This window comes from Puma concolor, chromosome C2 (assembly GCF_028749965.1).
Source record: "Puma concolor isolate L17-30 chromosome C2, mPumCon1.1.hap2, whole genome shotgun sequence".
NCBI lineage: Eukaryota > Metazoa > Chordata > Mammalia > Carnivora > Felidae > Puma > Puma concolor.
In genome coordinates this window covers 56,665,582-56,809,760 of record NC_141675.1, presented here as the reverse complement: position 1 = coordinate 56,809,760, position 144,179 = coordinate 56,665,582, and the positions used below count along the sequence as shown (strand labels likewise).

General features: G+C 35.7%; 1 non-coding gene and 1 pseudogene across 1 annotated transcript; one reads left to right on the top strand and one right to left on the bottom strand.

Annotated features, from left to right (window-relative positions):
• Window positions 1-60,018: 60,018 nt before the first annotated feature.
• LOC112849971 (small ribosomal subunit protein uS5-like) lies at window positions 60,019-139,500 on the bottom strand (annotated as a pseudogene).
• On the top strand, window positions 96,459-96,565 carry LOC112850521 (U6 spliceosomal RNA). The gene has a single exon (XR_003222645.2). It is a non-coding gene; the product is annotated as a U6 spliceosomal RNA (small nuclear RNA).
• Window positions 139,501-144,179: the final 4,679 nt, after the last annotated feature.

Genomic DNA, 144,179 nt, shown 5'->3' with positions numbered 1-144,179 from the left:
CCTTTCTTTTTTTTAAGTTTACTTACTGATTTTGAGAGAGATAGAGAGAGAGAGAGAGAGAGATTGAGAATGAATATCCCAAGCAGGCTCCACACTGTCAGCACAGAGCCCAATGCGGGGCTCAAACTCATGAACAGTGAGATCATGACCTGAGCTGAAATCAAGAGTCAGATGCTTAAATGACTGAGCTCCCCAGGCACCCCTCATATACCTTTCTGTCAAATCATTTAAAGAAATGAATATTTAGTGTGCCTTTCTAATTTCAAATTCATTTCCCAAACAGGAAAATTGTATACATAATTATATGTTATATACATTATATAAATATGATTACAAATAAATGAGATACATCAATTTTTATATAATTTTCTTGGTATTTGATGGTGGGCGGAGGGTGGGAATGCTCATTTAAACATATAAATTTGGAGAAAAACAAAAAAAAAAAAAAACCCAAAAAACTAAAGTAAACTTTATACTTCACAGCAAGATGTGGCCATTAAAAAATATTTTATTTCCTAGGATTCCTATACTTTGTCTTCAGAACAAGATAAAACTATTGTAACCACAAAAATCAAACTCTCCTTCTCTTGAGTTCTTTCAAGAGTAAACAACTCAATAAAAAGTAACTCCTTGCTATTTTTTCTTTCCTAACATCCCTGGAGAGGAAGACAGCAAAACAGAATCCTTGCTCATTGATCTCCAGTTCAATTCCCAGGCTCCCACCTCCAGACAAGTAATTAAAGATACGGTTTTAGCAGCTTATAGTGTAAGTGGAATCACGAAACCTGTGAGTCACTGTCAATTACATACATTCTTAAACTGAGTGAAAAGATACGGGGTCTTCTTAATTGGCATCACCTCCATTTTGGTTTTTGAAACTTATTGCTTAATCCTGCTAATTATTTTTAAATACTTTATGTTGAATACTCAATTTGAGTATTTCAAATACTAAAGCCATCCAGACTTAACTTGGGTATTTTTTTATATTGTATTTATAAATAAATAGCTAGTGTAATTAACAGTCCTATTATATAATCCATTCCTTTGACCCTAAACTAGTAAATACTAAATTCTCAAATATATGAAGATCTATTTGTAGATTCTCTATTCTACTGAATCCGATTTCAGTTGTCAAACCAAATGAACAATTTACTTTAACATCTCATATTCTAGTATCTAATCAGGCTGCTATTTTCCCCCTACCACCACAAGGCCATCAAATATATAAACACATGTTACCCTTCATTTTTTTTTTTTTTCTTTTAACTTCTTGGATATCATCATGCATTGTTAAACAGGAAATTAAGTGGTACGTTTCAAATCTGTCTTTAAACTTTTTCTGGTTCACAACTATGTCTTTCTGTTATTTGAAAAACAGCATGAACTTCTTGCCATCCCAAACACAATATCTATTTCACAAAAATGAATTTATCTTCCACCTTGCCTTTCATCTCCCAAAAGAAATTGGTCAGGCCCTTCCTATCTTTTTTTCACCCTTTGAAATGTTAAGAATGCTCTAACAGTATTTCTCAAGACTTACTTAATGGTTTTGTAGAATTCATCCCTTGAATCTTAGGAAACTTAACCCAACATTTATCTTTAAATGTAAATTGAAATACGTATGTAGCAAATTGTGTTGTTCATGAGTATTCACTTTTCTTTTTATCTTTGCTTACACATGTCTTTGGTGCTGTTTCATTTGAATTGATTGGACTTTTCATGACCACTTGCCTCAGATTATCAAATCACTCTTAATTCTTGTATAACTTCAATGAACTTTTTAAAAAGCTATGTGAAGTGGATAATATTTTTTTTTACTACTTTCTAGTTTACAAGGTTATAGTTAAGAATATGACATCCATCTGGTTGTTTTTCCTTTTGAGGTCATTGCTGCCCCAATTTTTTTTAGTGTTTATTTATTTTTGAGAGAGAGAGAAAGAGAGAGAGAGAGAGAGAGAGAGAGAGAGAGGCACAGAGAGAGCGCATGCGCGCTCGAACACACAATGAGGGGTGCGGGGCAGAAAGAATCCAAAGCAGGCTCCAGGCTCTGAGCTGTCATCACAGCACATGATACAGGGCTCAAACTCATGAACTGTGACATCATGACATAAGCCAAAGTTGGACGCTTAACGGACTTAGCCACCCAGGAGCCCTTGCTGCCTCAATGTTTTAAAGACATTCTCTTTAACCTTAGATTTCCAATATGTTTGAGAATTTGCATAGTCCTTCAAAAGTCAGTATAATGTTAAGAATATGGCCTCTGACTCTGACACTCAATTGATTTACTTGATATGTCTGTGCCATAGATCCCAAAACCATAAAATAGTACTTAATTTACAGGATTACTGCAAATATTAAATGAATGTATGGAAAATGCTTCTGGCAGTGCCTGGCATGTAGTAAGTTCTATAAAAGTGTACTCTATGAAAGTATTATTGCTATTATTATTAATTATTAATTATTATTCTGCTATTATCAGTCTAGCCTGGAAACTAGTGAACGCTTTCATTTGGAAAATTGAGGTCCTTTGTTTTTTCATCTCAAGAACATCTCTATTATTTGATCAATTATTCCTTCTCTTTCCTGAATTTCTGCTATTTCACTATTCCTCTCCTAACTTTATTCTTCAAGTCTCACATATGCCCTTATAATTTTGACTTGTATTTTTCCTGTTTTATGAAATAAATCCTTCACCTCAACTTTGAGACCCAGTATTGTCTTTCTTTCCTTCAATTTATTTGGAAATATGGTTTTTAAATTAAATGCAAAAAGGCTTTTTCTTTGTGTGGTTGTAGCTCAGGTGATTTTTTTTTTTTAATTGAGAATTTTAATCAGTTCCTCCAATATAACTATTTCATGAGGTGTGTGCTTTGACTGGGCTATCTTATCTTCCTGTCTCTCTCACTTATCAAACCACCAGATAGTGATTGCTTTCCTGGTTAAGACACAGGTTGATTATTATAGCAGAGATTCTGTTCATAGTGGAAAGAAAAGCCATCTAGAACTTTTCTGCTATTGGTGTAGAAGAGAGCAAACTAAGTTTTTGGAACAAGTGCTCAATTAACATGGTGAGGGTGCTGGTTATGTGATACTTTAACAAGGATACTTCTCTACTCTTCCACTTGGGCTAGACTGTTTACTACTCATCATATATCAGCTGTAGAGGTTTTAGAATGCCCAATAAGCTAAGTAAGCTGTCCCATTTTTGTGTTTAAAATTCATTCCCTTTTTCTTGTTTATATAAAGATCTGCAACAATTATGTTCATTTTCTGGACTTTCCTCTGATTCAAGAGAGTAACTTTGGAAATTTAGCAAAGTGAGGAAAAAGTAGAATTTTGAGATAAAGTACATGAAATTTGTTTTGCTTTGATCACATTCTAGCTGTGTTACCTTAGATATGATTTTTCAATTCCATGACACAAATTTTCTCTTTTGTAAATTCATCCAACTTCTTGAACTTTTAAGACTTCTTGAGTTTTTAGGAGGATTAAATGATATATATTTTATATTGTGTATGTAAGTTATTGTATTTGGTATTATTGTTTCAATAGAAGTTTATAAGCTAAAAGAACATATATAGTATTTCACAATTTACTAAAAAATGTAGATTCTAGACAACTCCATATAAAGCATACTATTAACTACCAGATCATAAGCCTTAAGTAAAACATTTTTAATAATTCCAAGCTTTTTTTTTCTTTTTGTTCTAGAGTAGCCTAGTCATTTTAGTAATTAAGCATCCAGGCCTTTTGGAATTTACATGGAAAGCTGGAATTGTCAAAGATTGTAAAAAGAAAAAAAACACACACCATTTTGTTTCAAATATTTTAAACAGTTGATATCCCATTAATCTCTTATTTTAGTTGTTGTTTTGTTCTAATAAATTATTTTTGGTAAAACCATAATGTTTTCTTGTCCAATGGATTTTCCAATTTCTTTTCATTCTTAGAGTTTTCAAATGCAAAATTAAATTATCTTCAAACATTTTCAAATCTATACTCTGCTCAGAAAATCATAATACTTTAATAATCATTAATTCGTTTCAATTCACATAAAATAGTACCTCTGACTTTGTAAATGAGAGTTATGGTTATATAATTATCCATAACCTTGTTAAAGTATACTGTAATATTCTGTCATAAAAAAGTGCTTTAAACCTACTTAATGAAAAGATTTAGATACAATGATTACATATTTAAAAATAATGAATATATTTTTTTTCAATTCAAAGTTATGTTCATTATTAAAAGAAAAACCATGCTCATTGACTATGATGTTAGTTGTAGACTTTTCATATATGGCCTTCATTATGTTCAGGTAATTTCCTTCTAAGTTTACTGAGAATTTCATAATGAAAGAGTCTAAATTTTAACAAACACTTTTTCTGCCTCCACTAGGATAAGCATGTGGTTTTTATCCTCCATTCTGTTAGTGTGTCATATCCTACTAATTGATTTCTTTCCTTTTTAATGTTTATTTATTTTTGAGAGAGAGAGAGGGAGAGCGTAAGCATGAGCAGGTGAAGGGCAGAGAGAGAGAGGGAGACACAGAATTCGAAGCAGGTTCCAGTCTCTGAGCAGTCAGCAAAGAGCCCAACACAGGGCTCAAACTAACAAACCATGAGATCATGACCTGAGCTGAAGTTGGATGCTTAACTGACTGAGACACCCAGGTACCCTATTAATTGATTTCTACATGTTGAAACATTCTTGCATCCAGTAATAAATTCCACTAGGTCATGTTATATGATCTTGTTAATGTGCTGGTAAGTTCAAATTGCTAATCTTTTTCTGAGTATTTTTTCTTCTATATTCATCAGAAATAGCTTTCTTTTTTTGTAGTGTCTTTACTTCTAAATCAAGAATAAGGTTAAAAATACTCACACTTTAGCCACTCTTATTCAAAATAGACTGAAGTCCTCGCCAGAATAATGAACCAAAATAACTAAATAAAAGGCATCTAATTCAGAAAGAAAGAAGGAAAACTGTTTTTGTTTGCAGATTACATGATCTTATGTGAAGAAAACCCTAAAGACATCACCAAAAAAACTTGGAGAATTCATTAACAAGTTCACTAAAGTTGCATGATACAAAATCAACGTACAAATACCAGTTGCTTTTTTTATACACTTATGACAAACTATCTGAAAAGGAAATTATGAAAACAACTTCACTTACAATAACATCAAGAAGAATAAAATACTTTAGAGTAAATTTAAGGAGGTAAAAGAGTTGTGCACCGAAAACTACAAAATACTTATAAAAGAAATCATAGAAGACACAAATGGAAAGTCCCCCTCCCCAGGGCCATGGATTCATGGTAATATTGTTAAAATATACATATGACCCAAAATGATCTACAGATTCAGTACAATCTCTATTATAATCCCAATGTCATTTTTTTCAGAATTAGAAAGAAACCTCCCTAAAATTCAGACAGAACCTCAAAGGATTCTGAATAGTCAAAACAATCTTGAAAAAGAACAACACAAGTAGAGATATCACCATTCCTGATTTCAAAATGTATCACAGGGCTACAGTTTTAAAACAGCTGATGCTGGCATAAAGACAAACACATAACCAATGGAACAGAATTGAGAGCCCAGAGAAAACATTCACACATAAATGGTCTGAGAAATGTATGTTCCGAAAGACAAAACCTCAGAAAAAGAATTAAACAAAGATAAGCAATATGTCTAATAAAGACTTAAAAATAATAATTGTAAAGATGTGCTCATTGGGCTAAAGAGAGGGTGGAAGAACTCAGACCTCCAAGAGGAGATAGAATATATTTAAAAAGAACCATAGTTGAAGAGGATACAATAAATAAAATAAAAATACACAAGAGGTAATCAACAGATTACTGGGTGCAGAATATATCGGTGATCTGGAAGACAGGGTAATGGAAAGCCCTCAAGCTGAACAGCAGAAAGAAAAAAAAACTCAACATAAAGATGGGTTAAGGGATCTCTTGGAGAGTATCAAGTGAACAAACATCAGCATTTTAGGGGTCCCAGAAGGAGATAGAGGGGGCAGAAAACTTATTTAAAGAAATAATAGCTATAAAATTTCCACAATCTAGAGAAAGAAATAGACTTCCAGGTTTAGGAATAACAGGGAGTTCCAAACAAGATGAACCCAAGGAGGTTTATACCATAACACATAATAATTAAAATGTCAAAGTTTAGAGATAAATGGGATTTTAAAAGCAGCAAGGGAGAACCATAAAGTTACATACAAGGAAAACCCCATAAGGTTATTAGCTGAGTTTTTCAGCAGAAATTTTGCAGGCCAGAAGTGATATACTGATATATTCAAAGGGCTTAAAGGAATAAAAACCAAACTAACAACCAAGAATATTACACCTGCCAAGGTTATTCAGAATGAAAGGAAAGATAAAGAGTTTCTCAGACAAATAAAAGTTAAACAAAATTCAAACTAAAGTCACCACAACTAAACTGGCCTTACAAGAAATGTTAAAGGGACTTCTTTAAGAGAAAGAGGAAAGACTATAATTCAGTGTAAAAAATATTATGAATAAAAACATATAAAACATGACAACATATACATAAAATGTGGAGGAGGGAGTAAAAACTAATTTTTTAAAAAATGTGTTCAAATTTAAATGCCCATTAACTTAATATACACTGCTATATAATTAGAATGATATATATGTACATCATGTTAACCATAAACCCCAAAACTGTAATAGAAACACATACAAAAAAAGAGAAAACAAAGTATAAAGACAGAAAAGTCATCAATCACAGAGAAAGTGAGCACAAGAAAAAAGAAACAGAGAACTACAAACAAAACTAGAAAACAATTTACAAAATGGCAATATAAGTACCTGTTTATCAATAAATATTTTAAATGTAAATGGCCTAAATGCGTCAGTCAAAAGACATAAAGTGGAAGAATGGGAAAAAAAAAGCAAGACTATGCTTGCATAGTATGCTGCATTGAAGAGATTCACTTCAGACCTAAGAGCAAATACAGCCTGAAGGTAAAGGAACAAAAAAGGATATTCCATGCAAATGGCTGTGAAAAAAGAGCCAGGGTAACAATACTTAAACAAAATAGATTTTATTTATTTATTTTTTTTACGTTTATTTTTGAGACACAGAGAGACAGAGCATGAACGGGGGAAGGGCAGACAGAGAGGGAGACACAGAACCGGAAGCAGGCTCCAGACTCTGAGCCATCAGCCCAGAGCCCGATGCGGGGCTCGAGCTCACGGTCTGTGAGATCGTGACCTGAGCTGAAGTCGGACGCTTAACCGACTGAGCCACCCAGGTGCCCCAGAAACAAAATAGATTTTAAAACAAAGACTGTATCAAGAGATAAGGAAGGGCATTAAATAATGATAAAGGGATCAAACGTAGAAAAAGATATAATAGTTGTAAATATATACGCACCCATCACTGGAGCACCTAAATACATAAAGAAATTGGTGATAATACAATAAAAGTAGGGGACTTTAACACCCACTTACATCAATAGATGTACCATCCAAAAAATCAGTAAACGTGGTATCTTTGAATGACTGTTTAGACCAGATGGACATAACAGGTATATACGAACATCCATCCAAAAACAACACAGTACACATTCTTTGCATGTGCACATGGAACATATGCTCCAGTATAGATAACTTCATGGTCACAAGTTTCAATAAACTTAGGAAGATTAAAAGTATACCTTACATTGGGGCGCCTGGGTGGCGCTGTTGGTTAAGCGTCCGACTTCAGCCAGGTCCCGATCTCGCGGTCCGGGAGTTCGAGCCCCGCGTCAGGCTCTGGGCTGATGGCTCAGAGCCTGGAGCCTGTTTCCGATTCTGTGTCTCCCTCTCTCTCTGCCCCTCCCCCGTTCATGCTCTGTCTCTCTCTGTCGCAAAAATAAATAAACGTTGAAAAAAAAAAAAAATTAAAAGTATACCTTACATCTATTCTGATCATAATGGTATAAAACTAGAAATCAATCATACACATGCACACACGCACACACACACACACACACACATCACAACCTTAAAAAACACAAACACATAGCTGCTAAACAACATGATACAAAACAACCAATGGGGAAGATATCAAAGAAGAAATTTAAAAAAATACATGGAGACAACTGATAATGAAAACACAGTGTTCCAAAATCTTTGAAACTAGCAAAAGGAATTCTAAGGGGGAAATACATAACAATACAGGCCCACCTCAAGAAAAAAAACAATACCTCAAATAAACAATCTATTTTTACACCTAAAGGAACTAGAAAAAGAAGAATAAAGCTCATGGTGAATAGAAGGAAATAATAAAGATTCTAGCAGAAATAAATGGCACAGAGGCTAAATAAAACAATAGAAAATTCAATGAAACCAAGAGCTGGTCTTTGAAAAGATAAAAAAAAAAAATATGATAAACCTTTAGTAGACTCGTCAAAAAAATAAATTAATTAAATTTAATTTAAAAAAGGAGACCCAAATAAAATAAAAAAGAGGAGACATAACAACCAACACCATAGAAACACAAAGAATTATAACAGAATATTAAAAACAGTTCTATGCCAAATAGATGGAACCCAGAAAAAAATATTCATAAAAACATACAATCTTCCAAAAGTAAATCAGGAAACTCTGAACAGATCAATTATTAGTAACAAAATTAAAAAGTACCAAAAAAGAAACGTTCAGGGCCAAATGACTTCACAGATGAATTCCACCAAGCACTTAAAGAAGTCTTAATACCTGTTATGCTCAAAATATTTAAAAAAATAGAAGAGGAAGGGAAACTTTTATGTTCTACAAAACCATCATTACTCTGATACCAAAACCAAAGATATCACAAAAAAAGAGAACTATAGGTTGATATTCCTAACAAAGATAGATTAAAATATTAGCAAAATGAATTCAATAATGCATTTAAAGTATATTTTACCATGATTAAGTGAAATTTATTCTAGAGATGGAAGGATGGTTCAGTAATCACAAATTAATCAATGTGATACTCCACATTAATAAAATGAAGGATAAAAATTTTATGATTATCTCAACAGATTCAGAGAAAGCATTTGACAAAATTCAATATCCATTTACAATAAAATCTCTCCAGAAAGTGGGTTTAGAGAGAACATTCCCCAACCTAATTAAGGCCATATATGAAAAATCCACAGCTAACATCATGCTCAATAATTAAAAAATGAGAACTTTTCTTTAAGATAAAGAGCACTCGTTACTTTTATTCAACATTGTACTGGAAGTTATAGCCACAGTAATCAGAAAAGAATAAGAAATAAAACACATCCATATTGGAAAAGAAATTAAACTGTTACAATTTGCAGAGGACATAATAATATATAGAGAAAACCCTAAGGTCTCCAACAAAAAACTTTAAGAAGTAATAAATGAATTCAGTAAAGCTGCAAGATACAAAAGTAATGCCAAGAAATCAGTTGCATTTCTATACACCAATAACGAAGCAGCAGGAAAAGAAATGTATAAAATAATCCTATTTATAATTGCATCAAAAATAATAATATGCCTAGGAATAAACTTAACCCAGGAGGTAAAAACCCATACTCTGAAAACTATAATAAACTGATGAAAAAATTGAAGAAAACACAACAAAAGGAAAAATAGTTCATGCCCATGGAATGGAATATTATTATTAAAATGTCCATACTATCTAAAGCAATCTAGAAGTCAATGTAATCCCTCTGAAAATACCAATAGAAATTTTCACAAAACTAGAACAAATAATACAAAACTCTGTATGGAACCAAAGAAGACCCTGAATAGCCAAAGCAATCTTGAGTTCAAAAAAAGTTGGAGGTATTATAATACCAGATTTCAAGAAAAATTACAAAGCTGTACTAATCCAAACAGTACGGTACTAGAACAGAAATAAACATAAATCAATGGAACAAAAAATGTGGCCCAGAAAGAAACCATGCTTATACGGTTAATTAATTTATGACCAAAGAGGCAAGAATATGCAATTGGAAACAGACTCTACTAAATGATGTAGGAAAACTGGACAACTACATGTGAAAGAATGAAACTGGATCACTTTCTTACACCATACACAAAAATGAACTCAGAATGGTTTAAAGATTAATGGGAGACCTGAAACCATAAAAATCCCCCAAGAGAGCACAGGTAGTAATTTCTCTGACAGCAGTTAGCAACATTGTTTTAGATGGGTCTCTTGAGGCAAGGGAAACAAAAGCAAAAACACACTATTAAGACTATACTAAAATAAAGGACATTTGTACAGAAAAGGAAACCATAAACAAAACAAAAAGGCACACTACTGAATGGGAAAAGATATTGCAAATGATATATATGATAAGAGGGTAATATCCAAAATACACACACAATCTAATTAAAATGGACAGAGGACCTGAATAGACATTTTTCCAAGAAGACATACAGATGGCTAACAGACACATGAAAAGATGTGCAACTAATTGCCAGAAAATGCAAATCAATCCACAATGAGATATCACCTTACACCTCTCAGAATGCCTACAATAAAAAAAAATAAAAATAAGGGGCGCCTGGGTGGCGCAGTCAGTTAAACGTCCGACTTCAGCCAGGTCACGATCTCGCGGTCTGTGAGTTCGAGCCCCGCGTCAGGCTCTGGGCTGATGGCTTGGAGCCTGGAGCCTGTTTCTGATTCTGTGTCTCCCTCTCTCTCTGCCCCTCCCCCGTTCATGCTCTGTCTCTCTCTGTCCCAAAAATAAATTAAAAAACGTTGAAAAAAATTAAAAAAAAATAATAAAAAACAAGAAATAACAACTGTTGCTGAGGATGTGGAGAAAAAGGGAGACTGTGTACTATTGGTGGAAATGTAAATTAATGCAGCCACTGTGGAAAACAGTATCAAGTTTCCTCAAAAAAAATAAAAATAGAAATATGATCTACTAATTCCACAATTGGGAATTTACACAAAGGAAATGAAAACACTATTTCAAAAAAATATATTTATGCCTATGTCTATTGCAGCATTATTTACAATAGCCAAGTTACAGAAGCCAAGTGCCCATTCGTAGATGAATGGATAGAGTAGAAGTGGAATATATAAATAAAATAGAATATTACTCAGCCATATAAAGGATGAGATCTTGCCATTTGCAACAACATGAATGGACCTAGAGGGTATTATGTTAAATGAAATAAAAAAGATACAAAAAGACAAATACCATATTATTTCACTTGTATGTGGAACTTAAAAACAAAACAATAAACAAAAAGCACAATCAGACCTATAAATAGAGAACAAATGGATGGTTGCTAGAGGAAAGGGGGTGATTGCCAAAATGGGTGAAAAGCAATGGGAGTCTTCCAATTATGTAATAAGTCTAACGAATAAAAGGAATAAAAGTTACAGCATAGGGAATGTATTCGATGGTATTGTAATCGGGTTGTATAGTGACAGATGTTAACTACACTTGTGATGAACATAGCATAGAGAAATTGAATCACTGTGTTCTACACCTGAAATTAATGTTAACACTGGGTGCCAACTATACTAAAAAAAAATGGTATATACATACAATGAAATATTATTCAGCTTAAAAAAAGAAATCCTGCAACATACAACAAAATAGATGAACCTTGAGGTCATTATGCTAAATGAACTAAGCTGGTCACAGAAGGACAAATACTGAATGATTTCACTTATACAAGATATCTCAAATAGTCAAACTCATAGAAATGGAATAGGATAGTGGGAGGAGATTGCCAGATTCGGGAGGAGAAGGAAATGGGGAATTGCTAATCAGAGGGTATGAAGTTTTAATTATGCAAGATTTATACGTTCTGGAAATCTGAACAATATCGCTCAATAGTCAACAATACCATATTGACATTTAATAACCTGTTAAAAGAGTAGATATCATGTCGTGCTCTTATCACAATAAAACAAAAATAAATAAGGGCCGGTGGGAATATCTTCTTTATAATCTCTACAAATTTTATTAATGCTATTATTCTTACTCAAGTTTGATAATTTTCTGCATTTCAGAAAAATACTTGCATATCAAAATATAAATTGATCTTAATCCAGCCAATATTTATTATTTCTAACATAGATAAATACAACCTTAAATATAATCATGAAGTACAATTATCTTTATAAAACTAGGTGAAATTTTTCTTTAGTACCTTCCTTCTTCCCCATTTCCTTCAGTTTTCTTCTTTACATACCTAATGCTGACATAACTTGTTCTAATACTTCTTCATATTTTTCATGTATAAACCTAAATATTACCAAAAAATTATGGTTCCCTAAACAAGGTATGTTCTTTTGTGCCTTTGATAAAAATTTGTGGTGCCTGAATGCAAGATACCTTCTCGTTCACCTCTCAGACTCTTTTTCCTAAATTAAGATTCACAAGGAAGAGGGGGGAGGGTGGAATAAAAAAAAAATAAGATTTTCTGTGAATGCTCCTTGACCCACTTTTCTCTCTTCCAATGTAATTATTCTTTTTTGACTTTTAAACTTAGTTCCCTATTGCATTTTTGTCGTCGTATTTCATGATGTTTCCAAATGAACCTTATTTTCACTCAAACATCTTCCATGTTTGAGTTTCTTGGGGATAGGAATCATTTTTAGTTCCTCTAACTAGAGCCATGCATAGGTTAGGTAGTCAGTTATAATTTGTTGAATTGATAGTGGAGTAATGGACACATACATTTGTTTAGTACTTTTAATTTTCAAAGCATATTCACATATTCCTCCCATAAAAGAAATCTTCCATGAGAGGTCCATACTTTATATAATATAGCAGAGCCCCTCAAAATTCAATCCTTAGTTGCATAGCCAGAGCAAACTAAAGAAAATCATCTCTAAAGGAAGTAATAACAAGAGTTAGATTCAAAACTTGAAACTTGAAAAGGCACTGTTCTAGGTGCTTGTAATCTCCAGATAGAAAATTTACTTGTAGATTTTCAAATTTTACTTGGCTGATACAGAGGCAAATTATTGTCTCCACATATTTTTTGACTACCCTGTCCCAGTCTACTCTCCTTGAAAAAGGGTGGAAAAATCTCAGGGAACAGGTTAGAAGTTTCCCTACCATTGCACCTCTGCCCCAATTAATAAAAAAACTATAAGAATTCACTGTCAACAGTTCTCTGGTAAGGGTTATAGATTGGGGGCAGGGTTGGGGAGAGAGAGTATATTCTGTGGCCAAATAACCTTGGGAAAATCTGGGTTAATTATTTTTCATTTTTGTAAGCTGTAGAAATTTTGTGATCCTTTTGTATCAATGACTATCAAGAACGTGATCCGTTAAGAACTATTAATGTAGATTAAGATTGCTAATCTTTAAAAGGGTGCTATAAATGCAGATTTATAGAATCTATTTGATTATAATTTGCTAGTAATTTCTGAATTTCTGTGTGTGTGTGTTTATCATTCATTAAAGACTGCTGTACACAAGTTTTCTTTTGTGATTATGACTCTCTCCTTTGAGTTTTTCATTCGCACATCTGTAAAATGAGACTTAGACTGTATGAGCTGTAAGATATCTTCTAGATTTAAAACATGATTTTATAGAACTAAATCAAATCTTTTATCTTTTTGAGAAATCCTGAGTTAATGGAATAGCCTTAATTCATAATTCAGGTCTTCTTCTGATTATTTCTAAATGAAGACATGCACCGACCTAACAAGAAATGAAGCCCATTTATCTCTAAGATTTATGTGCACATTTCAGTGTATTTAATTGGATTTATGCCAACTTGAAATGTGATGTCTATGGAATGATTTAACCACATGTATCTTTAGTTTGTAGATTTAATTCTCATGACTGTGAAACTTCTTTCAGTTGTCATGCATACATTCTCCTGACTTCAATAACATTCTCAGATGTTCCTGCTGTAGCATATACCATACATGTTTTACTTTGATATGTATAAAGTGTGGGGTGTTTTGCATACATTTCTGTTATGAGCTACTGCATATTTATTTCATCACTGGTATCACATTCTGAACTTTTAGAAGCATTTTAGTTGGCAGGGTTTATATTTTTTTCAAATTTTTAATTTTCTATATGAGATAAATATTCTGTGATAAAACATTTTGTAGTATAAAAATAGTCCATTTTTGGGGCGCCTGGGTGGCGCAGTCGGTTAAGCGTCCGACTTCAACCAGGTCACGATCTCACGGTCCGTGAGTTCGAGCCCCGCGTCGGGCTCTGGGCTGATGGCTCAGAGCCTGGAGCCTGTTTCCGATTCTGTGTCTCCCTCTCTCTCTGCCCCTCCCACATTCATGCTCTGTCTCTCTCTGTCCCAAAAATAAATAAACGTTGAAAAAAAAATTAAAAAAAAAATAGTCCATTTTTAACTTAAGTATGGGCAACATGAAAAAAATTCTATCAGATTAATAACAAAAACTATTTAAAAAATTTTATTCTCTCTAGGACATCTAAATTTTATTAACATATTGTATGTGCTTAAAAAGTTTTATACTGGGGGGCCCAGGTGGCTCAGTTGGTTAAGCATTGGACTTCGGCCCAGGACATGATCTTGTGGTTTTTGAGTTCAAGCCTGCATCAGGCTTTGTGCTAACAGCTAGGAGACTGGAACCTGGTTCAGATTCTTTGTTTCCCTCTCTTTCTGCCCCTCCCCCACTCAGGCTCTGTCTCTGTCTCTGTCTCTCTCTCTCAAAAATAAAATAAACATTAAAAAAAGAAAGAGAAAGAAAAAAACTATACTAGGAATACAATATATAAAAGTGCACATTAAAACTTGAAGCTTGATGTGTTATCATAAGTTGAAACACTATCAAAGAGAGTAAATAAAATGTGGCGGACTGTTTAGAAAACTTTCAGCATTTGTAAAACTCCTCTAAAGGAACCACGACTTTTTTACCTCCTTCTTAAAGTTACTACTATCTTGTTTCTTAAAGTTTGATTTTGATGGCTGATAGTTATATAAACTGAATCACATAGGTTTCACTTTTTCCTGTCTAGTTTACTTCAAAAATATGTGTTTGTATCATATACATTCAGAAGTGCAGCCTTTTGCTTATTTTAATTGTGTATAATTTCAAGTTTATCATTTATATATTTTACACTGATGGGCATTTGCGTTGTTTTCATTATGCGATTTTCACAAATAATGAAGCTATGAACATTCTGATATGTCTTCACTGCATATGTGCATGCAATTCTGCTAGGTATATGTCTAGGAATGAAACTGCTGGTTCAAAGATGTGCATATGCTCGTCTGGAGCAGACCATTCCAAAATGGTGACTGAATCAATACAATATGAGATGGGAGAATCTGGCTTTTTTTTTTTTTTTTTTTATTTCCCCATATGTAAATCCAGATTACCTGGTAATACTTGGTGAAAAAGCTGTGTCTAGTATCACACTACAAATCAAGCGCTGTTTTGTGTATCACTTTGTTTCTGTATCTTATTCTGTTCCAATAATCTTGTAATAACATTGCATTAAAAAAGAAATGGAGGGGCACCTGGGTGGCTCAGTCGGTTAAGCGTCTGACTTCGGCTCCGGTCATGATTTCGCGGTTTGTGGGTTGGGACCCCGCGTCAGGCTCTCTGCTGATAGCTCAGGGCATGGACCCTGCTTTGGACTCTGTGTCTCCTCCTTTCTCTGCCCCTCCCATGCTCATGCTCTGTCTCTCAATAATAAATAAATGTTAAAAAAATTAAAAAAAAAAAGAAATGGATTTTTTTTTTTTAATTTAGAACAATTGTTATGGTCACAATTATTTTTAAAATGCATTTAACAAAAAATAAAAATAAAACAAAAATAATTTTGCAGGGAGGAATTTGTATAGAGTTCCAGTAGGTCTTCAAGAAACTGTATGACATTAACTGGAATATGTTGCTATATAGGAATACACCAAGATCTAACGTTCTTGGAATATAAGCCATGAATTGTGACTTTAGACCACAAATGTGACAGAAAAACTACTGAATCAATAACAGTTCTGGATTACATATAAGAGATACATGAAAACAGGAGTGTTTTGGAACAATCTGTGGAAACCACCACTAGAAGTTCTCTGCATCTCTGGCAAATAAAGCTGTTCTTTTTGAATGAGCTCTTCCCCTTAACAAGTCTGAACTCAGATGTGTGCACGTGGGGATCCACGCATGAACACGTGCAGATGTCTATTTACCTCTATGGTGAGAAGATTTGCTAAACTGGAGTTTTAACACCACTGGTGATTTATGAACTGTTTGTCCCTAATGCATTTTATTACAAAATGTATCAGTTTATTATAGAACATATAACACCAGATTTAAGAAGACCATTATGGAGAATCAAGACGGTTATAAGACATAAATGTTTCTATCAGAATTAAAGCATCCACTTAAAAATTGAGGTATACGTTGTAACTGACAAATGCGAGGTAAATTTAAAATCTAAGTTGTCACCTGTTTCACCAGTTGTGACTTCGATGACCCAGAGTAGATACGAAATAAATAGTTCACAAAAGCTTCAATTATGCTTCATTTGAGGGCTCAAAATTAATATTTGAATTATTTTTTCAAATAAAAAATGCGTTAACATTTTAAAACTAATTTTAACTCAATGAGGGATTTTAACATTATCATGTTTCTAAATTGCTTCTCTATTTTAATGTACTTAAGCAATTATGGTCCAGCTTCTAGTAACTCACTATATTTAGTTAGACACGTGCTTATCTCCACAAATGGATCTTAATATATTTATCTTGAAAGTGTGTAAAATGTCAAATCTCTCAAAAGGAAATCAAATCAACAATATATTATTTCTCTGATTAACTGGAATGAAATTTTTCTACAACTCTAATTTTCATTAGTCACCTGTAAGCTAAGTTATGTTAGAGACCCAACAGAAGTTTCATTGAACTTGGAAAAACAAATATGGAACAAGATTAATTCCTGACTGTGAAAATAATTACACTGTCTCTTACACGTGTATTCGTAATCAATCTTCTTTCTTGCTGATAGTAAAAGATGCCTTAAAGACACACACAAATTAACATGATTTGAATCTTCTTTCATTTCATTTTGTAATATATAACTGTCTTTAAATCCTGTTTCTCAAATGTTTTCAGGAAATTGATATTGCATAAGTGTAAACAATTTATACTGGAAACATTTATTATTATATTTTATAAAAAATAGACTTTTGTAACTCCTGATAAGGGGCACCAAAAAACTGAGTCCTGAGGAAACATATATATACATGGGTATAAATGACTCTTAATAACTCAAATACATTTTAAAATTTAATAAGGCAGCTTACTTCACAGAAGCCCTACTGGAAATTATTTTAATCACGATAAAAGCATTGATTTAGACTGGTCCTCATACTAGTATTTTTTTTAAGACAGGTTTTACATAATTGTTTATTTTAACTTGTTTTGTGGCTTGAATTATATCTGGTCCCCTACTCCTCCAAAATATATTCTAGTCCCAAAACCCCAGCAGCTGTGAATGTGATTTAATTTGAAAACCAGATCTTTGCAGAAGTAATCAAGACAAGGTCATATGTGATTAAGATGGGACTTAATCTAATGACTAACATCTTTGTAATAAAGAAATTTGGGCACAGTGGGAGAACAACTATATAACAACAAAGGCAGATCTGGAGTGACAGACAGTAAGCTAAAAACACAAAGAATGGCTGACAACCACCTGAAATGGGAAAGGAGGGACCCTTCCCTAGAATCTTCGGAGGGAATATCACCTTACTCATCTCTTGATTTTGGCATCTAGATTCCATAAGCGTGAGAAAATTTATTTTGTTTTAAGCTATTCAGTTTGTGGTCATTTGTTACCACAGCTCAAAGAAACAGATACAACCTGCTAGGAAGTTGTTCATGCAGTTACATATCATAAGGAGTATTTTCTCTTAAATTCCCGGGCCTGTGTTAAGTGCTTTTTATTTCAATCTTTTACATTCTGACAAGAGCTAATACAGTGGGGGAAAACATTAGAATACTCAATTTGTACATAAAAAACCCAAATCACAGAGGACTCAACATATTAGACATGTTCAATGTATGTCTATGTAAACTACAAAATGTACTTCTGCTAAGTATTTTCTGTACATAGGGGAACCCAAGTTGTTAATTTTTAATGTATTTCATCTTCAATTTTGAAAAGACAGTAGTGATGTATGTTTTGTCATATATGTTGATATTTTAATGTGTGAAATCATAGAATAGTAATTTTATGTTATGCAACTATTTTTCTACCAGGCAGATTGTTATTGTATGTGAATTTTTAGTATTCATCTCTTCTCATGTTCTGTATCAATCAGTGCTTTTAACAGCTTTCTTGATATATAAATTACATACCATATAGTTTTTCCACTTTTTTTTTTATTTTTTTTTTAACGTTTATTTATTTTTGGGACAGAGACAGAGCATGAACGGGGGAGGGGCAGAGAGAGAGGGAGACACAGAATCGGAAACAGGCTCCAGGCTCCAGGCTCCGAGCCATCAGCCCAGAGCCTGACGCGGGGCTCGAACTCACGGACCGCGAGATCGTGACCTGGCTGAAGTCTGACGCTTAACCGACTGCGCCACCCAGGCGCCCCTAGTTTTTCCACTTTAAGTATATAATGATTTTTAGTAAATTCAGAGTTGAGAAATCATTATAATCTAATTTTAGAACATTTTCATCACCCTGAGATGATACTTATGCTCATTTGCAGTGAATGCCCTTTTTCATTCATGACCCCGACATCTCTCATCTACTTTCCATTTTAGATTTGTCTTTTCTGGATATTTCATATAAACAAAATTACATAATATGTGGTCTTTTGCATCTAGCTTTCTTTCATTTAATGCTTTTACGGTTCATCATCCAGGTTGTTGCAAGCATCAGTACTTTGATTTTTTTTTTATTGCTCAATAGTCTTCCATCATATGGATATACCACAGTATGTTCATCCATTGATGTTATCAATCTCTACATTTTTGATTATTCTGCCAAAAGCTGCTATAAACATTCATATGTAAGTATTTGTGTGGACACGCTTTCCATTTCTCTTACCTGGGAATAAATTCATGTTTAAGATTAAAAAAATAACATTTATTTATTTTCAAGAGACAGATTGAGACAGTGTGGGGTGGGGAGGGGCAGAGAGAGAGGGAGACACAGAATCTGAAGCAGGCTCCAGGCTCTGAGCTGCCAGCACAGAGTCCAAAACGGGGCTCAAACCCACCAACCGTGAGATCATGACCTGAGCCGAAGTCATACGCTCAGCTGACTGAGCCACCCAGGCGCCCCTCATGTTTAAGATTTTTAGAAAAGGGGCACCTGAGTGGCTCAGTCAGTTTAGCATCCGACTCTTGGTTTCAGTTTAGGTCATGGTCTCATGGTTTGTGGGATCAAGCCCTGCATTGGGCACTGTGCTGATAGTGCGGAACCTGCTCGGGTTTCTCTCTTTCTGTCCCTCCCCTGCTCATGTAAGTGTGCTCTCTAACCCTCTCAAAATCAATAAATATTAAAAAATATACATTTTTAGAAATTACCAAGCTATGTTCCAAAGCAGCTGAAACATTTTATATCCCAATCAGCAATACATGAGGATTCATGTCTCTCCATCCCTGACAACACTTTATTATGTGTGTTTTCTAGTAACTGTGAAGCATTATCTGATTATGGTTTTAAAATGCATTTCCCTAATGAAAAATGAAGTTGAAGATCTTTTCATATGGTTACTGACCATTCCCCTATCTTTGGTGAAGTTTCTATTCAAAATCCTTTGCTCACTTTTTACTTGAATTATTTGTAGTTTTTAAATTCTAAAGGATCTTTCTATATTCGGGATGCAAGCCCATTACCACATATATGATTTGCAAATAGTTTTTCTACTCCGCAGTTTTCCTTTTCATATTATTAGTGTCTTTTCAAGCACAGGGCTGTTGAATTTGATCAAGCCTAATATTGCAGGTACCAGTTTTTTTTAACTCCTTTGTACATTTCAATCACTTAAAAAGTTTAATAAAGAAAAATCACTTCTGTTCCTTTTTTTAATCCAGGGACTGAATAGAATCAGTCCCTCTTCAGTGCTGTCAGTTTGAGAATCAGTACTCTATATGGAAAAATTCTTGTATGCAGAGTATGCTCCAGGGTTTTCTTTTGGGGTATAGAACTCAGAAAACAAATGCATGAAGTGCTGGAGACTGATTTGCACATTCCAAAAACCTGTTCAGGATTAGACTAGGAATGAAGACTGTTCTGAAGGGTGTGTTGTATATTATGATTTTCATATGTTTAATATGCATAATATGGGATATTTTATACTGTTTATAAGCATCAGCAGATAAGCAAAGTGCAAGTTAGAGAACTTTCTAAGAGAAGGTGAAAAAAGTTTTTCATGTTGACCTGTGTGAACATGAGGCTGAGTGAAGACTAATGTAAGAGTGAGGAACTTATGGGGCCACATTCTCAAGCAGCCTGTTTTTTGTGGGTTTCCTTCTAGAAACCCCATAAATTTTGAGTTCTCACTATGAGGATCCAAGAAATATCCCCTCTTGGCTCTGGTCAGAAGAGAGGGAGAGTATTATGAACCACAGCAGAACAAAAGACTTGTCTCCAGGGAAAACTATTTTGACAGCACAGTTATTAAACTTTATTCATTCTTGGAAAAGAGATGATCCACCCTTTAGTTCCCTCCAGCATGAACTCCAAAAAATGATTAAAAAAAAATAACAGTCAACAGGAGACAAGGCTTCAAGGAAATAGGCTGGGAGTTTTTCGGACAGGGAAAAAAGTAGGAAATAGGACAAATTATAGAATACAGACAGGACAAAGAATGTAAGAAATATTTAAATTAATAATGGTGGAGAACTTTCCAGTATTAATGAGAGAAATGCTTATGAAAGTCTCAGTACTGAAAGACAGATTCACTAAAACACTTTCTCAGTCAGTAGATTATAGAACATCCTCCTTCCCCACCACTTTATTACCACACAGAGTTCCAGTGTAACATAATTATAGTGGGGTTAGATAAAAAAGATGTATAATACAGACCCTCTATAAAGATATCCATCTCCTCAAAGTCAAGATAGGACATAGAAACATCAAAAGCATTTGAATCACCTGGTACATAAAGCTTCAACAAACATTAAACATAGCCCAACTCCTAACTAAATTAACTTAAATCCTCATAAAAAAGACATGTTTATCTCATTTCCTGTTCCCCAATTTCTCAGATAGTAAGTCCAACTTTCAAAAAATATGCAAACATTATAAAAGGCAAGAAAAAATGAAACCTGAAGAAACAAAGCAGTCATGAGAACGAGCCTAAGATATGACATAGATGTGAGAATTATCAGATAGGAAATCTAAAATAAGTATGATGAAGAAACTTAAAGACTCTAATGAAAAAATTAGACAACATAAAATAACATAGAGATAATAGAAGCAGAGAGATGGAAACTAAAATAGTAAAGAAATGTTAGAAACAATAATACAAATAAAAATTGCCTTTCTGGGGCTCATCAGTAGACTCAACATAGCTAAGACAGAATCAGTGAAGTTAAGGATAGACAGTAGAAACATACAGATAATTGGAATACGACTAGAAAAAAAAAGGAAGAAAGAAGAACTATCTAAATCAATAATGGTGGAGAACTTTTTGGTATTAATGAAAGACACCAAACTACATCAAAGTAAATTTAGCCAACACCAACCAGGAAAAATATATGTGCACCCACACATACACACCCCCCCAAAGGATAAGACATTCACAAAAAGACAATATTAAAAGAGGAAAAAAGACACCCTATTTGTAGATGAACAAGCATTACATTTACAGTGGATGTATCACTATAAAAAGTGCAAGGAATAAAAAAGCAGAGTGAAATATTTGAAATGTTAAAAGAAACAAAAGAGTAGAATTCTATAATCAGTGAAATCATCCTGTAAAAATGAATGAGAAATGAAGACCTTTTTAGACAAAACTGGGAGATTTTATTGCCATCATACTTGTCCTGCAATAATTTTAAAATTAGTTTTTTGGGGAGGTGGAAAATGATATAGGTTAGAAACCTGGACTTACATAAAGAAATGAAAAGTACCAAAAAATAAATAAATAAATAAATAAATAAATAAATAAATAAATGAATGAATGAATGAATGAATGAATGAATGAAAGCAAAATCTGTATTTTTTACTTGTAATTTATCTAAAAGATAAGTATTTAAGTAAATAGTAGGGACCATGCATAGGTGATTACAGAGTACAAATAAATGAATTAAGTGACAGCAATGTCATAAGGGGCAATAAGAAAAAAATTGGGACTATTATACTAAAAAGTACCTCACCATCCCACTAAACGATGAATGGGCTAACCAAGGATTTAAAGAGGAAATTAAAAAGTACATGGAACCAATGAAAATGATAACACCACAGCCCAAAACCTCTGGGACACAGCAAAGGCAGTCATAAGAGGGAAGAATATAGCAATCTGGTCCTTCCCAAAGAAGGAAGAAAGGTCTCAGATATACAGCCTAACCTTACACCTCAAAGAACTGGAAAAAGAACAGCAAGTAAAACCCAAAACCAGCAGAAGACAGGAAATAGTAAAGATTATAGCAGAAATCAATGCTATCAAAACCACAAAAAGAGTAGAACAGATCAATGACACCAGAAGCTGGTTCTTTGAAAAATTAACAAAATTGATAAACCACTAGACAGTTTGATCAAAAAGCAAAAGGAAAGGACCCAAATAAATAAAATCAAGAATGAAAGAGGAGAGATCACAATCAACACACCGGAAATATAAACAGTAATAAGAGAATATTATGGTCAATTATATGCGAATAATATGGGCAATCTGGAAGAAATGGATAAAATCCTAGAAATGTATAAACTACCAAATATGAAACAGGAAGTAACAGAAAATTTGAACAGAATGATAACCAGTGAAGACATCGAATTAGTAATAAAAATTCTCCCCCCCAAAAAAAGAGTCCAGGGCCAGATAACTTTCCAGGGGAATTCTACCAAACATTTAAAAAGACTTAATGCCTATTCTCTTGAAGCTGTTCCAAAAAATAGAAATGGAAGGTAAACTTCCAAACTCTTTCTATGAAGCCAGCATTACCTTGATTCCAAAACCAGACAAAGACCCCATTAAAAAGGAGACCTATAAACCAATTTCCCTCATGAACATGGATGCAAAAATCCTCAACAAGATATTAGCCAAATGGATCCAACAATACATTAAAAAAAATTATTCACCATGACCAAGTGGGATTTAAACCTGGGATGCAGGGCTGGCTCAATATTCACAAAACAATTAATGTGATTCACCACATCAACAAAAGAAAGGACAAGAACCATATGATCCTCTCAGTAGATGCAGAGAAAGCATTTGACAAAATACAGCATCCTTTCTTGATAAAAACCCTCGAAAAGGTCGGGATAGAAGAATCATACCTTGAGATCATAAAAGCCATATCTGAAAGACCGAATGCTAATATCATCCTCAATGGGGAGAATTTGAGAGCTTTCCCCCTAAGGTCAGGACCAAGACAGGGATGTCCACTCTTGCCACTGTTATTCAACATAGGATTGGAAGTCTTAGCCTCTGCAATCAGACAACACAAAGAAATAAAAGGCATCCAAATTGGCCAGGAGCAGGTCAAATTTTCACTCTTCACAAATGACATGATACTGTATATGGAAAACCCAAAAGATTCCACCAAATAACTGTTAGAACTGATCCATGAACTCAGCAAAGTTCCAGGATATAAAATCAATGCACAGAAATCGGTTGCATTCCTATAGACCAAGAATGAAGCAACAGAAAGAGAAGTCAAGCAATCTATCCCATTTATAATTGCACCAAAACCCATAAAATATCTAGGAATAAATCTAACCAAAGAGGTGAAAAATCTATACACTGAAAACTGTAGAAAAGTTATGAAAGAAATTGAAGAAGACACACACAAAAAAAGGAAAAATATTACATACTCTTGGATAGGAGAATAAGTATTGTTAAAATGTCAATACTACCCAAAGCAATCTACATCTTCAATGCAATTGCAATACCTATCAAAATAACGCCAGCATTCTTCACTTAGCTAGAACAGACAATCCTAAAATTTGTACAGAACCAGAAAAGACCCCGAATAGCCAAAGCAATCTTGAAAAAGAAAACCAAAGCTGGAGGCATCACAATCCTGGACTTCAAGCTGTATCACAAAGCTGTAATCACCAAGACAGTATGCTACTGGCACAAAAACAAACACTTCGATCAAGGGAACAGAATAGAGAACCCAGAAATGGACCTACAAATGTATGGCCAGGTAATCTTTGACAATGCAGGAAACAATATACAATGAAATAAAGACAGTGTGTTCAGCAAGTTGTGCCGTGAAAACTGGACAGTGACATGCTGAAAAATGAACCTGGATCACTTTCTTACACCACACACAAAAATAAACTCAAAATGGATGAAAGACCTAAATGTAAGACAGGAAGCCATCAAAATCCTTGGGGAAAAAGCAGGCAAAAATCTCTTTGATCTTGACTGTAGCAATTTCTTACTCAACATATCTCCGGAGGCAAGGGAAACAAAAGCAAAGAATAAACTATTGGGACCTCACCAAAATAAAAACTTCTGCACAGTGAAGGAAACAATCAGAAAAACTAAAAGGCAACTGACAGAATGGGAGAAGATATTTGCAAACAATATATCAGGTAAAGGGTTGAATCCAAAATCTATAAAGAACTTATTAAACTCAACACCCAAAAAACAAATAATCCAGTGAAGAAATGGACAAAAGACATGAATAGACACTTCTCCAAAGAAGACATCCAGATGGCCAACTGACATGAAAAAAATGCTCAACATCATTCATCAGGGAAATACAAAATCAAAACCACAATGAGATACCACTTCACACCTGTTAGAATGGCTAACATTAACAACTCAGGCAACAACAGATGCTGGTGAGGATGCAGAGAAAGAGGATCTCTTTTGCACTGCTGGTGGGAATGCAAACTGGTGCAGCCACTCTGGAAAACAGTATGGAGGTTCCTCAAAAAATTAAAAACCGAACTACCCTATGACCCAGCAATTGCACTACTAGGCATTTATCCACGGGATACAGGTGTGCTGTTTCGAAGGGACACAGGCACCCCAATGTTTAGAGCAGCACTATCAACAATAGCCAAAGTATGGAAAGAGCCCAAATGTCCATTGGTGGATGAATGCATAAAGAAGAAGTGGTATATATACATACAATGGTGTATTACTGAATCATCATAAAGAATGAAATCTTGCCATTTGCAGCTATGTGGATGGAACTAGAGGGTATTATGCTAAGCAAAATTAATCAGTCAGAGAAAGACAAATATCCTATTACTTCACTTATATGAGGATTTTAAGATAGAAAATAGATAAACATAAGGGAAGGGAAGCAAAAATAATATAAAAACAGGGAGGGGAACAAAACAGAAGAGACTCTTAAATATGGAGAACAAACAGAGGGTTACTGGAGGGTTTGTGGGAGGGGGGATGGGCTAAAAAGGTAAGGGGCATTAAGGAATCTACTCCTGAAATAATTGTTGCACTATATGGTAACTAACTTGGATGTAAATTAAAAAATAAATCAATTAAAAAAAAGTTCCTGAACTGCATATGAAGTGGTATAAGATTACATGAAATTGGACTTAGATTATTTGAAAATATATACTGTAAACTCCAAGGCAACAATTACTGTTTTTAAAAGATATATAATATGTTAAGAGTAAAATAAAATGAATTAAAATGTTTAATTAAAATGAGACCAGGGCACCTGGTGAATCAGTTGTTAAGCATCTGTCTTCGACTCAGGTCATGATCTCATGGTTTGTTGGAGCCCTGAGTAGGGCTCTGTGCTGACAGCTTGGAGCCTGGAGCCTACTTCTGATTCTGTGTCTCCTTCTCGCTCTCTTGCCTCTTTCTCACTGACACTCTGTCTCTCTCCTTCCCTCAAATATAAATAAACGTTAAAGAAAAGAGAGAGGGAGAGAGAGAGAGACAAAGGAAAGAGGGAAAATAAGCAAGAGCAATGAATGGAAAACAACTACAAACATGGTAATCCAAAAATACCAATAAGCACTTTAACTGTGAATGCCTAAAAGCACCAATTAAAAGAAATTATCAGAATGGATGATCTAAAAACAAGCATCAAGTATATGTTGCTTACCAGAAATCCACATTAAATATAAAGACACAAGTAGGTTGAAGGTAAAAGGATAAATAAATGCACACAATGATAATGCCAATCAAAGGAAATCTGGACTAGCTTTATCAGTTTCTAATAAAGCAGACATGGAAACAAGGAAGAGTATCAGAAATAAAGTGGAACTGCTACATAATACAAAAGTTATATTCTCCAGGAAAAGTAAAGTATCTTATATATCTGCTTATTGAACAACAAATATGAAATACATGAGACAAAACCTGATAGAACTTCAGGAGCATCCATTTTATTTTTTTATTATTTATTTTATTATTTTATTGTATTTTATTTTATTTTATTTTATTTTTATTGTATTTTATTTTACTTTATTTTATTTTATTTTCATCCAGTATTTCAGTTGGAGACTTAAACAACCCTCTCTAAGTAATTGATGGATAAGCAGGCACAAAATTAGTAAGGATATAGATCACCCTAGCAGCACTATCACATACCACTGATCTAATGTGCATATATAGGAAACTCCATCCAACAAAAGAATAGTCTTCTCAAGCTCACATGAAACTCTCAACAAGACCACATACTATATCATAAAACACACTGTAATAAATTTAAAAGAATAGATCCCTATATAGGATGACTTCAGACCACAAAGGAATTAAGCAAGAGTCAAGAGCAGAAAGATAGCTGAAAAGTCTCCAAACTATTTACAAATTATGCAACACATTTCCCAATAACCTGAGTCAAAGATGCTATCTCAATCTAAGGTAAATAAAATACAACTTATCAAAATTTGTACATCAAAGGTATAGTGAGAAGGAAACTTATAACATTAAATGCATGTGTAAAAAAAGAAGACCTGAAATAGTCTAAGCTTCCATCTTAAAAATCTAGAGGAACAAGAGAAAATTAAGCATAAAGAAAAAAAAGGAAAATAAACAATTACAGCAAAATCAATGAAATTGAAGATAGAAACGCAATAGATAAAATTAAAGCAATCAAAACCTGGTTCTTTGGGAAAAACAAAACAAAACTTCTACCCAGACTAACAAAAAGAAAGCGCGAAAGAGACAGAAAGAGAGATTAGGCATAAATTACTAATATCAGAAATGAAAGTGAGTCATTGCAATGAATGCCATGAAAATTAGGACAATAAGGGTATTCTATAAATAATTTTGTGCTGACCTATTTGATAACTTAAAACAATTCCTTGAAACACAACAGCTATCAAAACTCACAAAAGGAAAATAGCTAATCTGAATTTCCTTATATTAGTTAAATTGAATCAATAATTAAAAACCTTCCAAAAGGAAAAGCTCCAGGTCCAGATGACTTCACTGATGAATTATTCCAAACATTTCATCCCAGAAATAGAAGCAAAAGGAACATTTTCTAACTCACTCTATGCAACCAGCATTACCCCATTATCAAAACCAGTAAAGTCATTACAAAAAAAGAAAATTACAGGCCAAAACTTCCTATGAACATAAGCACAATAGTCCTTAACAGAATATTATCAAAGCAAACCCAACAATATATAAAAAGGATTTTACATTTTGACCAAGTTAATTCCATGAAATACTATTTTAACCTTTATATATCAATATATTTCATCAGATTAACAGACTGAATGAGAAAAACCATATGATTACATCAACAGAATGCAGAGACTTGTAAATAATCACTGTACTTGATTTGATGATGTCATGTTCCATGGTGCACAGATAAACAGTCCTGAAAACTCTACATATAAGTATACCATAATTGAACAATTCTGTAAATTGATGGCAGATGGTGGGAGCCGGTTTTCTTACTGTTGTAGAGATATTACGACAGGTAGGAGGAGAAGACTAGTATTATCCATGTGGTAATGGATTAGATTTGAAGATATCAATGTGAACTTGTGTTTACTTTAATATAGACGCAGATACAGAAATGTTTATGGGCAATTGTGTGTGTGTGTGTGTGTGTGTGTGTGTATTTTTTTTCCTTCATTTGTTATTGAGATGGCCTAGACACAACAATACCCCAGTAGAAATAAGTATGCCTAGGTACCAAGGTCCTTAGTTTCTAATAACACTCTCTAATAGAAGAAACCAGAGCTCCTGGAGAAATGGTTGATTTTAGGGTTGAGACAGGTAATACACAAGATGATCTTGGAATACCTTGTAGTGTAGAAAGTAAGGAAGTACTAAAAGATCAATTAAAGACATATGCCAGGGGACACAGGGGCCAAATGAAAGAGCTAATGTTTGAAGCTGAAAGAATTTGAGCAACATTATTTGAACATACCATGCTATAAATAAATGATTGACCACATAAATAAATGAATAGGTAAATCTTCCATGCAGAAGAATCCCAAGTAACTTATGTACCATTTCTCCTTTAAAGAGGTAAAGCATATCTTCTTACTTAAGTGTATAATAATTTCAAAGATTACAGTATGTAAATGAAGGAAAAAGGTAAATTTACAGTGAATAAAACTGATAAACACTATCTCAACCCAGTTGATCAAAGTCAACATCAAAGTGATGTCATAGTGATTGGCACATATCCTTAATATAATGTGATAAAAATGTCAGTTTCCTTCTCTGGTCTTCTTTCCTAAAACACATTACCCGAATCTAATCATGCGAAAAACATCAGACAAATTTTAGGAACATTCTACAAAACTTTTGACTGGTCCTCCTCAAAACTGTCAATGTCATCAAAAATAAGGAAAGCCTCAGAAACTATCAAAACCAAATGGAGCCTAAGGAGACATGACAACTAAATGCAATGTGGTATACTGGTTGGAGATAATGACAGAGAAAAGTGGTATTGGGGAAAACTGAGGAGGTCTGAAAAATAAACTTTAATTAATAACGTATCAATAATTATGTTCATTAATTATGCCAAATGTGTCATACTAATATAAAATGTTTATAATGCTTGTTTTATCCTTCCTCTGGATATATTTATTTATATTCTAATATGTAAAAATCTTGAATCCTTCACTTTCACTTCCTGAGGAAAATTTCCTTATGGTAAGAAGCAAAGATATCTTTGACTAAAAGGAAGGACGGAACAGCTGTCCCACTCCTTTATAAACTTTCAGATTCATATTTTGGGAAGCCTCTTTGTAGTATATGTGGCTGACAGTAAGCTTTTTGACTGTAATGTAAGTGCCTGACTTTAAACTTTTGATTGCCTTGAAATCCATTTCAAAGACATCTATCTCAAATAAAGGTATTACCAGATGTATGATACAGCTACTAGTAAAACAACTAGATAAGAAACTGGGTTCTCTCAACTATGGAATTCCCCTTTTAGAAAGCCCAGTGTAACCTAGATAACTGATGGCTTGAGTGACCTGGTTTCTTTCTTCCTGTGCCCTGATTCTTGCTCTTACACTTTAAATTCATCAATAAAGAGTGAAGTGGAGAACCTATTCCACCCTTGGACCTTAATAAAGGCAGAGCTCCAGGTCCTTCTATCTCTCTCTACCAATAACCTCACTTTATGGGCCTGGGTATGCTCTTTACCCTCCAGGATCTGTGAGGAATAAATAAGTTCTCTGATGGTTTTGATGAGATGTATCATATATAATCATAATAATCACAAGGGCTGGTCCACAAATTGCTTCACATGTCAACTCTACCAAGCATTTAAAGAGTTAATATCTATTCTTCTTGAACTACTCCAAAACATAGAAGAGTAAGGAAAATTCCAAATTCACTCTCAAGACCAGCATTACCCTGGACCAAAACAAACCACTACAAAAAGAGAAAACTACAGGCTAATATCTCTGATGAATATAAAGGCAAAAATCCTCAACAAAATATTAGAAAACTGAATTCAACAATACATTAAAAGTCATCATTCACCATGATTAAGTAGGTCATTCAATTTTTGAAAGTCAATGTGATAAATTAGATTAATAACAGGAAGGATAAAAACCATATGAGTTTCCCAATAGATGTAGAAAAGCATTTGACAATTTACAAAATCTATTCATGATTAAAAAAAAAAACTCTCAACAAAGAAGGTTTAGGGGAAACATACCTCTATATAATAAAGATCATATATGAAAAACCAACAGCTAACATTCTATGCTCAACAGTGGACAACAGAGTTTTTCCTCTAAGATCAGGAAGAAAACAAGGATATGCACTCTCCACACTTTCATTCAACATACAAATGGAAGTCCTAGCAAAAGTAATAAGGCCAGAAAAGGAAATAAAAGGCATCCAAATTGGTAAGGAAAAAGTAAAACTCACTATTTGCAGATAACATAATAGTATATGTAGAAAATCTTGGATGGAAATGATAGAGGAATATAGCAGATTAGGAGGATCCTAGTTTACCCAGTCTCACAGGATGATAACACCTAGATAACAGCTGCATCAGTGCAAACCAGGAAACAAACTCAAGATTGACAGAACAAATTTCCACAGTTAATCATAACTACATTGAAAACAGTGGGAAAGGCAGAGTCCCAGTGGGGAACCAAACTAACCTGTCAGACTAGCCATAAATAGGAGGGACACCACAAGCATGGGGAAGGGAGAGGAATCAACCCCACACCAAGCATCCCAGACATGGGAAACCTGCATGAGTAGACAAGTCCCTATGAAATTAGGCTTTAAAAACTAGAGGGCCTTCACTTAGAGGGTTTTTATAATCAGTGGGGCTTAATCCCAGGAAGTTTAAAAATTAGCAGGCTCAACTCTTGGAGAGCTGGAGGGTGACAAGAAGTTGTCCTTGCCCTTACATAGCATAACAAACAACCTCACCAAGATACAGCAAAGTAGAAGTTTGAAAAGCACCTCAGGTATACAAAAAGATTTATTTGCTAATCTCAGAAAGTGTGTTAGAGGGGCAGTCATCTTTAGGAGACTTTTGAATAATCAGAAAACCCTAAAGACTCCACCAAAAAACTATTAGAACCAATAAATGAATTCAGTAGAGTTGCAGGACACAAAATTAATATACAGAAATAGGTTTCATTTCTATACACAATAAGGTAGAAAGAGAGATCAAGAATACAAAATAATTGCAACAAAAAGAATAAAATACTTAAGAATAAAGTTAAACAAGAGGTAAAGATATGTGCCCTGAAAATTCTAAGATATTGATGAAAGAAATTGAGGATGACACAAATGGAAAGATATTTCATATTCATGGATTAGAAAAATTAATATTGCTAACATATGTCCATGCTACCTAAAGCAATCTACAGAGTCGATGAAATCCCTATCAAAATACTAACAATTTTTCAGAGAACTAGAGCAAATATTCCTCAGAATTGTGTGAAATACAAAAGACCATGAACAATCAAAACAACCTTGAGAGAGAACAAAGCTGGAGGCATCAAAATCCCAGATTTCATGATATACTACAAAGCCATAGTACCCAAAACAGTATGGGACTGGCACAAAAATAGACATGTAGATTAATGGAAGAAAATAGAGAGCCCAGAAATCAACCTACACTTTGATCAATTAATCTACAACAACAAAAAAAAAGAAGACAAGAATACACAGTGGGGAAAAGACAGTCTTTTCAATAAATGATGTTGGGAAAACTGGACAGCTACATGCAAAAGAATGAAACTGGATCACTTTCTTACAAAATACACAAAATGAACTCAAAATGGATTAAAGACCTTAATGTGAAACCTGAGACCATAAAACTACTAGAAGAAAACATAAGTAGTAATCTCTAGGACATAACCCTTAGCAACATGTTTATGTATTTGTCCCCTCAGTTAAGGGAAACAAAATCAAAAACAAAACTATTGGGACTATACCAAATAAAAAGCTTTTGCACAGCAAAGGAAACCATCAACAAAACAAAAAAGGTGAATGATTTAATAGAAGATATTTATAAATGCTACATCTGATAAGGGGTTAATATCCAAACATATAAAGAATTTATACAACTCAACACCAAAAAAGTGGGCAGAAGACCTGAATAGACATTTTTCCAAAAAACACACACAGATGGCCAACAGACACATGCAAACATACTCAACATCACTAATCATCAGGCAAATGCAAATTAAGGCCACAATGAGATATTACTTCATACTAGTCAGAATGGCTGGTATCAAAAACAGAAGAAATAACAAATGTTGTTGAGGATGTGAAGACAAGGCAACAATTTTACATTGTTGGTAGGAATGTAAATGGTGCAGTTATTGTAGAAAACAGTATGGAGTTTCCGCAAAAAATTAAAGTTGGAAACACCATATCATCCAGTAATACCACTACTGCACATTTACCCAAAGAAATGAAAACACTAATTTGGACAAGTAGATGCACCCCTATGTTTATTGCATCATTATTTACTGTAGCCAAGATATGGAAGCAGCCCAAACATTCATACACAGATGAATGAATCTAAGAGGTTTATGTATACACACACACACACACACACACACACACACACACATATGTATATATATACACATATACCTATAAAGAAAAAAAAAGACTCACAAAGGTTGATTCAGCCATAATATCTGGTGGTGGATGGTACAGGAAAGATGTTTCTAGTGCTCCCTTATGAGTATATTTGGGCCCAGGTAAGTGCCTCAAGCATTCCTAGCTGAGAACATCAAGTTCAGTAGACTGAGACTCACACAACATTCTCCTATAGTACAATCCCATTATATGTGTAGACTGTGCATCTGGCTGTCATTCTGCTACCTGTGATATGTTACATACTAGGGATCAATGCTAGAGTATCATTCTTCCATGTTGCTATAGGTAAAGAAACCCCTGATTTCTGACCCAGAGAGCTGGTATTTCTGTTGGGGTGTCTATATGCATATGCATGTAAACAAGAAAAATCTAAGCTCCCTTATAGTTTCTGATTTAATAATTTCAAGACGTGAGAATATGATTTTGGTTTTAAACTTAGAAATGTTATAAACCTATATATAAATGTATAGTATAGGAATTATAAACAAGAAAACAAATTATTCATAAATCAAAAGTAGCTACCATAAATATTTTTTCTCATGACCATGACTGTCTCTCTCTCTCTATACATACATATATAAACAAATGATCATCTTCTACATTGCTATTATATTTGGCTCATTTTCATAGCAACTTATGCATGTTACATATTTAATCAGTTTTAACAAGTATTCTTTTTTCATACTAGTATGCTATTTAATAATTTTCTTTAATTTTTCTTGAATATGACTCATTTTGTTTTTCCTTAGCCTTATTTTAAGCAATATCCTTGAAATATTATGATACATTAATTATAATTTCTTTTTTAAGTCTTTTATTCACACTAAAATGAATGTAAAATGCTAAAGTTTTTAAATGTTTATTCAGTTTTTATGCCCATAATAATTTTCCTTTTTTTCCTGATTATGAAAATCAGAACTACTAATTCTGAACTAAGGACCAAAATTAGGGAAATATTCAGCTCCACAAACAAAAACAAAAATCTCAACATAAGTAGCATGTATGGTCACAGGATGAAGGAATATGTGATTAACTTGAAGTAACAACAGGAAACAGAAAAGACCCAGGCTTTCAAAAGCAGCAGGAAATCTTAGATCTTATTTTTATGATACTAAATTAGATTATGCTCTCTCAAATTATCTGGTCACCATTTACATTCCTAGGTGAGAGATTAAAAAGTAGTCCAATTTGGCCCAGCAATATATTGTTGAAATTGGAGTCCTGTAATTATCTTTCATTGAGATTCACACAAAGTAGAGGAAAAAAAGATACTTATTGGAAGGGAACATTTTTTAAAAAACAAAGAAAAAGAAGTTGCCTCTATGTTGCACTCGGGGACCACTGTGCATTCAAACTATCTTTTTACACATACAAACCCAAAAAATCTTTCCAATGAGCATGCAACTTTTCTTCAAACAAAAAAGATAGAGATTCATTCCCTGTCCAGTGACAGAAACACAAGATTTCAATTTGCTACTGTGTCCAAAAGATAATATTGTGAAGTCATTGCTCTCAGAATCCAGAACCACTAATTGATGGCACTGCTCATTTTCCTTCTAGTTCTTACTAACCCTATGTAATATTACAGTAAGAAGGAAGATAATAATGTTTTTCCTTTTTTTAAAGTTTATTTATTTTGAGAGAGAGAGAGTGGGGCGGGGGGAGGAGAGAGAGGGCCAGAGAGAGAGAATCCCAAGCAGGCTCCATGCTCAGGTGGACCCTGACACAGGGCTCAATTCCATGACTGTGAGATCATGACCTGAGCCAAATTCAAGAGTCTGACACTTAACTGACTCAAACACCCAGGCGCCTCTAATAATGTTTTTCTTACGTGAGAATAACCTCCAAACACTTTGGTGGCCTGCCTGTGTTGTTGTCGCTCATCTTCTGCCTCCTGATAATCATTGCCTCTAAGCATAGGAATACTATGAAGTACTCCAAATGTGTCACAATTAGAAATTTCATTTAGGTCTTTACTGGAAAATAAGCCCTCTTTCTTCTTCATAGTCATAGTCACTCACCACATATATATTCTATCCTGTTTCCAATCATCTAGTGAGGAGCACTGACTGCAATGAGGCAGTTATCAGTGTGCCTTGGTGGCATCATCCCTTGGTTACTATGACCTGTAGACTGCAAGAGTCCAGAATTAGAGGAGCAAGCCATAAACCTGCTCAGAATAAGCTCCTAGTATAACCCTGAGAGGCATAGCCATTTCAAATTCTGTGTATCCCTGTAGAGAATATTCTTTTTAACAATTAAAGTACCTGCTTTATTTTATTTTTAATTTTTTTTTTCAACGTTTATTTATTTTTAGGACAGAGAGACAGAGCATGAACGGGGGAGGGGCAGAGAGAGAGGGAGACACAGAATCGGAAACAGGCTCCAGGCTCTGAGCCATCAGCCCAGAGCCTGACGCGGGGCTCGAACTCACGGACCGTGAGATCGTGACCTGGCTGAAGTCGGACGCTTAACCGACTGCGCCACCCAGGCGCCCCTAAAGTACCTGCTTTAAATAAACATCAACAAATCCACTTAGCTTATGTTAATAATGATTTACATTATGATAATGCACTCTGTTTAAAATCTGCATTTCATGTTTTTAGATTATTTGACATTTTAAATACCATTCTGTTAATTACAAAATTGATTAGAGTATAATACTCCTCTCATTAATGATGAAAATTAACATGCTATGCAATATAGATTGTTCAAATATGAAAATTGTCAGTGTTTACTGAAAGCTTAGGTAATTTTCATTTAAAATATGCATAATTGCATCCATTCATAGGAAATTTTTTCAGGAAATTATAGTTAGACTTTTTTTTTCTTTGAATGTGCTTCATATTTTTTGAGAAAGAACTGAAAACCTAATTAAGATGAGTTATAAATTTAGGAAAAGTCTTTTATCAGAAATAATCCTTCTCTAAGGTTACAAAGTTAAAGCATTGAAATATTTCATTTATTTACTTGTAAATTTTGAGAGAATAAATTCCTTTATCAGCAATTTTTCCTTAAAAAGCCAACGGCTAAACCCACAGAAGATTTATGGGTTCACAGTTACAGATGTCAGCTAACTCCTTGGTGTACTAGGAGAAGAGATATAGAATAAGTCACTCTAGTCTTCAGAATAACCCAAAGTGCAAAATGTACAAAGTCTTCAGAATTGTATTATGTATTAATTTTCTAGAATACTTGTCTATCTGGTTTCATCCCCACAACCTTCAACATGAAAAAATACACACACACACACACACACACACACACACACACACACACACCAATTTTAAATTGCATATCAATTTATGGTCAGTTTTTACAGATTATCATTTTATTAACTCAGCTACCATTGACTGAGTATATTTACTAGAGTTTTCTGTAATAGCATAGCAGGCTAATGTGTCTTGTAATAGACTAAACTAGTTGTTCATTTGCTCCTGGGAACATACAGATCAGGACTGGATACCACTCCAACTTAGAATCTATTTTGGTCATTATTTCCATCTTGCTTCTTACCATGGAGTACCAATCTCAGTCTCTGGTTTTTGAGAATACTAACAATCCTACCAATACACTACAAAGTAAACTAGTTCCATCGCAATACCATGGTAATGGGAACACCAAGGTAAATTAGTTTATTCTGTCAACTCTGACCTCTTGAGTTTCATAAATATCCTCCTGTGTTCTTACCAGCGTATTTCTTACTACCTTGATGGAAAAAGTTGCTTTTGAGTATTTCCTGGCAACCAAATAAAGTTGTAGTTGTTCTCAAATTAGTCTTTGCAGCAACCTAGCCTATTTATTGGCTTTAAGATAAATTGAAGAATGGCCTAGAATTGAAGCACTGAGATAGCCATAGAGCATCTTTGTGCAAATGCCTCAAGTGAGATTTCTGCTGTTGTTGTCTTATAGCAAGGAAGGAGCTGGTTCCCTTGGATGGAAATATAGAGTTCAAGATGCTCAGCTACACCAACACAAATTTCACCATCATATATACCATCATTATACTTTTTCCCTATCTGGGTCCTGACTTTGGCATAGATCTCCGAATATGTACATTTGGTATCCTTTGAAGCTCTGCTACCACTTAAATTAAATTTCAGCCTGATTTTTCGGTACAGTCTACCTCTCAGCTGTAGGTGACGAGTTTCTTAAAATGTCCCCATGGAATTATTCTGACAGTCATAGTGTGCCATTGATAGTTTGCTAATCTGAGTCTATCATTTTCTTTCAGGGCTCCTAAAATTAATCTCAGGACATCAACCAAATCCTTATGATGTCCAAAATGTTCCAGAATGTTGAAGAATAATCCCTACATTATAAGTCAAAGTTTCACAGCCTACCCAGTTGCATGCTGGAAGTTGGCTTTAAATAATGGATGTCTATGTTCTAATCCTCTGAACCTGTGAATATTGTCTTAGATGGATGGAAAAGGAAGTGATTAAGAATCTTCAGAGGAGGAGTTTACCATTGATTTTTCTGGGTGAGCCCCAAATACAATCACATGTATCCTTATAAGAATGAAAATAAGGTTTCTTTAAAACAGATACACAGAGAAGTGAAAAAGGTAGAGATTGGAATAATGGCTACAAATCAGGGAACACCAACAGAATCTAGGAGAGAGGCATGGAATAGATTCTCTTAAAGCCTCTGGAGGAAATATAACCTTGCCATCTCCCTCATCTCAGACTCCTGGACTATGAACCGTGAGAGAATGAAGAATATCCTTGTTTGTGGTAATTTGTCATGGCCGCACCATGACACCAATACACACCTCATAAAAATGTTCTACCAGTGAGATTCTTAGTAATGATAATGCTTCTGCATTCCACGGGTTATTGTTACCACGACTGATAACATCAGTGGAGTCCTTATTGCTGTCTGTCCTGCGGGTGATCTCTCATCAGAATGCATGTTGAGTATCTGCTTTCTAAGGCCACTGTGATACCAATTATCTCATATCAGTTGTCTGTCTCCCCATCTTTGGAAATAGAGTTTACAACCAGGGTTAGCATGCAGGTAGTTTATGTGAGGATTTTCTCCTAGGGACAAGGATTAGAGCATGAGGGAAGAATAAAACACTAAAGTCAAACTAAGTATGTATTATTGAAGTGGTTTATGTTCAGGACAAATAAGGCTCAGACCCTAGGAAGGGCTACTTGATGTGCTGACTTGGCCAGACCATAGTCCTAAGTCATTTAACATAAACCAATCTAATTTTCCTGTGAAAATATTTTATAGATGTTATAAAAATTGACTTTATTTAATCACTTGACTTTAAGTAGGGGATATTATTCTAGATAATCAGGGTGGGCTTGATTCAGTCAGTTGAAAGGCCTTAAGAATAGAGCTGAGCCTTTCTTGAAGAAGAAACTCCCATCTATGGGCAGCAGTTCAGCTTTTGACTTGGAAGTTCCAGCTTGCCCTTCCTGATGGTATGCTGCACAGAACTGGAAATTGCCTAGCAAGCCCTCCTCAACTGCATAGGCCAACTCCTTGCTAGAAATTTATAGGTTGATCTCTCATCTATTATCTATCTAATCTCTAACAGAATGATTCTACTTCTCTGCTGAAATATGGCTGACATGAATCCCTTGAATTACTTCATGTACCTGTACGAACTACACCTCAGGATTTTTAACAGGAACAGAGAAGTACTCATCCACAGACTTCTGTTGTCAAATCATCAAGGGTTCCTTCAGGAGCCATTAAGTACCTTACCTTTCCAAGTTTGTGCTTGAACTAGAATGGTTGAGCAAGTCTTACAGGTAAACCATGTAGTGATGGCAGATACATGCTGGGGAAAAGGAAGCAAGAGATGCACTGTGGACTGAGAAAAGTGCCCAGTGGACTCCTGCAAACTTCTGGTGCCTGCAGCAATGGCCTGATTAAAAAGGTGGCTCAAAATGATATAAGATGATTATGTAGCTATCCTGTGTAGATACACAAAGACTCAATAAGCAAGTTGTTCTAAAAGAAGAAATAATAGGCAGACGAGAGGCCCACGGAAGAGGGTAGGAAGGGCGGCGAGGCGGTGCGCGCTCCACGGACTGGCGGGAGGGAGCCGGGGCGGAGGGGCGGCTCGCCGGCCAAGCAGAGCCCCCGAGTCTGGCTTGCAAAAAGCGGAGGGGCCTGACGGACTGTGTTCCGACAGCAAGCGCGACTTAGCGTCTGGGAAGTCATAAGTTAACAGCTCTGTTCAGAAAGCGGGAAGGCTGGAGGACAAAGGGAAGGAGAGCTGCTGAGCCCCCGGACTACAGAGCTCAGTTTGGTGGGGAACAAAGGCGCTCGCCAGCGCCATCTCCCCTGCCCATCCCCCAGCCAAAATCCCAAAGAGAACCAGTTCCTGCCAGGGAACTTGCTCGCTCAGCGCAAACACCCAACTCTGCGCTTCTGCGGAGCCAAACCCCCGGCAGCGGATCTGACTCCCTCCTGCTGCCACAGGGCCCCTCCTGAAGTGGATCACCTAAGGAGAAGCAAGCTAAGCCTGCCCCTCCTGCCCCTGTGCACCTTGCCTACCCACCCCAGCTAAGACGCCAGATCCTCAGCATCACAAGCCTGGCAGTGTGCAAGTTGCCCAGACAGACCACCCCACCCCACAGTGAATCCCGCCCCTAGGAGAGGGGAAGAGAAGGCACGCACCAGTCTGACTGTGGCCCCAGCGGTGGGCTGGGGGCAGACATCAGGTCTGACTGCGGCTCCGCCCACCAACTCCAGTTATACACCACAGCACAGGGGAAGTGCCCTGCAGGTCCTCACCACGCCAGGGACTATCCAAAATGACCAAGCGGAAGAATTCCCTTCAGAAGAATCTCCAGGAAATAACAACAGCTAATGAGCTGATCAAAAAGGATTTAAATAATATAACAGAAAGTGAATTTAGAATAATAGTCATAAAATTAATCGCTGGGCTTGAAAACAGTATAGCTGACAGCAGAGAATCTCTTGCTACAGAGATCAAGGGACTAAGGAACAGTCACGAGGAGCTGAAAAACGCTTTAAACGAAATGCATAACAAAATGGAAACCACCACGGCTCGGATTGAAGAGGCAGAGGAGAGAATAGGTGAACTAGAAGATAAAGTTATGGAAAAAGAGGAAGCTGAGAAAAAGAGGGATAAAAAAATCCAGGAATATGAGGGGAAAATTAGAGAACTAAGTGATACACTAAAAAGAAATAATATACGCATCATTGGTATCCCAGAGGAGGAAGAGAGAGGGAAAGGTGCTGAAGGGGTACTTGAAGAAATAATAGCTGAGAACTTCCCTGAAGTGGGGAAGGAAAAAGGCATTGAAATCCAAGAGGCACAGAGAACTCCCTTCAGACGTAACTTGAATCGATCTTCTGCAGGACATATCATAGTGAAACTGGCAAAATACAAGGATAAAGAGAAAATTCTGAAAGCAGCAAGGGGTAAACGTGCCCTCACATATAAAGGGAGACCTATAAGACTCGTGACTGATCTCTCTTTTGAAACTTGTCAGGCCAGAAAGAATTGGCACGAGATTTTCAGTGTGCTAGACAGAAAAAATATGCAGCCGAGAATCCTTTATCCAGCAAGTCTGTCATTTAGAATAGAAGGAGAGATAAAGGTCTTCCCAAACAAACAAAAACTGAAGGAATTTGTCACCACTAAACCAGCCCTACAAGAGATCCTAAGGGGGACCCTGTGAGACAAAGTACCAGAGACATCACTACAAGCATAAAATATACAGACATCACAATGACTCTAAACACATATCTTTCTATAATAACACTGAATGTAAATGGATTAAATGCGCCAACCAAAAGACATAGGGTATCAGAATGGATAAAAAAACAAGACCCATCTATTTGCTGTCTACAAGAGACTCATTTTAGACCTGAGGACACCTTTAGATTGAGAGTGAGGGGATGGAGAACTATTTATCATGCTACTGGAAGTCAAAAGAAAGCTGGAGTAGCCATACTTATATCAGACAAACTAGACTTTAAATTAAAGGCTGTAACAAGAGATGAAGAAGGACATTATATAATAGTGACAGGGTCTATCCATCAGGAAGAGCTAACAATTATAAATGTCTATGCGCCGAATACCGGAGCGCCCAAATATATAAAACAATTACTCATAAACATAAGCAACCTTATTGAGAAGAATGTGGTAATTGCAGGGGACTTTAACACCCCACTTACAGAAATGGATAGATCATCTAGACACACGGTCAATAAAGAAACAAGGGCCCTGAATGAGACATTGGATCAGATGGACTTGACAGATATATTTAGAACTCTGCATCCCAAAGCAACAGAATATACTTTCTTCTCGAGTGCACATGGAACATTCTCCAAGATAGATCATATACTGGGTCACAAAACAGCCCTTCATAAGTTTACAAGAATTGAAATCATACCATGCATACTTTCAGACCACAATGCTATGAAGCTTGAAATCAACCACAGAAAAAATTCTGGAAAACCTCCAAAAGCATGGAGGTTAAAGAACACCCTACTAACGAATGAGTGGGTCAACCAGGCAATTCGAGAAGAAATTAAAAAATATATGGAAACAAACGAAAATGAAAATACAACAATCCAAACGCTTTGGGACGCAGCAAAGGCAGTCCTGAGGGGAAAATACATTGCAATCCAGGCCTATCTCAAGAAACAAGAAAAATCCCAAATACAAAATCTAACAGCACACCTAAAGGAAATAGAAGCAGAACAGCAAAGGCAGCCTAAACCCAGCAGAAGAAGAGAAATAATAAAGATCAGAGCAGAAATAAACAATATAGAATCTAAAAAAACTGTAGAGCAGATCAACGAAACCAAGAGTTGGTTTTTTGAAAAAATAAACAAAATTGACAAACCTCTAGCCAGGCTTCTCAAAAAGAAAAGGGAGATGACCCAAATAGATAAAATCATGAATGAAAATGGAATGATTACAACCAATCCCTCAGAGATACAAACAATTATCAGGGAATACTATGAAAAATTATATGCCAACAAATTGGACAACCTGGAAGAAATGGACAAATTCCTGAACACCCACACTCTTCCAAAACTCAATCAGGAGGAAAGAGAAAGCTTGAACAGACCCATCACCAGCGAAGAAATTGAATCGGTTATCAAAAATCTCCCAACAAATAAGAGTCCAGGACCAGATGGCTTCCCAGGGGAGTTCTACCAGACGTTTAAAGCAGAGATAATACCTATCCTTCTCAAGCTATTCCAAGAAATAGAAAGGGAAGGAAAACTTCCAGACTCATTCTATGAAGCCAGTATTACTTTGATTCCTAAACCAGACAGAGACCCAGTAAAAAAAGAGAACTACAGGCCAATATCCCTGATGAATATGGATGCAAAAATTCTCAATAAGATACTAGCAAATCGAATTCAACGGCATATAAAAAGAATTATTCACCATGATCAAGTGGGATCCATTCCTGGGATGCAGGGCTGGTTCAACATTCGCAAATCAATCAACGTGATACATCACATTAACAAAAAAAGAGAGAAAAACCATATGATCCTGTCAATCGATGCAGAAAAGGCCTTTGACAAAATCCAGCACCCTTTCTTAATAAAAACTCTTGAGAAAGTCGGGATAGAAGGAACATACTTAAAGATCATAAAAGCCATTTATGAAAAGCCCACAGCTAACATCATCCTCAACGGGGAAAAACTGAGAGCTTTTTCCCTGAGATCAGGAACACGACAGGGATGCCCACTCTCACCGCTGTTGTTTAACATAGTGCTGGAAGTTCTAGCATCAGCAATCAGACAACAAAAGGAAATCAAAGGCGTCAAAATTGGCAAAGATGAAGTCAAGCTTTCGCTCTTTGCAGATGACATGATATTATACATGGAAAATCCGATAGACTCCACCAAAAGTCTGCTAGAACTGATACATGAATTCAGCAAAGTTGCAGGATACAAAATCAATGTACAGAAATCAGTTGCATTCTTATACACTAACAATGAAGCAACAGAAAGACAAATAAAGAAACTGATCCCATTCACAATTGCACCAAGAAGCATCAAATACCTAGGAATAAATCTAACCAAAGATGTAAAGGATCTGTATGCTGAAAACTATAGAAAGCTTATGAAGGTAATTGAAGAAGATTTAAAGAAATGGAAAGACATTCCCTGCTCATGGATTGGAAGAATAAATATTATCAAAATGTCAATACTACCCAAAGCTATCTACACATTCAATGCAATCCGAATCAAAATTGCACCAGCATTCTTCTCGAAACTAGAACAAGCAATCCCAAAATTCATATGGAACCACAAAAGGCCCCGAATAGCCAAAGTAATTTTGAAGAAGAAGACCAAAGCAGGAGGCATCACAATCCCAGACTTTAGCCTCTACTACAAAGCTGTCATCATCAAGACAGCATGGTATTGGCACAAAAACAGACACATAGACCAATGGAATAGAATAGAAACCCCAGAACTAGACCCACAAACGTATGGCCAACTCATCTTTGACAAAGCAGGAAAGAACATCCAATGGAAAAAAGACAGTCTCTTTAACAAATGGTGCTGGGAGAACTGGACAGCAACAGGCAGAAGGTTGAAACTAGACCACTTTCTCACACCATTCACAAAAATAAACTCAAAATGGATAAAGGACCTGAATGTGAGACAGGAAACCATCCAAACCTTAGAGGAGAAAGCAGGAAAAGACCTCTCTGACCTCAGCCGTAGCAATCTCTTACTCGACACATCCCCAAAGGCAAGGGAATTAAAAGCAAAAGTGAATTACTGGGACCTTATGAAGATCAAAAGCTTCTGCACAGCAAAGGAAACAACCAACAAAACTAAAAGGCAGCCAACGGAATGGGAAAAGATATTTGCAAATGATATATCAGACAAAGGGCTAGTATCCAAAATCTATAAAGAGCTCACCAAACTCCACACCCGAAAAGCAAATAACCCAGTGAAGAAATGGGCAGAAAACATGAATAGACACTTCTCTAAAGAAGACATCCGGATGGCCAACAGGCACATGAAAAGATGTTCAGCGTCGCTCCTTATCAGGGAAATACAAATCAAAACCACACTCAGGTATCACCTCACGCCAGTCAGAGTGGCCAAAATGAACAAATCAGGAGACTATAGATGCTGGAGAGGATGTGGAGAAACGGGAACCCTCTTGCACTGTTGGTGGGAATGCAAATTGGTGCAGCCGCTCTGGAAAGCAGTGTGGAGGTTCCTCAGAAAATTAAAAATAGACCTACCCTATGACCCAGCAATAGCACTGCTAGGAATTTATCCAAGGGACACAGGAGAACTGATGCATAGGGGCACTTGTACCCCAATGTTCATAGCAGCACTCTCAACAATAGCCAAATTATGGAAAGAGCCTAAATGTCCATCAACTGATGAATGGATAAAGAAATTGTGGTTTATATACACAATGGAGTACTACGTGGCAATGAGAAAAAATGAAATATGGCCTTTTGTAGCAACGTGGATGGAACTGGAGAGTGTGATGCTAAGTGAAATAAGCCATACAGAGAAAGACAGATACCATATGGTTTCACTCTTATGTGGATCCTGAGAAACTTAACAGGAACCCATGGGGGAGGGGAAGAAAAAAAAAAAAAAAAGAGGTTAGAGTGGGAGAGAGCCAAAGCATAAGAGACTGTTGAGAACTGAGAACAAACTAAGGGTTGATGGGGGGTGGGAGGGAGGAGAGGGTGGGTGATGGGTACTGAGGAGGGCACCTTTTGGGATGAGCACTGGGTGTTGTATGGAAACCAATTTGACAATAAATTTCATATATAAATAAAAAAAATAAATAAATAAATAAAAGAAGAAATAATAAAATTTCTTTTGCTTTTTCCACAATGATCATGATAAAGAAAAATACGATTTGTTTTATTATGTTTTGTGGGACCCAGTTTAGCAAAACATTTATTAAAAAATGTGAAATATTAAGTACTTAGCCATTCATATTAATTAACCTTTATTACTGAATAATATTTTTTCTTTATATAGCCCTAATTTCATTAGTGTTATTTGGAAGTAACCATGACTGATTAATTGAACATTTCATTAAAAGATTTGTCTGTTATGGGGTGCTTGGATGGCTCAGTCGGTTGAGCGTCTGACTTCAGCTCAGGTCATGATCTCATGGTCTGTGAGTTCAAGCCCCACGTCGGGCTCTGTGCTGACAGCTCAGAGCCTGGAGCCTGCTTCAGATTCTGTGTCTCCCTCTCTCTCTGCCCCTCCCCCACTCATGCTCTGTCTCTCTCTGTCAAAAATAAATAAACATTAAAAAAATTAAAAAAAAAATTGACTGTTAGGTTAGCTGTGATCCCTAATACCAAAATACCACATTTGCAAATACCACACTACTATTTTGGAATTTAGATTAAAATGCCCAAAATACATACAAATATTTAAATTAAAAATAATATTTATACATGTATGTCATATGCTCATGTGTCCATGGATGTATTCAAGTTGAAAAGTAAATCAATACACACACACACACACACACACACACAAACATAAACTGACAGTCATGTGTCTAGGTATATGTACATTCTTCTGTTTAGAGGAAAACTGTATTTTTCTTAACACAAGCTCAATTTTTCCTCTGAACACAACAGTGTGGAAATTTTATACATACATTCCTTTACATATTTCTACTTATTTTTTTCTATATGTATGTTCCTTCATATATTTCTTACTTTTATGTACATTCCTTTACATATATCTACTTATATATTTCCACACATTTCTACCTTCACATATAGCTACTATTAAATAAGCATTTTTTTTTTAGATTGTAAAGGGGAATACTACCAAACATTTAAGGAAGAGTTAACACCTATTCTCTTGAAGCTGTTCCAAAAAATAGAAATGGAAGGTAAACTTCAAAACTCTTTCTATGAAGCCAGCATTACCTTGATTCCAAAACCAGACAAAGACCCCAGTAAAAGGAGACCTATAAACCAATTTCCCTCATGAACATGGATGCAAAAATCCTCAACAAGATATTAGCCAAATGGATCCAACAATACATTAAAAACAATTATTCACCACGACCAAGTGGGATTTAAACCTGGGATGCAGGGCTGGTTCCATATCCACAAAACAATTAACATGATTCACCACATCAAGAAAAGAAAGGACAAGAACCACATGATCCCTCAGTAGATGCAGAGAAAGCATTTGACAAAATACAGCATCCTTTCTTGATAAAAACCCTTAAAAAGGTTGGGATAGAAGAAGCATACCTTGAGATCATAAAAGTCATATCTGAAAGACCCAACACTAATATCATCCTCAATGGGGAGAATTTGAGAGCTTTCCCCCTAAGGTCAGGACCAAGACAGGGATTTCCATTCTTGCCACTGTTACTCAACATAGGATTGGAAGTTTTAGCCTCTGCAATCAGACAACACAAAGAAATAAAAGGCATCCAAATTGGCCAGGAGCAGGTCAAATTTTCACTCTTCACAAATGACATGATACTGTATATGGAAAACCCAAAAGATTCCACCAAATAACTGCTAGAACTGATCCATGAATTCAGCAAAGTTCCAGGATATAAAATCAATGCACAGAAATCGGTTGCATTCCTATAGACCAAGAATGAAGCAACAGAAAGAGAAGTCAAGGAATCGATCCCATTTACCATTGCACCAAAAACCATAAAATACCTAGGAATAAATCTAACCAAGAGGTGAAAAATCTATACACTGAAAACTATAGAAATCATATGAAAGAAATTGAAGAAGACACGAAGTAATGGAAAAAGATTCCATGCTCCTGGATAGGAAGAACAAATATTGTTAAAATGTCAATACTACCCAAAGCAATCTACATATTCAATTCAATCCCTATCAAAATAACACCAGCATTCTTCACTGACCTAGAACAAATAATCCTAAAATTTGTATGGAACCAGAAAAGACCCCGAATAGCCAAAGCGATCTTGAAAAAGAAAACCAAACCTGGAGGCATCACAATCCCAGAGATCAAGCTATACTACAAGGCTGTAATCGTCAAGACATTATGGTACTGGCACAAAAACAGACACTCAGATCAATGGAACAGAATAGAGAACCCAGAAATGGACCCACAAATGTATGGCCAACTAATCTTTGACAAAGAGAAAAGAACATCCAATGGAATAAATACAGTCTCTTCAGCACGTGGTGCTGAAAAAACTGGACAGCGACATGCAGAAGAATGAACCTGGACCACTGTCTTACACCATACACAAAAATAAACTCAAAGTGGATGAAAGACCTAAATGTAAGACAGGAAGCCATCAAAATCCTTGAGGAGAAAGAAGGCAAAAACCTCCTTGACCTTGGCTGCAGCAACTTCTTACTCAACACGTCTCCAGAGGCAAGGGAAACAGAAGCAAAAATGAACTATTTGGACCTCATCAAAATAAAAACCTTCTGCACAGTGAAGGAAACAATCAGCAAAACTAAAAGGCATCCAATTAAATGGGAGAAGATATTTGTAAACGACATATCAGATAAAGGGTTAGTATCCAAAATCTATTAAGAACTTATCAAACCCAACACCAAAAAACAATAATCCAGGAAGGAATGGGCAAAGGACATGAATTGACACTTCTCCAAAGAAGACATCCAGGTGGCCAACCGACACGTGAAAAAAAATAATCAACATCACTCATCATTAGGGAAATACAAAATCAAAACCATAATGAGATACCACCTCACACCTGTCAGAATGGCTAACATTAACAACTCAGGCAACAACAGATGTTGGCAAAGATGTGGGGAAAGAGGATCTCTTTTGAATTGCTGGTGGGAATGCAAGCTGGTCCAGCCACTCTGGAAAATAGTATGGAGGTTCCTCAAGAAACTAAAAATAGATTGCCTATGACCTAGCAATTGTACTACTAGGTATTTATCCAAGGGATAGAGGTATGCTGTTTCGAAGGGACACAGGCACCCCAATGTTTATAGCAGCACTATCAACAATAGCCAAAGTATGGAAAGAGCCAAAATGTCCATCGATGGATGAATGGATAAAGAAGAAGTGGTATATATACACAATGGAGTATTACTCGGCAATCGAAAAGAATGAAATCTTGCCATTTGCAACTATGTGAATGGAACTAGAGGTATTATGCTAAGCAAAATTAGAGAAAGACAAATATCCTATGACTTCACTCATATGAGGACTTTAGACACAGATAAACATAAGGGAAGGGAAGCAAAAATAATATAAAAACAGGGAGGGGAACAAAACAGAAGAGACTCATATATATGGAGAACAAACAGAGGGTTGCTGGAGGGGTTGTGGGAGGGGGGACAGGCTAAATGGGTAAGGGGCATTAAAGAATCTACTCCTGAAATCATTGTTGCACTATATGCTAACTAATTTGGATGTAAATTAAAAAAACAAAATTAAAATTAAAAAAAAATTAATTTATTACTGAACCATATGGTCCAGTAATTCCATTGCCAGGTATGTATGCAAAGGAAATGAAAACAAGAGTTCAAAGAGATAACCGCACTTCCATATTTACTGCCACATTATTTACAATAGCCAAGATATGGAAACAACCTAAATGTCTGCCCATGGATGAATGGAAAAAGAAGTTGTGGTAAACATATACAATGGGATATTGTTCATCTATAAGAAAGGAAATCCTGCCATTTGCGACAGCGAGATAAATCAGACAAAGATAAATATGTACTGTGAGATTTTTTTTAATGAGTGGGTTAATCCATGAAAATACAAACCAATTATTATGCCTATGTTTATACAAGACTTATTATGACCTATTAGCAGAATAATTATAGATTTTGTAATGCTTTTAATAAATAAAAGCCCTTGATTTTCAAATCCTCAAGATTATAGCAAATTGACAAATATATATTATAGTTTAACTCAGGTTATCTTGCCCGTTTTTTTTTTTTTTTCTTTTAACGTTCATTTACTTTTGAGAGACAGAGAGAGACAGAGGACAAGCAGCAAGGGGCAGAGAGAGAGAGGGAGACACAGAATCCGAAGTAGGCTCCAGGCTCTGAGCTGTCAGCACAGTGCCTCACGCAGGGCTGGAACTCACAAACTGTGAGGTCATAACCTGGGCTGAAGGTGGATGCTTAACTGACTGTGCTGCTCAGGAGCCCCTCTTAGGTGCTTCTAATGATTACTGCTAGGCCCTTCTCCAATGGTTCTTTAATTAAAACTCTTTACTGCTAACATTTTATCCACAGTAATCAGAAAGAAAATAAGGTGATCATGAGAGGATTTTCCTAAATCTGTTTTCTAAAACCCACAATGACGTGTATTAACTGAACTGTGGCTTTATCGTTACAGATAGTGTATGATGAAATTAGCAATTATCAGATAGACACACAGGGACTGTGTGGAGGTTACCCATACAAATTGTGATTATAAATTTAAGACAAGCACAACCTTTAAAAACAAACAATTCAATAGAATACATATATTATTTAATTTAAATGATGAGTCCTATTAATGTTACCCTTGAGTGTATATATGTGATAAAATGCTACCTAATGCTAAAGTTACTTATTCTTAAAGAAATTATGGATAATAAAAATTTTGATAGGACTATATTTAATTTTTTTTTATTTATATATGAAATTTATTGTCAAATTGGTTTCCATACAACACCCAGTGCTCATCCCAAAAGGTGCCCTCCTCAATACCCATCACCCACCCTCTCTTCCCTCCCACCCCCTATCAACCCTTAGTTTGTTCTCAGTTCTCAACAGTCTCTTATGCTTTGGCTCTCTCCCACTCAAACCTTTTTTTTTTTTTTTTCCTTCCCCTCCCCCATGGGTTCCTGTTAAGTTTCTCAGGATCCACATAAGAGTGAAACCATATGGTATCTGTCTTTCTCTGTATGGCTTATTTCACTTAGCATCACACTCTCCAGTTCCATCCACGTTGCTACAAAAGGCCATATTTCATTTTTTCTCATTGCCACGTAGTACTCCATTGTGTATATAAACCACAATTTCTTTATCCATTCATCAGTTGATGGACATTTAGGCTCTTTCCATAATTTGGCTATTGTTGAGAGTGCTGCTATGAACATTGGGGTACAAGTGCCCCTATGCATCAGTACTCCTGTGTCCCTTGGATAAATTCCTAGCAGTGCTATTGCTGGGTCATAGGGTAGGTCTATTTTTAATTTTCTGAGGAACCTCCACACTGCTTCACAGAGTGGCTGCGCCAATTTGCATTCCCACCAACAGTGCAAGAGGGTTCCCGTTTCTCCACATCCTCGCCAGCATCTATAGTCTCCTGATTTGTTCATTTTGGCCACTCTGACTGGCGTGAGGTGATACCTGAGTGTGGTTTTGATTTGTATTTCCCTGATAAGGAGCGACGCTGAACATCTTTTCATGTGCCTGTTGGCCATCCGGATGTCTTCTTTAGAGAAGTGTCTATTCATGTTTTCTGCCCATTTCTTCACTGGGTTATTTGCTTTTCGGGTGTGGAGTTTGGTGAGCTCTTTATAGATTTTGGATACTAGCCCTTTGTCCGATATGTCATTTGCAAATATCTTTTCCCATTCCGTTGGTTGCCTTTTAGTTTTGTTGGTTGTTTCCTTTGCTGTGCAGAAGCTTTTTCTCTTCATAAGGTCCCAGTAATTCACTTTTGCTTTTAATTCCCTTGCCTTTGGGGATGTGTCGAGTAAGAGATTGCTACGGCTGAGGTCAGAGAGGTCTTTTCCTGCTTTCTCCTCTAAGGTTTTGATGGTTTCCTGTCTCACATTCAGGTCCTTTATCCATTTTGAGTTTATTTTTGTGAATGGTGTGAGAAAGTGGTCTAGTTTCAACCTTCTGCATGTTGCTGTCCAGTTCTCCCAGCACCATTTGTTAAAGAGACTGTCTTTTTTCCATTGGATGTTCTTTCCTGCTTTGTCAAAGATGAGTTGGCCATACGTTTGTGGGTCTAGTTCTGGGGTTTCTATTCTATTCCATTGGTCTATGTGTCTGTTTTTGTGCCAATACCATGCTGTCTTGATGATGACAGCTTTGTAGTAGAGGCTAAAGTCTGGGATTGTGATGCCTCCTGCTTTGGTCTTCTTCTTCAAAATTACTTTGGCTATTCGGGGCCTTTTGTGGTTCCATAGGAATTTTAGGATTGCTTGTTCTAGTTTCGAGAAGAATGCTGGTGCAATTTTGATTCGGATTGCATTGAATGTGTAGATAGCTTTGGGTAGTATTGACATTTTGACAATATTTATTCTTCCAATCCATGAGCAGGGAATGTCTTTCCATTTCTTTAAATCTTCTTCAATTACCTTCATAAGCTTTCTATAGTTTTCAGCATACAGATCCTTTACATCTTTGGTTAGATTTATTCCTAGGTATTTGATGCTTCTTGGTGCAATTGTGAATGGGATCAGTTTCTTTATTTGTCTTTCTGTTGCTTCATTGTTAGTGTATAAGAATGCAACTGATTTCTGTACATTGATTTTGTATCCTGCAACTTTGCTGAATTCATGTATCAGTTCTAGCAGACTTTTGGTGGAGTCTATCGGATTTTCCATGTATAATATCATGTCATCTGCAAAGAGCGAAAGCTTGACTTCATCTTTGCCAATTTTGACGCCTTTGATTTCCTTTTGTTGTCTGATTGCTGATGCTAGAACTTCCAGCACTATGTTAAACAACAGCGGTGAGAGTGGGCATCCCTGTCGTGTTCCTGATCTCAGGGAAAAAGCTCTCAGTTTTTCCCCGTTGAGGATGATGTTAGCTGTGGGCTTTTCATAAATGGCTTTTATGATCTTTAAGTATGTTCCTTCTATCCCGACTTTCTCAAGAGTTTTTATTAAGAAAGGGTGCTGGATTTTGTCAAAGGCCTTTTCTGCATCGATTGACAGGATCATATGGTTTTTCTCTCTTTTTTTGTTAATGTGATGTATCACGTTGATTGATTTGCGAATGTTGAACCAGCCCTGCATCCCAGGAATGAATCCCACTTGATCATGGTGAATAATTCTTTTTATATGCCGTTGAATTCGATTTGCTAGTATCTTATTGAGAATTTTTGCATCCATATTCATCAGGGATATTGGCCTGTAGTTCTCTTTTTTTTACTGGGTCTCTGTCTGGTTTAGGAATCAAAGTAATACTGGCTTCATAGAATGAGTCTGGAAGTTTTCCTTCCCTTTCTATTTCTTGGAATAGCTTGAGAAGGATAGGTATTATCTCTGCTTTAAACGTCTGGTAGAACTCCCCTGGGAAGCCATCTGGTCCTGGACTCTTATTTGTTGGGAGATTTTTGATAACCGATTCAATTTCTTCGCTGGTGATGGGTCTGTTCAAGCTTTCTCTTTCCTCCTGATTGAGTTTTGGAAGAGTGTGGGTGTTCAGGAATTTGTCCATTTCTTCCAGGTTGTCCAATTTGTTGGCATATAATTTTTCATAGTATTCCCTGATAATTGTTTGTATCTCTGAGGGATTGGTTGTAATAATTCCATTTTCATTCATGATTTTATCTATTTGGGTCATCTCCCTTTTCTTTTTGAGAAGCCTGGCTAGAGGTTTGTCAATTTTGTTTATTTTTTCAAAAAACCAACTCTTGGTTTCGTTGATCTGCTCTACAGTTTTTTTAGATTCTATATTGTTTATTTCTGCTCTGATCTTTATTATTCCTCTTCTTCTGCTGGGTTTAGGCTGCCTTTGCTGTTCTGCTTCTATTTCCTTTAGGTGTGCTGTTAGATTTTGTATTTGGGAATTTTCTTGTTTCTTGAGATAGGCCTGGATTGCAATGTATTTTCCCCTCAGGACTGCCTTCGCTGCGTCCCAAAGCGTTTGGATTGTTGTATTTTCATTTTCGTTTGTTTCCATATATTTTTTAATTTCTTCTCGAATTGCCTGGTTGACCCACTCATTCGTTAGTGGGGTGTTCTTTAACCTCCATGCTTTTGGAGGTTTTCAGACTTTTTTCTGTGGTTGATTTCAAGCTTCATAGCATTGTGGTCTGAAAGTATGCATGGTATGATTTCAATTCTTGTAAACTTATGAAGGGCTGTTTTGTGACCCAGTATATGATCTATCTTGGAGAATGTTCCATGTGCACTCGAGAAGAAAGTATATTCTGTTGCTTTGGGATGCAGAGTTCTAAATATATCTGTCAAGTCCATCTGATCCAATGTCTCATTCAGGCCCCTTGTTTCTTTATTGACCGTGTGTCTAGATGATCTATCCATTTCTGTAAGTGGGGTGTTAAAGTCCCCTGCAATTACCACATTCTTCTCAATAAGGTTGCTTATGTTTATGAGCAATTGTTTTATATATTTGGGCGCTCCGGTATTTGGTGCATAGACATTTATAATTGTTAGCTCTTCCTGATGGATAGACCCTGTCACTATTATATAATGTCCTTCTTCATCTCTTGTTACAGCCTTTAATTTAAAGTCTAGTTTGTCTGATATAAGTATGGCTACTCCAGCTTTCTTTTGGCTTCCAGTAGCATGATAAATAGTTCTCCATCCCCTCACTCTCAATCTACAGGTGTCCTCAGGTAAAATGAGTCTCTTGTAGACAGCAAATAGATGGGTCTTGTTTTTTTATCCATTCTGATACCCTATGTCTTTTGGTTGGCGCCATTTAATCCATTTACATTCAGTGTTATTATAGAAAGATATGGGTTTAGAGTCATTGTGATGTCTGTATGTTTTATGCTTGTAGTGATGTCTCTGGTACTTTGTCTCACAGGGTCCCCCTTAGGATCTCTTGGAGGGCTGGTTTAGTGGTGACAAATTCCTTCAGTTTTTGTTTGTTTGGGAAGACCTTTATCTCTCCTTCTATTCTAAATGACAGACTTGCTGGATAAAGGATTCTCGGCTGCATATTTTTTCTGTCTAGCACACTGAAAATCTCGTGCCAATTCTTTCTGGCCTGCCAAGTTTCAAAAGAGAGATCAGTCACGAGTCTTATAGGTGTCCCTTTATATGTGAGGGCACGTTTACCCCTTGCTGCTTTCAGAATTTTCTCTTTATCCTTGTATTTTGCCAGTTTCACTATGATATGTCCTGCAGAAGATCGATTCAAGTTACGTCTGAAGGGAGTTCTCTGTGCCTCTTGGATTCCAATGCCTTTTTCCTTCCCCAGTTCAGGGAAGTTCTCAGCTATTATTTCTTCAAGTACCCCTTCAGCACCTTTCCCTCTCTCTTCCTCCTCTGGGATACCAATGATGCGTATATTATTTCTTTTTAGTGTATCACTTAGTTCTCTAATTTTCCCCTCATACTCCTGGATTTTTTTTATCTCTCTTTTTCTCAGCTTCCTCTTTTTCCATAACTTTATCTTCTAGTTCACCTATTCTCTCCTCTGCCTCTTCAATCCGAGTCGTGGTGGTTTCCATTTTGTTATGCATTTCGTTTAAAGCGTTTTTCAGCTCCTCGTGACTGTTCCTTAGTCCCTTGATCTCTGTAGCAAGAGATTCTCTGCTGTCAGCTATACTGTTTTCAAGCCCAGCGATTAATTTTAGGACTATTATTCTAAATTCACTTTCTGTTATATTATTTAAATCCTTTTTGATCAGCTCATTAGCTGTTGTTATTTCCTGGAGATTCTTCTGAGGGGATTTCTTCTATTTGGTCATTTTGGATAGTCCCTGGCATGGTGAGGACCTGCAGGGCACTTCCCCTGTGCTGTGGTGTATAACTGGAGTTGGTGGGCGGAGCCGCAGTCAGACCTGATGTCTGCCCCCAGCCCACCGCTGGGGCCACAGTCAGACTGGTGTGTGCCTTCTCTTCCCCTCTCCTAGGGGCGGGATTCACTGTGGGGTGGGGTGGCCTGTCTGGGCTACTTGCACACTGCCAGGCTTGTGATGCTGGGGATCTGGTGTCTTAGCTGGGGTGGGTAGGCAAGGTGCACAGGGGCAGGAGGGGCAGGCTTAGCTTGCTTCTCCTTAGGTGATCCACTTCAGGAGGGGCCCTGTGGCAGCAGGAGGGAGTCAGATCCGCTGCCGGAGGTTTGGCTCCGCAGAAGCGCAGAGTTGGGTGTTTGCGCTGAGGGAGCAAGTTCCCTGGCAGGAACTGGTTCTCTTTGGGATTTTGGCTGAGGAATGGGCGGGGGAGATGGCGCTGGCGAGCGCCTTTGTTCCCCCCCAAACTGAGCTCTGTCGTCCGGGGGCTCAGCAGCTCTCCTTCCCTTTGTCCTCCAGCCTTCCCGCTTTCTGAGCAGAGCTGTTAACTTATGACCTCCCAGATGCTAAGTCGCGTTTGCTGTTGGAACACAGTCCATCAGGCCCCTCCGCTTTTTGCAAGCCAGACTCGGGGGCTCTGCTTGGCTGGCGAGCCGCCCCTCCGCCCCGGCTCCCTCCCGCCAGTCCGTGGAGCGCGCACCGCCTCGCCGCCCATCCTACCCTCTTCCGTGGGCCTCTTGTCTGCGCTTGGCTCCGGCGACTCCGTTCTGCTAATCCTCTGGCGGTTTTCTGAGTTATTTAGGCAGGTGTAGGTGGAATCTAAGTGATCAGCAGGACGCGCGGTGAGCCCAGCGTCCTCCTACGCCGCCATCTTCCTGCTCTCAGGACTATATTTAATTTTTGAACAGGAAATCAAAGCTACCTAAGATAATTCAAAACATAAAATGTAATACATTGTGTGATGTTTCTCCAATTCATAATTCTTTTTTGTGTTTCTCTTTTTTTCCTCTAAGAGCATCCTTGAGAGAATGGTTTTATTAATTCTCAAATTAGTGATAAGCCCTCATTTGATCTTCAAATGATCTCCATAGGAAGAGACAAGACAGGTGGGAACTACTAGTAGTTGGTATTGATGAATTGCCATTTCCAGAAGAAGGACTTTCTCAATTTTTCTCCCCCAAACCAAAATTAACCAAATTAGGAAACCTTTATTTATGCACCCAAAATGGAATATACTCATTCTGGCCTTTTACAGAAAGAATCACTGATATAGATTGATTACCTTGGAACATTTCAGAAAAAAAGGAACTACCAAAATAATTTAAACCTCTTTTCTCTCATCAGAATGCAAAATGCAGGTAGGCTAGTAATTATGGTTGCAATGGCAAGTGAAACTGTATCACGCAACCTCCTACTGTTCATGAAAGGATCATCACTCAAAACTCTGTGATGATTTCTCCTGGGTACCTTTAAACTGTATCCTTTCTACCAACATTTTATTTCTATTTTATTTCTCTCTTCTTGGAAAAGCTACTGCTTCTTAGATTTGCAGCCTTCCTAATTTCCATCCTGTGCTTTGTGCTGATGACAGAGTCTACAGGGACTTTCTCCATCTACTTTTCTTCCCCAACTGAAATAGAACATTCTGAATTACTGACCTCTTCACTCCTAAATGAACTTCATTCATTTGAAATGCTGGCAGTGATAAACTTCAACTTATTATCCCACAAACTGCTAAGCCTAAATAATCACTGAAGTTGTTTTAAGTCTTTTGAAAACATTGTATCAGAATTCACTCCTGTAGGACACCCACCAGCTGGAAACTGAAACAAAGCCCATTTAAATACAACAAAATGAGGTGGAAAAAAAATCACAGAGGAGGAACTGAATGCTTACAGCTTTACGCAGTCTAAATCTCCAATGTTCTGCAATTTTGTGACTTTGACAAAAGCTCAGTCAATTGAAAAAAAAAATGTTACTGGTGATTGATTTGTTTCCAATCTGTTTGTTCTTTGTCATTTGTTACCAAGCCAGTAAAACCACATCATGTTCCCTGAAGAACAGCAGGTTTCCATTGTGGTTTTATTGTGGTCACCATGATGTATTCAACTCTGTGGCATTGCAATTAAATACCAAAACATATTAACGATCAAATAAAATTTAAAACAAAAAGGTTGCTCCTGAAAATGAATGCAAGATTTCCAAGATTAAGGAAGTGCATCTGCTTAACTGTTACTAAATGAACGAAACTGGAGAAAGAAGTAGGGGAAATGAATAAATATTAAATGCTCTTTGGTGTAAACTCTTGTTGCTTTAAGTACTATCCAGTAAAATGGATCTCATATTATTTACCTGAAATGCTTTCCAGATATTTGTTAAATATCAATTTCTTTGTCAGCCAGAGTAATGTGTTCCATTAGGTGGCCCTTATGTATAAATACCTGTGTCATGGTGGATATGCTATATTGTTTACCAAATTGAAGTTACTGAACCCTCCTTTTATAGTCTAGAACATAGGATATTAAGGAGGACTGAAGGGCACAAGACTACATTGGAGAACTGTGATAAATGTTCAATGCCTTATTTTTTAAAACAATCTCAATTTCATTAAATACATTTTCATGTTTTATTGGAATTTTGGAATGTGAAGGCAATTAACCACACCTGTAGATTCATGACAGACAATAGTACTAAGAGTTCAATACCACTTATTTTAATTTTTCATTGTTTTAATGCTACACCCTTTCCTCTTTCTCCATCTCATACCTCTTTCTAAATAGATATTCACTCTGGTTTGTTGTATTTACAATCTACATGCAAAACAGCTACTTTGAATCAGGTGTATAAAATGCTTTGTCTTTGTGTTTCAATTCTGGGGTGGTGTTGACCTTTATATATTGATCTTTTGATATTTTTTCAAAAAATTTATTTATTCATGTTGCTATTTGAAACATAGATCTATTTTCACACACATGCAATCCACTAATCTAATGCTGTACATATATCAGGTTATTGTTCTGACATCACCCCACTTTTTTGTATGAATTTCTGTATTTATTAGAATAATCCATACTGGATTTTATTTAAATTTTGGGTTAACTTCAAACTTACATAAATTGTTCAGGAATACAAGAAATTCCCACAGTCCCTTTTACTCAGATTCACCATTTGATAAGTATTGCACTCTATTTGTTTTAGCAGTTTCTATATTATTACATGAACAATTTGATAACTGCAAACAATATATTCCTTCACACTAAATAGTTCAGTATGTGTTTCCGAATAAGGACCTTAGCCACAGTACAATTATAAAAATTACAAAATTTAATGGCACAACAGTACTATCTAAGATCATACAAGTTCCCTAATAATGTACATTGTATATATGTTTCCCTAGCCAGGACCAAATCCAGAATGATGTATTGCCTTTAGTTGTCATATCACCAGTTTCTTAAAATTTGAATCTGTTCCTTTGTCATTCTTGTCTTAATATTTTTTAAGAATGTAAGTTACTTATTTTAGTAAAATGCCCTTTGTGTATTTCTGATGTTTCTTCATGACATGTGGAGTGGAATTACCACTTAAATAATATAATGTCCTCTTCAGTGCATTATTTCAGAAAGCACATTTCCCCAAACTGGTGATGTTAATATTAATCACCTAAATTTATACCTGTCAGGTTTCTCTATAAAGTTACTTTTTTTCCTAATGAATAATTTTGGGAAAACGTATGAAAATATTTCAATATTCTTTTTATCAAAATTTCACTGAATAGTTTAACATCCATTGATGATTTTCTAGTTTCAACAATGCTACTTCATTCATAGGCCTCTATTCTATAAGAAATGGCTTTCCTTTTTTTGTGTAACATATATTTAATATATCAGTAGGATTTTATGAATTCTCGTTGCTTTCAATGGATTATTGTTATTTGATTATGTATTTTGATGCCTGACTTGTCCCAAACTTGACCAGTTGGAAGCCTCTTCAAACTAAATTTGTGTCCTTTTGACATGGTCCTGTAATTATTTTATTACTTCCTCACTTTCCAGTGTAAAAAATAAATACCAGGTTCAACTTCTACTTTACCAGCCACACTCTGGAACAGACTATTTCTCTTGGTTTATTTCAGTGGAGAATTTTATTTAGAAACCAAAAACTGGATTCTAGGAATGCTCATTGTCACTGGTGTATCATTGCTTTTAGGTCCTTTGCGTAAACAGATATAGGAGCAGATACATAAATCTATACATACATATAGCATATAGATAGATCTATAAAGTGAGTCTAGATATATATCTATATATCTCTTTATCTATATAATGAGTCTATCCTGATATCCCCAATTCTATGCAACAAGTTTCATTCTAGCCTTTTCAAATTTCCCCATCTTTAACTCCTTTCACCACATAGAGAAATACAACTTTTATTATCCTCAAAGTATTAACTCCTTTGCTTAAGCCTAGTATAACAAAGAGTAGTTTTAGGCTTTTTTACCCATACTGATGTGAAAAACAAACCTAGAAACTAAATACTTGTTCCCATGGTGCCATGTAAAATTTGCATATAGTGACTGAACACATTTTCATAATAAAACTCAATGAATTTTTAATAATGCATATACCTGGATAAACTATATAGCCATCAATAGAAAAATTACATTACTAGAAAGTTCTATCACATCTCTTCTCAGTCAATATCCCAACCAGAGAGAATCATTGTTTTGATTTTTTTTTGAAACTATAGACCAGTTTTAGGACATCTTGTAAACAGAATGTACAATATGTACTGTTTCACTTTCATGTTCTCACATTCCGGCAAAATATTTGTTTGAATCACTGATGGTACCAGCATTATTAGCAATTTCTTCCATTTTAATGCTGTGAAAGTGTTTCTAAGTGATAAGACTCCAGACTTACTCTGAAGTCAGAAAAAAAAAAATGTTGTCTATGGATCAGTGGTAGAAGAGAGAAATCAAATTGGCTGCCCAAATATTTGTTATGAGTGACTAGAGTTATGAGGACTAGAGTTCACCTTCATTGAAATGAAGAAGACAAGGTCAACAGGTTAGAGCTCAAGTTTGGGCATGTGAATTTTGAACTGCATGTTAGAATTACAAGTTGAAAAGTAACTTTACTTTTGTTCTTAGCAGTTGACAGGAAAACAGCATACTGACGGAAATGCTTTACTGTAGAACAGTAAAGTTTTATATTGATCTTTCTTTTTTTATTAAAAAAAATTAATGTTTATTTATTTTTGAGAGAGAGAGATAATGAACATGAGTAGGGGAAGGGCAGAGAGAGAGGAAGACACAGAATCTGAAGCAGGCTCTAGGCTCCGAGCTGTCAGCACAGAATCCAATGCGGGGCTTGAACTCACAAACTGTGAGATCATGACCTGAGCCGAAGTTGGATGCTTAACCAACTGAGCCACCCAGGTGCCCCTATATTGATCTTTCTTATTTTGCTGTTTCCTCCTAAGTTGTTACCCTGGGCACTTAGCTCTTTGTTTTTATAATTTTGTTTTTTCTTATATAAGCATTTAGATGAAGCACAACTGCATTAGCTTCATCTCATGTGCATTTTTGGTTCATTATTATAAGTATTTTTAAATTTTCACTATTATTTATTTAGAACCATGAATTAAAGTAAATTATTATTTAATTTGAAAACAAGGTTTTTGTCCGATTATCTCTCCCTCTTTTTTTAAACAGGCTTTAATTAACTTTATTTTTCTTGTATAAAACTATGTGGTAGCCACAGCTGGTGTCTGGGTCTTCTGCAAGGACATTCTGAGTGTCAGTCTTTACAAGACAGTCTGTGAATGCCTGATAAGGAGACTTGGTGAACACAGTCTTTTTCCAGAGATCAGGAATAAGACAGCTGTAGGTCTTAGAAATGGCATCAACAGTGGCCTTGTCAGGAATGTGTGGATGGCTCTGTGGGCAACTGGGCCACTGGTTATGTGGCCAAAATAAATACTGGTTATGTGGGCAACATGGGATGGTTATGTGGCCAACTCTTGATTTCTGCTCAGGTCATGATCTCATGGTTTGTGAGTTTGAGCCCCAAGTCAGGCTCCAGGCTGACAGCATGGAGCCTGCTTAGAATTCTCTCCCTCTCTCTCTGCCTCTTTCTCTCAAAATAAATAAATAAACTTAAAAAAAAAAAAAGTGGCCTTCTTGAAGTTGCCCAGGGTGACAATGCAGCCCCTGGCCAAGGTATAGCAATTGTCAATACCAGCCATCATCAGTAGCTTCTTGGGCTCAGGGGCCTAGACAATGCCAATACCTCTGGGAGCCAGGATGAGGTACACCAGCACAGAGCCACAGGGGCTGGTCACCTTGTATAGGACAGTGTGGGGCTTGCCAATCTTGTTCCTCCAGTAGCCTCACTGCATAAGGCGATGGAAAGCTTATCCAGGATGGCCCCAGGGATGGCAGTGGCTACCTCCTTGGAACACTTAACACCCACACCAATATGGCCATTGTTGATAATGTTTTTAAGAAAATTTTTAATGTTCTTTTTATTTATTTTTGAGAGAAAGAGAGTGTGAGCAGGAGAGGGGCAGAGAGAAAGTGAGACAGAAACAGAAGCAGGCTCCAGGCTCTGAGCTGAAGTCACATGCTCAACTGACTGAGCCACCCAGGTGCCCCTAAGGTGTTAATTGGGATCTCCAAAGGCAACAAATGCCTTGAACCCTGTCCAGAGGCCAACATGGGTCTGCTTTTGCAAAGGCATAACCTTCAAAACCTCATTCTTAAGAGATGCCCCCAGGAAAAGTCAATGATTTTGGATTCCATGATGGGCATGGGGAAGAGATAGATATCTTTCAGGGACTTAATCCTCATGTCTTTGACCAAGTGGCCTCCCTTGTTGACAGGGATTCACTCTTTGTCCTCTGCCTTGTCTCTGTGAGCTGCGGGGCCTCAGCTGCAGCCCCAACCTGGCCCACGGATGCCACTGCTGAAGCCTCCAAGGTCGCCCATTCTGGGGTCCTCTAGGGTCCTGCACCAGCATTATCCACCATTTGGTGTTTTCTCAGAGACAAAGTGTTCAATTATCTCTTGTTATTGATTTCTGGTATCTCTCATCGTGGTTAAGAAAAATTGGTTCTGTAAGTTCAACTCTGATATTTACTGAAATAGGCTTTATGGCACAGACTTATGATGAACTTTTGGAAATTATATCTGTTAAAAAAATCTGTTTTATTAAAAAATCTATCATTAAGAATTCCAAATATATTTGTTATCTCAAGTAGGCAGTGATAAGTAGTATTAAGAAAGAAAGTTGTTAATCTATATTAAGTTAAAAATAAAGAAGCAAAATGGGGAGGGAAGGAAGCACTATTAATGCTTTAACAGATACTGCTATTTTTATTCATTATTCATTTTTGGTTTTAGTAGAATTCTTTAAGTTTTAATAGGCATATATATGGGTTCTTAGTTCTGAGATTACATCCTCAACTTCCTGAGCAGTGACATACTGCTGTGATAGTATTTCAGGCCAATGGAATATGAGAATATGTGATTTATAAAACATCCTTAAAGAATCGCTGCTTGCCCTAGATTTCCTCCAAGCTAAGCCTGTTGTCTTGGAATGGTCTTAATTAGAGCAGGTGGCTTTGACGCATAGCTAGAACTCGTATATTCACGATGGAACAAACCACTTAGTTGATTCAAAGTTCACAATATAGGTCTGTGAATTGGCTCAAGTCTGGAAATTGAGTAAATCATGAAGTTTTCTCACTTGAGTTTAGTGAAACAGTCATCTATCTCAATCCTAGCGTCCCTACACTCAGCCCCGATCAAAGATCTGTGTCAAAAGATTCTGATTACCGCAAACTCTGCTGCCCCTTACAATGACCATGTTCACCCAGCTTCTGATGATGAAGCTCTATCTGCAGCCCTGGGATTCTATCATCCCATTTACATCTGAAAACTCACTGCAGTGACAGTATCTTACAGTATCCCCTGATGAGGGAGGACCACTGCACAAAGAGCTAGGGATCATCAGCAAGGCTCAGTGAATATTATGGAAGTGCTGGGGGCTATAGTTGGGCTCTTCCTGCAGTCACTTTTGTATATCATCCCAGAGCTGCTGCTAGTAGCTCTTCTGAGCCTCTACTGCCTCCAGATTCCAGTTCATGTTCTCAGAGATCATCAGAGGCCAATATCCAGCTGCCTAGCTGCCCAGCTCATTGTCTCTGAGAGAAGCAGCTGGGGTCCCAAGACAGACCACATTGGATGGATGGTTTTTGGAAAAAAAAAAAACAAAAAACTGCTCTCTCGCAGATAACAGCCAATTAATACAGAGCTCTTTATTTTTTTTCTTTAAATTTTTTTAAGTCTATTTATTTTAAGAGACAGAGAGCAGAGGAGGGAGAGAGAGAATCCCAGGCAGGCTCCATGCTGTCCCCACAGAGCCTGATGCAGGGCTTAAACTTGCAAACTGTGAGATTATGACCTGAGCTGAAAACAAGAGTCAGGTGCTTAACCAACTGAACCACCCAGTCACCCCAATATAGAGCTTTTTCAGTGAGGTGGATGCTTTTCAAACATTCAAAGGTGTTATTAGTGGAAGACATGTCCTCTGGACATTCCCAGGTGACAGCTAAGGAATAGCGAGATCAAACATAGTTAAGTTTATATTTACACTCATCTCCTTGAACCTTTAGATTTTCCCTTTAGAGGATAACAAGTATGTTCTGAAATCCCAACTTCATTTAATATAGGCCACTTTTGAGCCCAGGTTTTATTCTAACAAATGAGTAAAGTGTTAGAGCTATCTTCTCATGTTCAAAATAGGAGATTCAATATTGTTAATGTCCAGAATTTATTGCTCAGGGTCTTTTTGATCAGTGTACCCACATGAAATCAATTCAGCCAGACCTAAAAACATATATTTTTTAATCCCTCGTATAGCGCTCTTAAACTTATTCTCACCTGAACTTATCAGGTCTGTGTCAATATAGCCTGGTAAAATTCCATAATTCTTTGTTTTGTCTGGTGCATCCTGTCAGGTTAGACTTTGTAGTCATCCTTTTATGGTCTCCTGGGATTTTGTAGTCTGCTGCATCTAGTTGGAAGTCTAAGCACAGGGAAAAGTAACGGATGTAGAAACTGAGAACAGGCATCCACCTAAAAAGCCACAGTCAGGTGAGATCTCTATGGAGAGATAAGGCAATACTTAGCTAATCCCTTCATTGGGGAGGATTCTGCTACTTCTACCCACAAGAGAAGCTCATAATGAAATTTCAAGGTCTTCAATTCATCAGAATCTACCCATAAGTCCACCTAAGTCCACACTGTAATTCAAAACCCCAATCACTCCTGATCATGAGAAGGTGACTATCTGAAAACCAAGAAGATAAGCTTTGCCAGAAATCAGCCCTGTTGGTACCGTGATCTTGGAATTCCGGTATCCAGAGCTGTGAGAGGATAGTTATCTGTTGTTCGAGCCACCCAATCTATGGTAGGTATTTTGTTATGGCATCTCAGGCTGACTAAAACACCATTAAAATCAAGCTTTTAAACAGTATTATTAATGTGAAGTAAAAAAAAGAGAGTAAAAACAATGTGTCTAGTACCATACCAAACATAGAAAAGTAAATAGACAAACACTTTATATATTGAGGGAAGACTGGAAAGAACTACCATGAAAACAAAACAAAACAAAACAAAACAAAACAAAACAAAACAAAACAAAACAAAACAAAAAAATAGGTTTAGTAAGAATTCTTGTAAACCACTCTTTATTTGGGGGAGCAAAGCCTTGTTTTCCAAAACAGCTTCACATTGATGTGTCATTAGAATTTAGCTCCATTCTGGCTGGCAACATCTGTTCAGAATGTCCCAGTTAATTTCATGCAATCTGTGGCTGCTGGGTAACCCTGCCTGTATGAAGCTAAGCTGGAGGGTGGAGGGGGGGTGGGGTAAGAGAGTAAGAGATGACACTGTAACTGATCATTGGGAAAACAAAAATGATACATGATTCTAAGTTCAGACTCTTTGAAAAGAGGTAATAATAGAGTCCTTCATACTTAGAATGCTTCCAGTAGTAAACCTAAAACTACTCAGAACATGTTCTTCTGTTTCTAGCTATTTTTTTAAATTTTTTTTTCAACGTTTTATTTATTTTTGAGACAGAGAGAGACAGAGCATGAACAGGGGAGGGGCAGAGAGAGAGGGAGACACAGAATCGGAAACAGGCTCCAGGCTCTGAGACATCAGCCCAGAGCCTGACACGGGGCTCGAACCCACGGACCGCGAGATCGCGACCTGGCTGAAGTCGGACGCTTAACCGACTGCGCCACCCAGGCGCCCCTGCTTCTAGCTATTTTAATTGAGAAATAAAGAAAGTTCTGGGGCACACAAACTCAGTCGATTAAGCATCTGACTCCTGGTTTGGGCTCAGGTCATGATCTTACGGTTTCATGGGTCCAAGCCCTGCATCAGGCTCTGTGCTGGCAGTGCACTCTGCTTGGGATTCTCTGTCTCCTCTCTAACTCGGACTCTGTCTCTCTTAAAATGAATGAACTTTTTTTTAAAAAAAGAAAAAAGTCCTCAGTCATTGTATCCATGTGTCCAATTTTTACTAATGTTGGTTTAGTGTCTGTCCATTTGGTGTTTTATTTTAAAATTCTTTTTTAATCTCATTCTTTTTACTAATTCAGTTTTCAACTTTAAAACATGTGTAACTTACTTAAAAATGACTTTATGAAGTTAATCAGAAGTACCACAGCCAAAGGGATGCACTTTGAAATAGACCAAATAGCACAAAGATGCTGTGGCAGGGTCAACTAAAACCGTACTCTCCCTTTTGTACAAAAGCAAGTGGAATTATCTTCCCACACAAATAATTTGATCCTAATCTCAAGCAGCTGACACTCCTCTGGAGACCCATTGTCTATCCCTCTAAAAATGTCCATAGTATAAGCCTTACTGCCCTACTTCCCAATGCTCCTTAGCTATCCATTGAATACCAGTTCTGACCTTTCATAAGTTTCATGACTTTAAATGAGGGAGTGAACAAAAGAGTTAAAACAAGCTCACAGGTTTTCTTTTTGGTTATTGTAAATGCTTTCAGGATTATCTGTGCTGAATTGGTTCACAAGGTAGAAATCAAATATACATGTATGTGTGTATACATATATGCGTGCATATATATATGCCTATATATATGCACGCATATATGTGTATATATATAGTTTTGCTTAATATATATTATATATGTATGTATATATATTTTCTTTTCTTCTTTTTTGGTTTTTTATATGTATATACATATATACAATGTTAATACATATATATATATTTTTTTTCTTTTGTTCTTTTTTGGTTTGTTAAACACAGAAAGGAGTTACTATTTCCTCTATGAGCTGATGGGGAAGAACTAGAAAGTAGAAAACTATTTTATTTTTTTAATGTTTATTTTTGAGAGAGAGAGAGAGAACCAGACCGTGAGTGGTGGAGGGGCAGAGAGAGTGAGATACAGAATCTGCAGCAGGCCCTAGACTCTGAGCTGTCAGCACAGAGCCTGACATGGGGCCCGAACTCATGAACCGTGAGATCATGACCTGAGTTGAAATTGCACACTTAACCAACTAAGCCACCCAGACACCCCAAAACTAGAAAGCTACTAAAATGCCTTTTTCCCTACGCTTGGCTCTGCATGATTTACAAAATTCACAGATGAGCATAGAGCAAGTCGATTTTACAATTTATATAATACACTTGCATAAGTGTCCTTTCTAGGCTCTCAAGCATACTTCTGTCTTAAAAGAAGGGCTTTAATATTTTCAAGGAGCTACCTTTGCAATTACTTATTTCGAGGTACTTCTGAAAGAGATCTTTGAGTGTGTGTATGAAAATGTACTTAAATAACTGAATATCAAAACCAAAGAATTTGAGTATGGCCTTCGAATATTTGCTCTTTTGATGAGATATATTATTTCATATGCTTTTCAGATAGAAGCCATGCTGTATACCATATATAAGGCTAAATAAAATACCTATATTATAAAAACCAATGTATAGAAAATTTTGAGCCTAAAGAGGACACACAAAAATACCCCTCTAACTTAAATACATGTCAAATTAATGCAAATAATAGTTTAATGTTTATTGCCCAATAACAGAGAGATGCACCAATGAAGGAAAATACTAGAGAATTAATGTTACGAGGTTGGCAACATAAATTATTCCTACCTTTGCTTTCCCTCAGAAGAACAACTAACAACCATTCCTGGACAAGGTACACCTGAAAAAAGCCTAGAACACGGGGGGGTGAGACTGAAGCAGCCACTAGTACCACAGAGACTTTTTTTTTGAACGAGTAAAATTTGACTTTTATTTATTTATCTACTTATTTTCTCAAGTTAGCTAACATACATTGTAGTCTTGGCTTCAGGAGTAGATTCCCATGATTCATCACTAATATATAACTAGCAGTGCTCATCCCAACCAGTTACCTCCTCAATACCCATTACCAATTCTCCCCAGTTCCCCAACACCCATCCCAATCAACCCTCAGTTTGTTCTCTGTATTTAAGAGTCTCTTATGGTTTGCCTCCCTCTCTGTTTTTACCTTATTTTTCCTTCCCTTCCCCTATGGTCATCTGTTAGCTTTCTCAGATTCCACATGTGAGTGAAATCATATGATATCTGTCTGTATCTAGCTTGTTTTGCTTAGCATAATACCCTCCATTTCCATTGACATTGTTGCAAATGGCAAGATTTCATTCTTTTTCGTGGCTGAGTAGTATTCCATTGTATATGTATGTATGTGTATGTGTGTGTATGTGTGTGTATATATATATATACACATACACACACACACACCACATCTTCTTTATCTATTCATCAGTTGATGGACATTTTGGATCTTTCCATAATTTGACTATTGTTGATAGTGCTGCTATAAATAGTGGGGTGCATGTGCCTCTTTGAATCATTCCTGTATCCTTTGAATAAATTCCTAGTAGTGTAATTGCTGGTCATAGTGTAGTTCTATCTTTAATGTTTTGAGGAACCTCCACATACTGTTTTCCAGAGTGGGTGCACCAGTATGCATTCCCACCAGCAGTGCAAGAGGGTTCCCCTTTCTCCATATCCTCAACATTTGTTTTTTCCTGAGTTGTTAATTTTAGCCACGACAGGTGTGAGGTGGTATCTCAATGTTGTTTTTATTTGTATTTCCCTGATGATGAGCGATGTGGAACATGTTTTCGTGTGTCTGTTTGCCATCTGAACGTCTTTGGAAAAGTGTCTATTCATGTCTTCTACCCATTTCTTCACTGGATTATTTGTTTTTCAGGTGTTGAGTTTGGTAATTTCTTTATAGATTTTGGATACTAACCCTTTATCCAATATGTCATTTACAAATATCTTCTCCGATTCCATTGGTTACCTTTTAGGTTTGCTGATTGTTTCCTTTGCTGTGCAGAAGCTTTTAATTTTGATGAGGTCCCAATAGTTCATTTTTGGTTTTGTTTGTCTTGCCTCTGGAGACAGGTCAAGTAAGAAGTTGCTGCAGCTGAAGTCAAAGAGGTTGTTGCCTGTTTTCTCCTCTAGGATTTTGATGGCTTCCTATCTTACATTTAGGTCTTTCATCCGTTTTGAATCTATTTTTGTGTATGGTGTAAGAAAGTGTTCCAACTTCATTCTTCTGCAGGTTGTTGTCAAGTTTTCCCAGCACCATTTGCTAAAGAGTGATTTTTATTTCTCAAATACTGTGAAGAAAGTTGGGAGAAATGGTCCCCTGATGAGGGAGGACCACGGCACAAAGAGCTAGGGATCATCAGCAAGGCTCAGTGAATATTAGGGAAGTGCTGGGGGCTATAGTTGGGCTCTTCCTGCAGTCACTTTTGTATATCATCCCAGAGCTGCTGCCAGAAGCTCTTCTGAGCCTCTACTGCCTCCAGATTCCAGTTCATGTTCTCAGAGATCATCAGAGGCCAATATCCAGCTGCCTAGCTGCCCAGCTCATTGTCTCTGAGAGAAGCAGCTGGGGTCCCAAGACAGACCACATTGGATGGATGGTTTTTGGAAAAAAAAAAAAAAAACTGCTCTCCATTCAGGCTGGTGCAACATAACATGACTGGTTTTCCCTATGCCTAAGGTATTTCAATGGGTAAAAAGAGGCTAAGACAGGTATGCAATTCCTTCAGTGTTGTGGATCACTCACTTCTTGGGAGCCTCTAATTCAGTCTCATTCTATAGTGATTGTGTGAGGATATGCAGGGCTAACCACTGGGAATCCAGTGAAAAGAAAAGAGATAGAGGCTTGCAATAACCATCGCTCAGATTTTGGCAGACTGAGTTCCTACCTGCAGTGCCCAGGTAGTTCCAACCACCATCTTTATTCATCTGTGGAGTCAAGACAGTGGCCCAGTTTGACCAGGGAACTTGGCAGTGTACAGGTCTGCCTGATTTGGGTCTTCAAACAAAGAGCCACGCCCTGGAGGCTAGTCGGTCCCTGCCTAGGCAGGGGAGCAAACTCAAAACCCCACCCACTGTCAGGTATAGCTCCCAGCCATGCCTGACCAGAAAACCTGGCTAGAATACCTGGAAGCTGTATAGTCCAGCAACATTGGAGCAGAGATCCTAACAGAGTAGATCATTCAGAACAAAGCCAATGGCCCCATTCAGTCAGGAAAATTGAGGAGCGGGTAGGCTCAATTCAAGACCACAAACAAAGAGACTGGCCACACTTGGAGTCAGTTCTTCTGCTTGGCCTAGGCAGAGAAATCAATTCAGTCCTACAAATCACTAAATACAGCCTTCAGATCACCTCATCAGGGAACTAAATCAGAGCACACCAAAATCTGTGTAACCCATCCAACAGCCCAGCATACAGGGGCACTTGAACAAAGAACACATCCCATGGCTTAGGCCATCTATAGAGCAAAACAGGTGGCTCCTTCTGGCCAGGAAATTCAGTGCACAGGCTTGCCTAATTTATGTTCCCAAACAATGAGCTATGGAGGTCCTAGGAGCAACTCTGCTACTCTACCGGGGAAGGGAGCTAATTCATAGTCTTGCCTATTGCTGAGTATCATACGCAGTTCTGATCACCTAGGAAGTCTGATGAAGCCAATCCTATGGCCTATTTGGGTGGGGAACCAAACCAGCAGTCCTATCAAACTGTTCATAGCCAGTGGCAACTGCCATCCCAACTTCAGAGCTCAGGCTGCATCCTCACCAAAAAATAGACCCTGATAGCAAGACCAAGGACATCACAACAGATAGATCCAGAAACCTAAACTGTGTTGACTGGTGAAAAGATGTTTCTGCCAAAGTGAACCTGTAAGGTATGGAATAGGATACTGCTTACTCAAATGTGCAGATACCAACATAATAAACAGGATCACAAAAATCAGGTAAACATGGCACTACCAAAGAAAAGTAATAAAGCTCCAACAACTGACTCTAAAGAAAGAGAGATGAACTGTCAAAAATTCAATATAATTATCTTCAAGTTTATTGAACTATAAGAACAAACAACTAACTACAATTAGAAAAACAATTCATGGACAAAACAAGAAATTCAACAAAGACATTGAAACCATTAAAAAACCAGAAATCCTAGAACTCAAAACTTTAGTAACTAAACTGAAGACTTCAAACAAGATCTGCAAAATAAGATTTTAAGAAAGAATCACTGACCTAGAAGACAGAACATTTGAAATTATCTGGTTAGAGATTCAAAAAGAAAAAGAGAATGAGAAAGAATGAAGAAAGGTTTGGGAATTATAGGACACAATCAATGGAAACAATATCTACTTTATGGAAATTCCAGAAGAGAAAGAGACAGAAAGTACATTTAAAGCAATGATGGCTGAAAACTTCACAAGTTAAGACTTTGTCAAATGTCTCAATAGAAGCTTATCACATCAGGATACAATAAAGTGATTAAATCAAAATACTGAAATAACAAAGCCTGCCAACCAAGAGTCCTATACCTGGCAATGCTGTCCTTCAGAAATGAAGGAGACATAAAGATTTTCCCAAACAAACTAAGTCACAGGGAGTGTATAACCACCACACTTACCTTATAGGAAGTGTTAAAAGGAATTTTTTGAGTGGCAGTAAAAGTACACTAATTAAAATAATAAAAAACATAAGAAGGTAGTATAAAGGGTCACTGGAAATGGTACATATTTTTAAAAATAAATAAGTAAATACAAATTAAAAAAAATACTAAATGTAACCCTAATATATAACCCTAAATACAACCCTAATAAATTACAATATATTTACTGCTTACACAATACAAAAATGAGTAAACTATAATATCAATAACCCAAAATATGATGGGGAAGATAAATAAAAGTATCAAGTTTAGGGATGCTATTGAAATTAAGTTGCCATCAGTTTAAAATAAGGTTTTATAAGTCTTAGATTTTTAAATGTAAGCCTCATGGTAATCGCATGGGAAAAACCTGTAGTAATTACACAAAAGAACATGAAAAAGCAGTCAAAACATATATATACAAAAGACCAAACACACACAGTTGAATGAGAAGAAAGGAAAAAATGGATCTACAAAACAGCCAGAAAAAAATTACCAAAGTGGCAATAGTAAATCCTTACTTATCAGTAATTACATTACATGTAAATAAATTAAATTTCCCCATCCAAAGCCATCGAACAAATGGAAAAAGTAAAAGATTCAATGATATGCTGCCTATCAAAGACTCACCCTAGCCTTAAAGGCACATAGAGAGTGAGAGTCAAAGAATGAGAAAAGATATTTCAAATAGTAACAACAACAACAACAACAACAACGACAATAAAAGCAGGGGTAGCTTTACTGAAATAAGGCAAAACAGCCTTCAAACTAAAAATGATAAAAAGAGACAAGGTCATTATGGTGTAATGATGGGATAATCCATCAAGAAGATATAACAAATGTAAATATTTAGGCATGCATTATAGGTACAAATAAATATAAACAGCGAAACTAACAGATAAAAGAAGAAAAAAACATCAATAATATCTGAGGATTTTTAATACCCCACCCTCAATAATGAATAGTACATCCAGACAGAGAATCAATAAGAAAACTAATTGGAACAAATGATCCTAAATGGGTCTAACAAAGGTATGCAGAATGTTCTACTCCACAACAGAAAAATACATTTCTCTCAAGTGCACAAGGAACATGTTCTAAGATAGATCATATGCTAAATGATGAAATAAGTCTCTGAAAATTCAAGAAAACTGAAATCATACCAGTTATAATCTCTGACTATAATGGTATGAAACTAGAAATCAATAACAGGAAGAAAATTGGACAATTCATGAATACAAGTAAATTAAACAATACTGTCCTGGATAACAATGGATCAAAGAAGAAATTAAATGGGGAAATAAAAAAAAATCTTGAAACAAATAAATGAAAACAAAGTACACAAAATGTATGGGATACAGTGAAAACAGCTTAAAGAATGGGGGTTTATAGCAATAAATGCCTACATTAAGAAACAAAGAATATCTAGGGTGCTTGGGTGGCTCAGTTGGTTGAGCATCCAACTTCAGCTCAGGTAGGTCATGATCTCGTTGTTCCTGGGTTTGAGCCCTCCATCAGGCTCACTGCTGTCCACAAATGTGGGCATGCATATGGAGAAAACGGAATCCTGGTACGCCACTGTTGGGTTTGTAAACTGGTATAGTTATAATGAAAAACAGTACGGAGTTTCCTCAAAAAACTAAAAACAGAACTATTATATGATTCAGTTATTCTTCTTGTGGAAATATATCCAAAGGAAATGAAAACACCATGTTGAAGAGATACATGCATGCTCTATTCAGAGTAGCATTAATTAAAATAGCCAAAACATGGGAACAAATTAAATGACTCTGGATAGAAGAATAAAGAATACACACGCGCGCGTACACACACACACACACACACACACACACACACACACAGAGGCTAGAATACTATTCAGCCATTAAAAAGAAAATTTTGTCCTTCGTGACAAAATGGATAGACTTGGAGCATGTTATGCTAGTAAAATAAATCATACAAAGAGAAATACTTTGTGATGTCACTTGTATGTGCAAACCCTGCACAATAAACAAACAAAAAATCATTCAAAAAGAGATAAGATTTGTGGTTATCAGAGGCAAGGGATGAGTGGGTGAGGGAACTGGATAAAAGTGATCAAAAGGTACAAACGTCCACTTACAAACAAATCCTAGGGATGTAACATACAACATGATGACTATAGTTAACACACCTGTATGGTATATTTGAAAGTCTTAAGAATAAATCCTAAAAGTTCTCAATATAAGGGGAAAAACATGTTGTTTTCTTTTTTGTATCTATATAAGAGGATAGATGTTACACTAAATGTATTGTCTTAACCATTTCACAATATATGTAAGTCAAATAATTATGCTGTATACCTAATATTTGTATAGTGTTGTGTGTCAATTATATATCAGTAAAATGGGGGGGAGGGGATAAAAGAAAATACCAAAAAGCAAATACCAATCAAGTGATAAACTAAAATTTGTACTACATCATACGCACTTTAAATCTTGCATGCAGTTGTTTCTCACATGTGTTTGATGTTTAAAAACCCAAGGATTTCACAAATTGATCAAAATAGATTTACTAAGGGTAAACTTAATGCTTCCAAGTGTCACCATGAAGGACTCTGTCTTTATAAGTGATTTATATAGTGACTGAGATTCTGATTATAGGGAGCTAGTGAATTAGAAACTGACTGTGCCTTCTAATCCTTTATACAGTTGCTTTCACACCCGATAACATTCTGCCTTCCTGAAACAGCAATATGGAAATCCACACTTACTACCAAGATTGCCATTACAAATGAGGTATTTTTAGGATTTCTTTCTTGCTTTAGATGTGGCCGAAGCTATCATGTAAATAAAAATGCCAACACTCCTCATTGAATAATGGCTTATCAGGTTATATAAGCATTCCTGAGAACACAGTGGAAGAGCTCATAAAACCATTTGATTACTTGCCAAGATATTTGTAAAAAAAAAAAAAAAAAAAAAAAAAGGCACAGTTTATAAAAATGCAGCTAGGCCAACTATTTGAAAGTAACATATCAGCCATTCTTCTTAGAAATATCATTGCTGGGAGGAGCAGTGTAAAGATTAGGATTCAGGTGAAGGACATTCTCCTCCTTCCTGATCACTAACCAGCAAAGCACATTGGCCTCTGGCAAGTGCAAATTTATTTTATTTTTTTGAAGCAGCACAAATATTCTAAGGTTTGGAAATTTAATGAAACTGGCTTTGGTTTCAGGCCTTCCTACTTGGTAACATTGTGACCTTAGTTAGTCACTTTTAGTCTTAACTTCTTCTTCTAAAAAGAAGTACCATAAGTAGACCTAACCCAAGAGGTTACTAAAGTCAAAAGAATGAATGAATGAATGAATGAATAAACAAATAAAACCTGGAAAAGGATAGATCCTTAATCAATGATGGCTATTTTATTCTGTTTTTTAGTAGGTGTTTCATATGGAAATAAGGGGAGTTCAACTTGTGGAAACATTTTACAAAGGTAAAAACATAATGGGACTTGATTTCTATCATCATCATTCACATGTTGTGAAACAAGGCATGCACTGGAATCTGTGAAACATATTTTTGTCCTTCCTTTTCTCTCCAGTTTCATTTTGGGCTATTGTAAGAATAATAAAACAGCAAAAAATAGCCATCTTTTTACTCCCTGAAACATTCATGGACTGTTAACATTCCTCTCTTTCTCCCTATTTTTTCCTTCCCTTTCCTGCTCTCACTCTCCCCATATGTACATCATCTGGTAATAAATTGTGTGAGTATTATTTGTAGTTAGAATAGCACTTTACTCCTAAACACTAACATTTATCATGATGAAAACAAGAAGTTTCTCCTGTATAAACATAATAATCACACAAGAATTTAACATTAATATTACATTATCATTTGATGCACAGTCCATATTTTCCAATTATCCCAAAGTCTTAACCAGTATTTATTTTCTAGGATTCATTTATCATGTCTTATAAAAGTATTTACATGGGCTTTTAAAAACATTTGTAATTGTTTTATTAATATTGACTTTTAGATAAAATTTGAGAGAAGACATATTTAATTAATCATAATTTCTAGAGCAAATCATGTTACCTTATAGATTTTTTTGAAAAATAGAAATTTAATTAAAAGCCAATGATAATTTTTCAGACATGCTATAGACTATGCAAATGTATTTATACATTGGAAATTACTGCCAAAATATAAGACATCCATGACAAATTATCATGTATCATGAGATATAATTCAGAGTAATTGAATGAGTGTCTGGAGTGTCTCCCCAACATCTATATGCTGAATCTTAACCCGCAATATGATGGTTGTAGGAGATGGGACCTTTGGGAGGTGATAAAGTCGCAAAGGCCCTACCCTTATGAATGTTATTAGTGTCCTTATAAAAGGGATCCCACAGTTCCCTCACTTCTTCTGTCTTTGAGGATACAGAGAGATGACTGTTAATGAACCAGGAAGCAGTCCAGATCAGACATGGAATCTGTTGGTGCTTTGATCTTTGACTTTCTAACATCCAGAACTGTGAGAAATATCTATTATTTAAAAGCCATCCAGCCTATGGTATTTTGTTATAGCAACCTAAACAGACTAAGATAGAAATAAAGATATGGCACCCAATACATAAAGGAAACTTTATTTAAAATAAGCAGTGTTGGAGGTGCCTGGGTGTCTCAGTTGGTTGAGTATCCCGCTGTTGATTTTGGCTTGGGTCATGATCCCAGGGTCATGGGATTGAGCCCCATGTCAGGCTCTGTGTTCAGCATGGAGCCTGCTTAAGATTCTTTCTCTATCTCCCTGTGCCCTTCTCTCTTACTTGTGTGCTCTATAAAATAAATAATTAAAAATTATATAAATACATACAATAAGCAATGTTGGCTTATACAAAAACTTCAAACAATGTCATTTTTTGAGAGAGAGAGAAGGTGCAAGCAGGGGAGAGGGGCAGAGAGAATCTTAAGCAGGCTCCACACTCAGTGCAGAGCCTAAAGTGGGATTCAATCCCCGAATGCCTGGGATCATGACCTGAGCCAACATCAAGAGTCAGATGCACAACCAGCTGAGCCACTCAGGTGCCCCTTATTTATCATCTTGGAATAATTACAAACTGAGTAGACACCGTCTAATTACATACTACTTAGTTACTTAGACCAAGAGAATACTTAAACTTATTAAATATAAACTATAAAAAGCCACCTCTCTCTTCATATACACAGAAGCAAAAATCTAACCTAAATTAGAATTTTTAATTTAACAACAGTACATTTTAAAATAGGCACATATGCTGTTTATAAAATGTTTCTAAATTACCTATTATTACTTTCTTTAAATCTTTCTTCTAGGGTAAGCCTGAAGGTTGGGAGAGAAAAAGAAAATTCAGATAGTTTATTCCCTACAGAGATGTATCAGACTGTGTGCAAAACAGGTCACCCAGAGCCAATAGCAAAGAAATGATCACTGCTGATCACTACTGCCCTGTGAGCATCTTATGGTAGAAGATGAACTCCAAGTACTAATCTTCCTAAAGTTTACATAAAGTTTTACAGCCTACCATATTGATGTCTAGTTTAAAATTCATCTTTTTTTTTAATCTCGTGGATTTCTTTCCACTGACATTTGATTAGTTTTTATTTTTACAAGTTAATTTGATTTTTTCAGTAAGTTGTTAAAATAATTCTATGAGTCGTCAAGTTAATATTTAATGTTTTGGTATCCTGTAGAGAAACCTCAACCTGGGAGTCGTAAAGATCAAAACAAAACAAAATAAAACCCTTATAATTAGCTTCAATTGGAACAGCTTTTTTCTTAAAAATTTGCATGCTGTTTTATTCTGCAAAAGTGGTTTGGAGTTCTTTTCACTTCATTGTAAATTTTATTGGCTATCAAGTTGTAAGTACACTCTTTGATTTAATGTATTTTGTCTTTAAATCTTTTGATCTATGTTGCCATCTTTGCTTACATCTAATTTATTAATCTGCGAGGTATATAACCAACATGAATTTGTGAGATTTCTGACTTTTCTATTCTTTTTCTTATAAAATGGGTTTTTGAGATTTCTTATAGTTCCAGCTTCTAATCTTACAGACTTTGTAATAATAACACAACAAAAACTGAATACTGTGAAGCATTTTAGTTTACTGTCATTCTTACTTTATGATTTTTCATTTTTGTGCTTTGTTTCCATTAGAAACAAAATGGATTTTATACACATGCTTGTTTTTGTCTTATAGTTTATACTAATTTCAGTTAAAGATTACTTTTATGTTTTCAAAATACCTGTAAATATTTTTAAAAGTCAACTCAAGAAATGGATTACCTTTTGAATAAATATTTCTAAATATTTGGCAAAACAACTGAGAATTTTAAAATGTTATTTTTTCTAACATTGTATAAATCATTATTTGTGTCCCATTTTAATTCGATTATAAATTGTTTAGGCTAATTCTTCTTAATCACTCATTTGAACAGTTTTGTTTTATTTTATTTTTTTTTTTAAAGTAACAATTTCAAAGTGAACTTTTTTTTTTTAATGTTTATTTATTTTTGAGAGAGAGAGAAAGAGAGAGAGAGACAGAGGGAGGGTCAGAGAGAAAGGGATACACAGAATCTGAAGCAGGCTCCAGGCTCTGAGCTGTCAGCACAGAGCCTGATGAGGGGCTCGAACCCAGGAACCATGAGATCATGAACTAAGCTGAAGTCAGATGCTCAACTGACTGAGCCACCCAGGCGCCCCTCAAGTTTTTATTTAAATTCTAGTTACTTAACATATAGTGTAATACTAGTTTCAAGAGAGAATTTAGTGATTTATCACTCACATAGAACACCAGTGCTCATCACAACAAGCTTTGATAATGCCCCAAATTAAAAATAAATGGCTTCTGGGGCTCCTGGGTGGCGCAGTCGGTTAAGCGTCCGACTTCAGCCAGGTCACGATCTCGCGGTCTGTGAGTTCGAGCCCCACGTCAGGCTCTGGGCTGATGGCTCAGAGCCTGGAGCCTGTTTCCGATTCTGTGTCTCCCTGTCTCTCTGCCCCTCCCCCGTTCATGCTCTGTCTCTCTCTGTCCCAAAAATAAATAAACGTTGAAAAAAAAAATTTAAAAAAAAATAAAATAAAATAAATGGCTTCTGGGGCACCTGGGTGGCTGTAGGTTAAGCATCTGACCACTTCAGCTCGGGTCATGATCTTGTGGTTTCTGAGGTGGAGTCCCGCGTTGGTCTCTCTGCTATCAGCACAGAACCTGCTTCAAATCCCATGTCCCTCTCTCTGCCCCTTACCTGCACGCTCTTGCTCACTCTCTCTCAAAAGTAAACAAACATTTAAAATGTGTGTGTGTGTACACACACACACACACACACACACACGGTTTCTGCCACAGGAAAGGACTTACTTTGGTCTTACCCTGATTTCTAAATTTCCAAGGAAAGGAATAATTGGCCCAGCTTTGACCAATTCAGTAGGCTTAAGGGAGGGATCATTTTTGAGCATCATTTCCATGTCCATCAATAAAATAAGTGCTATGATAACTAGGAGTTCTCAAATTACAGGAAAACATAAACAAGTACAGCAATCTGATAATTCTATAATAGATCTACAAGGCATATTAAGCTTTTACGTACTCTGGGATATGCTATGAGCATTTGCTGGAAGTTGTTATTTTGTATGTGTTACATGAATTTCAAATATAAACCCTGCATCACAAACATTAAATCAATTAAAATAATATTTTAGGTACATTTAATAATTTAAAATTTTGCTTAATTCCTTTCTTAATTCTACATATCTTGTGACAATTGTGTGTCTTCTTATGGGAAATACCTATCCAGGTTCTTTGCTCATTGTTTAATCTGGTTAAATATTTATTTATTCATTGCTATTGAGTCACAGGAATTCCTCACATATTTTAGATATTAACTCTTCATCATCTACAGTCTGCCAATATTTCTCCCATTCTATTGGTTGCCTTTTCATTTTGTTATTTTCTTTGCTGTGCACTAGCTTTTTATTTTAATACAAACTCACTTGTTTATTTTTAACTGTCTGTGCTTTTGGTGTCATAGCCAAAAAATTATTTCCCAGATTTTTGTCTTTGTTTCTCTCTAGTAGTTTCAAGGCTTTGGGTCTTAAGTCTTTTTTTTTCTTTAAGTCTTAAATTTACTCCATTTTGAATTGACTTTTGTATATGGTGTGAGATGTGTCCAATTTTATTATTCTGCAAGTAGATATCCATTTTTCAACACCATTTATTGAAAAGACTAATTTTTCCCCATTGCGTGTTCTTGCCACCCTTGTCAAAGATCAGTTGCCTATAGATGTGTGAATTTTGGGGCTTTCTATTCTATTTATCTCAATGTCAGTTTTTATGACAGTACCATACTGGTTTGATTACCAATACTTTATAATATAGTTTGAAATCAGAGAAAACTTTGTTTTTCATGCTCAAGATTGCCTTAGCTGTCAAGGGTCTTTTATGGTTCTGTGTGAATTTTAGACTTGATTAATATCTGTGAAGAATGACAATGAGATTTTGATAGGGATTGCACTGAATCTCTAGGATGCTTGGGATAGTATGGACCTTTTAACAATATTAACTCTTTCAATCCATGCACACAGATAACTTTCCAGTCATCTATGTTTTCTTTAATTTTCCTTCTTGATGTTTTGCATTTTCGGCATTACATGTCTTTCATCTCTTTGGTTAAGTTCATTCCCAAGTATTTTATTCTATTTATGGCTATTGTGAATAGGATTGTTTTTTTTTTTTTTTAATTTTCTTTTTAGATAAAAAGATAAAACAACTATTTTTATATCCTTCAGATTTTTATATCAATTTACATTGACTTTGTACCCTGCAACTTGATTGAATTTATTAGTTCTAACTTTTTGAGTTTTTAGGGTTTTCTATGTATATGAATCATGTCATCTGTCAACATAGACATTTTTGGGACTTCCTTGATGATTTGGATGCCTTTTCTTTTTCTTGCCTAATTAATTTGACTAGAAATATAGGACCATGCTGAAAAGAAGTGGTGAGAGTGGGTAGACTTGCCTTATACTGGATCTTGGAGAGAAAGCTCTGATTTTTCCCTAAATTGTGATGTTAGTGGTGAACTTTTCATATATGGACTTCACTGTGTTGAGATAAGTTCCTTCTATACTTATCTTGTTGAGACTTTTAGTCATGAATGGATATTGAACTCCATCAAATGCTTTTTCTACAACAACTAAAATAACTGTGTGGTATTTGTCTTTCATTTTGTTAATGTGTTATATCACATTAATTTGCACATGTCCTAACATCCTTGCTTCCCAGGGATAAAATCCAGTTGGTCATAGTGTATAATTATTTTTAATGTGCTGAATTTGATTTGCCAGTGTTTTATGGAGAATTTTTGCATCTATACTTATCAGGGATATCGACCTACAGTTTTATTTACTTGCAGTGTCTGTCTGGTTTTGGTATCAGGGAGATGCTGGTCTCATAAAATGAGTTTGAAAAGGTTCCCTCTTACCCTCTTGAACTGTTGGTGGGAATTCAAAGTGGTACAGCCACTCTGGAAAACAGTGTGGAGATTCCTCAAAAAATTAAAAAGAGAACTACACTACGATCCAGCAATAAACTACACTACGGAATTTACCCAAGGGATACAGGAGTGCTGATGCATAGGGGCACATGTACCCCAATGTTTATAGCAGTGCTTTCAACAATAGCCAAATTATAGAAACAGCCCAAATGTCTATCAACTGATGAATGGATAAAGAAGATGTGGTTTATATATACAATGGAATACTACTTGGCAATGAGAAAGAATGAAGTCCTGCCATTTGCAGCAATGTGGATGGAACTGGAGGGTATTAGGCTAAGTGAAGTAAGTCAGTCAGAGAAAGACAGATACCATATGTTTTCATTCATATGTGGATCTTGAGAAACTTAACAGAAGACCATGGGGGTAGGAAAGGGGGAAAAAAGTTAAAGAGAGGGAGGGAGGCAAACCACAAGAGACTCTTAAATACAGAGAACAAACTGAGTTTGATGGGAGGTGGGGGAGAGGGGAAAGTGGTGATGGGCATTGAAGAGGGCACTTGTTGGGATGAGCATTGGGTGTTTTATAGAAGCCAATTTGACAATAAATTGTATTAAAAAAAGGAAAAGAAAATGTTCCCTCTTCTAGTTTATGAAAAAGTTTAAGGGCTGGTATTACTTCTTTAAACATTTGGTAGAGTTCACCTGTGAAGCAATCTTAACCTGGGCATTTATTTTTGGAAAAGTGTTTTGTTACTAATTCTGTCTTCATGTTTGTTACTGGTTTCTTCAGGCTAGTGTTGTTCAAATCAGTCATTTAATTTTTGTGTATTTTGAAGTCAATTTCTGCCTTGAGATATGCCAACATTGGCTTTATATTTTAACTGCTCTAATATTGGATGTACACTTATAATTATTATATCATCCTGTTAAATTGACCCATTTATCATTATATAATGACTTTTTGTCTGTAGGCAGTTCTAAACTTAATCTATTTTGTCTGATAAAAAATATAGCCATGCCTGGTTTCTTTTGGTTACCATTAGCATGAGATATCTTATTCTATTCCTTTACTTTCGACCTTTGTGAATCTCTAAACCTAAATTGGTTCTCTTGTAGGGGGCACATCACTTGATCTTATTCTTTTTAAACATTCATTCAGCTACTTTATGCCTTTTTAGTATTAAGTTTAAGCCACTTATATGTAAAATAATTATCAATTGAGGGCTTAACACTGCAATTTTAAAATTTTCTGTTTTACAGCTGTGTTTCTCTCTTCCTTTTTTTCAGTTTGAGATATAATTGACTTATAACTGTATAATTTTTACATTATAATAACTTGATTACATATATTGTGAAATGATTATCACAAAAATTTAGTTAACATTCAGCACTTTATATAGTTAGAATTTTTTCCCATTTAATGAGAACTTTTAGGATTTGCTTTCTTAGTACCTTTCAAATATACCATACAGCAATGTTAATTATAGTCATAACCTCAGTACTTATCTTAAATCTCAAAGTTTGTACCCTTTGACGACCTTTACCCAATTCCCCCATCCCCCAATCTCCATGTCTGGTAACAATAAATCTGACCTCTTTTTCAAGAAGTTGGTTTTTTTTTTTTTTTTTTTTTTTTTTTTTTTTTTTTATTTTTTTTAAATTTTTTTTTTTCCAACGTTTATTTATTTTTTGGGGGACAGAGAGAGACAGAGCATGAACGGGGGAGGGGCAGAGAGAGAGGGAGACACAGAATCGGAAACAGGCTCCAGGCTCTGAGCCATCAGTCCAGAGCCTGACGCGGGGCTCGAACTCACGGACCGCGAGATCGTGACCTGGCTGAAGTCGGACGCTTAACCGACTGCGCCACCCAGGCGCCCCAAGAAGTTGGTTTTTATATTCCACAGAGAAGGGAGATCATATAGTATTTGTCTTTTTCTGACTGATTTCACTTACGAAAATGCCCTCAAGTTCCACCCATGTTGTCATAACTGTAGGATTTCGTTTTTATGGATGAATAGTATTCCACGGTATACATAGGTCACATCTTCTTTACCCATTCATCTGTCAATGGACACTTAGGCTATTTTCATGTCTTAGCTATTGTAAATAATGCTGCAAATATATGAGTGTCCAGGCATCTCTTTGACATAATGACTTTATTTCCTTCAGAAATAGTCTCAGAGGGGGAACTTTTGAGTCAAATGTTATTTCCATTTTTAACTTTTTTGAGGAAATTCCATACTGTTTTCCAGAGTGGTTGAACCAGTTTATATCCCACCAATGGTGTACAAGGGTTCCCTTTTCTCCATACCCTTGCTGGGCATTTGTTATCTTGTCTTTTTGATGACAGCCATTCTACCAGATATAAGGTGATCTCTCATTGTGTTTTTTATTTGCTTTTTCTCTGATGATCAGTGATGTTGAACACCTTTTAATGTATCAGTCAGCCATTCAAATATATTTTTGAAAGCAATCATGTCCTTTGTCCATTTTTAAATTGAATTATTTTACTATTGAGGTATAGGAGTTATTTTTTATATTTTGTATATTAACCCCTTAATAGATAGTTTACAAATGTTTTCTCCCATTCCATAGGTTGCCTATTCATTTTTTTATTATTTCTTTTGCTGAGTTTTTTCATTTCATGTAGTCTCACTTTTTTATTGTTGTTACTTGTGCTTTATATGTCATGTCAAAAAAAAATCATTGCTAAGACCCATGTGAAGGAGATTTATCCCTATGTTTTCTTTTAGGAGTTTTATACTTTCCAGTCCTACATTTCAGTCTTTAAGCCATTTTTAGTTAACTTCTGTGAGCAGTGTAAGATATGGGTCTAGTTTCTTTCTTTTACATAAAAACATCCAATTTTTCCAGCACAATTCACCGAAGACACTGTTTTTTCTCCATTGAGTTTTCTTGGCTTTCTTGTTAAATATTAGTCGACTATATATGCATGGGTTTATTATTGGGCTCTTATTCTGTTCCACATGTCTGTTCTATGCCAGTACCACCTTATTTCACTTACTATACCTTTATAATGTAGTCTGCAAAGTTCCCTTGTTACTTATTTTTCATAGTGGTTTCCTTTGATGCTTTCCTCTTTATCTTTTGTGTATCTATTACGTTTTTTCTTTATGCTTAGCTCAAGGCTTAGATAAAACGTCTTGTAGTTAAAACGGTCTCTTTTAAATTAACAACTTCAATTGCATAAAAAACTGTGTACTTTTACTCTTCCCACATGCTTTTTGTTCTTATAGCTAGAGAATATCTTTATATTGTGTACTCACTAACAAATTTTTTTATCTTTTAACTTTTATATTAGTTTTAAAGGTAATTTATATGCCATTATTACAGTATTACATTAATCTGTATTTGTCTAGTATTTACATTTAGCAATGAGGCTTATATTTTCATGAGCTTTCACATTGCTGTTTAGTGTGTTTTCATTTTATATTGAATAATTCCCTTAAGTATTTTGTGTGTATTGGGTCTGTTGGTGATTATTTAGTTGTGTTTTTGTTTTGATTTTTGCCTAGGAAAGACTTGCTTCACGTTAAAATAATTTTGACATTAAAATTATTCTTGTGTGTGTGTGTTTTCTTTTAGCACTTGAATATATCTCTCACTTTTTTCCAGACCTCTAGAGTTTCTACTGAGTAATCTACTGACAGTCTTACAGGTGTTCCCTTATATGTGGAGTTATTTTTCTCTTTCTGTTTTCAAAACTCTCTTCTTTGTCCTGGACTTTTGGCAATTTACTGATATGCAAATCGCTGTAGTCTTTAGTTGATCCTATTTGGGCACTTTAGGTCTCATTGATTAGATGTTCATTTCCTTCTCAAGACATAGCAAGTTTTAAGTGGTGGCTCTGGCTGGCTCTGAGGGAGCATAGTAGCATAAACTCAACGTACTCATCCTCTAACCTTAGGATAAGCCAAGACAGTGTGTGTCCTCAGTAGCCAAATTTGTGAGCAATCATGGCAGTAGAAATCATTGCTGGGGTTCTCAGTGGCAGTGGCTGAGTGTGGGGCTGGTTACAAACATGGCCAAAGGGATCTATCTTTGCACAGGGTACTAGGGTGTGGGCCTACACATGATGTTGATGCTGGTCAAGAATGCAGCTGTGGGCAGAAAAGTAGTGGTGTCTGTATCTTGGCCGCATGTTTGTACATGGTGACAGTTCTGGGACACAGGTGCACATGAAGTTATGGTCACACCATTGTCTAGGTCTAAGCATGCACAGAGGGACCACAAAGCTGGAGTTTGGGAGATGGGAAAGTACAAAGCAGTGGTAACACCAGGGACGGGGGTATAGCTGATATGCAGTGCTTGTGACACTAGGTCTGTTGTATAGTAGCCATGGGGCCAGGATTCAGCATGTATATATATGTGGCGTGGCCACAGACCTGGAGTGTGGGATGCTGGCACATGCAGAGCAGCAATGACACTGGCGATTCATGATGTGGGCGGCTGTAGAACAACTTCAGAGCCAGGGTCTGGGGTGCATTCATGCATGGAGCAATGGTGGCATTGGGGTCCAGGGCATGGGCACACATGAGGAATCATGGATCTGGCATTTTAGCATGTGCACAGTGGTATCAGAATCGGGAGTGGGGCACAAAGCAGTAGTTCTTTCTCTGTGGGTGCACACTGGCATGGACTCTGAGTAGCTCTGTCAGCTGTGATATGCACTGGTAAAGACTGGAAGTGGGGTAATCTGTGTTGGAAGTGGTGATTCTCCACTAGAGGTATAGGTTTCCAGGGTCCTTCTGTTTTTTCCATTCCTTGTAGGGATGTTACAGCTGACTGGATCCTTGTTGATGCTGAGCTATGAAGCAGTGGGGCACAGAGTGACGCAGGTAAAATTCCTCCTACTCTTGGCTATTTGTTTTTGTGGGTGTGTTTCAATGGGTGCTGCAGGTTTTGCAGTTGTTGTTTGTTTTTTGTGTTTCAGAGCTCTCCCAGAAGATTTTCATCAGCTATTTAATTATTATTTTTGTGGAGGGGTCAAGCACCTGGAACTCCTGGTATATCATTCTTGATGCTATCCCTGCTTAATTACTTTCATTCAAAAATATAACTGGTATGTTTTAACAACCATATAATTTTTACTTAATTCTATTGACAAAAGATATATCATTATATAATAAATGGATTAGGCACATATAGATAAATGAGGAATAAGTAATGAATAAGGAATTATAAAAAGCTAATGTTTGCCAGCTTAAATATGTATCTGGGCCTTCAACTGCCTAAACATTTGTGAATTTGGGTGTAATCACAAATCATGAGAATAATTACCAAATCCAAAGGGTGACGCTGGGTTAATTAATCTTTAAAATTATTTGTAACTGTTTACACACTCAAGAGTACTCATCCTCTGGGACACTGCTTCTTTGACTCATTAAGCATTGTAGTTCAACAGTCTTTCTTTAAAAATGTCTTTATTCCTTAATATGAACCTTAGAATAACTTTATGTCTACATTATGGTTAAATAGGATTGTACAGGTCACTGGACTTCAACATTTACATGATCCATCATTCCATAGAGTTTGCCAAGAATGATTGGCTAAATAATGGAGGTGGCCATATGATAAAATTAAAGAAGGGTAAGAGGCCGACTTCAGAGTTCACAATTTTACTTATTACTAACGTTGTTTGATGTTTAAGAGGTTTTTATTAATATTAGAAAAGTATTCTACAAATTTGACAAATTAAATATAAAAAGATTATGATATTTACTGGTCTTGTCGAAAATTACTATCTGACCCATTTATTCTCATTTTAATAGACTACCTTGTAAAAAATAAATAAAAATTAATTCACTATGGTTTCCTAACATTAATTGCCTTCCTTTCAAAATCTATTCTTTATCTATGAGAATATATTTTACATAGTTGTAATGGTAATATAGTCACAATTTTGATATATCAAAACTATTTAACTGGATAGCAATATAAACTTCATAATGATAATATTGAGTATATTATGACAGATTTGGCTAGCCATAGTTTTATATCAATTCTCCTAAGTTTTTATATAGTACTAAATATGTACGTGATGCATTATTTAAAATATTTTTTGAGAGAAAAAGAGAGGAGAGAGACTGAGCAGTAGAGGGAGAGAAACTTAAGGAGGCTCCATGTCCAGAACAGACCCTGATGCAGGGCTTGATCTCTTAACCACAAGATCATGACCTGAGTGCAAATCAAGTCAGATGCTTAACAGACTGAGCCAACCAAGAGCTCCATAAAATATTAAATGAGTATTTAATAATCACTGACTTGATGATAGTTTTCAAAATAGATCTCCAGTTAAACAACTTTTTTTTCCACACAAGCACAATTAATCTTAATGTTTTATCCATGGATGATTATGAATGGCTGCTTAAATTAATTTATTCTCAACTGTCATTCTTGTTCTCCCTCATATATATAAAAATAACGTATACAGTTTCAATCATATTGAACCCAAAATTTTGTTTTCTCCAGATTTCCAGTCATGTGAAACATGTCAGTAATATCAAAGTAAACACTGGCTCTAGTTTCAGTCTCACAAAACTTAAAAGAAGTTATATTGTGTTGTAGTTCCCACCAGCAAACCTAAAGAGGAGAGGTGTTCTTGATTTAAAAACTCAGTTTTAGCAAAAGTAGAATTCAAAAAAAATATTTTTTTTTTATTTTGAGAAGAGTGAGCATGAGCAAGGCAGGGGCAGAGAGAGAATCATAAACAGGCTCTGTGCTATCAGCACTGATAGCACAGAGCCCAACACTGGGCTCAAACTCATGAACCGTGAGATCATGACCTGAACTGAAGTCAAGAGTCGGATGCTTAACCAACTGAGCTACGCAGGTGCTCCCAAACGTAGAATTTTGGTAGGAAACACAAATATGCCCATACAGCATACACAAATACATGTATCTGTTGTCACATTACACCTTCAGCAATCTAAAACAAGGCCTAATTTCTGGGTCTTTTTTTAAAAAAATTTTTTTAACGTTTATTTTTTGATACAGAGAGAGATGGAGCATGAATGGGGGAGGGTCAGAGAGAGAGGGAGACACAGAATCTGAAACAGACTCCAGGCTCTGAGATGTCAGCACAGACCCCAATGAGGGGCTCGAACTCAAGGACCGCAAGATCATGACCTGAGCCGAAGTCAGATGCTCAACTGACTGAGCCACCCAGGTGCCCCTACTGGGTCTGTTGATATGCAATAAGGAAGAATAGTGGTAGGGAAATATCCACTTATGGTTGCTAATTCAAAATTTTACTTTTCAAAATTTTATTCCTCTGCTTGAGATTTCAGTTTTCAACTTTTGAACATCAATAGAAGCTTAAAAGATTACTTAAACATATAATCTTCTAATAAAAAGAGAATAATAGCCTTAAGATATTTTATTTGAATTATACAAAGGACAATTTTGGATAGGGTATTTAGATCTTTTCTTATTTATTGAGTCAGATTCTTCCCATACACACCTGAATGAAAGTCATCTCTTATTTTCCTTAGAGGACATGCCTAGGGGGTCTTTATGCCTTCTCTAAATCATGTGCAAGCTGGTGGGCTGTTTAAATACTATATTGGTTCTTAACACTAGTATATTAGAAGGGTGAACCCAAGTTGAATTATTAAAGTTCAAAATCATTTATAAAATGTCATCACCAGGAGCATTTACTTATCTATCATACCAAAATGCCATTAACATTCACAGCTCAAACATCAAAGGATAAACTATCTTTATTCCCACTAAAAAAGAGAACTGTTAGAGATCAACATTCCTCCAAAGACATTTCATGGATTTGTGACTATCAGACACTTTTCACATTCAAATCCTCTTAGTATCTTAGTCACATTTTAACACTCAACATTTGTGTTTTTTGCAATCTTCTCAAATGCTGATTAAAAAAAAAAATAGTAATGGCAAAGATTATGATTTTTAACCAAATAAACACAAATATAGTTGCTTGACAGTGGCATTTGGTTCTAAGTAAAATTCCACTTGGTATTAAAATTGGTATTTTTTTCTGATAATACCATTGAAGAGAAATGATTAAAACTAATTTTGTTGGTAGAGGCAGTTCAAGATGGCTGCTCAGGAAGATCCTGAGTTCACCTCCTTCCATAGACACAACACAGCTACAGCTATATAAGGCACGATTCCCTCTGAAAATCCTTAGTAACTAGCTGAAGATCTCCTCTACAACAAAGGAAAAAAGTGCCACAATGAGACATGTAACAAAGGCAGAGATGTGGTCTTACCCAAACCCTCATGCCCAGCACAGCAACACATCAACACAAAGTTCTCACAAATATCAAACTCCTCTCTGAGGAGCAAGGGTATTGTACCACACATTACGCACAATGATGTTTGAGACTGAACCAGAAAGTTGAGCCCCCCAAATGTTTAACTTTAAAACCCAACAGACTTACATCCAGAAGAACCATAGGTTCATAGGGAATGAAGTATTATTTAGTATCTCTTTAAGAGCACATATGCAGATAGTTGCACTGGGACCCAGACCAAAAGCAGTGGATTGAAAAGAGGCTAGACCATATGCGTGATTCATTTGCTAATCATAATTTGCCAGAGGGGCAAAAGCACCTTGGGACTCTCAAGGGACAAAGATGCTGGCAGGTACCATTTTTACATTCTCTACCTTGTCAGTGCCAGCACTGGCAATTGCCATTTTTGTACTCTCATTCTGACTTGCTAGAAGCTCCTCCTCAGCCAAGGCCAGAACTCCACCAGAGACATTGAATGCCTTATCCCCTGTGCTACTGCTGCAGTGGCCCTAAAGATCGCAGACAAGTGCCTCACCTCACTACATCCCTCTTCTGGCCCAAAAAGGGGCAGCGCGTAGGTGTTCCACCCTCTTCATGGCCCTCCACATTCAGCAGGCATACACAGCCTACGTAGGGGATGTCACTTGAGTGCCAGGTTCTGGAGGCCAGGGTGTATTATGTTTCTGAGCCCAATGGGTCTAAAAGAATGAGAGAGACACTTCAAGAAACATCCAAGAACTAAGACAATAGTAAATGATAAGGTTCATAGCCTACACATGGCCACCCATTCAAAACCAGGAGAGAGTTGTTTCATTGAATAAATAGAAACAAACATAAGAAGCCAAGCAAAAAAGGGGCGCCTTGGTGGCTCAGTAGGTTAAGCTTCCAACCTCGGCTCAGGTAATGATATCATGGTTCAAGGGTTCAAGCCCACTTTGGGCTCTGTGCTGACAGCTCAGAGCCTGGAGCCTGCTTTGGATTCTGTGTCTCCCTCTCTCTCTGTTCCTCCCCCATTTGTGTGCGCGCTCTCTCTCTCTCTCTCAGAAATGAATAAACCTTTTAAAAAAAAAGCAGCCAAGCAAAATGAAGAGACAGAAAAATGTCTAATTGGAAGAATAAAACTCCAGAAAAAGGACCAATGAAATAAACATATATAACTCTTTACTTGCTAAAGAGTTCGTAGTAACAGTCATAAAGATGTTCTTTTTTTTTTTTTCAACGTTTATTTATTTTTGGGACAGAGAGAGACAGAGCATGAACGGGGGAGGGGCAGAGAGAGAGGGAGACACAGAATCGGAAACAGGCTCCAGGCTCTGAGCCATCAGCCCAGAGCCCGACACAGGGCTCGAACTCATGGACCACAAGATCGTGACCTGGCTGAAGTCGGACGCTTAACCGACTGCGCCACCCAGGCACCCCAAGATGTTCTTTATGTACATCTTTATGTACATCTTCTAAAGAAGTCATAAAGTACATTACTACTGTACTCAGAAGAATGAATAAAGAGACAAGTTCAATAAAGAGAAAATATAAGTATAAAAAGAGGTCACAGAGCTGGAGAGTACAATAATTGAACTGAGAAATACACTAAAAGAGTTCAACAGTCAGCTAAGCACTAGAATCAATGATCTGAAGATGGCATTAGAACTCACTCAAACAGAGCAGGAAAAAGAAAAAGTTCAAAAATGAAGATAGTTTAAGGGACCAATGGGATAATGTCAAGTGGGATAACATTTACATTATAGGGATTCCAGGAAGAGTAGGGACAGAAAGGGGCAGAAAACTTATTTGAGGATGTAATGGTTGAAAACTTTCCTAACCTGGGGAAGGAAACAGGTTATGCAGGAGATTTCCAAATGAGATGAACCCAAAGACACCTTCACCAAGACACACGATAATAAGTATGTCAATGTTAAAGAGAGAATCTCAAATGCAGCAAGAGAAAATCAACTTGTTATTTAAAAGTAATCCTACCTAAGACTATAAGCATAATTATCAGCAAATTTTGTAGGCTAGAGGGAATAGAAGGATACGCTCCAAGTACTAAAATCAAAACACTTCTAACCATGGATACTACACATGGCAAGATTATCATTCATAACTAAAAGTCCATTAAAGAGTTTTTCAGACATGCAAAAGCTAACAGAGTTCATCACCACTAAAATAGCATTACATAAAATGTTAAAGGGATTTATTTAACCTGGACATAACATTAATTATTAATAAGAAAATGTAACGAAAGTAAAAATCTCACTGATCATCATAAATATGTAGTAAAGGAAGTGGATTAATCACTTACAAAACTAGTATTAAGGTTAAAAGAAAAAGGTAGTAAAATCAACTATACCTACAATAATTAGTTAAGGAATATAGAAAATAAAAATATGTAAAATGTAATTTCAAAAATATAAAATAGGGAAGGGGAGTATAAATAGAGTTTTAGAATGTGTTCAAAATTAACTTGCTTTAAAATTAAAGGACTACTATATATGTATATATAGGCTGTTATATGTGAGCCAGATGCTAACTACAAAGCAAAAACCTATAATAGATACATAAGAGATAATTGGAAAGAATCTAAACATAAAACTACTTGTGGTCATCAGACCACAAGAGAAGGAAGAGAAAAAGAAAGGAGCATGGAGAAGCTACAAAACACCCAGAAAACTTATTAAGAACATGGTAATGAGTATAAACTGATTAATAACTTCTTTAAATGTAAATGGACTAAATTCCCCAATCAAAAGACACAGCTTGCTAGAGGATCAAATAATGCCTAAAGATAGAAGGAAGGAAATAATGAAGATCAGATCATAAATAAATGAAAGAGACCAAGAAAAAAAAATATCAATGAAACAAGAGCCAGTTCTTTGAAAGGATAAGCAAAATTGGCAAACCTTTAGCTAACACACTATGAAAAATGAGGGAAGGCTCAAATAAATAAAATCAGAAATCAAGGAGAAATTACAACTGACGTCAAAGAAATACAATGGACCATAAAGAGAATACTATGAACGATTTTATGCCAACAAATTGGAAGATCTAGAAGAAATGGGTAAATTCCTAGAACATACGATATTCTAAAATTGAATCACAAAGCAGCAGAAAATTTGAGTAAACTGATTGCAAGTAAGGAGGTTGAACCAGTAATCAAAAAACTCCCAACAAAGAAAAAATTTGGAACTAAACAGCTTCACTGGTGTATTTTACAAACATTCAAAGAGATTCAGTACCTAACCTTCTTAAATTGTTCCTAAAATCTTCAGTGGAGGGAATACTCCCAAACTCATTTTACAAGGCCAGCATTACTCTGATACCAAAATCAGGCGAGATCACTACCAAAAAAAAAACAAAAAAAAAACAAATTAAAGGTCAATATTCCTAACAAACACAGATGCAAAAATTGTCAACAATATATTACCAAACCAAATTCAACAATACATTGAAAGGATTCATCCACAATGATCAAGTAGGATTTATTCCAGATATGTAGGAAGGGTTCAACATACAAATCAATATTACACACCATATTAAAAAATGTAGGACTACAATCATATATCCATCTCAATACATGCAGAAAATCATTTTTCAAAATTCAAAATCCATTTATCCTAAAATTTTGAACAAAGTAGATATAGACTAAATGTAACTAAAATAATAAAGACCATGGCAAACCCATAGAAAACATCACTCTCAATGCTGATAAGCTGAAAACTTTCCCTTGAAATCACTCACAATACAAGGTTCACTACTTTTATTAGTTTTATTCAACACAGTATTTGAAGTTCAAGCCAGAGAAATTAGGGGGAAAAAAAAGAAAGATATGAAGGGCATCAAAATTGGAAAGGAAGATGTAAATCTATTACTATTTGTGAATTACATGATTTTACATCTAGAAAACCCTAAAAACTCCACCAAAAAGCTGTCAGTACTAATAAATGCATTCAGTGAATTTGTAGGTTACAAAATCAGTATGCAAAAAAGTCTGTTGAGTATTTATATACTAACAATGAACTATCAGAAAGAGAATTTTTAAATGCCATTTATAATTGCATCAAAAATAATAAATATGTAGGAATCAATTTAACCACAGAAATGAAAAAGCTGTACACTGAAAGTATTAAGACACTGATAAAAGAAAGTGAAGACAGGAGCACCTGGGTGGCTTAGTCAGCTGAGAGTCTGACTCTTGATTTTGGTTTAGGTCATGATCCCAGAATCATGGGATCAAACCCTGCATCAGGCTCCACACTGTGCATGGATCCTTCTTGAGATTCATTCTCTCTCTCTCTCTCTCTCTCTCTCTCTCTCTCTCTCTGCCCCTCCCCCCACCGGTGCTCTCCATCTAAAATAAAATTAAAAAAAAAGAAAAGAAAGTAAAGACAAAAAAGTGGAAATGTATTTCATGCCCATAGATTGAAGAATTAATATTGCAAAAATGCCCATATTACCTAAAGCAATCTATAATACAATGCAATCTCTATCAAAATTTTAATGGCATTCTTCACAGGAATAGAACAAATTATCCTAAAATTTATATGGAACCAAAGAGAGCCTGAATAGACAAACAACTCTCAAAACTCACACACGTGCGCGTGCGCACACACACACACACAGAAAAAGCAAAAACAAAACAAAAAAACAAAAAAAACCCAAACAAAAAACCCAAAAAAACAAAATCCCAGTGCTAGAAGCATCATGACCTCTGATTTCAGACTATAGTACAAAGCTATAGTAATCAAAACAGTATGGTACTGATAAAAACAGAATATAAAATAGAGAAATTGGAAATATACCCACACATATATGGTCAATAAATTTACAACAAAGTAGACAAGATATAGAATTAAGAAAGAACAGTTTTGTTTTCTTTTTTTTTTTTTACATTATATTTTTAAAATTTTTTTTAAGTTTATTTATTTTGAGAGAGAGAGAGAGAGAGAGAGGGAGAGAGAATGTGAGCATGGAAGGGGCAGAGATAGAGAACACCAAGCAGGCTCCCCACTGTCAGCCTGGAGCCCAATGTGGGGCTCAAACACATGAACTGTGAGATCATGACCCAATCTGCAACCAAGAGCTGAACACTTAACCAACTGAGCCACCCAGATGTCCTCATAGTATTTTTTAGTAAGTGGTGTTGGAAAAACTGGACATCCATATGGAAAAGATTTAAATTAGACCACTAAATTAGACCACTATCTTACACCACACACACACACACACACAAACCCCTCAAAACAGACTAAAAAGTTGAATGTTAAGACTAGAACCTAAAAAAAGTCTAAAACAAAGAATAAACAAAACAAAAAACATAAGCACTAAGCTCCTGGACATTGTTCTTGGTTATCTATCTATCTATCTATCTATCTATCTATCTATCTATCTATCTTACTCTAAAGGCAATGGTAACAAAAGCAAAAATAAGTGGGTCAACATCCAACCAAAAAGCTTCTGCACAGTGAAGGAAACTTCAACAAAGTAAAAAGGCAACCTACTAAATGGGTAAAAATATTTGTAAATAATATATCCTATAAGAAGTTAATATTCAAAATACAGAAAGAACTCCCACAACTCATTAGGAAAAAACAAGAAGTCTGATTAAAAAATGGGCAGAGGATAGGGGCGCCTGGGTGGCTCAGTCGGTTAAGTGGCTGACTTTGGTTCAGGTCATGATCTCGCGGTCCGTGAGTTCGAGCCCCACGTTGGGCTCTGTGCTGACAGCTCGGAGCCTGAAGCCTGTTTCAGATTCTGTGTCTCCCTCTCTCTCTGACCCTCCCCCATTCATGCTCTGTCTCTCTCTGTCTCAAACATAAATAAACGTTTAAAAAAAAAAAATGGGCAGAGGATCTAACAGACATTTCCCAAAGAAGACATATAGATGGCCAAAAAGCACATGAAAAGATGCCCAACATCATTAATCACTAGGAAAATGCAAACCCAAACCACAATAATATATCACTTCATGCCTTTCAGAATGGCTATTATCAAAAGGACAAGAAATTACAAGTGTTGAGTAGGATGTGGAGAAAAGAGTACCCTCATGCAGTGTTGGTGGAAATGTAAATTGGTACAGTCAGTGTGGAAAACAGTATGATGTCCTCAAAATAATTAAAATTAGAACTACCATGTGATCCAGCATATCCACTTGCATCTATCTGAAGAAAACAAAAACACTAATTTGAAAACATTTATACCCCTTTATTCATTGTAGCATTATTTATAATACCCAAGATATTGAAACAACCTAAGAGTCTAGTGACGGATGACTGGATAAAGAAGATATGGTGTATATACACAATGGAATATTAGCCATAAAAAAGAATGGAATCTTGCCATTTGCAACAACATGGATGAACCTTGAGGGCATTATGATAACTAAAATAAGTCAGAGAAAAACAAATATTATATGATTTCATTTACATGTGGAATCTAAAAAACAAAACATATAAACAAACCAGACAAAACTAAACCTAACTCATAAATACAGAGAATATACTGGTGTTGCTACAGGGAAATGGGATGGGGTTGGGCAAAGTGGGTAAAGGGGATCAAGAGGTACATGCTTCCAGTATAAAATAAATAAGTGATGGGGATGAAACATACAGCATGAAGACTATCTTCCATTATATTGTGTTGCAAATTTTAAAGTTGCTAAGTAAACCTTAAAAAGTTCTCATCACAAGAAAATAATTTTGTAATCTGTATGCTTATGAATGGTAACTAGACTTATTGTGGTGATGCTTTCACAATATATACAAATGTATCATGTGGTACACCTACAAATAATATACTCTATGTCAATTATACTTTGGTAAAAATCAATGTAAAATTCATTAAAAGAAATAATTTTGACCACATAGTTGTGGGGACATTTCTGGGTTTTCTATTTTGTTCCACTTATCAATGTGCCTGTTTTTTTGTGCCAGTACCATACTGTCTTGGTGACTACAGCTTTGTAATATAACCTGAAGTCCAGAATAGTAATGCCTTCAACTTTTTTTTTTTCAAGATTTCTTTGGCTATTCAGGGTCTTTTGTGGCTCTATGCAAATTTTAGCACTGTTTATTCTAGCTCTGTGGAGAATGTTGGTGATATTTTGATAGGGATTGCATTAAATGTATAGATTGCTTTGGGTAGTGCAGCCATTTATTTTCTTTAAATGTTTGTTTATTCTGAGAGGGAGAGAGCATGATTGTGGGAGGGGCAGAGAGAGAGAGAGAGAAAGGGAAGGAGAGGGAGAGGGAAGGAAGGAGGGAGGGAGAGAGGGAAGGAGGGAGGGAGGAAGGGAGAAAAAGGAAGAGGAAGAGGAAGAGGAGGAGGAAGAGGAAGAGGGAAAGTATGCCAAGCAGGCTTCGTGCTTTTAGCAACAGAGCCTGATGTAGGTCTCAGTCCCATGAACTGTGAGATCATGACTTGAGCTGATCAAAAGTCCATGCTTAACCGACTGAGCCACCCAGGTGCCCCAGGTAGTATAGACATTTTAACAGTATTTGTTCTTCCAATCCACGAGCATGAAATATTTTTCCATTTCTTTGTGTCATCTTCAATTTCTCTCTTAAGTGTTCTGTAATTTTCAGGGTACAGATCTTTTATCTCTTTGGTTAGGTTTATTCCTAGGTATCTTATGGTTTTTGGTACAATAGTAAATAGGATCAATTGCTTTATTTCTCTTTCTGCTGCTTTACTACTGCTGCATAGAAATGCAACAGAAGATATTTGAATATGACATATCTGATTAGAGTTAGTATCCAAAATCTACAAAGAACTTACCAAACTCAACACCCAAAAAATAAATAATACAGTTAATAAATGGGCAGAGACATGCCTGGGTGGCTCAGTCGTTTGAGTGTTCAACTCTTGACTTCTGCTCAGGTGATGATCTCATGGCTCGTGAGATAGAGCCCTGCATCAGGGTCTGCGCTGACAGCACAGAGCTTGCTTGAGCTTCTTTATCTCCCTCTATGTCTCTGCCCCTACTCCCCCCCTCTCAAAATAATAAATAAACAAACTTAAAAAAATAAATGGTCAGAAGACATTAATAGAAATTTTCCAATGAAGACTTATAGATGACAAACAAACACATGAAAAGGTGCCAATATCACTCATCATCAGGGAAATACAAGTCAAAACCACAATAAGATATGACCTCACACCTGTCAGAATGGCTGAAATTAACAACACAGGAGACAACAGATGTTGGCAAGGATGCAAAGAAAGGGGAAACTCTCACACTGTCCGTGGGAATGCCAACTGGTGCAGCCACTCTGGAAAAGAGTATGGAAATACCTTAAAAAGTTAAAAATAGTGCTTGCTTTGGTAGCACATATACTAAAATTGGAATGATATAGAGAAGATTAGTCTGGCCATTGCACAAGGATGACACTCAAATTCATGAAGCATTCTATATGATTAGGAAGATAATAAAACCTGGTAATTCCCACCCCACCCTCCCCCCCCAAAAAAAAAAAAAGTTACAAATAGATCTACCCTATGACCCAGCAATTTTACCACTAGAGTATTTACTCAAAGGATACAAAAATACTGATTAGAAGGGGAACATACACCCAGATATTTATAGCAGCATTATCAACAATAGCCAAACTGTGTAAAGAGCGCAAATGTCTATCGACTGATGAATGAATAAAGAAGACATGGTATATATAAATAATGGAATATTACTCAACCATCAAAAAGAATGAAATCTTGCCATTTGCAACAACATGAATGGAGCTAGAGTATATTATGCTAAGTGAGAAAAGTCAGAGAAAGACAAATATCATGTGATTTTGCTCATAGGTGAAAGTAAGAAACAAAACAGGTGAACATAGGGGAAAGGGCAAAAAAGAGAAGGGGACAAACCATAAGGGATTCTTAATTATAGAGAACACACTGAAGGTTGCTGGACATGAGGTGAGTGGAGGGATTGGCTGAATGGGTGATAGGTATTAACGGGGGCACTTGTATGGATGATCACTCGGCATTATATGTTAAGTGATGAATCACTAAATTCTAATCCTGAAACTATTATTACGCTATATGTTAACTAACTAGAATTTAAATAAAACATTTAAAAATAATTTTATAGATACCATGTCAAAAAATAGGTTAAGACATGTTTTAAAACACTCATAATTTAGATTTCTTGGGTAAAGAACAAGAGAGTAGCTAAATAGAGATCTATGTACAATATCAATCTGCAGATCCTAAGTGTCTTGTTTGGCTTGTAATTATATTCAAGCCTCAGGGGAAGATCAGCTTCTGGCAAGAGTGCAAACAGAATGTTTTTTCCTAATTACAAGTGTCCCAAAGTCTCATTTCCTGCTCCTTTTCCCCTTATATCCCCTCTTTATAGTCTAGCTTTTAATAAACAGATCCCTTCTACTAAATGCCTTCTCAACATCCCCTTTTCTGTTCCTACATCTGTAGGGCAATTTCCTACCCACCATCTCTCGGGTAGCTGCTTTCTCTAAAATAAGATCAAATAAACCTAGTATCCTAAACTGCCTCTAATATTAAATGTTCTTACCTTGTGTTCTTTGAGGGGAGAGCTGGAATAAAGGCTTCGGGCACTGCCATTTCTAGGCTAGATTTCTTACTACTCCAAATGCCAGATGGACAATTACTTATATTTTCAGTGCAGAATTTGATATATCTAGTCATAAGAAATCTTTACTAAATATGTATGCAGAAAATAAATTTTCTGCCCTTATTAAAGGATAAAAGTGAGAACTATTTTTAATCAAGCAATATTATGTATTACATGGATTCCATTTATAGTCTGGTTTTTGTTATTCTACTGGAAAGGAAAACACAATCTATGCATAGTGATGCTTAAATGACATTAAATAGTAATTTCTGTCACCAATTACCTTACTGAGTAAAATCCACAAATTATTTTTAAATATCAGGACAAGAGTGTATTCATGGTTATATGCATAAGATATACTGTTATTTTAATTTTAAAATTATAATTTATCTTACAACAGGCTAAGAAAAATACTGTAAAAACAATTCCATTTCATCAAATAAGACTTTTAATACACTACTAGAAATGTATGCTTTTATATGTATTTTGTGTATACATATATATATATTCTTTTATGTGTATTTTGCTTCATGAAATCATATTCAATAAATTTCTGCAAGAGTAGGGAGAACAGTGTATTTTTCCTAAAATTTGAAAAAAAATAAATTGTGAAGAGAGGACACTTCACAAGAGTTATTTCATAACATTATATGCCACCCTGCTGAGGAAGATTCATGTTAAGCCAAATTCATTTTGTCTCCCCATGAATGCATATGGAGCTATTCTTTGAAACATCTAGGGAAACAGAAAAAATTCTACTGACACTGAAGATATAATTTCTAAAAAAAGGTAGAAAGAAAAATACAAAATTCTTAATATTTAACTTGCATTTTTGCAACTTAAATGTATATATTGTAGAGTGTTCATACTTATAGGGTATGGAGTCTGCAGGAATCTACTCAAGTACCTAAGAGTGTAAAAACCGTAAAATAAAAAGAACTGATAGACTAGCTAGTTAGTATGACGACAACAAGGCAATTTTAGATTCCAAAGTGTGTATTTTAAAAATTAAAGCCTATACAGTGAAACTGGAGTAGCAATATTATTACATTTCTCGATATGTTGCTTAATTAAAATGTTCAGCTCATTTATCTTTTATGAATTATTTTATTATTTTTTCAGCACAATTGCCATTATCAAGGCATAGCTGTATAGGCCTGATACCAAAGCAAGTTATAATTTCATCAGCACCCATGGCTAGAAATTAAAATTTGCTAAGAAAAGTCATGCATTAATTTGTCTGATTATAAACAAATGACATAAAAATAGTAACATTATCTATGAGTCTAATTAAAAAGCATTACCAGCCAATCTATTTTTCCTACTGATTGCAAAAATTTCCTAATAAGAAGGAAAGAAAGTTAAAGTTACTGCACAACAGAGTTGTACAAAGGGAATTTCCGACAGCAACCAGAAGTTGCATTCGATTTAGTGTGCTGCAAAATTAGTTCTAGGGTTTTGACATATGATATAAATTTATCTCATATTGAGACTGTGGGGACTCAGTATTGCTTGCTGCATGCTATTCTAAGAGGCTTTTAGTATTATTTTGGTCTCCTGAAATTTGTTCTTACCTTCCCACTGAGTTTGAGAGAAATAGCTGGAGTGATCCTGATTGAAGGCAATACTCCCCACATTTGCCAGGTTCATGTTGAAGTTTTAAAGTTTTCTGTGATAAAGTGAGATGCTTCCTGGTATTTGTCAATTACGCTTTGAAAAGCTTTTGGTTCTGACCTGTAGGTTGTAAATTTACTATTGATGGACCAGAAGAGGCATGTTTTAAAACTTGGAGGTGTTTAAAGATTTAGTTGGGGCTGAAAAGAGCCTTAAAACTCTCACATTGCCAGCAAAAGAGGTCCAAGAAACTCTAACAGCAGGCACATGGCTTGAAAAGAAGATTGTATCTTCAGTAATTACTGAACCCTGTTGCTACCTGTTCATGAAGCAGTTCCCAGCTCCCTATGTCAAAATGAATTGCTTCCTCTGCTCTGCTTCAATAGCACTTTGGGCATTCTCAATATCTCTCTTATTTATGTTACACTTAGTTGAATACACTTTTTTTCCCCAACAGATGACAAGTTTCTTGATTGTAGATAACTTTTTATTCATCTCTGTAAATTTTGCATATAGATTAATAACTGCTACTTAGAGATATCATTGAAAATTGTCTGAACTAAAATGAATCCCAGAAGGCACTGTGCACAGGGTAAAGAAAAGAAGAAACTGAAATTAAAAACAAAACGTATAAATCACACACACTCACGCATACACACACACACACACACACACACACACACACACACACACCATGAAAGAGTTAAGTCAAATACGAGAGAATCGGAATTCCCACAAAAGCAGAGTAATGGAAGAGCTTCCTAAAATTATAAAATATGAATGTTCACAATTTTTAAAAACGATTGGTGAAGTCATAGAAATCACCGAGGAGATACTTCTCCAAAAAGACTGCCCCCTGCCCCCTGCCAAAAAAAAAAAAAAAAAAAAAAAAAAAAAAAATTAGAAATAAGACAGCATAGTTAGGTAAATTAAGTATTAATGGATGGGATAAAGAGCAAATTAAGCACAGTGGAAAAAGAAAAATCAGAATCTCATCTTCAGGTAATGATGAACTAGCAAATTTAAATAAAATCTGCTACTGAAATAGGAAAAAAACTACACGCACACGCACACACACACACCCCACGTGTATTTCAATTCTTCTTGCAGGTATTGCTTAGGCAAAGTCAGGGAGACAACCTAATGGATCAGCTTCGCCTTGAGTACGGGAGATAATTTTTCCCTTGGGTTATCTCATGACCCCAGCTAAGAGTTTCAGAAAATTAGTTGTTTTAACAGCCTTTTCCTTTGGTGGTTTAAAAAAATGGAGTTAAGAGTATGCCAACAAGGTGAGAAGGCAGACTGATTCTGGTAGAAACCGTTGGTTTTAAGTTGGCAGTTCAAGATGAGGGAAAATGTGACTTGGAAATACATCCTTGACATTTTGGGAGCTCTAAACTGTCTTTAAGTTATCACAAACACTGGAACTGGATGGAGATGATCCATTGGAATAATTAATGCTTCTATCTTGCTCTTGCCCTGAACTAACAGCAAGAGTATATTGTCTCTGGAAAAAGTAGACATAACTTTAGTCATCAATTTATACATAAAAGGATTGGGGCGCCTGGGTGGCGCAGTCGGTTAAATGTCCGACTTCAGCCAGGTCACGATCTAGCGGTCCGTGAGTTCGAGTCCCGCGTCGGGCTCTGGGCTGATGGCTCAGAGCCTGGAGCCTGTTTCCGATTCTGTCTCCCTCTCTCTCTGCCCCTCCCCCGTTCATGCTCTGTCTCTCTCTGTCCCAAAAATAAATAAACGTTGAAAAAAAATTAAAAAAAAATAAAAAAAAAAAAATAAAAGGATTCATTAAAACAATCTCTAGAACACAAGAAAAATAATGAAGACTTAAAGTTATAAGAAAGCTATAAACTCCAAATAACCAGTAACTATTATAAATACTGATCATCCAAGTGCATCATTTACAGGAGTAAAGATTATTAGGGTTAAATTTTAGCAATACACAGATTTTAAGAAGAAATATTAAAACACAATAAACTTAAAAGAACAGGGAGAAAAATATTTACTATGCAAACAACTCATCAAGGGAAGCTAGCACAGGTTTATTAACATCAATTAAGGTAAGCCTTGGGGCAAAAAGCATTAAAGGAATAAGAGACAAGATAGTAAAATGTTAAATTTATCAAAAAGATAAAAATTCTTAATTTGTATGCAAGTAATGGTATGGCCTCAAATATAAAGCATAAACTGACAGAAATTAATAAAAAAATAGATAAATCTGTAATCACAGGGGAACATTTTAACACACCTGTCTTAAAATCTAATAGAAAGCAAACAAATTATTAATAAGAATATTGAAGGTATTAAACAAGGTGATTAAAAATATTGGCATAATTGATGTTATATGTCCAAATTCCAAAATACACATTCATGTCAACACCACACTTAATGTTTAAAAAATTAAGTTCATCAGGGTATAAATCAAGATGTGACAAATGACAGGAGACTGAATTTATATAGACATGCTGTAATCAATGGAAAATAAGCTAGAAACTGTAACAATAAGATAACTGGAAAATACCCATATGTTTGGAAATAAATTTATAAACCAAAGGTCAAAGTTAGAAAATATTTGAACCGAATGACATTGGAAATGCTAAATATCAATAATAATTATAGAGATAGCTGTATTAAATATAGAGAGGTAATATTACAAGATGAAATAGATAATCCAAAATATAGACCAGGTATATACTGGCATTTGGATTACAACAAAAATGCCACTGTAAAGTGGTGGGGAAAGAGTCATCTTTTCAATAACTAGTACTAGATAAATTGGACATCCACATGGAACTAATGAAACTTTCACACTCCTGCCTCTTGTCTACACACAATGGATAGTTCAAAGTAGAATTAAGAATGAAATATCAAGGAAAAAACAAAAATGTCTTAAACATGATATAGGATAATATTTTTAAAAACTTGGTATAGAGAAAAATCTTGTAAAACACAGAAATCATTAAACCTAAATAAAAATTTAGAATGTGTTAAATATCTCTATTTGTTAATAATACTCAGTATGTGAATTTGAAAGAGAAGCCACAGACTGAAATTATTTACAATATATAACAAAGCAGTCCTTTGTTATATATTGTAAATAAATATAAAATTCCTACAAATCAATAGAAGTAAGGCATTTAGCTCATTAAAAAATGGGCAAAAAAATGAATCGGTACTTCAATGCTTGAAATTAGCTACTAAAGAGAATGTGTATACTAACCCTAGAAGTACATCTGAATCATTCTGGGTTTGAGCAGACTCCATATGAATAATATGGACTAAGGATTTATTATTGGAAGCAAACCTTCCTCAAGTGTGGGAGCTGGGGGTCAACAGTCTAGGTAAGGCTTTTGGTTTGAGGGTGGGCTCCTGATGTCAGAGGGCTGGTAGTGAAGAAGGAAAGATGGAGGTGAACTGAGAAGAACAAAGAAAAAATAGAAATTCCAAAGAAGTTATGAGGACAAACCGAAAAATTCATGAGGACAAACTGAAGCACAGAATGGCAAGCTGGAACTCTATCCTGCTACTAACCAACCCGTCTCAATGATAGGCAGGACATCCAGCATGTGCTGGTGCCCTTTACCTCAGAGCTGCATGTGTACCTGGCTTAGAATTCAGAGACCCTGAAGCTGGTGACTATCGGCAGCAGCGCCTGGCTTGGCACTGAAATAGCTACTGCTTTTCTTTTTCCTTTTAATTTCACACCTATTTAATTGCCTTCTATTCATTCCACAGGGATGGGAGATGGCTAAAACTGACACTCAACACTGGACAGCGGAGGTTGACAGGAGTTTTATCAGACCCATATACCTGTAGTCTGGGGAAGGAGGACACTGTGGCAGGCAGGTTGACACGAGGTTGCATTTGGAAACAGTACAACCAGGGACTGTGGAGGCAGCTTTTGGAGTGTCAAAGTGGTGAGGTGCACCCTAGTTCCCACGGGAGGACTTGATCCTCTTGTATGAATAACAAACATGCTAGCAGGGAACTGAAACCCACCATTCAGGGATAAGACCTGCTTCCTGTCTCCTTGGAAAGGAGGGAAGTATGGCTAGGAGACCTTATCTGAGTGAACAGAATAGGAAGGGGAACCTGCACTCAAGCCATGGTATGCCAATGATCACCCAGTTAAAATATCTAATGTGACCCCAGTGAAAATCCAAACAGGAACTTCAAAGATTTAAATTTATTGTATGACTTTTTTTTTGAGAATGCCTCTTTTTTTTTTTTTTTTTAAATTTTTTTTTCAACATTTATTTATTTTTGGGACAGAGAGAGACAGAGCATGAACGGGGGAGGGGCAGAGAGAGAGGGAGACACAGAATCGGAAACAGGTTCCAGGCTCTGAGCCATCAGCCCAGAGCCTGACGCGGGGCTCGAACTCACGGACCGCGAGATCGTGACCTGGCTGAAGTCGGACGCTTAACCGACTGCGCCACCCAGGCGCCCCTGAGAATGCCTCTTTTTTAAAAAATTTTATTTAAATCCTAGTTGGTCAACATGCAGTGTAGTACTGGTTTCAGGAGTAGAACCCAGTGATTCCTCACTTGCATCCAATACCCGGTGCTCATCCCAACAAGTGCCCTCCTTAATGCCTATTTAGCCCATCTCCCCACCCACTTCCCCTCCAGCAACCCTCAGTTTCCTCTCTGTTAAGAGTCTCTTTTGATTTGCCTCCCTCTCTGCTTTTATCTTATTTTTTCCTTCCCCTCCCCCATGATTATCTGTTGTGTTTCTTAAATCCCACATATGAGTGAAATCATCTGATATTTGTCCTTCTCTGAAGTATTTTGCTTAGAATGTTATATAAGACTTAACGAGTGAAATGGGGACTTTGCCGCTGCTTCTCCATTTAACAGCTCAATCTGGCCTATTCTTTAACATAAGAAGACTGAATTGCATTTCATGGTAGATCACTACAACCTTTATGTGTGAGCTCATCCAGTAAGTCCCCTATTATCTAAGAGCCAGAATTATTCAAATTGCTGATTCTAGGGGCGCCTGGGTAGCTCAGTCGGTTGAGCGTCCGACTTCAGCTCAGGTCATGATCTCGCGGTCCGTGAGTTCGAGCCCCGCGTCTGGCTCTGGGCTGTTGGCTCAGAGCCTGGAGCCTGCTTCCGATTCTGTGTCTCCCTCTCTCTCTGCCCCTCCCCCGTTCATGCTCTGTCTCTGTCTCAAAAATAAATAAATGTAAAAAAAAAAAATGAAAACAAATTGCTGATTCTATTCAATCACCAAATATTTTGCTATCTATGGATTTGGTCAATATGTTTTATTCAGTGCCTATTTCAAAAGTCTCTCAGCTTTAACTTGCCTTCTCTTCTGAAGAGACACAACATGCCTTTACCAGGCTACCTCAGCAGCCTTTCCACTGAGCACAATCTTTGCAGTCACGATCCTAAGTGCATCCACCTACCTCCAGCATCATGAGAATGACATTACACATATGAAAGCCCCGATGCAAGACCTCGTCGGGACACTCCTTATTCTTGCTGGAGCTCCTGACAGTGACCAAAACACACATTTAACTTCTTAGAATGTACAATGCTGGGCCCTTGAATAAGGCATTTAATGAAAATTCCATCTTCCCCATAGGCTTGGTCAGATGGTTTATTTCACAGTCATAATGGCTTCGTTACAAAGCGGGAAATGAACAACCTGCTGGGTGTCACTATCACCACAGGCATTGGGGTAAATTAATGCCCCTTGGGTACACACACTACCCACACCAATAGCTCACAGATCCCTCAATTGTCTGTAATGGCCATAAAGGCCCCCCAAAATTAATTTGGATGACAACATCAACCGTGTGCACTCTCTCTTCTGGTCTAGTACCTAGTTTGCTCTCTAAGGAGGAACCTTTCCAACTCCCTAAAGTCTGAGTTATCCCCAAGATTTAAATTGATGGCAAGACATCCATTATGGAAACTGGTCTGGATCACCCATCAGCAGAACCAAGCGGCACTCAGAGATCTTGGAACGCAGGAGGTTTATTTTACACCAGTGGGTTCAGAGAAGATCATTCTCCAGAGATCTGAGCCCACAGCATCAACAGAGGGGACAATTTATAGTCTATTACTTCCGCAATGCTCATTAGTAGTAATTTGGCTTCTGAGGCAAGCAGGGTGGGAAGAAGGACCCAGAAGGGAAGTCTTCAGGCAGGTACTGAAATTCCCTTATCAGTCCTGTCGGCCATCATATAACACATTGTTCCCTATCATCTCCTGCTTTGATGCCCCTTTAAACAGACCTAGACTGTATTCGAGGGGATCATCTTCATTTATTACAGGCTGGTTCTTTTTCTGAGTTCCCTGACTTTGCTTGTGACTATTCCTGACTGGTTTATAAAGTACCAGCATTATTTACCAAGGAAGAGGAAGATGCCCCCTTTCTCAGCAGTGAGGAGGTCAAGGGCCCATCTGTTCTAGAGGGCAACTGCTGCCAGGGAACTTATTTGGCTCTGTAAGGACACTAGGGAGTCAGCCACTCGTTAGTCCCACAGAAGAGCCTATGTCTCCCATGCCAGTCCCTATCCCCATGGCTACTCCTGCCCAGGCAGACTGGTAGTAACACCGCTCATTTAGCCTAAGGCTGAAGGTTATTCTAAGCACCAACTTGTATCCTGAAAATTATTTAATTTCTTTTTCCTGAAGCTAGAGGCGTATACATCATTGTAAACACTTTCCCAAAATGGCATTGGCAATGTCTTACTGGCAGGCAAACCAGCAGACCGAAAGAGGTTACAACATATTTACGCTTTTACACCCCCCAAATTCTTCCACTGAAAGTGCCCTGCTCTTACAAATGGGGCCCAGATTAAGGGAACCAATACCAACAAAACATTCTATCTATAAAGACAGTCTATTTATTTTATCAGACTGGCGATTCCTCAAGCATAGGAATGGCTTGTAGACCAGCCAGCTTCTGGGGTGTGGCTGGAGCAGGGCTGAAGATCCTAAGAATGTAGGATTCTCATATTCCTTAGTTGACCACCTTACTGATTTTCAAGATATATTATTGTATCATTTCTATGATATGCTTCCCTTCTTTTGGTGAGGTAGGAGCAACCATGCAATGTTTTTTGTTTGTTTTTGACCATACTATATGCATTTCAAGAAGAAAATTTACTCATTACCACTAGCAGTAAAATAAAAGCCAAAGTTCTTTCATAAACCTTAGTACCATCGTATGTGTCTGTCACGAACATTTTACCAGGGATGTCAACAAGTCCTATTATTAAGAGAAATCTTGTTTAGAAAACTCTAATTCCATTATGGAACACTTAAAATTCTTAGATATTAAAATTCTACTTTCTAAGCTAAGAAATTATATTTAGAACTTATATATAAATCTATCAGTTTACGTTTGTATGTATGTAATGAATTTCTACAGGAAGACAGGAAAGAAATACAATGGAAAATATTGTTCCTTTTTTTTTTTTTTTCATGCTCACTTTTGTTTGTGATTTTACTTACAAGGAAGGGAACAGACTTATAGTCCCCAGATAAATCTTTTCTAAAGGAAAATAGAAGTAGATACGTTATAATGGAGGCAAAACGTTAGTCACAGGGGTTCTTTAATATATTGTCCCCAGCCTTGTCAAAAAGTATAAACAGGAACAGAGAGCACATTTCCTTTGGCTCTTCTAAGCATTCTGAAGTTCTTCAAGTCAACTACCTTCTGAAGTAAAAAGGTAGTGATAATGCGCTTTATTTCTATAGTTGGTAAAGATAATAAATAAATGCACAAACGAATGAACACACTGCTGAAAACAGAAAATAACATTTTACTTACTCGTTTGCTTTTAACTCTTTAAAAAAAAATTATTACAACCTCTGAACTTGTAAAGCATAGGGATTAGGTTTTAATAAGGACCGTAATGAGGCATATGTCCCTGTTTACTTTTGTTCTCTTAAATGTTGTCTTTGAGGTTTGAGTGGAGATCTTATAACACGATAATAATTAAAACTTCAAAAGCATCAAATGGTAACAATGTTTCAGTAAAACTTCAGAAGCCTTGAGCACTAAATGATAAATTCTAAATGACATGACAAATCCTTCAAACAGGCCATGTCTTTAAAATATATTATCATTCTTAATCAGTAAATATAAACAATTTTCAGGGGGAAATTGAACAAATTAATGCCATATTATTGTATAGTATGTGAAATCTATTATAAAACAATTGTTTTACTGCACATGAGGGAAGAGTAATGATTGGGCCAATGGACATATCTAAAACTAATTAGGTACATTTATCACTTTAATTTTAGGCAAAACATTCATATTTGATGTTATCCACCTAAACGAGGAGTGGGCAAATCAGGCCCACCTTTTTATAACTAAGGCTATATCGAAACACAGCCAAGTCCATTCATTGGCATATTGTCCATGGCTGCCTTTGCATTATAAAGCAGAGTTCTGTAGTCATGACGACACCAGATGGCTTGCAAAGCCAAATATTTTACTCTCTTGACCTATACGGAGCAAGTTTGCTGACACCTAATCTAGAACATTAAGTTCAATCACACATATTTGGTAAGCATTATTTAAATATCTCCTATACTTTCATTTATATAGTTTGATCTAACATGAGTGAATCACCGTCCCTATTCTTACTATCCTATTGACATTATAGTCAAGGAATACTAGAGGGATTTTGGACTGGAATCAAGACATGTTTCATTTTATTAAACCATAATATAAATTATGGTATTCTAAAAATATATTGGTTAATAATCTTAGATAAATTTTAATCGGGTGTTCTCAAAAGGGAAAATAGGGATTAACTGATTGATCTCACGCGGTATGGAACAGCCTCTCTTTCCTTCATATTTCCAGATTGATTCAGTATCCTATGTATGTATAAATTAAAAAAAAATTAATTTAAAAATTGATATTGATGAAAAAAGAGAAGTATATTAAAACAAGTTCGGAATGGGAATTGCAAAAACACCAGGACCTTGAACTTGTATTACTGCAGTGTAGATAAAGAGACAGAGGAGGGAAAGTCAGAGGATCTTACATTCTGTAGTGTTTTCTTGGGCAACGCCAATTTTGAAGCAATTGTATCTTGAAAAGATGTTGGAGGAACTTGTTGGCGTATGTCTGACATTTATAAGTGTAGACCTCCGTTAAGCCAAGTTACACATGGTATTAAAGCACCATTATGATTTATATCTTTTGTTTGTTTGTTCAAACTCTGGTAATAAGGGAAGAAAACATTTTCAGTTGTCAAATTGTATGCAACCAATTGCATGCTGTCATTCACTTTAATTCCTGAGGTATGATAGGTACTAAATCTACATCAATTCCTATGATTTTATTATAATAATTAAAATTACAGCCAGCAGGATAATGGGATCATTATTCCAGGAAGAGAATATATTGTAACAGAGTCAGAGTAATTAACTAATAAATATTTAAAGTGCATTTTAAAGAGAATTTTTTTAACTGTGTGGTTATATAAATTTCAGAATTTGTGTGAAAAGAATTTAAAACTCATTGAATTAATTGGCCATAATTCAGATAGTCTAAATAATGTTTTGTTCAAGAAAACACACAAATTCAGGCATGAAAATAGGAAGGCACAGTTTTTTTTGTTTTTGTTTTTTTTTTTTTTAATTTTTTTTTTTCAACTTTTATTTATTTTTGGGACAGAGAGAGACAGAGCATGAAAGGGGGAGGGGCAGAGAGAGAGGGAGACACAGAATCGGAAGCAGGCTCCAGGCTCCAGGCTCCGAGCCATCAGGCCAGAGCCTGACGCGGGGCTCGAACTCACAGACCGCGAGATCGTGACCTGGCTGAAGTCGGACGCTCAACCGACTGCGCCACCCAGGCGCCCCGAAAGGCACAGTTTTGACATACTATCAAACACAAGAAAGTAGGAGGAAACCAAGTGGAGCTTAGTAGCATTGTGCAGAGGATTAAAAATGCCTGACAACACATGAGGATGTTTTAGAACTATAAATAAAATGTGTTGATAAGTGGGAGAGCCCAAGACCCTCTTAAGCACTGCATCTGTTATTTTTCTCATGCTAACATCGCTGGTGAAAACCAGTAGTAAATGACATCTCCCCTTTCTGTAAAAATCACTCCATGGAATGAAACAAAGGAACACAACCATGGGAGCTGGTGAATTTCTTTTTCTAGGTACCCCTAGTGTCCACGTGAGTGGAGGTAGCTCCTCCCACCCTCCCACTCTTGTGCTGACAAAGAGGATTTCATAACCAGTGGCTGCAGGACAGTAATACCCAAATGTTTACATACACTATTGATTAGTTCCCACTTTGAAAGCTAAGATAAGCCTACCTTAAATTTTTAAAAACATGCTATACACAGATATTGTAAAGCACATTCACAACAACTTCCAAAGCCATTTCCAAAGAAGGCTCCAAAAAGATAATTCAAGCAGGAACGATAGAATGGGCAAACATTGCATATCTCATCCAAAGTGACTCTTCTGAAGATAAACACATACTGAGATGGATAGGCCTGCTGTGTTTGCTACAAAATCAGTCTCATTAGCCAATATATATGAATATATTTTCACACCTCATATACTTCTGAATCCAAATCATAAGACTATCTGCTTCAATTAATGAAAGGCAGATTACAAAGGGAAAGAGGAGCACCTAGAGAATTATACTAGAACAACAAAGCTATTAGTAACACTCAGCACAGAAGCACTGGAGTGTTTTAAGTAAAAAGCACTGTTTACTTTCCTAGTCCATGTTCTAAAGGCAAAATGAAACCTTTAGGTACATTTGCATACATTAATACCAGAAGGAGTGTTAGGAAATATTAAAACCAGTATCTAATCATCATCTGTTTCGATTGTCTCTCCAATGATTTCAAAAAGCATGTGTTAAGTGTACTAGGAAAACTATTTGTAAAGAAAATAAATAGACTTTGGCCAATGAGCTATTCTCTGAAATGAGATCATCTGACCCTATCTCAGTTAATTATATTCTTTGACATGCCAGCTAATAAGAGTCCTCCCATCTTTTTAAAATATATCTTGACTATGTTTCCATCTGCTAAAGCTTCTATCTGGTTCACTTCTTCTTTCCAGACTAGATATTAAGACTATCAACACTTTATTTTTCCCTAGTCTCCTATTCACTGATATGCACAGTGCTCCAAAAAACATGCTTCATTTACCAGGAGAAAGAACCCTGCAGTGTATCTCAAGCCTGAAGGAATTGATATACAGCACTTCATTTGGAGGCCCAGTTAATGGAAATGATTCTGGGGCACACTGGTTTCTTATAGGTATTTCATTGCTGAAAAAAGCAGTTTAAGTCTCAATAGTACATCTAAAAGAAAACCAAAGCCATTTCAAGTGGTAAAATAAGAACTAAAAGAGTGATCAAAAACACTTAAGGTATATATATATATATGTATGTATGTGTGTATATATATATACACACACACACACGTATGTGTGTGTGTGTATAGTTGAAAAAACTAAATTAGCAAAGGCTAATTGATTTCTCTATTTTCTAAAATTATGTAGACATCTAGTCATTCATTAGTGACCAGTTATCTATCCTATCAGAGGTCAAATTTAAAACTGGAGAAACTAAGAAAAGGATTTAATTTTCATTCCAATAACTTTTCAAAAGTAAATATTGTTCAGATTGGAGTCCACAGGGGACTCTGGGCATTTAAGGTGTTACATTGTTAGATAAATGACACAAATTACAGAAAGTAATTACTGCAACTTTTACTGAAGAAATATTTCCTTAATTGGAAGTGACTTTCCTGAGAAAAAATTTTAAAACATATGCATGATATTGTTATAATTTTACTGTAGAATCTTTCACCTAGCATCTGATACATTATGTCCGCCCATGTCTTCAACTGATCCTGCAGCTGTGCATTCAGACAAAGGGTGATGAGGAAATTGGAGAAAGAGAGCTAACAAAACTACCCTTTTAAATCCATTTTCTCTTCTGACTGTGGCTAACTAGGAATACTTTCTATAGCAAATGAGCAGCTTTTGGCAAACTGGAACCACATACCCTAGGGGACCACTGCAGTATGATACCAATGATCAATGATTACATTCCTGACCCTTAAAGGTGCCGAAAAACAGGTTTTCAGCTCCATGCTGATTTTCCAGTAATAATTGAGTAATACCTTATCCATCTCCTAAATAACTGAATTAGCCTAGCTATCAAGACAATTTACTTAACCACATTCCAAAAATAGAACTATCTCAAATATTCAAACTAAAAATGTTTAAAATATAACTTATAATCCATTACCTCACCTGCCAGCTCTTTTTCCAGTGCCTGCTATTTCTTAATTTTTTAAGAGCACGATATTGTCAACTATAGGCACAATGTTGTACAGATCTCTAGAACTTACTCGTCTTGTGTAACTGAAACTTTATACCCAGTGAACAGCAACTCCGTTTCCCTCTCCCCACCCAGTCCTTGGCAGCTACCATCTATTTTCTGTGTCTATGAGTTTGACAATATCACACAGTATGGCTTCTAGATCTTGGCCATTGTGAACAATACCACAATGAACACGGGGCAAAAGACTTGAATAGACATTTCAAAGACAACATGAATATAAAATGGCCAACAAGTACCTAAAAAAGATGTTCAACATCACTAACCTTTAGAGAATTTTTAATCAAAACCACAATAAGATATCACCTCATACCTGTTTGAATGGCAATTATAAAAAAAAAAAAAAAGGATAGGTGAGAATATGAAGAAGTTTAAACCCTTGTATACTGTTGATGGTGATGTACAATAGTGCAGCCACTATGGGAAATAGTATGGTTGTTCCTCAAAAAAAATTACTATAGGATCCAGTAATCCCTCTGTGGTATATATCTATACTAATTCTGCAAGAAAACAGAGGGCATAAAAGCAATCCTTAATTATTTTATGAGTTCAGCATTACCTCAATATAAAAATCATATATTGACATTGCAAAAGGAGATTCACATGAACATAGACACAAACATCCTCAATTAAATAGTAGGGGAAAACAGCAACTTAGAGAAAACATAGTGTATTTTAGCCATTTTGGATTTGTACAAGGAATACAAAAGTTAATTTAGCATTCAAATACCAAGGAATGCATTTTACCGTATTACAGAATAAAAAAAAAAGCTTATGATAATTTCTAACACAGAGCAACCATTTGAAAAAAGTGAGCAACAATTCATGTAAATATGTAAATATATTTGCAGCAACCTAGAAATAGGTGAGAACTTTAATCAGATAAAAGATATAAACTAAAATTCTACGGCTAACATTATACAGGAAAACCTTAGTTTGTGAGCATAACTCATTCTGGAAGCATGCTTATAATACAAAGCACTTGTATATCAAAGCAAATTTCCCCATAAGAAATAATGGAAACTCAGATGATTCATTCCACAACTCAAAAATATTCATATAAAAATGATTACAATACTGTAATATAATACAAAATAATAAACTAAATAAAAAATATAAAGAGAAATAGACAAATTAACTTGTATTTACCTTGAAGAGCTTTATGGCTGGTGTGAGGGAGACAAGAGAAAGGAGGGTTATTGTGTGGGACGACTTTCACTATCCATAACAGATGTTGACTACAGTACAGAATTAATGAACTCTTCTCACATACTGTATTTAATGTAATTTGCAGTAGAGCAGCAGAGGGAAGGTCTTATCTGCAGGCAGCCTGACCTAAAATAAAGCAAAGCTTCCTAAACTTACTCTTGTATGGAAAAGCAAAGGACTGTCAATAGGTGCTTTGAAGTGACAAAAAAATACATGAGTGCCAGTTGTGGTCACCTTCCAATGTTCTGAAAAATTACTGCTTTCTGCTAAACACCACGGCCTTGGGGCGCCTGGGTGGCGCAGTCGGTTAAGCGTCCGGCTTCAGCCAGGTCACGATCTCGCGGTCCGTGGGTTCGAGCCCCGCGTCAGGCTCTGGGCTGATGGCTCAGAGCCTGGAGCCTGTTTCCAATTCTCTGTCTCCCTCTCTCTGCCCCTCCCCTGTTCATGCTCTGTCTCTCTCTGTCCCAAAAATAAATAAACGTTGAAAAAAAAAAAATTAAACACCACAGCCTGAGATGGAACATCCAAACATGGAAGATGATCACCCACAATCCCGGGGAGAGAGGAAGAGAGGGAGAAGAACCATTGGCTCAGTTGTGATCATGTGACATTTGACATTGCATATTATTCATATTGCAAGACATTGCTCATTTATGAAGTTAAAATTTATTAGAAATATTTGCTTGATTTCAGAACATTTGCAGAATATGTTGCTTGCAATCCAAGGTTTTACTGCACTTAAGGTTAAATACCATTAATTTTCCCCAATGTTAAAATAAAAAGATAAATATATGCACTCTGAATATTTCATTCAATGTTATATCAGAAATTCTAGATGTTGCAATAAAAGGGAAGAAAGTCCTAGAAATTAAAGAGTACAATACTTTCTATTTGCAGATTACATAATTGTTTACATAGAAAATCCTTAGGGATTAAGAAAATACTTAAACTAATAAGAACTTAGTTTTTAGATACAAGGGTAATAAGTAAAAACCAGTATTTCTATATAAACAATTAGAAAGTTATTTTAGAAAAATAATTATATTTATGATAGCATCAGAAAGCATTGAGTTCTTAGAAATAAAACTACCAAGAGATAAGCAATATCTCTGTGCTGAAAATTATAGAACATAGATAAAAGAAATTAAGAGAGATCTAAATAAATCAATCGATTAGATAGAATAGCAAGTCTTCTGACATTCATGGTATGTAATGGAGTTGTCACACTACAGTCCATGGGCTGAGTCTGGCCTGAAGCTAGTGTTTGTAAGTTTCATAGAGTACAGCCGCTGTCATTCATGATGTCTATGGCACTTTCATGCTAGTACAATAGAACTGAGTATGTGGCGGAGACATGTGGCTTACTAAACCTGAAGTGTGACACTCTAGTCCTCTGTAGAAAAAGTTGACTCTGTGGAACAGATTAGAATTGGTTTACGCATACTAATCTTGTATCCTTGCTAAATTCACGTATTAATTCTAGCAGTTGTTTTGCAGACACCCCTGGGGAAGTGCTGGCTGAAGGAAGAAAGGTCTCAGACCACAAAGTAGTTGCTATACCTGGTGGACATATTTCAAGGAATTGCCAAGAGAATAAAGATGGGACTAGATTCCGGGTGTGTTCAACAAAGGGGAGTAGAACATCAAGTTTCAGAGTGGAAAACGCATCACTATGGGGACACTCGCCAATGACAGGTAGTTAAGTCCATGATAAAAAGCCGGAGGACTGGGTGGCTTGGTTGGTTAAGGGTCTGACTCTTGATCTCGGCTCAGGTCATGATCTCACGGTTTGTGAGATGGAGACCCATGCTGGGCTCTGTGCTGACAGTGCAGAGCCTGCTTGGGATTTTCACTCTCCTCCCTTTCTCTGTCCCTCCCACACTCTATCTCAAAATAAATAAACATTAAAAAAAAGAGCCTGAGAAATGGTAGTTGGGTGCTGCTGGGCAAGCTATTATGCTCTTTGTATCAGTACGGGCTTTAGTTCCCTCTGCCAACAAGTCCCACTGTGTGATGATACCAACAGGCCCAGAAGGATGCTGCGCTTGCACAGCAGCTGTGGGATATGAAGTTTGGGGAACATGCTGTTGTATAGCAAATGATAAGCAAACCTGCTCTTTGTCCCAGAGGGAAAATTATCTCTTCCCTCGAGTTTGCTTGCTACAAACACAACACTGACAAAGATCCACAGTAGCATGGTCAGAGCCTTGTATAGTTGTCAAGGACATGTACAGGGACTCAAAGACCTAAGAAAATACCATAGACTGAGTGGCTTAAACACGGAAATTAATCTCAGAATTCTAGAGGCTCAAAGTCTGAGATCAGGGTGTAAGCATGGTGGGGTTTCGTGAGGCATCTCTTCTTGAATTACAGACAGCTGCCTTTTTATCGTGTTTTCATATGGCAGGCGGGTGGGGATAGAGTTGGGGGAAGGGAGAGGAACAGTGCAAGAGAGGGAGAGAGGAAAAGAGACAAAGAGAATAAGCTCTCTAGTGTCTCTTCTTACAAAAGACACCAATGCTATTAAGTGGACCCCATTTCTCAGGACCTCTTACCACCCACAAGTCCCATCTCTGAATACTATCGCATTGGGGATTAGGTCTAAAACATATACATTTTGAGAGGACACAATTCAGTCCATACCAAGGCCTATGACAGATTGCCTCTCCCAATGTTGAGAGACTAAACATAATACTTGAAAAATATTCCTTGGATTTAATGACTATGAGGTTGGTAGTAACCTTGGAGTTGAGGTTTCAGTGGTGTGTTAGGGGCAGGAATTAGATTAGAAGGGAGTGAGGTGTGAATAGGAAGTCGAGGAAGCAAAGCCAGAATATAAGCTTAGACAGTAATTCTGATGAGCTCATGGTGTTAATGTGTTCATGGGGTGAACTGCAATTAATTTCAAAGTTAGAGTGAATCTGACTTTGAGTTGTTGTCGTAATTCTACAGGCTTTGATGTGGATATTATTTGTATAAAGTGAAGTATTCCACATGTTGCAGCACAGTTCATGATTTGAAAAAAAAAATCTTTTGCCCTTTATTGTTGCTTTTCTTTGCTGTTTGATGAACATGTAATCCTTTTCTAATGACTCCTTGCTACTTAAGCTCACTTAAGCAAGAAAAACTACCACTTATTTAATGTCTCCTATATGCTATGCCTAACATTTTTACCTCTTTTAATCCTCATAGTAATAATGTGACATGGATTTTTTAAATTACCATTCTATACCCCATTAAAATATGGCAGTGTCTGACTTTAAAGCCCATCCTCCCATTTCCTAGCTTAATGTTCTTCCCCTATAACACCAATTTTGAAGGAATAGGCCATGGCTTAGTTTATACACTGAACATTAAGAAAACCGACTCAAGGAAGAGTCGGTTAAGGACTCAAGGAAGAAAGAGGTGGAGGTGGAGGAAAGGGCGATCAGAGATCAACAGAATGCCATTTTCAAATGCTTGTCTCTGTGATCAGTGAGAAAAAGAGGAACATTCGTATGTTATGTTTTTATTTTTCATAAAAAAATCAAAATGCATAACTTTAGAATTAGTAAGAAACTTTCCAGAACTACAGTTGGGACTCCAGCCCAAATGTGTCATAAATACACCTTAATAATGAAAGTGTTAACTGATGAGCATACAAATATTATATGTGGCACTTATTAATCATTATGGAAAGGTCTGAATTTTAAATACCTGGCCCTCAATTTTAATTAATCTCTTCTAGAGCTTTGAAGGGAATCATTAGCAAAGTTGATTAATAAATCCATTGACAGAAAAAAATTTTCCCCATAAGATATGGGAAACATCATAGCTTGTAACAATATTGAAGCTTCTAACAGCAGCATTTAAAAAGAGAACTGTTTAATAATTTTGTCACTATCATTTCCAGGGTGCTATCAGGAAACATACTTGAAAGGATTAACTTCTCCTTCACATTGTAGTTCTCTCTCAGTGGTTTCTCATACATTGAGAGATAGTATAACTTCTCATCCATTGAGATGGTTACTATTTGTCCTAACAGGAAATTGAAGATACATTCACATAGAACAATTACTTTGGACCCATCCCCAGCAGTTGTTCAAATTCCAGATCATCCACTTATAAGGTGACATTTGAAAAATTACTTAAACCCTCAAAAATATTGGTTTCTTCATCTATGGAGTGTGTACAGTAAACCCAAACATATGTATTAGGATAATGAAATTATTATCATTAGTATGTTGTAAGTGCAATAAATGACCTCTATTTTTTAATCATTATTAGGAGTGAATCAAGTATTTTTTCATATTATAAATCAAAAGCATAGAGACTCATTTGGAATCACTCTTGAGACCATCCTGCATGGTCATAGATTGAAAAAACAAACTCCCCAAAATAAAGAAAATATTAAACATGAGACAGCAAGACAGGTCAATAGGAGACACTGTCACCTTTCAACTTCTTTGTTAACATGGCAAGAGAAAGGAATCAGGATGTGCTTGAGAGAAAAACAATTCTTTTAGAAGCATCTATGTTAAGAAAGACAGGTCAGCATAAATTAATTTTTTATGACTTGAATGATTTTTCTTACACTTTTGCTCTGAGTGGTGTCTGAAGGAAATTAGGACTACATCTTGTCTTCTTGTTGCTAAATTAGGCATATGAAGAAAACAAAATGTGGGATTCTTTTAGAATATAATTTTCTTTTTCTTTCTCTAAATCTCTTTTTACCTAGAATGCATGATAATGAAAAATGTTTTATAATTGAATACAATTCTTAAAACAGCTCACATATCTATACAAATAGGCCAGCATTTGTGAAATAGTCTCTCTCCTGAACTATTCCCAGATTGGGTAGGTCATTCTGCCTTAATATAAAGCTCCTTACATTTGTTAGAGGACGGCTATACAGCCGTTATGTGTCACTAGTAAAATCCTGTAGGCAGCTAATGTATGAAAAAGAACTCACTACTGGATACATTCCGAATTTGGTGATTTAGTTAGTGTCCTTTATCCTTCTTATGTTGTATTAATTTACTAAATAAGTCATACTTTGCCCTTGTATCTTTTTCTCCCTTAGGCAACCTTGAAGGGCCGAAATGTAACCAATCAACAAACAAGCCCTGGGTTTCCAAGTCAAACTGCAGACAGAACACGTGGATTGGTCTCTTCTACCCTGTAAAGATCCATAAAGAGAAGGACAAAGAAAACCAGCAGGAAGAATAGCAGAAAAGTAAACAGAAAAATAGGATGGTGAGTTTCCAGTAAAAACAACAAACAGAAGCCATAATCTCAGACAGGGCTGGAAGCAGAGGTGGAAGCAGGTCTTTCTGCAGAGACCTCAGAGGCTGCAAACTAGGAATCAGTGAGAGAGTGTCGGTTAAAAATGTAGGACAGGAACCTGCAGCAATTTTTCTCTGGGGAATGTCTGTTGATTAGCTCTGCTGCTTGACAGCCCTGTCCACCCATGCATGGAATTTACTTCCAGGCAAAATCAATTGCTCTGTTTGGCCTTCACAATTGCAAAAAAATGCCTGGAGAGATCAGGGACATCTTTTGGGTACTGATACTTCACAGAGTTCCCCTCCATGTTGCTGCACAGAATATGAAGGTGCCTATAAGATTATTGGCCATCCATTAATTCATTTTATGACTATTTGGTTTAGGTAGTCTTCTAGATAATGGGGATACAGACATGAATCAAACCAACAAAAATCTCCTAATTCATGAAGTGCACATGATGGACAAGGGTGAGAGGGAAAGTTGAAAAACACAGAAATAGATACAAAGTATATTGCATATAGGGGTAAGTCATATTAAGAAAATAAGGCAGGGCAGGAAAAAGAGGAAGTGTGTTTGAATGAGTAAGTGAGTGAGTGTGTGTGAGTGTGTGTGTGTGTGTGTGTGATGAGGGAGGGTCACAGCCAACGAAAGCATCTCAACTACAAGCGCAGCACAACATATAAGGCTTTCCATTCAAGGTAAGGTCTATTTTAAAAAAGAACTGTTTTTATAACAGCAGATAATACTCATACCAGATACCTTTTTTGTTAAAAAATTAAAGAAGCAAAAATCACTCAATATTTGAAACACAAACACAACACAAAAATAAAGAACTAAAGTAAATAATTAGGATTACTTAAACTGAAATAAAAATAATCTAGAAAAGAGGATAAAATGTTTTAAATTCTTATAGTCTTAAAGTGACACAGAGATACATAGATGCTCTCAAACTTGAGCACACTTGTTGAAAGAATTAAAGCAAAGTGGTAAATGGTTATGATCTCAGTATATGATGTGAGAGACCAATGTACTTCACCCTCAAAGGGATGCAAACTAAAGTTATCTCTAAAATTACAGAATGCTAAAAGAAAACGTAAAGCCTTTAAAGTTATATGGAAAAATAATTTCTGAACACAGAATTTTATGCACTGCCAAAGTAATCAAGAAAATTTCAGACAAGCTAGCTTCTAAAAGTTAATATAACATACACAGTTTCTGAAAGACAAAATATTTGTGAAAAAAAGGATGTATTCCAGCAAAACCAAAAACAGCACTTAAAAAAAACCCCAAAACCAAAAAAAAAAAAAAAAAAAATTAAAGTTCCGAGAAACTCTAGAAATAATACAATACAGCAGGGTAGACAGGTTCCATTTAATAACTGTGTCCTGGCCCAGGATCGAAGAGAAAGTCAGAGGATTTGAAACTACGTCTCCATAAACCTCAACATCACTCAGTCCTCTTTGCCCACTGTCATTCTAGAAGTTAGGCAATATTCCCGCTTGTTAGCTCCATATGTGTGCACTGACACATAAGCTATAAACCAAGGGGATAGCCTTCATGAGTAGGAAATTGATGTTAAGGGACCCAGTTGCTAGAACTGAAAATATTTTCAGAAATATTTATTGAATCGTGGAATCAGTAAATCCGCAAGAGCTGTTTAGTGTAAAATGCTTTCTTTTAACTCATGTGTTTATTTATTTATTTTTCTGTGGAGGAGGTGTTACCTTAGAAACAAGGTTTACTGGCCAGTGAACATTAGCAGGTTTTTAAAAATCTATATTAAAAGACACATTTTCAAACTTTCAATAATCTGTTGCCATTTTACTAATTGCTTGCTCTATCTGAAGATACTGTGTGGTCCGTTGAAGACCTGGTTATGACTTTTATGTGTTACTCTCAATGCGCAGGAATTGAAATAGGTTACTGTGATCACACCTGAAAGAACAAGTCACTTTAAATGAAATGTAGTTTTTCAATTCAAAAAGCGATACAATTTTAGCTCTTAAAAATCACTTTTTCTTTTTGAGATTTAAACTTTTGTAATATAACAAGAATAGTCTGAAGGCAAAATCAAGTACAAGAAATATAAAATGAATAGATTTAATTTTGATCACTTATTTTCTACAACCATTTGAATTCCTCCAATATCTAAATGTCCCAAATGATCCTTTCAGATGCCATGTATGAAAAACAAACAAACAAACAAACAAACAAAAAAAAACCAGACAGTACTTCACAGATAACCAGAAAGAAAAAAGAAAAATTATTCACTAATATTACATTCACCTCATAGATGGATCGTTATGAAGAATATATTTTGAAGTTCTCTAGGAATATTAAATTTTTGCAATTGTTACAATTAAGTAAATATCTCATTAAAGAGGAGCTGATAGAAGCCTTGGCATTTAAACACAAGTAAAGGAAGAAAAATACTCATGAGACTCGTCCTACTGATGTGCTATCACTTACTTCTTTATAGCTTATGTAAACAAAATTTGGTAGGAATAAATCACAAAAGGATGCACAATGTTATGAGTTGGATAAAATAAAAATAATGCTCATCCTGAACTTCTATGCACTACAATATCCCAGGGTTGTTTTCTTCTTCTTTTTTTCTAATTTGATTTGACCTAAAATAAAAATCCCCTCTTCTCCAACCTATTTCCTAACTTCTCTTTCTCTTGAAGGCTGGAGCAAACTGCTCTTTCCTCAAGTCCTACCTCCAGGTCTTAGAATGAATGTAAGCATATATAGTGAGTGTGAAGCCCACATTCTGTGGCTTAGCATCCCATCAGACCTAAATTTGCACACTGCTTTGAGAAGTAGGTTTCTGGATGTTCTGAGGACCACATGTCTTCTATTGCCTTGGCCTCAATTATTTGGACAAAAGCTTTATAAACTGTCTGGCTCTCCCTATTCCTAGCACTTGACCTTGCTCTTATCAGTTCCTCTTAAGTGGATGAGGGCTCTATTCTTAAGTATTTCTCTTGGGTTTAATGTTTTTTATACTGTCTTACAAGCTTCTTTAATGCAGATTGTTTGTCTCATTTTCTCCAAATGTTGCAACTTATAAGGTCCTAGTCTGTTGGTATTTTAGCTATTGGAAAACTCCATGAAATCACTTTGGACCTTATGTGCCACCTACTTACTTGTACTAAAGTCTGTTTTTGTCATTTCCCATAGATATAACTTTTGCTTTGCTAACTGGATTCTAAGGCATGAGTTGTAATTTCTTTTCTGAAAATCAGAGATTATTTATAATGCCTGAACTCTAAACCACAACAACTTTGGTTATAGCCTGCACAAAGTAATTAAAGTCTAAGTCTCAAGATTTGCCAATCCCTGACTATTCATATGCATACATTCAGGCATTCATGGAGCATGAAAATAACAATTTCTCTTAAAATGGCTTTTTCAAACGTCAGGGTATTTCTCTACAAGACTATGAGTTTTAGAGTATGTACTGTGAACTTGTAACACAAGTAAAAATCACTATTATATGGACATATTATTTATAGTATTTCTCTCTCTAATGGAATTTTTCTTGTGGTACAAAATAAATTGGATGGTTTTAAAGATCATGTACCTGAACCAAATAGCAATAAAATAATATGACACAAACCAGGAACAATCTTTTCCTGCAAACTACCTTGCTGGGTTTTAACTATCAGGTAATAGGAATCCATTCAGGGAAACAGAAACCAGGTTAAGTATTTCAAACAGAGGAACTTTAATACAGGGAATTGATTACACAGATGTTGGAAGCAGAAAGAACCAACAGATTAAGTAGAGGAATCTAAGGTTTAGTAACAGCAGGAAACAGCTAAAACCACCAGAACTGGAGAAGTAAGAGAAGGGAGAGGTTGTTAAGCTTTTGCAGGAGGCATGTTTAGCTAATGTGTGGGCGTCAAGGGGAGCAGACTCCTGGAGGGCCTGGCCCTGAACATCTGCCTCTCAAGTCACTGAGATGACTTCAGCAGGCATGGCTAGCTAGCTTGGTGCTGAAGCAGAATGAAGCCGGAGCCTGGGGACATTAAACCAGCTCCCTTTCCCCCTTCCATCACCCAGCCATTTGCCATTGCCTCCATGCTCAAATTCTAAGAGGAAGCCCACTACAAAGGGAGTCTGGAAATGCATTTTGCATATGAGCAGATCCACTAGAGAGAGGGAAGGGCTCAGTGATGATGTGTAAATAATGATACACAGTCAATATATATAGACAGCATGTCAATAACCAATATACAATATATGTATAGCAGGTTTGGAGGTAACCTATATAGAAATCTTGAAAACATAATCTGGCTTTCTAGAGTGTAATATTTTGAGCATGAAGTTCAAATCCCATAAATTGTGGTACAGGAATTTTCATTATGTGGTTCTCACATATTTTTCTTCATATGCTTTTACTATTACAATAATCCTATCAAGCCAACCTCTTTATGCTCAAGTGTAGTTCACTGACAGCTTATTAAATATCATTAGAAAAGGTACTATTAAAATAAATCAATTTACACTAACTAGAAAATTTAAAAATCAAAAAATGTCTATATTATCCACAGAATGTCATGTTTTTTTCATTTTTTTTTAATTTAGAAAGGAAATACATATCATTTTACTTGTTCTTCAAAGAAAATAAATTGAGCAGTTATTGGGCCTAACTTCATGTTCAAAAATGTTTACATATTTTCAAACAAACTTGTCTTTAAAAGAAACTACATTGTAGTAATTTTTCAAAGTACTTCTCTAAGAAAATTAAAAAAAAAAACTTAGAATGCTGTACATCCATTTTCACTAATTAAAAGGCTAAAATTGTTTATTTTTGCTGAGGAGTTGTTCAAATTATAAAGTGTCTCTCATCTCACTGCCTTCAAAAATCAGTGTGCTGTTGCATTATTCATCCAAACAGCATTTCAACAGATTAGCAGTTTAAGTAAGAATAAAATGGATTTTTATAAATATTCCAAACAATTTGATTACACTGTTGGAAAGACTTGTAAACATTATGGATTATGAGATTTTACTGCCATCTTCTGATGAATGTACTTTATGAGGAAAGTGAAATGTTTAGAAATTATTCAAAAGAAATTCACTCGGTGCGTTTTTCTTGTGCTTGGAGATGGAATGCTGGAGTAACATATGGAAATATGTTAGTAACACATATATAACTTCATTACTGCTCCATTTCCTCTAACATGTTACTACCATGGTGCTGATTTCCTTTTTTGGCTATTTAAAATAAGAGATTCAATATTCTCCGGTTTAATTGGAATTAAAATAATTGGAAAGATTTAGTCATGCTCCATTTTAAATTTGTAAATTTAAATATTACAACATGATTTAGCCAATTGCAAAAATTATCAGCAGGGTTTTAATCTGGAGGATCATTAACTACATTTAACATGAATATAAAAGCCTTCAGGTTTATGGTCCTCTTTCTGAAGAAAAAAGTACTGTTCAAATTATTTTCTTTTTGCTGTTTTCTTTCTTTTTGTTTTAAACCCATAAAATCTGAAAGAAAAGTTAATGAGATTATCATCCAGATTTCTCAGGTAATTATACTGGAACGTAGAGCTTAGTTCTGCCATGAGGTTACAGTATAATTTAATGCTAGTTATACTTGGGCCCCTTGTTCAAAATGAGTTCAGTGTTTCCTAATAACCAGTTTCATAACACCATGCCCATGCACTCCTGCATAAATTTCTGAGGTGACAAAATGCTGGATTCCCCTCTTTATCCCTCACCAAATATTCCCCTCACATTTGCATCTAAAGCCTGAAATATAAGAAAGTTTGTCTATAGTACAATTTGGAGTAAAAGACATTGGAGAATTGAAAGGCCTAACTCTGAAAACTGTTAAACATTTATGAGAGAAATTGAAGATGACACAAAGAAATGGAAAGACATTCCAGGCTTATGACTAGAAGAACAAATATTGTTAAAACGTCTATGGTGCCCAAACAATTTACTGATTTAACGCTATCCCTATCAAAATAGCAAAAGCATTTTTCACATAACTTGAACAAATAATCCTAAAGTGTGTATGGAACCACAAAAGACCCTAAATAGTCAATACCATCATGAAAATAAACAAAACAAGACAAAACCCAGAGGTATCACAATTCCAAACTTCCAGTTATATTATAAAGCTGCAGTAATCAAAATACTATGTGGTGTTAGCACAAATATAGACACATAAAAACAATGGAACAGAACAGAAAGCTCAGAAGTCAACCCACAATTATTTGCTCAATTAATCTTTAACCAAAGAGGCAAGAATATACAATGGGAAAAAGACTGTCTCTTAACAAAGGATGCTGGGAATACCGTCTGGTTACACACGAAAGAATGAAACTGCACCATTTTCTTCTACCATACACTAAAATAAACTTAAATGTATTAGAGACTTAAATATGAGACCTGAAACCAGAAAAGTCCTAAAAGAGAACACACACAGTTATTTCTCTGATGTTAGCCATTACATTTTTCTAGATATGTCTCCTGTGGCAAGGGAAACAAAAGCAAAAATATATATTGGAACTATGGCAAAACAAACAAACAAAACCTTGTCACATCAAAGGAAATAACCAACAAAACTAAAACCTACTAAATGGGAGAAGATATTTGTAAATGATATATCTGATAAAGGGTTGGTATCCAAAATATATAAAGAACTTCTTTAACTCAACACCAGAAAAATAATCCAATTAAAAATGGGCAGAAGACATGAACAGAAACTTCTCCAAAAAAGACATACAGGGGTAACTGGATTGTTGGTTAAGCATCTGACTCTTGGTTTTGGCTCAGGTAATGATCTCATGGTTGGTGGAATTGAGCCCCGCATCAGGGTCTGCATGGACAGCATGGAGCCTGCTTGGAATTCCCTCCGTGTCTATCACTCCAGTGCTCACTTGCACATCTGCTTTCTCTCAAAATAAATAAAGAAACTTAAAAAAAAAATAAACAAGACATTCAGGTGGCTAACAGACACAAAAAAGATGCTCAACATCACTCATCATCAGGGAAAGGCCAATCAAAACCACAATGAGTTACCACCTCACACCTGTCAGAATGGCTAAAATCAACAACACAAGAAACAACAGGTGTTGGCAAGAATGTGGAGAAAAATGAACACTATGTGTTTTGCAGGAATGCAAACTGGCACAATCATTGTATAAAACAGTAGGGAGGTTTCTCAAAAAATTAAAAATAGGGGCACTGAGGTGTCTCAGTCAGTTAAGTGTCTGACTTGATATCAGCCTAGGTCATGATCTCAGGGTTTACAAGATTGAGCTCTGTGTCAGGCTCTGTGCAGACAGTGTGGAGCCTGCTTGGGAGTCAGTCAGTCTGTCTCTCTCTCTCCCTTCCCTGTATGTTCCCTGTAAATACATACATACATACATAGATTTTTTTTTAAGATTAAAAATAAACTACCTAATGGTCCAGCATCACACTACTGGGTATTTACCCTAAGAATACAACAACAGTAATTAGAAGAGGTATATGCACCTCTATGTTTATTGTAGCATTGTTACAATAGCCAAACTATGTAAGCAGCCCATGTATCCATTAATAGATGAATGGATAAAGAAGATGTGGTATATGTATACAATGGAATATTACTCAGCCATAAAAAAACAAATGAAAGCCTTCCATTTGCAACAATATGGATGGATCTAGAGAGCATTATACTAAGCAAAATAAGCCAGAGAAAGAAACAGATTTCACTCATATGTAGAATTCAAGAAATAAATGAACAAAGGAAAAAAAAAAAAGAAAAAAAACAGAAGCAGACATTTAATTATAAGGAACAAACTGATGGTTACCAGAGGTGAGGTGGGTGGCAAAGTGTGAAAGAGGTGAATGGTATTCAAGTGTTTAATCTTAAATATCTTGATGATCACCAAGTCATATGTGGAATTGTTGAACCACTATATTGTACACCTGAAATGGATATAACACTATGTGTTAACTTCACTGGAACTGAAATTTTAAAAAAATGGATAATTGATCATAGGCTTCAAGCTCTGACACTTATGAACTATGACCACTTTAATGGATGGATAGTGCACAAACTATGGGTGAGAGCTTAGTGTAAATCTCACCATAAATCTTGAAAAAAATTGTAATCATTAGCTTTTTCCTTCAGTTGTGTTCTATAATCTCCCCAGTCCTCCCTTATCTATGAAACACTGAATTTAGAAAAGCATCTGATATGTTCATTGAAATTTAATTGTGAAGATGTGTTCATTTGTATTTTTCCCAAGTACACTTAATAGTTTTGTGACATTTTGAAGAGTTGCCTCTAAATGTGAGAATTAGTTAGACATCCCACTTATGCACAAAGCACAGCATTTTCTTGGCCTTGAGACAGCAACACTAGACCAATGATGTATCATTTTATAAATGACAGGAAGCACTCACTCCCTACAGACACATTGAGAAAAGCACATTCCTTTGGCTAAAAGATCGCCTCAGCAGGGACCTGGGCTTGGTGAGTGGAGCTGAATGAAGTTCACAATGCGATGCATAAACTGCACAACCACATGCAATGAATCTGATTAATGTAGGATTGTGGGATTTCTCTGGAGTTTCTCAGCTTACCTGGAGCCTGAGGTAGATTTTTATAGTACCTCTGCTTACTCTTTCTCTCTCCATCAAGCAAATGAGTAAATGTGAGAAACTGTCAGGGGTCTGTACTTGACCTCTTCTGTGCTCACTCTCCTTTCTCTCTGCAGTCTCCATCTCTTTTATGGCCATGTGTTCAATGCCCCAGGTATACCACTGTAATATTTCCTTCCTGGTCCTCTCAGGACTCTCAGCTGAAATGTGCTCTTCACCTTCCTGAAATCTGCACTAGCATGTTTTACATTCATATCAAAACCTAAGTGATAAGAACTCAACTCGTGATCTTTCTTCCAAGTCTATTCCTTCTGCAGTAGTTCTAATTTAAATAAATTGCCCAATTATCCACCTAGAAAACTGTAAGTAACCTTGGCTACTTTACCTTCTTTCTCCAAAACTGCACATTTATCTCAACCTTCACTGCTACTATATCCATGGGCTATCCTTGCTTCTCACTGTATGACTTAAATTGTCTGAGTCCCCCCATAATGCTTCTACCCATCTTCATTCTCTCCTCACTTCCATCAGAGACAGAGTCTTTTAAACACAGAGGTCTGGCCACGTCCTCTCTCTGCTCAGAATCCTTCTAAGCTTCTCTGTTGCTAGGAGCACATATGATTGGCCCCTGCCCATTTTTCCTGCTTCAGACACATCTCTTTCTTGACCTTTATGCTTGATTTCCTGCATTCCCCTGAACACAATATATCCTTTGGACAACCCACCATTATAACTACGTTTTTTTCTGCCAGAACATCCTATACTCAAATTTAATCAGTACCTATTTTTCTTTAGTTCTCAGCTAAAAAGTTATTCTTCTGAGCCCAAGATTAAGTAGTTATCTTTGCAACTCCTTTCTCCTCAATAATATAAACTCCTCTAGTATCTTGATATCATTTATTTTTACCTTTACTGTGTTTATGTGGAAAGACTTGAAATTAATTCATATGTCTATATGTAAACTCCATGAGGACAGGGAATTTATCTGCCATGTTTATGACAACATTTTAACCATCTGACCAGTGTCAGATGGAGACATTCAATAAATATGGTTGATTAACTATGACACTCATTTACTCTTCCTACAAATATTTATTTTAAAACTATTATAAATAAGATTATGTGCTATTCTGTTTGCAAATAACTTTTACTGACTATAATACAAAGTATGGGTTGGAGTCCGTAAAATATGAAAACAGGACCGTATTTTAACTACCCTTTATGCTGATTTTATTCAAAACCACTGTCATCTGCTTATTTACAGCCCAATTTCAAATTTCCCAAGTTTGGGAGTACTTTTAGTTGATAAAAATACCATAATCCATGGGGATCCTGTATTATTCCCATGGAAAATATAGTTAAAATATTGTCTCAGAAAGTTACTTCTGGTTTACTTTAGTTCATTAAGTTCCAGGAAATGGCAATGTCATTTACTAAGTAGCATATGCTTAACAGGTTTATGTTCGACTTTGAATTTCCTTCATTTCTTCATTTAATTATCTGCCATGTTTTAATTGCTTTTTAAATATTGTGAACTTAAAATTATGCTTAATTCAAGCAATTTCTTTACAATTGTTAAAACTTTAAAAGATGCTGGTGTTGTATCATAAAATTATCTCTAAATCATCTGTGATGTAATAAAATGAATTTATCCTTCGCAAAATTATTTGCTTAAATATCTGAGCAATACTTATCTTTTATCCTATGTTAAAAATATTTAGTTTCATTACTGAGTTCATATTTTCATAACTTTCATTTTCTTCCTGTAGAAATTTCCCAAACTGTAAATACTAGACAAATCAACTATGTCTACTTGTTAAATATAAAAATGATAAAATAACCTGCATGTTATTATGAGAATGACCATAGCTTTTCACTAATTAAAATGTTAGGTTGTTTATATCAGTTTATAACTAGATACTATACACAGGGTGTGAGATATCTACTAGAAAACTCTTGATAGTAGAAATCAGCAAACCATCCACTTTTCTTTCAGTAATGAGCTTCACAAAATTAGACTAAAATTCAGATTATAGAAATGGCAGGATATCATAATATCCTGTGATTATAGTTGAAAAGTGTTTATTTGGGAAAATCTATTACCAGATTAGATTTTTTTACTGTTTACTTATAATATGAGCTTGCTCAAACATTTGAAAATGAGGTTGAGCCCTCAACAGATAATGATAAACTTACACAAATCAGTTACATCTTATAATGTAGCAGATTGCATTGTTTATTAAGAACCAAAAGCCTTAAATATATCAATGTTCACAGAGTGGCACCACTCTGCAGTGAAGATAGTTTATAAGAGCTGCAAACCCAAATTATTTTATATATATATATATATATATATATATATATATATATATATATATATATATATATACACACACACACACACATATATATACACATGTATGTGTGTGTGTGTGTGTGTATATAGATATATTTCCTATTTGTGTGCAATGATCTTGTTATGATGCTACTCTAGGGAAGTTCACAAGACAAAACTGCTAAAGTCTTCACCCTGTTACCAAAAATACATGGTGATTATTTTCAGGGACTCATGTATTTAATATTACTGGCAGAAAGTTGAATCATTTTCAGCTCTTAATTATTTCATTTCTTACCAGGTTTTAAGCTCTGTAAGGATAACAAGAGTATATTATAGGGGCACCTGTGTGAGTCAGTGGGTTAAGCGTCCAACTCTTGATTTCAGCTCAAGTCATGATCTCACGGTTTGTGGGTTTGAGCCCTGCCTTAGGCTCTGTGCTGGCAGAGAGGGATTTTGTCTCCTTCTCTCTCTGCCCCTCCCTCTGCTTGCTATCTCTTTCTCAAAATAAATAAAAATAAACTTAAAAAGAAAGTGCATTATGTGTTTGTACTTCCAAATGTCCTAGCCCAATTTGTGGCACACTGTGGGTAACACAGAAGTGAATGACTTTGCTACTGCAAGTGCATGAGGCATTATCAGCATCATCTGGAGCTCATAAGAAATGCAGAATCTCAGACCGTACTCCAGACTTGGCAAATTAAAATCTGGGTTTTAACAAAATTCCCCAAATCATTCAACACACATTAAAACACAGCAAAGACTGGTGTGAGAGACATTGTATAATTTAAAGATGGGATTTGAAACCCGGCTTTGTCACTTACTGTCTCTGTACACCACGAAAACTCCTTAAACATCTTTGAATCTTATTTCCATACCTGAAAAATGAGATTAAACTATTTGAATCTTTGAATTATTATGATTATCAGGAATTATATAAAATTCTGAATATTTCTGAAACGTTCTACAACCTTTACCAGAGTAGTGTATTAATTTACATACGGTGTTAAGAAAATCAATCGTTTGTTATATGCGATGTACGTTTTGCGTGTTTCCAGTTACTTTGACTTCAATATCGGTATTTTTACTTTATAAAAATTTAATGCTTATATTGTCAAATATATTTTTGTTCTATTTTATTATTTAGAAGAGTCTTTTTTGCTCAATTTTTCTCAGTTCACATTTTGGATTTTGGATTTTGAGAGAAAACATACAGAATAGTGTACAAAGCAAAAGTTTCTAGCCCCATGATTTATTCAAAAGCAAACAAATCCCTACAACCATCAGCTAAAATAAGAAAAAGACACTTCTAGCTCCCCAGAACCCTATTCTCTAACTGTGCGCTTCTTTCCAATTACCGTCTAATCTTTCCACTCTAGCAGTGACCACTACCGCTGCCCTCTAAAACCACAGATTATACAAAATTTAAAAATAGGCAAGACTAAGTAAAATCAAATACGATGTCTTCTGCTTCTGTACCATATTCTCTGAATGTAGCAATTTGAGAGACTCATGTTGCTGCTTATAGCAAAAGTTCACGCATGTGTATTTCTCTAAGACATTTCACTTTCTGCACAGGCCACTATACTGTTGGATGTTTTGGTTGTTTTAATTTAGAACCACTGCTACAAAGGTTCTTGTACATGTATTTTGGTATAAATATGCACCCATTTCTTTTGGATATCACTTAGGAGTACAACTGCTATGTCGTAAGGAATATATATGTTCAATTTTAGTAATTGTACTTCTACCAACAGTGTCTGGGAATATCAGTTGCTTTATAGCTTCCTTCTCACTTGGCCTTATCTGTGTTTTTCATTACAGCCACTCCAGCGAATGGAGAGTACCATAATAATACTTTGATTTTAATGTACATTTCCCTAATAATTTGATTATCCTTAAACATGACTATTATCCACTTAGACATCTTCTGTGTGAAGTGTTCAAGTTCCTGCCTGTTTTTTTTGGATGTTTTATAAGTGTTCTTTAGGTAATACAAAAAACATTCCTTTGTTGATATAAATAACTGTCATAAATAATATATGTATCAAATACCATATGACTCACCGTATCTTGTCTTTCTACTCTCTAGCATCTATTGATGAACGAAAGTCCTAATGCTAATTCAGTTCTAAATATCATTTCTACCTTCTTGATTAGGCTATTTTTTTAGGGGGTGGGAGGGATTCTTTTGAAGAATTTCCTAGCCAGGTATCATGGAGATAGTCTCCTTTTATCTTATATAAGCTTTGTGGTTTGCTCTTTTACAGTTAGATAAGCAATCCATCCATAACTGATTTTTGTATATGGCTGAGATATTTTACATTCATAATGTATTTAAAAAATATATATATCCAGGTGACTCAGTTTCATTTTTTAAAAGTCTGTCCTTCCTCCACTAATCTATTACACCATTTTAGTCACCATTCAAGTGTCAAATATATGAATGTTTCTGAATTCTATTCTTCTGCAGTGATATATCAAGACTATCCTTGTGCCAATGCCACACATTGCTTTAATTATTGTAACTTTGTAACAAATCTTACTTTCTGACAGAATAAATCCTCCTAACTTTGCTTTTCAATAGGGTCTTGGCTCGCTTGGAATTCTAATTTTACTCATATGCTAGAGCTATTTACCTCATCCCTTGTGACTCTTATGCCCTTTGTTCTATTTCTTGATTATCTCTATATTTATCCCTTTACTTTCACTATCAATGTTATATATATTATATATATATATAATATATATAATATATATAATATACAGATTTTCTTATTTCCTCTCCAGTTTGATAATTGTACACATTTTGTCTATTAAGTCCATACATTTAGTCCTAAATATTCATGATCATATTTTCAATTCCAGAATTCCCTTTGGTTTCTTTTTATTGTTTGCAGTTCTGTGCTGATCAAAAATTTATTTTCTATTCCCTGGTAACCATTCACCCTTATTACTTACAAATCTGGTTTAGAGTGACATTAGCAACATGGCAATATAACACACTCCTCTTTTTAAATTTTTTTTAATGTTTATTTTTGAGAGAGAGACAGAGTGTGAGCAGGGGAGGGGCAGAGAGAAAGGTAGACACAGAATCCAAAACAAGTTCCAGGTCTCAACTGTCAGCACAGAGCCCAATGCAGGGCTCAAACCCAGGAACTATAAGATCATGACCTGAGCTGAAGTCACTCAACCCACTGAGTCACTCAGATGCCCTGACATTCCTCTTTTTAATCAATGAACTAAGAATACAATGTTGACCAGGAGCAGGGCAGACCAGATAGAAGAAAGAAAAAATGGCTTGGAGAATAGGAATAGACAAATAACAGAAGAGAGGTAGTGAAGACTTAAAAAGAGTCAAGAAAGCCTATGTCAGCTCTTGGATACCACCAGACAGGTAAGTAACAGGAAAATTGTGAGTCCAGAATAAAAACGAAGGAGAATGGGGGCTGACAGTTGAATAAATAAGGGCTGAGAACTTCCCAAACATGGGGAAAGATTTGGACATATGAATCCATGAAGCTAATGTAACACCCTATTATTTCAATGCAAAAAGACCTTTTCCAAGATAAATTATAATGAAATGATCAAATATCAATTATAAAGAATGAATCTTAAAGGCAGCCAACAACAAAAAAGAATGTAACCTACAAAAGAAGCCCCTTCAGCTATCAGTTTATTTCTCAGCAGAAACTCTACAGGTGAGAGTATAATATTTAAAGTACTGAAAGATAAAAATTGCCAGCCAAGAAGATTTAATCTGATAAAGTTATCCTTCAAATGTTTAGGTTAAATAAAGTCTTTTCCAGACCAACAAAAGCTGAGGGAGTTTACCACCACTAAACCTGTCTTGCAAGAAATGCTGAAAGGAGCTCTTCAAGCTGAAATGAAGACAATCAACATCATGAAAATATATTAAAGTACACAACACACTGGTAAAGGTTAAAAAAATGCATATTTTAAAAACTGTACCTATATATCAGGATGGTGTTAACCACTCAATTGTAATATAAAAAGTGAAAGGAATAGTAAAATTGACCATAGCAACTGTAAATTGTTAATGAACATATGGCATAAAAAGAGATAAATTGTGACATCAATAATGTAAAAAAGATGGGAACCTTAAAAGAATTTGAAAATAAGTTACTATCTTCCTAAAATTGACTATTTTACTGATGTTTTAGCTAAATCACAAGAAAACTACAAAACAAAATCCTAGAGTAGATCCATAAAAACAGAGGAGAAACCAAGCATACCATTATTAGAAATAACCAATTTATGAAAGAAAGTAGAGATAGAGGGGAAAAAGAAACAATAGAAATGCAAAACAAGCAGAAAGCAATTAATAAGATGGCTTTAGTAACATCTTATCCATCAATAATTGTTCCAAATGTAAATGGATTGAAATAACCAAAAGACATAGAATGGCTGGATTTAGAAAAAAGAAAAAAAGATCCAATTATGTGCTGCTTAGAAGAGACCCATTTCATATTTAATGATGCATAGATTCAAGGTGAAGAGATAGAAAAAAAAATACATGAAAGTAGAAACTAAAAGAAAGTGAGGATAGGTACACTTCTATCAGAAAAATAGAATTTTGGGCACCTGCATTGCTCAGTCGGTTACACATCTGACTTTTGCTCAGGTCATGATCTCATGGTTTGTGAGTTCGAGCTCCACATCGGGTTCTGTGATAACAACTCAGAGCCTGGAGCCTGCTTCGGATTCTGTGTCTCCCTCTCTCTCTGCTCCTGCCCTCTTCGTGCTCGCTCGCTCGCTCTCTCTCTCTCTCTCTCCTCTCCCTCTCTCTCCCTCTCTCTCCCTCTCCCCTCTCTCAAATTGAATACACATTTAAAAGGTTGAGAAAATAACATTTCTATGTAATATTTTTTAAAAAAGAAAAACTTGAATTTAGTCAGCAACAAGAGACAAGGAAGTTTATTATATAATGATAAAAGGATAAATCAGTCAAGATGTAATAATTATAAATATGTATGATCCCAACATCAGTTTTTCTAAGTGTATTAAGCAAATACTAGCAGATACTAAGGGAGAAATAAACAACAATAAATTAATTGTAGGAGACTTCAATGCCCCACTTTCAACAGTAGATATATCATCCGGAAGGAAAAACCAACAATACTAACTTGAACCATACCTTAGACCCAATGGACCTACCAGACATCCGTAAGACATACCATCCATAGCAGCCAAATATTCTTTCAATTCTGCATGGAACATTCTTAAGGACAGCTCATATTATAGGAAATGTAATAAGTCTTAGAAAATTTAAGGAGACTGAAATCATACCAAGTATCTTTTCTGACTACAGTGTTATGAAACATCAACATGAGCAAAATTGGAAAATCTGCAAATATGGGAAAACTCAACAACACATTCCTGAAAAACCAATGACTCAAATAACAAATCAAAAGGAAATCAAAGAGTATCTCAAAACAGATGAATGCAGGAAACAATCAAACAAACTTACCAAAACTTATGAAACACTGCAAAAACTGTTCTGAAGGGGGAATTTACACTAATAAACACATATATTAAGAAATTACAAAGATTGCAAATAACCTAAATTTATGCTTCAAGAACCAGTGACTACTGTGACATTTCTATACCAACAAATTAGATAACCTACAAGAAAATTTTCTGTAATCAAAGTTAGAAGAAAAAAAAAAGATCATAGTTGAAATAAATGAAATCTAGACCAGAAAAATAATATAAAAGATCAACAAGGCTAAGAGCTGATTTTTCAAAAAGGTAAACAAAATTGACAAGACTTTAGTGAGACTGGGAAAAAAAAGACTCAAAATCAGAAATGAAAGAGGAGAAATAATAACTGACACTACATATATACAGAGGATCATAAGAGGCTACTATGAACAATTCTATGCCAAAAAATTAGGTAACCTACAAGAAATATTTTTCTAGGATCATAAACCTACCAAGACTGAACCAGGAATAAAGAGCAAGTCTGAATAACAAGTAAAGAGATTGAATCAGTAATCAAAAACTTCCCAACAGAGAAAACACCAGGACCAGATGGCTTCATGGGAGATTATTAACCAAACATTTAAAGATCAATGCCAACCCTTCTCACACTCTTCCAAAAATTTAAGAGGAGGGAAGTCTTCCAAACTTATTTTTAAAAGGCCAGCATTACCCTGATACTAAAGCCACATAAGACACTGCAAGAAAACTTTAGACCAATATCTTTCATGAACACAGATGTAAAAACCATCAACAAAATGTTAGCAAACTAAATTCAAGAACTTGATAAGATGATTTTACCCTATGACCAAATGGGATTTTCCTTAGGATACAAAGGTGGTTCAACATATACAAATCAATAAGTGTGATATATCAAATTAATAGTAGGAAAGATAAAAATAATGGTATCAATATACACAGAAAAAAATTTGACAAAATACAACATCACTTCATGATAAACACCTTTGAGAGGCAGAGTAATAAAGAATAGATCTCAATATGATAAGGGCCATATATGAGAAAGTCAGAGCTAACATACTCTTCATCGAGAAAACTGAAAATGTTTTCTCTGATATAAAGACACAAGAGTTCATACTCTCACCACTCTTATCCAACACAGAACTAGAAGTTCTGACTAAAGCAATCAGGCAAGACAAAGAAATAAAAGGCATCCAAATTGGAAAGGAATCAGTAAAATTATTGTTATTTTCTGACCTATGATTTTATATATTTAAAATTGCAAAGACAACTAAGAAATTGCTAGATCCAATCAATGAATTCAGTAAAGTTACAGGACACAAAATTAATATACCAAAATCAGTTGCATTTCTATATACTAACAATGAAATATCTGAGGAAATAAATTATCTCAATAATAGAACCAATAAAATATCTGGGAATAAATATAACCAAGAATGCAAGAGATGTGTGCATTGAAAACTGCAAGATTCCTAAAAGAAATTGAAGAAGACACAAACAAATGGAAAGATGCTCCTTTTTCGTGGATTGAAAGAGTTAATGTTGTTAAAATGTCCAAACTACCCAAAGCCATCTATAGATTCAAAAGAATTCCCACCAAAATTCCAAAGACATTTTTCACAGAAATTTTGAAAATCCTGAAATTCATGTGTAACCACAAAAACCCTAAATACCCAAAGCAGTCACGAGACAAAAAAAGAACAAAACCAGAGACACCACACTTTCAGGTCCCAAACTGTGTTACAAATCTATACTTAAAGCAGCATGATACTGGCATAAAAATAGACACAAAGAGGAAGAGAACAGAACAGAGAGCACAGAAATAAGCTCCCACATACATGGTCAGTTAATATTTGATAAGAGAGCCAGGGACATCCAATGGGGAAAGGATAGTCTCTTCAACAAATGATGCTAGAAAACTGGATAACCACATGCAGGAAAATGAAATTGGACCTCCATTGTACACATTCACAAAGATTAATTCAAAATGGATCAAAGATCTAAACACAAGGCCTTGAATGTGAAACTCTTAGAAGAAAATGTAGGAAGCACCTCAACAGTGGTCTTAGCAATGATTTTTTAATATGATGCCAAAATCACAAACAACAAAAGAGATCAAAAAGTGGGCCTCCAACAAACTTAAAAGCTCTGCACTGCAAAATAAACAAAACAATCAACAAAATGAAAGGGCAGCTAAGCAAAATATTGGCAAACCATGTATCAGATAAGGAGTTAATAGCCAAAATTTATAAAGGACTCACAAAACTCAGTAATAAAAAGCCACAAATAACCCAATTTGGAAACAGGCAGAGAAACTAAATACATTATTTTTTTTTTCAAAGAAGATATCCAAATAGCTAACAGGTACATGAAAAGGTACTCGACATCACTAATCATCAAGGAAATGTAACTAAAACCACAATGAGATATCAGTTCACACTTGTGAAAATGGCTGTCACGAAGAGAGAAACAAGTGTTGGTGAGGATGTAGAGAAAATGGAACTCTTGTACATGTTTGATGGGATTGTAAACTGATTCAGCCACCATGGAGAATGGTATTGATTAACTTTACAAGTATTTATTCTATTGATTACATTTATATCCATTTATCCATTAACTCTCTAAGAATTTTACATATCAAGAACAAAAAATTTAGTATCCTCCCTTTTATTCTGCTCATCCTCATTGCCAACACTTAATTTTGGTTGGCTATATTACTATCAGTTCTTTCATTGTTGCCTTTAAAACCTTCAGTACCCTTGAGTATGTTGCATAATTAATTACATCTTATGACTATATTTTGACCTTTTGTTTTGAAATATAGGGAAATTAATATCTTACCAGCACCAATATTCTCTTATACTTGATTTTTGTTAGTTATTAGCTTAACACTATCTTTTATAGTTTAATAGCACATAAATTCTGTTCTGAAATCATATTTTCCACAAGTGTAGTTCTTCGGTTAGATTCAATACTCATTGCCAATTATTTTGTGACCATATTTCTATTCCTATGTAAGTTGATGCCAAATCGATCATTTGAAATATTTGAGAAATTTTTATGGGAATTATATTGCTTAAATTCTTACATTTGAAAATCTCTTCTGTGGCCTTTATGTTTGAAGGAAAGTTTGAAAATCTCTAATATTCCTGTAACATACTTTCAGAGGATATGGTAGACATAGCACATTATTGTATAGCATTGAATGTCACTATAGTGTATTATAAACAAAAACAGAACTTTCCATTAGGAAGTCACCTGCTTTTATTCCACTGGTGATTGTTCCTTGTTTCTATAGAATTTCCTTTAAATCAATTTTATAAGGGATTTCTCAATGTTAGTCTGTTTCTATTTACCTTAGACATCCAATAACCTATTGATACATATATACATATTTCTCATTTCAGGAAGGTTTCTGGAATTATAACTTTGTTTATGTATGCTATCATGTTCATGGAAAACAACTATGTCTATACTGTGTCTTTGTCTTTCCTGGGATTGTAATGTAACTTCCATATGATTTGTAATATAAAGATATCCATACATTTATCCTCTCTGAAAACCCTCTAATATATAAACCAATTATATTAGGTTGATAGATAAGGCAACACATATTTTTATAAATTATGGTATTTCTGGAAAGGTTGCCTATTTTACACAAATAACATTTATCCTACTTTCAAGTAGAAATGAATAAACATAAACTAATTGTAATAAGAATGAAACTTAATTAAATGTGTACTACTTTACATATGTGAATAATTACAAAATCTATGTGATACAGTAGGAAAAATTTGCTCTTTTGAGTTTGTGTGTATTTGTTTCTTTTATTATTAATAGTCATGGCTCTGGTGGACTTTGCTGTGTAAATCAGTCCTACCTCAATAAATATCCAACATCACGGACACTGCAACCTGGCCACCAATTAGAACCTGAGTTTTCTATTGGATTTTGTTTAGTTACTTAATAATTAGAGTAAATAAAGTAAAATAAAGTCCAGAAATTACAAGCCATCAAAAAAAAAAAAAAAACCCTGATATAAAGAGATTATTTCCATTTTAATCACCAAAAGCATTCTTGATAACAAGGCTTCATTCTCAAACCAAAATAAAATAGAATTTTTATTAAAATGTTTTACATAGTTCCATAACACCTACTAAATAAGTGTTGAATGGCCATAGGAAACCAGTTCAATCTACACAAATCTAAAAGAAGTGTTTTTAATCTTGTTTTTTACAGTAACTTTATTCTCTCTAAAGAAAAATGACATATGATCTATTTTTCTTAGAGAATAAAATATTTACACCATCCTTCTTCATCCAAGTTTCCCACTCAGAAGCCTAACTTAGGGAACAGAAGTATAGGCAATCTTCACTTTGTTGTGTAATATTTACAAGTTTTTATTAAGTTGTTAGAATTTTCTTATATTTGATTATAAATTCAGAGAGAAACAGCTAATATCTATTTAGCACACTATAATTTAAAACACTAAAAACATTGAGAATTAATGTTTTATTTGTGTGAAGTATTTATCAAGAACCGTTTGAATAGTGCTTGCCTTCCTCTTATTGTTTTATATCCTAAAATGCCAGGAAGTAATATCTTCAAAGCCTTAAATTGCCATATTCTTTCCAAAATTTTGGATGAGCTTCCACTAGCTTATCCTTTGAGCTCTTAAATGATGTGAAATATATCCCTAATTTCCTTTACTGTGAAGTTAATTGCCCATGGTTCTTCCTCTGGGATATCTTCATCCTTTTTATCACAACCATTTTCCTCATTTAGGTCCATAAATTTACCTTTACTAAGTTCTTCTGGCTGCAAACTGACTCTTTCCAATGGTGTCAATGCCAACATCCTTAAGGTCAGCTATTTCTTGTATATTATAATCTACATTTTATTTGAATTTCACTCTCAAAATTATCACTTTGCAGGGGAGAGAAGTGGGGATGGGCTGCATTTTTACTTTTGTTGGCTGATTCTCTTTACTAATTATCCTATCTTGTAAAATTCCAGATGGGCTTATCACTGGGGGGCAAGAAGGCAACCCAAATGCATGCTTTGTTGTCTGTATGTAAAAACTGTCAAATAGATGTTATGTGATCAATCAACAATCAACACACTTTGAAAGAATTCAGGTGATTGGTCACTGATTAGGATGTGCCTCTGTTACACATGTAGTGATGTGTAGGCTGAAAGGCTAACAAAGAAATTTGTACCTTATGTAATAACTCGCAGTTAAAGTATACTGTGGTAACAAAATTTGAACCATATTGTTGGAGGACTGGTATTATTTAAATAAAATGTGATAACTTAAACTTGTACAACTCTGAACCACACAAAATGAGGACTAGCTGTGTTTCATAGTGCTTAAATGGTTCAATACTGAAACCAGCAGAAATGTTACTGTAACTTATCACATAAATAAGGGAGATTAACTTAACCAATGCAGCAATAGTATTTTCTAAATTTCAATATTTGCAAGTCGTTTTAAAAAAAACTCAATAGAGGAAAAAATAAACTAACTTTATTTGGTAATACAATATAAAAAACTGGTAATGGATCTCAAGTTTATATGGAGAGCCAAAAGAACCCAGAATAACTCACTCAAGAATGAAGAAGAACAAAGTCACAGGACACTACTCATATTCAAAACCTACTATAAAGCTAGTGACACTGGAAAAACAATAAACAGAACAATGGAAAAGAATAAAGAGCTCGGAAATAGACCCACATAAATATAATTAATTGATCTCTATCTCTGCCCAAAGAGCAAAGATAATACAATGGAGCAAAAATAGCCTTTTCAATAAGTGGTGAACAAGACATGCGCATGCAAAAAAAAAGGGGGGGATTTAGAAACCTTACACCCTTCATGAAAATTAAAAATTAGCTCAAAGTTATTATAGACCTAGATGTAAAATGTAAAACTGCAAAATTTTTAGGACATAGGAAAAAAACCTAGATGACATGGAGGATTGCAATGACTTTTCAGATGCACAACCATAGGAATGACCTGTGAAAGAAATAAGTGAAATGCTGGACTTAATTTAATTTAAAACTTTTGCTCTGTGAAAAAAAAATACTGTCAAGAAAATGAGAAGACAAGTAATGAACTGAGAGAAATATTTATAAAGACACATATAATAAAGGACTGTTATCCAAAATACACAAAGAATCCTTAAAAACAAAACAAACAGCCAAATTAAAACATGGGCAAAAAAGATGAACAGACATTTCACCAAAAACATATATAGGTGATATATAAGTACTTGAACACTGTATGTCACTGGAAAATTACTAATTAAAACAATGAGATACCAATACAAACTGGTGAGAATGGCCAAAATGTAGAACACTAACAATACGAAACGCTGACAAGGATGTGGGAAAAGAGTAATTCTCATTCATTGCTGATGGGAATGCAAAATGATACAGCCAGATTAGAAGACAGTTTGACAGTTTTTAATTAAATCAAGCCTACTCTTACTATGTGACCCAGCACTTGCACTCCTGAAACATCTGTCCATGCAACAAAACAAAACAAAAAAACACAACTGTACACAGAGGTCTATAGCAGCTTTATTCATAATTGCCAAAACTTGGAAGCAACATAGATATCTTTCAATAGGTTAGTGGATAAATAAACTATGGTACCTCTAGACAATGGAATATTATTAGTGCTCTAAAGATACGAGCTATCAATACATGATAACATAGAACTTAAATGCATATTACCAAGTAAAAGAAATCAATCTGAAAAGACTAAATAGTGTGTTATTCCAACAAAAGGACATCTGAAAGGGCAATATGGAGACAGTAAAAAAAAAAAAAAAAAAAAGTCACTCATTGCCAGGGGTAGGGTAGAGTGGAAGGAGAGATGAACAGGAAGAGCACAGGGGATTTTTAGACAGTGTAAGTATTCTGTATGATATTATAATGGTGGACACATGTCACTATATGTTTGTCAAAGTCACTGGAATATACTACACCAAGAGTGAATCCTAACATCAACTATGGATTTGAGTGATAATCATGTCAAATTAAGTTGACATTTTAACAAATGTACAACTCTGATACGGAATTTTGATGGTAGAGGACACCACGCATATGTGGAGATGGGGGTATATAGGAACTGTCTTTATTTCCACCCAATTTTGCTGTAATCTTCTACCTGCTATAAAAATAATATTTATTAATTTAAACATGTTAACTGATAATAAACTTCATGTGTTTTCCTTTTGAGTGTGGAAAAAAAATAAAAGTGAAAGATGAAACATAAAAGCAATAAAACAAAAAAAGAAGGAAGCTTAGTCTTCTATTACTAACACAGAACCAAAATTACTGACAAGGAGGTCTAATTACTTCAAGAACTATGATGCAATATTTGTAGGCAATATGATCATTTTCATATGGGAATCAACAAAAGCAAACTATTACAACCAATAAGAGAGCTCAATGAGCTTATCAGATACAAAATCCACATCTCAATTCAATAGTACTTCTCAATATAATTATCACTAATATGACATATGATTTAAAAATGATATTCCTAAAAATAGCACACAGGAGTTAGCACAAAAATGAATATGTAAGATATCTATGGAGAAAACCTTAAAACTGTAATAAAATTCATAGAAAATAGTTTAAATAAATGGACATATTCCAAACACTAAGAAAGGATTTTTAAATATAGATAGATGTTAATTCTACCTAAAAAAAAAAAAAAAAAAAAAAAAAACCTAATTGAAATTCCATTTTGATTTTTTTAAGGTGCCTACAAAAAACATTCTAAAATGTTGTGGAAAAATAAGTATCCATCTAAAAATTAGTTAAAATAAACAAGAGAGTAAGAGGGAGGGAGAAGACTTTCCTTACTGCATGTAACAGAAAGAGATAAATAGGCCAGTGGAACAAATAAGCAGCCAGCTAAGAAATGACTTATACTTACAAAAATGCACAACACATTACAAAGATAACAAAAATTATTGGTGATAGGACAGATCATTTAGTAAGTTGTGTTGGAAAAACTGGAAGGAATTAAAACATCCTATCTAATAGTAAATATAGAGGTGAATCATAAAGGAAGTAGCAATCTAAATATAAATGTAATATATTAATTTTTTTAAATGGGATATTTGTGTGAAATAAAATCAAAGAAGGACTTCTTAAATTTTAAAGGACAAATGGAAAAAAATAACTGATAATATGTGGTATTGAACATCTTCAATAAATGATATGGTGGACAGAGTTGACAGACCTAGCATACACTGTGGGAACTATTTACTAAAACTAGCAATTATTTGTAGAAAACACAAGAGATTTCTGCATAGTAATAGGCATAAAATAATAATTTCCACTAGAACTCTATGGACAAGTATTATACACAAAATGCTACTTACAGAAAATAAAAAGGCTAATGCAAATATAAAGCAATGCTCCAAAATCATTAGCAATCAGGGTAAAGCAAATTAATTATTGTGAGTACTAGTATGGATGTGGGTGGAAATCCTGCATATTGCTGGTTAGAATGTAATGGATGCAGCCATTCTGCAGAGTGAGTATCTATTTGTATTTGGTCCTACCAAGTATTGTTACAGCTTATGAGCTAATAATGCTCATATCAGCTTATATGTGTAAGAAACCCTCTCATAGATGAGTAAAGGAATACACACAGAAAAAGATACTCATCACAGTATTCTTTGCATGGCAAAATGAGAAGTCAGCAATAGCCTGGGTTTCTATAACTGGGTTGGTAGGTATGCAAAATGTGGTATGTGCACATCACAGATTACTATGCAGTACAACTAAACAATGTGACAGCAATCCAAGTGGATTTTTAAATTATAGTGTTGAGTGAAAAACAGAATAGTATTATACATTCTTATACATAAGTTTATATATAACATTCTGTGTATTATAAAGTTAAAAATACATGAATGCAAAAAATATACATTTAGTGAGAACGCATGCAAGCAACTATATATCTCAATGATTGACTACAGTCTTGTACAAATATCATAATTTCAGAAAAATGATTAACTCAACATTCTGCATCCCACAATCCTACTTTCCAACTCATATAGAAGTTGCTATACATATTTAACACCTAAACCAAAGAGGTTTTTGCATTTGTAGAATGGAGAAATAAAACTAATTTAAAGATTTTGTCTGTCACAGATTTTTGAAAAACTTATCAGAGTCCAAGTTGGAGCACAGCATTTCTCACTTCACCTTTCTTAAAAACTATTTGTTACAATATTTTCTCATTCTGTTAGATCTAATTATTGTACTTATTTTCATTTTATTTATTTTGAGATAGGGAGAAAAAGAATCCCAAGCAGACTTCACGCTATCAGCATGGAGTCGTAAGAAGACTAAAACCAATGGTGAGTAGCTTAACAGAGATGACTCATCATAATTTGTACCCCTTCTTATAACACTTCTGGTTATAATCCAACAGGTAAGTAGACATTGGTTTAAAATCTCAGCTTTATAAGTAGCCATTTCTTGATTTCCACTGGTAGCAGAGTCTA